At 41.7% G+C, this 144,179-nt stretch overlaps 1 protein-coding gene and 1 pseudogene across 4 annotated transcripts; one reads left to right on the top strand and one right to left on the bottom strand.

Moving 5' to 3' along the window:
• The first annotated feature begins 53,082 nt into the window (after nt 1-53,082).
• Nucleotides 53,083-131,659, top strand: RAB30 (RAB30, member RAS oncogene family). 3 transcript variants are annotated; one of them, XM_081100112.1, is made up of 5 exons: nt 53,083-53,289; nt 117,485-117,585; nt 121,405-121,488; nt 127,479-127,662; nt 129,550-131,659. In XM_081100112.1, the coding sequence occupies exons 2-5, from the start codon at nt 117,493-117,495 to the stop codon at nt 129,798-129,800; spliced, it is 612 nt and encodes a 203-aa protein (XP_080956238.1). In that variant the 5' UTR covers nt 53,083-53,289; nt 117,485-117,492; the 3' UTR covers nt 129,801-131,659. The 3 variants fall into 3 exon arrangements, with proteins under 3 accessions (XP_080956238.1, XP_080956239.1, XP_080956237.1); XM_081100111.1 differs by lacking the exon at nt 53,083-53,289 and adding an exon at nt 53,292-53,643; XM_081100113.1 differs by lacking the exon at nt 117,485-117,585 and having other exon boundaries at nt 53,147-53,289.
• LOC308525301 (large ribosomal subunit protein uL23-like) lies at nt 125,255-125,730 on the bottom strand (annotated as a pseudogene). Its single transcript has one exon. The product of its transcript is annotated as a large ribosomal subunit protein uL23-like (transcript).
• Nucleotides 131,660-144,179: the final 12,520 nt, after the last annotated feature.

Here is a 144,179-nt window from a genome sequence, read left to right as displayed (position 1 = left end):
GGCCCAGAGAAAATGTGTCTTTCAAATTCTGGGCCCCCAATATGGAGGAAACTCTCTTTATTTACACCTTTTCCAGTCTTTTGTCTCCCAAATTTGGAATGAGACTTCCGGGCCTTTTGAGAAAGAAGGCCTATGTGCTGGGAAGGGGCCATGAAACCATATCTCAAAGTCTGGCCTGATGTCAGTACCTTCCTATCTATGTGTTTTAGGAACAGACAGCACAGCATGACCCGTCTGGCCAAAGTGCCAGATATGCAGCCCAGCACAGGTTGAGGGACTCAGTCAGCCAGAAGTGGCCCTGCAGGGAGGAAGCCAAGAGAATAAGCACCTCTCCCTGCCTTCCTTTCCTGCCTTTCCCCCACTCGCAGACCAGGGCTTTTCTTTATGCTAACCTAATTGAGAGCTGGAAGGCACTGACGCTCTAGACATGGAGTGGGGAAGGAAAGTGAAGAGTGGATCTAGTGGGCAAATAGGAAACATTAAGCACCAGAGGTAGTGGCACTCCCAGCCACAGGGACAAGTCTGGCAACACAGGTCTTCCTCTCTATTCTCTCTCCATGACCCTTAGGTCTCCTCCCTGCCTGCTCCTAATCATGCTATTTTGACTCTTCCTGATGATGGTTCTACCTTTCCAACAGACGACTCTTCATTAGATCACTTACAACTTCTTGATCTAGAACTTGGGAAAATTAAAACAGGAAACCTCAACTGAAACTAGAGTCAGGAAGACCCATAGAGAGGGAAGCTTTCATGCTCTACCATTCCCATTGTCAATTACCCCAAACAGGAAGTCCATGTCAATTACAGTATCAGTTAATTCAGTTATGGATTCCAACAGGAAAAGAGGCCCCTTACACTCCCAAACAGAATATGCAAATATTTATTGCTCCAACAGGAGGAAAGAGGATTTTTCTTTCACCCAGCAACAAGCCCAGCCAATGGAAACACCACAGCTTAGCCAATGAGAAGTTGTCGTCACCTGAACTCTTTCCTCCAATGAACTTTCATTTTTCTCTTGTTGATGATTTCCTTGTCCCACTCTTCTTTCTATAAAAGCCTTCCATCTTGTATAACCCCTCCAGAGTAAATAACCTCTCTACTTGATAGATGAGATCCCACCCAACTCATGAATTATTTAATAAATCCATTAGATCTTCAAATGTACTCATTTAAATTCTGTTTATCAAAACACTAACTGCTCTCCTTACAGAAACTATCCTAATGGAGTGTGCTCCCACTTCAATCTAGTTCAATCCCAGGAGTAGGAATAGTCCAAGCTTCATAGAAAGTCACAAAATCTGAAATACAGAGAGTTCATGAATAATGATACAAATTCACTTTATGGATCAACACTCCACAAATATGGGTAATTTCAGAATTGTAACCATCCATTTTGCATCTACCATTTTATACCTAATCTGCTATTTTTAAAAATAAATATTTTTATTGATTTCAGAAAGCAAAAGAGAGGGAGAGAAAGATAGAAACATCAATGATGGGAGAGAATCATTGATTGGCTCCCTCCTGTGTGTCTCCCACTGGGGATCGAGCCCACAACCAGAGCATGTGTTCTTGACTGGAATCAAACCTGGGACCCCTCAGTCTGCAGGCTGACGCTCTATCCACAGAGTTAAATGGCTGTGGTCCTAATCTGCTATTAACTGGGCTGTTCTGCTGGTCTGTTTCTTTGGACTCGTTTAATTCCAGGGGTCTGCTAATAATAGAAAACATAAATACTTCCTCAAGTTTAACATTCACTATCTTGATGTTCTCTGTTAAAGATACTGATAATTCAATAAATAAACTATGGGAACAAGTTTACCCAGGACAATATCTGATTATTGGAAGAACATTAAGGCAAATGGGGTAACCACAAATCGTAGGAGAAAAGAGTTGGATGTTAAGTAATGATTGAACATTTCTGAGAGTTTCCTCTTTTGTGATTGTTTTTTGTGGACAGTTTATGCTTTGGTAACTACAGTCTCCCCTATCAAAATTGTTTAATTTTCCTAAAAACAATAAATTGAAAAACATTTAAACAATCCTGAGATCATGAGATTATGAGAAATCACCATTAAAACTTTTGTATTAATTTACTCACAACAGAATTAGTAGAATTAGTTTCACTATAGTCCCAACCACTTTGTGTATAACTTCAAGCAAGTTATTTCAACAGTTAAGCCTCAGATTCCTCATCTGTAAATTAGAGATAAAAAGACTTTCCTCCCTCCCTGGAAGTTGTAAGGATTAAGGGAGATAAATTCTGTAAAGCTGGTATCACAATGCTTAACATTTAGTGGGAAATAAAAAAATGTCTATTTTTTTCCTCCATCCTTCATGAAACTATCATTTGATGTAAAATTCTGTAATTACAACACATTCCCTTCCAAGCAGGTCTGGACAGATAGGCTTTGAAGTCCTAGAAGTAATTATTGGAAAACAACAATATTGTTTAAATTTTCCATTGTTATATGTTAACTAGAGGCCTGGTAATTGTGCATGAAATTCATGCGGGGGAGGGGGGGTGTCCTCTAAGCCCAGCTTGCACCCTCTCCAATCTGGGACCACTCAGGGGATGTCCAACTGTCCTAACCACTTGCCTGCCTGCCTGCCTGATTGCCCCTAACTCAGCCGTGGGCAAACTACGGCCCTTTCGGCTGTTCTATCCGGCCCGTGGAGCCGAAAGAGCAGAGGGTTCTCTTGCTCTCCCCTCCGCTCCTTCACCAGCAGCAGTGTTAACATGGCAACGACGGGAAACACGGCCGCAGCTCCTTCTTCTGAGTCCAGTTTAAGAACCCATTGTGGCCCTCGAGTCAAAAAGTTTGCCCACCCCTGCTTCTGCCTGCCAGCCTGATCACCCCCTAACCACTCCCCTGCCAGCCTGATTGACGCCTAACTGCGCCCCTGCTGGCCCGATTGCTCCCAACTGCCCTCTCCTGCCAGCCCAATTGCTCACAACTGCCCTCCCCTGCTGGCCTGGATGCCCCCAACTACCCTCCCCTGCCAGCCTGATTGCCCACAAATGCCCTCCTCTGCTGGCCATCTTGTGGTGGCCATCTTGTGATGACGTGGGGGTGGCCATCTTGTGATGATGTGAGGGTGTCATGAGAGGGCACGAGGACCACCTAGGCTTTTATTAGTATAGATTATACCTCATAATAAAAAAAATTTTCCCCAGACATTCCTTTATTAGCAGTACCTGGCAATAATGGGTGTTCAATAAATGTCTGTTGAAAGAATGAATACATAATTAACAAATTTCTTCCTCTTTTGAAGCCCTATATCATGTTATTTGTGTTTCTCTTTCATTTTTTAATATAAACTTTTTTTTGGAGGAGTTATAGGTTCACAGAAAAATTGAGAGGAGGGTATAGAGTTTTCTCATACCTTGGCCCTCACACATGCATAGCCTCTCCCATTATCAACATCCTCCATAAGAGCAGTAGATTTGTTACAGTTGTTGTACCTACATTGACATCATTATTATCCAAAGTCCATAGTTTACATTAGGCTCCACACTTGGTGTTGTACATACTATGGGTTTGGACAAATGTATGATGACATGTATCCACTATTACAATATCATATGAAGTAGCTTCACTGTCCTAAGAGTCTTCTGTGCTTCACCTACTCACCCTCCTTTCCCCTTAACTGACCATTTTATATCTCCATAGTTTTGCCTTTTCCAGAATCATATACTTGAAATCACACAGCATACAGCCTTTTCAAACTGGTTTCTTTCACTTAGTAATATGCATTTCAGATTCCTCCATGTCTTTTCACAACTTGATAGCTCATTTCTTTTTAGTGCTGAATAATATTCCATTGTTTGGAAGTGTCACTGTTTATCTCTCCATTCACTTACTGTAGAATATCTTGGTTGTTTCCAAGTTTTAGCAATTATGAATAAGACTGCTATAAACATTCGTGGACAGGTTTTCATGAGGACATAAATTTTCAGTTCCTTTGAGTAAATACCAAGGAGCATGATTGCTGAATTGTATGGCAAGGATATGTTTAGTTTTTTAAGAAACTGCAAACTGCCGCTTCAGGTTCTTTATTCCAGAAGTGGCTCCGAGAGAGAGCGCGCGGCTTCGTGTGGTCTTTGTTAGCTTCCACCATGGCGTACCGTGGCCAGGGCCAAAATAGATCTCGGATTCAGGTGTGGCTTTATGAGCAAGTGAATATGCGGACAGAAGGCTGTATCATTGGCTTTGATGAGTATATGAACCTCGTATTAGATGATGCAGAAGAGGTTCATTCTAAAACAGAGTCAAGAAAACAACTAGGCCGAAACCGGTTTGGCTCAGTGGATAGAGCGTCGGCCTGCGGACTGAAGGGTCCCGGGTTCGATTCCGGTCAAGGGCATGTACCTTGGTTGCGGGCACATCCCCAGTGGGGAGTGTGCAGGAGGCAGCTGGTCGATGTTTCTCTCTCATCGATGTTTCTAACTCTCTATCTCTCTCCTTTCCTCTCTGTAAAAAATCAATAAAATATATATTTAAAAAAAAAAAAAAAAAAGAAAACAACTAGGCCGGATCATGCTAAAAGGAGATAATATTACTCTGCTCCAAACTGCCTCCACCTAGAAATGACTTAATGAAGTGAGGAATTACTGAGAAGCAATACAGTTTGTGTTTTTTGTGTCCTTTGTTGGGAGAATATTTCTTACCCATTTAGTCATACAATGCCCTTGAGTTACTACAAGATGACAATAAATGAGGTTGAATTGTTTTTGTTAAAAAAAAAAAAAAAAGAAACTGCAAACTGTACCAATTTGTATTCCTACCAGCAATGGAGTTCCCGTTGCTCCACATCATCACCAGCATTTAGAGTTGTCAGTGTTCTGGGTTTTGGCTACTTTAATAGGTGTGTAGTAGAATCTCATTGTTGTTATAATTTGCATTTTTCTGATGACATATGATGTAGTCTTTTCATATGTTTTGTGTTTTTCTTTTCACACATTTAAATATCACTAAAATAAAATTTTACATTTTATTTTAGTGATATTTACTTGCTTTATTCTTGCTGTTAGTTTTGCCCTATGACCTTCCCCTGTCTGAGTATCCATAAAAATAACAAAAGTTCTTTTTCTATTACTATAAAAATTTTCACATACATTCCCAAATCAAAATAATAATAATAGAATCCTGTAACTGATGTTTCTTATTTTTTTATTCAGATGACTTCCATAGGTATACTGAGCCAGAATTTCTATTTAAAAAGCTAATAAATCTAAATGACAAAAAAGCAGTAAAGGGCCCAGCTGGCATGGCTCAATGGTTGAGCTCAATGGTTGAACCTATGAACCAGAAGGTCATGGTTCAATTACCGGTGAGGGCACATGCCCGGTTGCAGGCTTGATTCCCAGTGTGGGGGGTGCAGGAGGTAGCCAATCAATGATTCTCTCTCATCATTGATGTTTCTATCTCTCTCTCCCTCTTCCTTCCTCTCTGAAATTAATAAAAATATATATTTTTTAAAAAACGATAAAGGGGTATAAAACTAAATTACCTTATATAGCAAGATAATTCATCAGGAACCAGGGTGTATATTTTGCAATCAATTTATTTTTGAATTAATCACCCGATAGATGCTTTGCTTATGCTAACTAGAGTCTTCACTAGGATGTGGTTTACCTGGCATGCTGGTTAAAAATGCATATCTAGGTTTCCCCATAGATACTCTGATTATGTTGATTCAGGGTAAAATCCTGGAATCTATATTTTAAGATAGTATCCCAGGAAAGGAAATAAACTGTCTCTGGGGTGATTTAAATATGTGTTTATTTTTATTGATTTCAGAGAGAGGAAGGGAGAGGGAGAGATAGAAACATCAATGATGAGAGGGAAGCATGTGTCAGCTGCCTCCTACACACCCCCTACTCGGGATCAAACCCACAAATACATATTTCTAAGGAATCGCACCATGACCTCATGGTTCATGGGTTGACACTCAACCACTAAGCCATACCAGCTGGGCTGGGCTGATTTCTTTTATTGCTTTGCTTTATAACTTTGTGTTGTACAATTTTTCTACATTGATTATTACTTTTTTTTTTTAAAGCATCGTCCCATACACCAAAAGTTTTCGAGGTTGATTCCTGGTCAGGACACATACCTAGGTTTCAGGTTTGATCCCTGCTCAGGGCTCATACCGCATGCAATCAATTGATGTTTCTCTCTCACATCTATGTTTCTCTCTCTCTCCCTACCACTCTTTCTAAAAATCAATAAACATAGCTTTAGGTAAGGATTTTAAAAAATGCCTTGAGATGGAATTGTTTTGGTCTTTTTAAATGCAATAACAATTCTACTTAAAAATATACATTTGTGAAACTTCTAGTAGTTACATTGTTTATTTCAAGAGAAGTCAGTGTCCATGATGACTTCAATGAGACATATTATATCAGAGGTGTCAACCATATTCTTAGCCACATCCTCGAATGTCCAGATCCTATATAATAAAAGGCCAATATGCAAATCAACCGGATGACAGAATGACTGGTCGCCATAATGCGCACTGACCACCCGGGGGCAGACACTCAATGCAAAAGCTGCCCCCTGGTGGTTAGTGTGCTCCCCCTGTGGGAGTGCTTCTCAGCCAGAAGCAGGGCTCACTGCTCCTTAGCACTGCCTCAGAGGTGGGAGAGGCTTCCACCACTGCCCCGGTGCTCAGAAGTCAGGCTCATGGCTGGCGAGCACAGCGGCAGTGATGGGAGCCTCTCCCGCCTCTGCTGCAGGCAGGCAGTAAGGAGTGAGGGGTCTCAGACTGCAAGAGCCCCCGACTGTGAGAGGGATGTCTGGTAGTGGCAGGGGTGGGGCCAGCTGCTGGCAGCCAGGGGAAGGAAAGCCCTGATAGTCTGTGACAGCCTGCCAGGCCTAGGGTCCCTACCTGAGGGGTCCTGGATTGGGAGAGGGTGCAGGCCAGGCTGAGGGACAACCCCCCACCTCCCACCACCGCCCCATGCATGAATCTCATGCACTAGGCCTCTAATATATATATACAAAGATGCTAATTGATCATACCTTCGCTATGCCCATCAGCCAATCAGAAGAGTATGCAAATTAACCCAACAAAGATGGCCGTTAAATTTGCATACTGCAGGCAGGGCAGGACAGCTCGATCTGCCGCAGCCAGCCTCCATCCTCGCCTCCCCTGTGCCTGGGCCTCCCAGGAGGGCCTTCTCCCGAGTTGCCATGGCAATCTGCAAGCGGTGATCTGTGAGCAGGAAATCACTGCCCGCAGGCAGCACCCAGCAGGGCCTGCTCCCTGGTCACCGTGGCAATCCACGAGCAGGAAAGTGCTGCCTGCAGGCAGCACCCAGCAGGCAGCCCCCAGCAGGGCCTACTCCGTGATCGCTGTGGCGATCCGTGAGCAGGAAAACATGGTCCACAGGCAGCACCCAGCAGGGCCTGCCCCTGGGTCTCCGCAGCAATCTGTGAACAGGAAAGCGCAGCCTGCAGGCAGCACCCCACCCTGGCCACAGCTCAAGGGAGAGAACAACACGCAGTGGAGGCCAGGAGCCTGAGAGATCAACACAGAGGGGCGCCTGCTCCAAGCCTCCATGGTGTGGCTGGGGGCAGGCCCTCAGCGGACACACACACACACACACACACATATTGATTTCAGAGAGGAAGGGAGAGGGAGAGAGATAGAGACACCAATGATAAGAGAATCATTGATCGGCTGCTTCCTGCATGCTCCACACTGGGGATTGAGCCCAAAACCTGGCATGTGCCCTCACCGAGAATAGAACCATGACCTCTTTGTTCATAGGTCAATGCTCAACCACTGAGCCACGCCGGCTAGGGCTCAAATGTCTTAATGAGGCACTCACAGCAAAACCTACCCAACAAGATGAGATAACATTATTGAACCAGGGTTAAATGCAATTGAAGTCCAGGGCTTCCACAATGAGTTTTTTTTTGTGTGTTTATTTGTTTGTTAATCCTCACCTGTAGATATGTTTTCATTGATCCTTAGAGAGAGTGAAAGGGAGGGGCAGAGACACAGAGAGAGAAACATCAATGTGAGGGAGACACATTGATAGATTGTCTCCTGCACGTGCCCCAACCAATGTTGGGGATCTAGCCTGCAACTGAGGTACCTGCCCTTGACCGGAATTGAACTTGGGACCCTTCAGTCCTCGGGTCGGTGCTCTATCCGCTGAGCCAAACAGATTAGGGCCACAATGAGTTTTTTATATAGTCAGCCTGAACCTTCAAAGTATTTTGGTATCATTAATTTGATGGATAGAACCACAGACTAGCTAGAACAAAATGCTCTCTGCCCCTTATCCTGGCTTTAAATCAGAGCTACTAACTTGGTGTACAGAAGACTTACTCTTAATGTTCTGTTTTAAGAAAAAAAATGTTATTGCCAGAGTTACCCCTTCGTTGCTGATTGAGAACACAGAGTGCTTCCAAGTGTTCCTAAAGATAGATTCACACTCCACAGTACAATGGGTTCACACAAGTTACCAGACCTCCTCCACAGGTGAGGAGTCTGGGCTTTGTGGGGATAGGGGAAGATTCCCAGCCAAGCCGTATGGATATCACCAACTCTAAGAGCTGGAGAATGGAAACATCAGTGGCTTTGGACAGTCCAAAGTTCAAATCCTGTCACTTCCTGGCGAGCCGACCTTGGGGAACTCAACATTTAGGAGCCCTCGTTTCCCCATCAGTATAAATTAGGCCTATAAATGATACTTCAGAAAGTAGTTTTGAGAATTAAATAAGAAAACAAATATAAAAGGGCTTTCCAAATGATCTCTTTTTGAAAAAGAGTGTGGAGTCCAAAGGGACCTTTAAAAACTGTCACCCTCTTTACACCCTAGGGTGTTTATTATTACAGAGTCATTAGTCCTAGGGGAATGAGCTCTTGTCAGTAAGAGATACCTCAGTTTTTCCCTGGCTCCTCTGCACCAGACTGGGTTGGAATTTTAGCCAATATGCAAAGCAGCCAACTGTTTTTTATTTATTTATTTTTATTTTTATTTTTTAAAATATATTTTATTGATTTTTCACAGAGAAGAAGGGAGAGGGATAGAGAGCCAGAAACATCGATGAGAGAGATCGATCAGCTGCCTCCTGCACGCCCCCCAGTGGGGATGTGCCCGCAACCAAGGTACATGCCCTTGACCGGAATCGAACCCGGGACCCCTGAGTCCGCAGGCTGACGCTCTATCCACTGAGCCAAACCGGTTCGGCTTTTATTTATTTTTTAATATATTTTTATTTACTTCAGAGAGGAAGGAAGAGGGAGAGAGAGATAGAAACATCAATGACGAGAGAGAATCATTGACTGGCTGCCTCCTTTACTCACCCCACTGGGGATCGAATTTGCAACTCAGGGCATGTGCCCTGACTGGGAATCGAACTGTGACTTCCCGGTTCATGGGTCAACACTCAATCACTGAGCCACCTCACTGGGCAGCAGCCAACTGTTTTGATCGAAGAATAGTGAACACGTGGTGGTTCTTTTGGATTTGGTCAAAGGAGTTGGAAAAAGATACTTAAATATATATCTTCAGTTTCTTCTACGTGCAAGGCATGAGTGAGAGGAGTATGATGCAATGCTGTGGAGCATGAGCACTAGGACCAGATTGCCTGGGCTCCACCTCTGACTGTGTCACCTGTAGGGATGTCAATGTCCTCATCTTAAATTTGGCATTATAATATACCTGTTGTGAGGATTAAATGAGGTAATGTTTGCAAAGAGCTTACAGTAATTTTTTGTGTTTGATAAATTCATTTTGTGTTTAGTGTTTCCTTCATCTATGTAGGTCTTGTTTTTGTCCACTGGATTATAAATTACCACAGAATAAATGAATCTTGAAAAGGGAAGGGGAAGTTCACATTTTTGCCTTGTGTTAGGGAGTGTCCCTATACATAGTCTGTTAGATTGTGTTTTATATCCATTACACACATTTAATTCCCACTGATTGAGAGAGATGTTATCATCTTTTTACAATCAAAGAAGCTAAAGCTCAGAGAGTACAGTATTGCAGACAGAATTCAAATTTGTTCTAATGGCCGTAACCAGTTTGGCTCAGTGGATAGAGCGTCGGCCTGTGGACTAAAAGGTCCCAGGTTCGATTCCGGTCAAGGGCATGTACCTTGGCTGCGGGCACATCCCTGGTAGGAGATGTGCAGGAGGTAGCTGATCAATGTTCCTCTCCCATCAATGTTTCTAACTCTCTATCCCTCTCCCTTCCTCTCTATAAAAAAAAATCAATAAAATATATATTTTAAAAAATATCTGTTCTAATGGCAAACTCCAGAGTCATCTACCTTAATAAGTATGAGGATATGGAGGGGAGAATCCAATGCTTGTTGCGTGATCACATTCTGCTGTTATCTCTTATCAGTCACCCTAAAGTGTCCAGTGTATGTTTCTGAAATAATACAAGGACATATAGTCAGTATTATGCCTTATGGATCAGAGGCACAAAAGTATTCATCCTACTTTCCCCAAGTTGCCGGGAGCCGGTCCATGCTTGCTGTTTCAAGGGACCTGGCATATATGGCATACTGTTCTTAATATTTTTGCTCACCTTCTTGGCACTATGTGTTTTAACCAAGGTCTCCTCTCTGAGAAAGGTTGTTTCCCAGGTAGGGATTTTCCCCTGAAGTTAGGGAGGGAATAAAACCTCTTAACTAAGTGCCAGGTGGGTAATTAATCACTTTAACTATGAACAATCATGCTTAAGCCACATAATCTTTACTCCCTGGAATGGAGATAAGAAACGCCCTAACCTTTGTAATAGAGATTGATAGGATTGAATCAACTGGTATAAATACAGAGGTTACAAGACAGCAAGAGACAGAATGAGAGACAGAACCTAGGCACAGAACCTACACAGAACGTTCTCTAGAGACAGAAGAACTTCGCTGGAGAGAACATGGCAAAAGATCCTGGACAGAAACTGGCCTCAGAACCTAGAGACAGAACCTAGCGAGAGAACATGGCAAAAGATCCTGGACAGAAACTGGCCTCAGAACCTAGAGACAGAACCTAGCGAGAGAACATGGCAAAAGATCCTGGACTGAACCTGACTACAGAAATTGGCAAGAGAACCTGACTAGAACCTGGTGACTGAACCTGGCTGGAGAACCTGGACAGAACCTGGCTGGAGAACCTAGCGAGGGAACATGGCTTCAGAACCTGGCTGGAGAACCTGGAGAACCTGGCTGAAAAACCTAGCAAGAGAACATGGACACAGAACCTGGCTGGAGATCCTAAGCAGAACCTCTCTGGAGATCCAGACCAGAACTTGGCTGGAGATCCTGGCTGGAGACCCTGGCTAGGCTGCTGATCAACTGAATTCCGTCTCCGGGTCATTCCTTCTTCGCCGACTCCGTCCACACCTTTGGGGACCCCTGGACCCGCTGGGGTTGGACCCCGGCACCAAGTAAATATAAATTCATGTCAGAGAAAAAAAAATAGTAGTTATATTCTCAGGGGGAGGATAAAGGAGTGGAAGAGGTGAAAAGGGGGCAAAGAGGAAGGGAAGGGAAGATATTTTGCTGACTAGAAAATGCTATAAACTTAATTTATAGGACTGATTAACACAAAACATGCAGGAAGCATCCTAAGTAACATAGAATTAGCCTCCGCCTGGAGGAAAGAAAAGGCCCACAGACAAACATGTCCCAGGCCACCAGGAAGCTCCCAGGTGATCAGACTCAGGTGCTGTCAAGCATAGGAGGCATCCCTAGGACAGATGAGTTTCAAGCCAGGTGTTAACATAAGGAGCAAGTGAAGAGAAGACCGGGCCCATTGTCACTGCTACTGACCTTCAGGTAAGGCTGACAAATCAGTGGCTATTGGAGTTGGGTTTTGAAAAATGCTGTTCAGAGTACCTGTGAAAGAGTGTTCCATAAGATAGAGAGTGTGATGAGAAGGAGAAACGGGATGGATAGGACAGATGTGGAGCAGGCAGGAGGAAAGGAAAAGGGAAAGACAGAATGAGGTCAGCGGGGAAGAATATTAAAGGTATCAATGAAAAAACACACTGTCAGGCAGATATTTTAATTGAGCACCTACTACATGCAGAACACAAACTATATGCTTAGAATACAACAGATAATAATGAGACCACTGTTTTTTGAATGTTTACAAAGTGTCAGATACTATGGTAGCAGGTTACATACTTATTTTCTGTTTTAATCCTAACAGCTCTCTGAGGTGAGGATTCTAGCCTTGAACGTTTAATCAAAGCTAGTTAGTGGCAATCAGAGATTCCTAAAGTGAGTCCATTAAGATAATATACTTTCCTGCTCCTCCCTCATCTTCCCTTTAATTTTTATAAGATTTTTTTTAAAAAAATGCATTTTCAGCCCTAACCGGTTTGGCTCAGTGGATAGAGCATCAGCCTGTGGACTCAGGGGTCCCAGGTTCGATTCTGGTCAAGGGCATGTACCTTGGTTGTGGGCACATCCCCAGTGGGGGGTGTGCAGGAGGCAGCTGATCAATGTTTCTCTCTCATCGATGTTTCTGACTCTCTACCCCTCTCCCTTCCTCTCTGTAAAAAATCAATAAAATATATAAAAAATGCATTTTCATATATTTTAAAGTGTAAACAGGATACATACTTATTGTAGAAATATTGGAAAACACTGCTAATAGCGTAAAAAGTAATGAGATTTTTCAAACCTATACTATTTTAAAGGACAAGAAAGAACATCCTGACATTGATTGCTAAAGAATGTATGAAAGATCCTGTTCTTAACACTCAAATCGACATTGAGTACCATCGTTTTTAAAAATGCCCATTTCATAAAAAGAAAGGGAAGATCATTGTTATTTTAATTTGCATTTCTCTAAGACTACTGAGGTTTTACCGTTTTTCATGTTTTTGGCCTCTTCTACATTGTATGTCTGTGTCACACACGAATATCTTTTATTTTTCTTACTGATTTATAAAATGATATTAAGAATATTAACTTTGTCTATTATATGTAGCAAACTTTTTTCCTAGATTCTCTTGTTTTGTTTATAGTACATTTTGACATAAAGAAGCTTTTCATTCTTGTGTAATCAAATCTACTGAACAAAGCCTTTATGTGTTCCTCGTTCGCTTTCTTCCCTTTGGAAAGGACTTCTCCACCCCAGGAGCAGCTTTGTTATCTGCTAATGGGCTGGGTTTTGAAGGAGGCTAGGGACATGGATTGACTCAGAGGAGGAGGAGGAAGGGATTTAGGGACTCAAGGCAAATACAATGATGGGGCTGTCGCCAGGAGCAGGGATGAGGCCCAGGGACTGGCAAATAGAAACTGGATTGCATCAGTGTACAGAAGGCAGACACGGAGAGGACACTATGTAGACTTGGAGCCTTGAAGGCTGGGCTGTAGAGGCTGGTATTGACTGGTTAAACAGGAAATAGAGACTCATGCCAGCTTTACCCAAACGGGAACCCCAGGTAGGAAAAGGACACTGTATAAGGGTAAATTTGCCAGAAGTTGCACAAACGCAGGGAACCAGAGGGCTGGGCTGCTGTTGCTGCAATCCAGGCCTCTGATGATGACATACCACATTGGCAGGTCCAAGAAATAACAATGATAAGAACAAAACTAGGATTTTGTGACTCGGCACACTAGGAGACACACAAAAGGTAGGTTTTAAAAAATGTCTTCAGTGTTTGGAGAAGCAGGTGAGGTTTCTGTTTCAATGAGAGCAGCAGAGAGATTTGTAAGGATGAACTGGCTTCAGGTGCAGTGCAGGTAAAACCTACTCACAGTGTTGGGATGTTCTCATTTCTTAGCAATGATGAAATATCCAATCATCTATCCCATGACTAAGGCAAGAGAGAGCAGCTCACTGGCGGAATGAAGGAAGTCTGAGATCTAGCAGGAAACTGGGTGGCTTGTTCTCTCTTCCTGAGCACATGGCTCTGAGCAAGGCCTGTGCTTGAAGGAAGACAGCTACTAGCTGTCTTCTCAGAGGTGTTTGAAAAAGGACTAATTAATGAGCCAGAGCCTCAAGGGAATACTTTTGAGAAAAGACAACTTGCATGTTGGTGCTGGTGCTTGGGGTGAGATCCTCTAAGGAGGGCTGCCAGATGAAATACAAACCTCAGCTACATTTGAATTTTAGTTAAACAGTGAAAAAAATGCTAGAATAGTATTAACCAAATGTTTTATGGGAGATATATATATATCAAAAATTTATTTGTTGTTTATCTGAAATTCAAATTTAACTTGATGACCTGTATTTTCATTTGCTAAATCCAGAAGCACTACCTATAGAGGAGATCCCAGAAGTCTCCAAGAATATGGCAGTTTGTATTAGCAGTTGGTGAATGGAAAACATGCCAGGAAATTTCAACTTCCCAAAAAAGAGAAGATGCAATCAAGCAGGAGGAGGAGATAATAAATTCAGAATAGATGAATTAATCGATATGCTTTTCTTAAGCACTTGCCTTGTACTGTTCTGGATACTTTGGGGGCTTCATCAGGAGCTTACAGTGAGTTTTATTTATTTTGATTTTTAAAAATATATTTTTATTGATTTTAGAGAGGGAGGGAGAGGGTAAGAGGGAGAGAAACATCAATGATGAGAGAGTATCATTGACTGGCTGTCTCCTGCACACCCGCTGCTGGGAGACGAGCCTGTAACCCGGGCATATGCCCTGACTGGGAATCAAACAGTGACCTCCTGCTTCATAGGTCAATGCTCAACCACTGAGCCTCACCAGCTGGGCTACAATGAATTCTTATAGTTAGTTCTTTTTTTTTTTTCTTTTTTTTTTGGTTAATCCTCACCCGAGGATAATTTTCAATTGATTTTTAGGAAGAGTGGGAGAGAGGGAAAGACAGAGAGAAACATCGATGTGAAAGAAACACATTGATTGGTTGCCTCTTGCACGGGCCCTGACCAGGACCCAGGCTGAGGAGGAGCTTGCAACCAAGGTATGTGCCCTTGACTGGAATCAAACCCGGGACCCTTTGGTCCATAAGCCAGACGCTCTGCCGACTGAGCCAAATCTCTAGGGCTAGTTAGTCCTTTAACAAGCATGAGAACCAGCTATGTGCTAGACTAGAGTAACTCAGGGAAAAAATTTGGAGACCAATTCAAGATGGAATCTAATTGGAAACTAAAACTGTGGCTTCTAAGAGCAACAGGGTTTGCTTAGAAGTGATGTCTCCTCTATCTTCCTGGCTTTGCTTAGTTAGCTTTGAGAAGCAGACATAGTTCAAAGGAAGTAGCAATCAGCTGAAGGTCACACATTAATTAGAGGACAGGTGCTTCAAGCCAAGCCTTGAGTCACTCTAGAGCTCTATCCATGGCTGCAAGGGAAGAGCTCATGAAACATATGAATTGTTTGCACTGACATGAAGATGAAAAGGTCTGCTCTCACTGCAGAAATATTTTCTGAAAAGAAAGTGTGGAGCAAAAGCCTTCTTCCTCCAGCTTCCCCTCTGCCTCCACGTTCCTGGATCCTTTGCAAAGGATTTCTTCTGTAAGAAAGTTGTGAGTGGTGGTGAATTTTCCTGATGAGGATGAAAGAGGGTGAAGGGTTCCTTGCTTGACAGACCTGGGAAAGCTGACCTAGAACTTCCTTGTGTCAGTCAGGGCTCTCCTTCATGTCTCCCTCTACCCTGCAACGTTGGTGGCTCGACATCTGATACAAGATTGGCTGTGAGGTCATGAGATCTTTGCAACCCAACGGATGGGAAACTTGGCACCTCACTTACAGCATGGTTTCTCTTTTCTTTTTTTTTCTTTTTTAAAATATATTTTATTGATTTTTTACAGAGAAGAAGGGAGAGAGATAGAGAGTTAGAAACATCGATGAGAGAGAATCATCGATCAGCTGCCTCCTGCACATCTCCTACTGGGAATATGCCCGCAACCCAGGTACATGCCCTTGACCGGAATCGAACCTGGGACCTCTCAGTACGCAGGCCGACGCTCTATCCACTGAGCCAAACTGGTTTCGGCTGGTTTCTCTTTTCTTAGGGTATGACTGATGCAGGGCCAGGACAGAGGCACTCATTAATAGTTTTAATAGTACTTCATGATGAATATGAGTTATGATCAACATATTTTCAATTATTCAGAAAAATCCTGGGAACTTTATTTTCAGATGCGGGCCCAAATCTCAGAGATGAAATGTTAGGGTCAAGACTTGGGGCCTACCTCCTTCTCATCCTGTATCTCATACTTGACTCATGTCACAGCTGCCTGTCTTCGAGGCAATTCCTTGTAAATATATCAATTAAACCTTGTTTCTGGGAACCATCTTCTGAGGACTTGAGCCCGTAGATAAAAGAACTTATTATAAAGGGATTTGGCCTCTAACTCCAACCCTTCTTACAACCATTTACTGAACACACACTGTATACCACGCATCATTGTGCTAAGCAGTTTGTAGTCTCCATCTATGTAAACTTCACTGCAATGATAGGTATGTGTGTATGTATATGTGGTTGTGTGTGAGTGTTACTTGCTTGACCTCACATACTAGTAATTGATTGGGTCAGATCGCTACCATTCTAGCCAAGGAGTGTCTAATTCTAAAGCTGCTATTATCTACTTTAATATTCCTTTTTCTAGACTTTTGTTCCTATCTTTGAAGTGCTAACAAAGTGATTTTCAAACAAGCTTTCATTTAAAAAATTTCCAAATTCTTTCCTACATGTTTGTTCTGTCACAGACATAAAAGGAAGAGAACAAAAACTATGATCCCCCAAAGGACTCTCAAATTTGGAATTAATTTTACTAGTCAACCAAGAACTATAATTTGTGAATGCATTTTTAGGATCATGTTTATAATTTTGCTGTAAGTCAAAAACATCTGTTTGTTTAAACAAAGGTATCCAGCCCTGGCCAGGTGGCTGGCTCAGTTGGTTGGAACATCATCCCAATATGTCAGGGTTGCAGGTTTGATCTCCAGTCAAGGCACCAAATATTTTTTAAAAAATAAAATAAGGTCTTCAAAGTTTAATTATTGATTTATTCAGTCTTTAAACACCTTTGTTTCCAAACAGCATGAGTACTGCTCATCTCCAACAATGTTAGTCTTTCTAGGGCTTACCTTTAATAAAGACTCTACCACAGTTTCTCAATTAGATGTGACTAGCCCAGTTTTTTATCTTTGGATGAAATTTTCAGGATTGACATCTCAAGGAAGGCTCAAGTACTTTGCTTCAGGCATATATCCTCTCATCTTTCCATGAGGAAGGCCCAGAGTTGATTTTCCTGAAGGTTTGAGGTGAGGAAGAACAGTCATAGTGAAGAGAGATGGCCTGGGGCAGGAATTGGAACTGGCACAGCCCCTGACAGGGAAGATCCAGAATAGAGCCCCTGTGTACTCACCTGCTCCACGTAGTTAGTTAGCAAATATTTACCGAGCATCCACAATGCTTGCATGCTAGCTGTACAGGGACTCTGGCACATGGGAACTCATATCAGTTTCCTCTTCCTACACAAAATGCCTGCAAAGTATAAAAGGTCAGTGCCCAACTTGAAGTTCTTATTACAGATCCTGATCTGCAGGTTGGGGACCATTAATTTTTTTCTTTCTTAAGCTCACCTATTTTGAGATTTTACCATTTGCCTGGTGGTATGCTGAATATGTGTGTGTGTGTGTGTGTCTGTGTGTGTGTGTGTGTATGTGTGTATCAGAAAGGGAGGGAGAGGGAGATAGAAACATCAATGATGAGAGAGAATCATTGATCTGCTGCCTCCTGCAGGCCCCCTACTGGGGAATGAGTCTGTAAGTCAGGCATGTGCCCTTAACCAGAATCGAACCTGGGACCTTTCAGTCCACTGGGCAACACTCTATCCACTGAGCCAAACCGGCTAGGGCTGCTAAATATTTCTATATTCATCATCTAAGACTCTGATTCCTTGTCTGTGAAATAGAGGCAATAATAGTAGCTATCTTGTGGAGTAACATTAAATGAGATGATGATGATAATGGCCATGATTTGTTGAGAGTGAACCCTGTGCTAGGCATCACCATTAGCACAACAATTATTTCATTCAACCCTTATAAAAACCATGAGGTGGGTACTCTTATTAGCCACATTTCACAGATTGAGGCTCAGACTGGTTAAGTTAATTGCCAGGCTCACAAGGAAAATAAGTGACAGACTTTGGACTCTAATCTAGGTTGGTCAAAGGTTAAAGCTATGTGCTCAACCACTGATCCATGGAGTCTTCCTAATAAAAGTGGGAGAAGATTTTAATGTACTGTTTGGTAATGGTTGCCCTATGTTGGTTACTTCTAATCCATTAATCCATTTTACAACACTATAAATAAACAGTTTAAAAATTAAAAACTTCCCTGCTAAATCAAATTAGACAGATTTATTCTTGACCAAACAAATAGAAACACAGGGTTATCCTTTGAGGGATTGGAAGCTAAAGTGAGTACATTTCCACTGCATGCTCCCTTTTTGCTTTTTTTTTTTTTCTGGTCAAAAATGGGCTTTGGTGACTTCTGGGAGCAATCTTGAAGGAGAAAAATTCACCAAAGGGCAACACATAGTCTGAACTGAAAGTGAGAAAGGTGGAAAGTGGGAAGAAAATTAATATTTATTAATCTCCTCCATATGTCAGTCATCGTAAGTATGTTATTCACTTATTGTGCTCAGCAAAATTTTTTGAGCACCTACTGTGTGCCTGGAAATGTGCTGATGATGAGCTATCATATTTTTACCACACATGGCAAATGAGGACACAGAGCCTCAAAGTTAAGAAATTTGCCCAAGGTCACATGATCGGTTGTTGAGAAAACCTAGTTTCAACTTGTGATCGGCCTGCTTTCAGTCTGTGCTACTTTTAATTTTTATTTTGAGAATGCATTTATTAAAGCTGGGGACAGTGAAACAAAGGAAGGGCTTAGTATAGAAGAAGCAACAGAAGAGAGGCTAGGCAGTAGAAACATTATGGGAAAGAAGTGAGCCATGCAGGGCAGCATGCACTCATTGAGAAGTAAAGGTCACAGTGACAGAAGTGAGGCAAGATGGGGCTACTGTTAGCCCACTGGAAAGTCAGAGAAAAGGGGACCTTGGAAACAGGTTCAGGGGGTTAGCCTGGAATGAGCTGCTGCTGCCTACTGCTCTCCTGATTGCAAGTTTCCTCAGAACCCTTAGAGCTTAGAAGAAGGAAAGCAGAGATACACACCCAAGAAAGGGGGGAGAAAGGTATGGGTGTGCTTGATCCCCAGCCCCAGTCAGGACCATACAGGAGGCAACCAATCAATGTATCTCTCTCATATCGATGTTTCTCTCTGTCTCTCACCTTCTTTTCCACTTTCTCTAAGAAAAAAATAATTCAGTGGAAAAATATCTTCTGGTGAGGATTAACAAACAAACAAAACCAATTAGAAAAGTAACACATGCAAAATAAAAAAGCATTGGATTGTCCCAATTTGTATCAGAATTCAAACTCAGACATATCTAACTGCAAACCAATGCTCTTTGCACTGTTCCAAGGTATCTAGGATTAAAGATATGATTTTAGGGATAAAAAAATTATCTTACATCATGCAGGGAAGCAAACTGCCCACAACATTTGCAAAGCACTAGGAATTATTTCCTGAGCTACTGTATCATCAGTTTAGTTTAAATATAACAATTCCCAGAGGAACCCATTATAATTCACAGCTGTCTACATTCTAAATTGACTAGGGTCCCCCACTTTACAGAAAAAAACCTCTTCTCTTTCCCCTTGTCATTTCTTTGCAACTTCTTTGGTAAATCCTGTCAAACCGTATTAAGATTGTTGACACTGAAAATAGTCATATTCAAATGTTACACAAAATGCCTCCACAAAATGTTAACATCTCCATTAAATATACTGACTATTAAATTGGACTGGGATTGTGAACACATAATTAAATATTTTGGAAGAGTAATGGGCTGTTGGAATAAAAACAAACACTTGATTATTTAGAACTGGATCGTATAGAGTATCTGCTAAAGTAGACTCTATATCATTGCCTATCTTGGATAAATCATGTATTTATATTTCACTCAGTCCTAATCAAAGTGCTAGCTTCCTTCCATATGCATTAGTATTTTATTCTCAGTCTTTTCATTGGATAAATGCTTTCATTAGTGTAACAAGCTAGTGTTTGCTGAGCCTAGCAAGGTAATTGATTGCATGGCTGTTTAGTCTTTTGTTCCCAAAGCTAATTATACACTTCATGTACTAAGTCCTTAATGAAGACAGTTATAAAAAACACTAAGCAAAAACCAAAAATATGAACAATAATATCTAACCATAAACAAATGAACATTAATTCCTCAAATACTGAATTATGGAGGGAGAACCAAGATGGCGGCATAGGTTAACACCGGAGTTTGCTGCTTTGAACAACTACTTCAAAAGTGAAACTAAAAGACGGAACGGACATCACCCAAAACCACTGGAACGCTGGCTGAGTGGAAGTCCTACAACTAGGAGGAAAGAGAAACGCATACGGACACTCAGAGGAGGCGCAGTGCTGAAGTCAAATTCTGAGGTGCAGAGTGCGCGGAGCGGGCTGGCGGCGGAGGGCGCGGTTGGCGTTTTCAATCGGGAGGGAGTCGCAGACTCTGAGTTCCAGATCCGGGCGAGTCTTTAGGGACCCAGACTCAAACGGGAGAAGCGGGACTGTCTGGCTTTGGTCAGAGCGAGTGCAGCTTTCTCTCCGAGGTTTGCAGCCATTGCTGGGACTCAGAGAGGCAGAGCCCCTGGGGACAGGACTGAGAGCCGCCATAACTGCTCTCTCCGGCCCACCCTTTTGATCCTGTGCGACTGCCCCGCCCAAGCCCTGCACAGAGGCATTTGCCGGATAGCCTCAGGCAAACGCCAGATTAGCACCTCCCTAGAGGACAGAAGTTCTCTCACTGCAGACACAGCTGATTCTCATAGCCACTTGGCCTGGAGGTCAAACCCTCCCTGGAATTAGCTACAACAATCAAGATTTAACTATAAGACCACGAACAAAGACCACTAGGGGGTGCACCAAGGAAGCATAACAAAATGCAGAGACAAAGAAACAGGACAAAATTGTCAATGGAAGATCTAGAGTTCAGAACCACACTTTTAAGGTCTCTCAAGAACTGTTTAGAAGCCGCCGATAAACTTAATGAGATCTACAAGAAAACTAATGAGACCCTCGATGTTATATTGGGGAACCAACTAGAAATTAAGCATACACTGACTGAAATAAAGAATATTATACAGACTCCCGACAGCAGAACAGAGGAGCGCAAGAATCAAGTCAATGATTTGAAATGTGAGGAAGCAAAAAACACCCAACCGGAAAAGCAAAATGAAAAAAGAATCCAAAAATGCGAGGATAGTGTAAGGAGCCTCTGGGACAGCTTCAGGCGTACCAACATCAGAATTATAGGGGTGCCAGAAGATGAGAGAGAGAGCAAGATATTGAAAACCTATTTGAAGAAATAATGACAGAAAACTTCCCCTACCTGGTGAAAGAAATGGACTTACAGGTCCAAGAAGCGCGGAGAACCCCAAACAAAAGGAATCCAAAGAGGACCACACCAAGACACATCATCATTAAAATGCCAAGAGCAAAAGATAAAGAGAGAATCTTAAAAACAGCAAGAGAAAGAAACTCAGTTACCTACAAGGGAGTACCCATACGACTGTCAGCTGATTTCTCAACAGAAACTTTGCAGGCCAGAAGGGAGTGGCAAGAAATATTCAAAGTGATGAATACCAAGAACCTACAACCAAGATTACTTTATCCAGCAAAGCTATCATTCAGAATTGAAGGTCAGATAAAGAGCTTCACAGATAAGGAAAAGCTAAAGGAGTTCATCACCACCAAACCAGGATTATATGAAATGCTGAAAGGTATCCTTTAAGAAGAGGAAGAGGAAGAAAAAGGTAAAGATACAAATTATGAACAACAAATATGCATCTATCAACAAGTGAATCTAAGAATCAAGTGAATAAATAATCCGATGAACAGAATGAACTGGTGATTATAATAGAATCAGGGACATAGAAAGGGAATGGACTGACTATTCTTGTGGGGGAAAGGGGTGTGGGAGATGCGGGAAGAGACTGGACAAAAATCGTGCACCTATGGATGAGGACAGTGGGTGGGGAGTGAGGGCGGACGGTGGGGCGGGAACTGGGAGGAGGGGAGTTATGGGGGAAAAAAGAGGAACAAATGTAATAATCTGAACAATAAAGATTTAATTAAAAAAAAAAATAAATAAATAAATTACAAAGAAAAAAACAAAACAAAACAAAAAAAAATACTGAATTATGGAGTAAAGGTAGAGAAATGACATAACAATTCTTCAGAAAAATAACAGAAATACAAGTTTCAAGTTTCTCAAATTTTGACAAGGATAAAGAGGGAACTTTGGTGTCAGATCAGGTTAAAAAAGAAAAAAAGAGGGAATTATAAACCCCAATAGGCTATGATAATCTTTGCAAATACCTAGTAATGGTGCAAGAAAAGAAAATAGACCAATGGAATAGAACACAAAGACCAGAAACAAACTGCCACAGGGACACCTGATTAATAGCAAAGGTAGCATTTCAAAACAGACAGTGGAAATAGGACAGTCTTTCAGTAAGTAATGCTGGGTCATTAGATGTCCATCTTATCTTATATAATAAAAGCCTAATATGCTAAGTGTCCGGTCAACCTGTCGGCTGTTCAATCAATCAAAGCGTAATATCCTAATGATATGCTAAGGCTGCTCAACAGCTCACGATGACATGCACTGACCACCAGGGGACAGTCGACCGGTCAACCAGTTGCTATGACGTACACTGACCACCAGGGGGCAGATGCTCCGACCAGTAGGTTAGCTTGCTGCTGGGATCCAGCTGATCAGGACTGAGTGAGATGAGCCGGACATGCCCTGGAGCCCTCCCACGGTCCTTCCCTGGCTGGCCAACCTCTCGCATCCCTCACTGGCCCCAATTGTGCACTGGTGGGGTACCTCGGCCTGGCCTGTGCCCTCTTGCAATCTGGGACCCCTCGGGGGATGTCAGAGAGCCAGTTTAGGCCTGATCCCGCAGGCCAGGCCGAGGGACCCCACTGGTGCACAAATTCGTGCACCGGGCCTCTAGTATGCTATAAAAAGGAAAGATAACATACAAAGTTCAACACCAGGTAGATTATAGCCTTAAATATGAAAATCAGGACAATACAACTTCTGGGAGATTATGTAGGAGAGTATCTAAATAGAACTCAAAAAGCACAATACAAGCACAAGACCAAACAGTTGATTATATTTAAAGGAAGAATTTCTATTTATCCAGTGATAGCATTAAGAAATGAAAACGCAAAGCACAGATTGAGAGACGATATGTGCAATATCCAGTACATAAGGAAAACACCTACAAATCAATAACAGAAAGTTAAACAAGCCAATTTTACTAATGGGCAAAAATCTTCAACAGGCTTGCCCTAGCTGGTTTGGTTCAGTGGCTAGAGCATAGGCCTGCAGACTGAACAGTCCCAGGTTCGATTCCAGTCAAGGGTACATGCCTGGATTTCAGGCTCAATCCCCAGTAGGGGGTGTGCAGAAGGCAGCCAATCAATGATTCTCTCATCATTGATATTTCTCTCTCTCTCTCCCTCTCCCTTCTTCACTGAAATAAATAAAAATAAAAAATTTCAACAGGCACCTCACAAAAGAGGATATCTAAAAGGCCAATAAACATTAGTATTCAGAGAAATGTAAATTAAAACTACAATGATATGCCACAACACACCCACTGAAATGGTAAGTATTAAAAAAAAAAAAAAAAAAAAAAGAAGGAAAAGGATGTGGAGCAACAGCACGCATACACTGCTGATGAGAATATAAATTGGTTCAACCAATGGGGAAAACTCTTTAGTATTAGCTATGCAAGTAAATTGCATATACCAATACACATCAATTCTGCTCCTAGGAATATACCCAATAGAAATGTATGCACATTGCTCTGACCGGTTTGGCTCAGTGGATAGAGCGTTGGCCTATAGACTGAAGAAATGTATGCACATGTACATCAAAAGATGTACCCACACACATTCTTATGTATAAAAATTCAGGTTGGTGATTACCTTTTGATGGGAGGGAGGGTGCACAAGGAGCTTTGGGGATTCCAGCAGTGTTCTATTTCTTGATATTGGTGGTGGTTACGTGGGTGTTTGCTTTGTGATCATTTATTGAGTTACATATTTTGTTTTGTGAACTTTTCTGTATATGCATTATATTTCATAATTTGAAAAATATTTTTTTAAAAACCCTCTCTCTGGAGAGAAAGCGAACGTGGCAAGATGTCAACAATTTCTGCAACTAGGTGAAGGGTATACATACGGGTGTCATACTATTCTTTCAATTTTTCTGTAAGTTTAAACATTTTTTAAAAGTTGAATGAAAAACTCTCTTTGATCTACCTTCTCAGGTGGCCACTTCATCCCATTACCATATGCCAAAACTTCTTGAAAGTGTCTATATTTAGAGTCTCTAGTTCCCTTCCTCCAACCATCTCCTGAACATATCCCTGCCAGGTTTTGCTTCCACTACAGAAGTAAAATTGTTCTTCTCAAGGTCACCAATGATGCCCCCATTGCAAAATCCAATGATCGTGTCTCAGTCCTCAACTGTATTCAATATCTGTAGCATTTTACACTGTTGAGCACTCTCCTCCCTGAAACATTTTCCAGTTTTAAGGACACTTGCCTGATTTTCCTCTTCTTTCAGATGCTTCTCACCATTCTCCTTTCATGGTGCTCTTAACTTCCCTGACCTCTAATTATTGGAGTGGCCCAGGGCAAGCCCTAGAGAGCACATGGGCACTTTAAATTTTTACTTAAATCTAGTTTTTTCAGTGAGGCCTTATCTGGCCACTCTTATCTAAAATTGTAACCCAACATTTCTTAACTCTTTTTCCTAGTTTGCTAAAGTATTCCCCTTAGCACAATCTAAAAAATGTTATTTTACTTATTTTGTTTACTGCCTGTCTTCCCTGCTAGAATATAACTTTCAAAAGTTACTGCTACATGCCCAGAACCTAGAACAGTGCCTGACGTATATTAGGCATTCAGTGTTGACTACTGAATGAATTGCACTTAAAGTAAAATCCATTCTCCAAGTTTACAAAACCCTGCTTAATTTGTCTTCTGCCAGCCTCTCCCCTCCCATTTCATACCCGTTTCATTTCTCTAAACTCACCAAGCCCTTCCCCCACTCAGAGGCCTTTGCACTTACTTCTCCATCTGCCTAGAAAGAATTTTCCTGGCTCTTCGCATAATTGGCACCTCGGGGCTCAATTTAAATATTCCCTCCTCTGAAAAGCCCCACTCTGACTACTCTGATTGCCTCCCATCCTACCCAATTACTCTTTTACACATTCCCCTGTTTAGTGCCCTCATTTTTTATTTGTTTGTGTGGGGTTTTGGGGGTTTATTTACCATGGTAAGATGTAAACTTCATGAGGATAGGGGTTTAGTCTGTCAGTCTTTCTCATTGCTATTTCCCCAGATCTGGCACATAAATGGTGGTCAATAAATGTTTACTGAGTGAACAAGTGAATACACAATTAAGTAAATAAATGAAAACAACAACTTTCTCAATGTTTAGAGCAGGATTCAAATAGACACAAAGAAGCATGCCATCACTATCCAGAAGAGGACAAAGGACATTTGTCCTGATGCATCAAGAGCCCAAGAACGACATACTCAGCATTCCTTTAGAGTCAACTTCCTTACAAGATCCTTTTTCCCTCCGCACAGTCTGACCAGTTGCTGAGGGATAAAGAGCCAATAGTCCACCTGCACCAAATGGGCTCCTTTTGATGTACTAAGCAGAGAAGGCCTGAAATGCTTGGTTATGGACAATTAAGGATGACTAGCCTTTGTAGTCCGTGCTTGAAACAACAGTGGTTATGTGGGAAGAGGAGTGGGAGGGTGGCTTCCTGGTTGGGGGCAAAGTACACTGTGTGTTCCACCCACTTCTGCATTTTATTATTATATGTTAGAGAACAGGTTTTATAGCAAATTAAGGTCAGATTTAAAAGGAAAATGAAATTACAAAGGAGTTTTTTTTAAAAAGTAACTTGGCCTGGAGAAGTTGAAGGGCCAGAGAGCCAGATCATTTTCATGAGGAGGGCCAGGTACTGCATGTAAATGACAACACTGAGTCTTCATAGTAAGTCTTCATGGTGAGCTATCATTCCCATTTAACAGATGAAGAAATGGAGGTTTAGAATTATGAAGGATTTGTTCAAGTTTACATAGATTGAAACCTCAAATCCCTCTGATACCAAAGCTCTTCCCTTTCTCTTTTCTTTCCTTTTTTTTTAAAAAAATATATTTTATTGATTTTTTACAGAGAGGAAGGGAGATAGAGAGTTAGAAACATCGATGAGAGAGAAACATCAATCAGCTGCCTCCTGCACATCTCCTTCTGGGGATATGCCCGCAACCAAGGTACATGCCCTTGACTGGAATCGAACCTGGGACCTTTCAGTCTGCAGGCCGACGCTCTATCCACTGAGCCAAACCAGTTTTGGCATTCCTTTTCTCTTTTCTTTGTTAATCCTCACCTGAGGGTAATTTTCCATTGATTTTTTAGGAAGAGTGGAAGAGAGAGGGAAAGAGAGAGAGAAACATCAATGTGAGAGAAACACATCAATTGGCAGCCTCCTGCACAGGCCCTAACCAGGGCCCAGGCCAGGAAGGAGCCTGCAACTAAGGTATGTGCCCTTAACAGGAATCAAACCTGGGACCCTTTGGTCCACAGGCTGACGCTCTATCCACTGAGCCAATCCGACTAGGGTAAAAGCTCATACTTTTCCCATGATACCTGGTAGTTTCCCCGTCTTCCTCCAAAAGAACAGTCTTGGATCCCAAAGCTGTGCTGCCTGAGATGATCACCAGAGCCTTCCCTGTGCAATGCTACCTTGTGGTGTATTTCTTTCCATTCTCAGTGACTAGCATACTGCTACGTAGCCAGCTCTTCAGCAAAGTTCTATCGAGTAAAAAAATAAAAGAATGAACAAGGGAGATGTCTTAAACAATATAGCTTATCTTATAAATTACATGCTGAGAACCAAAACAACTTAGCCAGCTCCTGAGTGTCCACCCCCCACTGTAGTCCTCCAGGGGAAAAGGCTGCAGTCAGTCTGGTGTTGACTTTCTCTGCCCTGACCCGGGCGATACTCTGTTTGTAAAGCTGCAGGATTATCTTCTTGTGGTGTAGTAGTTGCCAATAATGATAGCTAGCACATATTGAGCAAATACTCTGTGCTAGGCACTGTGCTAAGTAAGCTCTTTTCACGTTTTACTTTACTGAATCCTCAAACGCCTGAGAGAGAGAGAAATCAATCTATTATCTCACTTCACAGGCCAGCAAAAGGAGATTTTGGCTTGTCTACAAAAATCAGCTGCCAACTTGTGAAGCAAACACTGCAAAGTCCCTTCTTTTCTCTCTCCATCCCTTCTCTTCTTAAGATGTAAAATATAATGCCTACAGAAACTCAGTTGTTTGAGAATAGAGGCATCAGGAAAAGATTTGCCTAGTCAAAAAAGATTCAAGAATCCATAAGACACTGCATTTGTCCTGATAAATGCGGTAGGACAGGGCTGTTCTCAAAAATATATTGTTTCTCTAGAAGATACTGCATTACATTGATGTCGAAAGCGCTGGGGTTGAGTCCATGACAGACTGTGGGTCTTTGGTTGCCATTACCCTGGAGGAGCCTCAGCTTTCTCACATATGAAGTGGGAATAGTACAAATCCTTTCCTGATGGGCTTGTACTAAGGGTCAAATGAAGGAATGTGATTTGAATAGACAGAACCTGTCTGCAAACAATGACTATTCTCCTGTTTGGAGATGAGTTGGGCTTCCCCAGGACTTTCAAAGATCAATGTCTACCATGCAACCCCAGGTAAGTGTTCCTGGCCATAAGAGCTGGTGACAGTGAGCTCTTGTCCAAGATTGCACACAACAGTGCAAGGAAGGCTTCTGAGACACTGGGACTTGGGAATCCAGGTCGAGTGCTATATCCAGAGCAGTAAGAAGCAGGGTGAAGGAGTGTGTCTGAACATGGGCTTTTTCTCCATTTATTTATGTCTTTTCTGATGTCTATGAATAAAGTTTTAGTCTTCTTCCTAGAGATAGCCTCATCTTTTGTTATTCCTGGGTATTTGATACTTTTAATGCTATTAAAAGTTATCTATTTCAGACAATTTAAAAATTATTTGTAGCTGGTATATAAAAATGCAATTGATTTTTATATATTAGTCTTGTATTCAGTAAACTTTCTAAGCTCTTAAGTCAATTCACTTATAGTTGTGTTTGGATTTTCTTTCTTCCTTTCCAATCCTTAATACCTTTTATTTATGGATTTTTCTTGCTTTACTGAGCTGTCTAGCACCTCCAGGGCAATGGTAAGTAAAGGAAGTCTTATTTTTTATTTCAAAGAGAAATTTTCATCTTTTAACCATTTAGTATGATATACTTCTAAAAGTTATCCTTTATCAACTTAAAAAAGCTCTTGCTTCCTTAAATATAAGGTTTTTAGATATCCTTTATCAGTTTTCAAAGTTCTATTTACAATTTGCCAAGAGTTTTGTTTTTATGGGTGGATGTTGAATTTTATAAAAAAAAATGTTTTCTGCCAGCACCGGTTTGGCTCAGTGGATAGAGCGTGGCCTGCGGACTGAGGGGTCCCTGGTTCGATTCCGGTCAAGGGCATGTACCTTGGTTGCGGGCACATCCCCAGTAGGGGGCGTGCAAGAGGCAGCTGATCGATGTTTCTCTCTCTCATCGATGTTTCTTTTTTTCTTTTTTTTTTTTAAATTAAATCTTTATTGTTCAGATTATTACATTTGTTCCTCTTTTTTCCCCCCATAACTCCCCTCCTCCCAGTTCCCGCCCCACCCTCCGCCCTCACTCCCCACCCACTGTCCTCATCCATAGGTGCACGATTTTTGTCCAGTCTCTTCCCGCATCTCCCACACCCCTTTCCCCCCCAAGAATAGTCCATTCCCTTTCTATGTCCCTGATTCTATTATGATCACCAGATTATTTATTCACTTGATTCTTAGATTCACTTGTTGATAGATGCATATTTGTTGTTCATAATTTGTATCTTTACCTTTCTCTTCTTCTTCCTCTTCTTAAAGGATACCTTTCAGCATTTCATATAATACTGGTTTGGTGGTGATGAACTCCTTTAGCTTTTCCTTATCTGTGAAGCTCTTTATCTGACCTTCAGTTCTGAATGATAGCTTTGCTGGATAAAGTAATCTTGGTTGTAGGTTCTTGGTATTCATCACTTTGAATATTTCTTGCCACTCCCTTCTGGCCTGCAAAGTTTCTGTTGAGAAATCAGCTGACAGTCGTATGGGTACTCCCTTGTAGGTAACTGAGTTTCTTTCTCTTGCTGCTCTTAAGAGTCTCTCTTTGTCTTTTGCTCTTGGCATTTTAATGATGATGTGTCTTGGTGTGGTCCTCTTTGGATTCCTTTTGTTTGGGGTTCTCTGCGCTTCCCGGGGTTGTAAGTCTATTTCTTTCACCAGGTAGGGGAAGTTTTCTGTCATTATTTCTTCAAATAGGTTTTCAATATCTTGCTCTCTCTCATCTTCTGGCAACCCTATAATTCTGATGTTGGTACGCTTGAAGCTGTCCCAGAGGCTCCTTACACTATCTTCGTATTTTCGGATTCTTTTTTCATTTTGCTTTTCCGGTTGGGTGTTTTTTGCTTCTTTGCATTTCAAATCATTGCCTTGATTCTTGCGCTCCTCTGGTCTGCTGTTGGGAGTCTGTATAGTATTCGTTATTTCAGTCCGTGTATGCTTAATTTCTAGTTGGTTCTTTATCATAACATTGAGGATCTTATTAGATTTCTTGAGGATCTCACTACATTTATCGGCGGCTTCTAGACAGTTCTTAAGAGACCTTAAAAGTGTGGTTCTGAACTCAATATCCTCCATTGACAGTTTTGTCCTGTTTCTTTGTCTCTGCATTTTTTTATGCTTTCTTGGTGCACCCCCTAGTGGTCTTTGTGCGCAGTCTTGTATTTAAGCCTTGATTGTTGTCGGCAATACCGGGGGTGATTTGACCTCCAGGCTAACTGGCTATGAGAGTCCGCTGTGTCTGCAGTGGGAGAGCTTCTGTGCTGGATCTCTAGGGTGGTGCTAATCTAGCGTTTGCCTGAGGCTATCCGGCAAATGGCTCTGCGCAGGGCTTGGGTGGGGCGGGTCCCCGGGGATCTACAGGGCGGGCTGGAGCGAGCAGTTATGGCTGCTCTCAGTTCCGTCCCTAGGGGCTCTGCCTCACAGAGTCCCAGCAACCACTGCAAACCTCGGAGAGAAAGCTGTCTTCGAGTTCCGACCGAAGCCAGACAGTCCCGCTTCTCCCGTTTGAGTCTGGGTCCCTAGAGACTTGCCCGGCTCTGGAGCTCAGAGTCTGAAACTCCCTCCCGATTGAAAACAACAACCGCGCCCTCCGCTCCAGCCCGCTCCGTGTGCACTCCGTACCTTAGTATTTCACTTCGGCACTGCACCTCCTCTGAGTCTGGGTATGATATTTTCTTTCCTCCTAGTTGTAGAATTTCCACTCAGCCAGCCTTCCTGTGGTTCTGGATGATGTCCGTTCCGTCTTTTAGTTGTTTTTTGAAGTGGTTGTGTGAGGCAGCAATCTCCAGTGTTAACCTATGCCGCCATCTTGGTTTCTCGATGTTTCTAACTCTCTATCCCTGTCCCTTCCTCTCTGTAAAAAATCAATAAAATATATTTTTTAAAAAAAATGTTTTCTGCATCTCTGAAATGGTTACATGTGTTTATCCCATCAATCAGTTAAGGTACAAATTACATTTCTGACTTTTAAAAATACTAAACCAATCTTATATTCCTGATGTAAATACATGTTTATGTCTATTTTAGATTTAGCTCAGCAGTATTTTACTAAGATTTTTGTATCCATATTCACAAGTCAGATCAAAATGGGTTTTCTCAGCAATCTCACAAAGTGGTTTACCATCTCCATTTTACCTGTGACTCCTAACAAGTGGAATAACTGACCAATGTTATTCCAGGACTTGAAATCAGGTGTATCTGAACACTTGTTTGTTTCCTTTAAGCAAAGAACATTTATCAAGGTTTCAAAACGAATTACCCAGCTCCTGAATGTTTTGGAAACATGACTGAGGGGAGGAGCATGATAAGGGTAATAGCAGGAAATAGTCTTGGGAGGCTGTGCTAATATTCTGATTCACCAAAGTCAAGAAGAAATAATTTACCTGTATTTGAGGAGAAAATGGGAAGCCAAGAGCTAAGTAGCTACTCATGTAATTCTATAGGAATCAACCTTACAAATAAGAATGAAAGAGAAAGAGAGGAGAACATAAAGAGTGTCCCAAAATTCACGCAAGAAGTAATTTTGATAGAAAACACAGGTTTATAATTAAAAATTGTAAATTTTTTATTGATTCATAAAGTATACAGTATAGGGTTATGTATGGAATAGGATATCGGGTAAATGGATTATCATGTCACGATAGTGAGCACCATTAACTGTTATTGCCTGAGCAGCCGCATTTTCAAAGAAGTTTCGATGATGCCTCCAGCCCCATATCCACACCAAACAGTGACACGTTGTGGATACATTTGTTTTTCAACAATCACTCGTGGATTTTCTGAACCCCAAATGCGACAATTTTGTCGATTAACCAAGCCATCAAGATGAAAATGAGCCTCATCGCTGAAGATGATTTTGTTAGAAAAATCAGCATCTACTTGTTGTTGTTCCATAATCCATTCAACAAACTCCATTCGCTGTGCGTGGTCAGTAGGCTTCAGTTCTTGAGTCAATTGAACTTTGTAAGCATGAAGATGCAAATCTTTCATGAGAATACTCTGTAGAGATCTTCTCGAAATGTCCAATTCTTGACAATAGTGCTGAATTGATGTCCTTGGACTCTCAGCAACACTCTCATGAACTGCTTGGATGTTTTGTGTTGTATGACTTGTTGAAGGATGGCCAGAGTGTTTAAGATCACTAATTGATCCAGTCTCCCTAAATTTTTTAATTAATCTCTTCACAGTTGATGAAGTTAAATCACTATTCCGATCATATTTTGCACAAAAATTGCGAAATGTAGCTGCCAAACCTCCATTATATTTAAAATATTACTCAACAATGAAAACGCATTGTTCTTTCCTGTAGTGCTCCATTTTTAATAACCCTGAACTGTCAGCTGTCATGCTATCTTTTTTTTTCATTGGCAACACTTTACGGCACAAATGGCGTAAAATTCAAATCTTGTGTGAATTTTGGGACACCCAGGTGAGGGAAGCCTGGGTCCTGGGTGCCAGAGGGAAGCTGGTGCCGGCAGCTGGGGGAAGGAAGGCCTACTCTTGCACGAATTTCATGCATCGGGCCTCTAGTACATATATAACGCTTAATTTGTAAATTAGGCACAATAAGAGATTAACAATAACTAATCATAAAACAGAATTATTATAATAATACTAGAAGCCCAGTGCATGAAATTTGTGCAGGGGGGGGGGGGGTTGTCCCTCAGCCCGGCCTGCACCCTCTCCAATCTGGGACTCCTCGGGGGATGTCTGACTGCCAGTTTAGGCCTGATCCCACAGTCGGACATCCCTCTCATAATCCGGGACCGCTGGCTCTTAACCGCTCACCTGCCTGCCTGCTCACCCCTTACCACCTCTGCCTACCGACCTGATCACCACCAACTGCCCTCCCCTGCCGGCCTGATCGCCCCCTAACTGCTCTCCCCTGCTGGCCTGATTTCTCCCTTAGCTGCTTGCTCCCCTGCCAGCCTGATCGCCCTAACCACCTCTGCCTCGGCCCCTGCCACTATGGCTTTGTCCAGAAGGAAGTTGGATGTCTGGAAGATGTCCAGTTGACCTAGTCTAATTAGCATATTACCCTTTTATTAGTTTAGATACTGTTATAGTTATGTAATGGTCTCTCTCAAAATATCTATTGTACTGTACTCATTCTTCTTGTGATGATGTGAAATGATACAATGCCTACATGATGAGATAAAGTGAGGTAAATGACATGGGTATTATGACGTGTTAGGCTACTACAAGCGTTATTTGAACACAAGAACTGTGATAGTAGATCTGATAACCAACAGGCTATTAACCAACTAATGGGATGGGTATTATATACAGCATGACATGCTAGACAAAGGAATGTTTTACATCCCACGAGAAATGGAGCAGGAAGGAACAAGATTTTATCATAGTACTCAGAAAAGCATGCAATTTAAAACTTATGAATTATTTTTTTCTGGAATTTTCCATTTAATATTTTCAGACCATGGTTGATGGCAGGTAACTGAAACCTTGAAATATAAAACACAAATAAGGGGGGACTACTGTCCTGACTTAGACAAAGCCTTTCACCGTTCTCCAGTTAAGAGTTCTGGCCTATGAACACAGTGACTAGTATCTAGTGATCATGCAATGAGAGTTAGTTGCTATTATTATTAGGTCCAAAAGCCCAAGGAGGTTCAGATCATTCTGATGTAGAGAGACATCATTTATATAATAACCACCACTATTTCACCTCAAGTAAACATAATCTGTGGTCTCTCTGGAGACAGTTTTTTACAACCATAATATTTGCTGCAATTATAATGCTGGATCTAACAGGCAGTCACATTGACTTGAGAAATTCCAGAAAGCCCTTCTTCTAATCCCCCTTTCATTGCTACTTGAGAAAACTCAAAAGACTTCTCTTAACTCCTTCTCTACCCACAACAGCCCCTACCTCATTCCCACCTGAAGCCCCTCTATTATCAGCAATTATTCCTGTGAAGGGGACTACCTTAACCACCCCACCTCTACTCCCAATTCACCTTCCCTCCTCTGTGCTCCAAAGCACCTAGTATAAAACTCAAAAACAGCACTTTGAATGTACATACTTATGTGTCTGCCTGCCTGCTGAATAACATGTTCTGGTGGGGATAAAGGCTGTCTTATTCATAGGCTTTGTAATTAGTGCTGACGATATGATCTTAGGCATATAACTATACCTCTGTCAATCTAGGGTCTCATCTATAAAGTGGGAAAATATCTCATAGGGTTCCTGTGAACCTGAAATGGGATAATGTATTTTAAAAATATTTGGTTCAGTGCTATGGTGCCCCAATCCCAAAATCTACACATCTACACTCCTTAATTTGAGCCAGTTCTCTGTTAGTTCTTAGGGATGACAGAGCAAAATGCTATTCACAAAAATGTCTTTGCCGAGTCCCTGGCTATGCTGGATGTAAGTTTGGAGTTTGAAGAATAAAAATCAATTTCCCCAAAGGAAAAAAAATATATATATATATGGCTCATTTTAGGTGTTCAACACAACACCTGTTTTCTCCATCCCTCCCACCCAACAAAATACTAAGTACCTTTTCAGTGTACATTAAGTGAAAGAGTGTTAAACCAATTAATTTATTTGGCTTGAGCTCTTATAAAATATGAGTTTTTTATAAATAATAATGTTTCAAGTGTTTACTATGTCTCAGGTACTGTGGTATATGCTTTATATGTGTCTAATCTGCACAACAACCATATGAAGTAGGTATTACTTTAATCCCCATTTCATACGTGAGGAAACTGAAGCCTACTTATTTATCCACAGATGAGTGGTAGAGCCAAGATTAGAATCTGACTCTCAGGCCCATATTCTAACCGCTGTGTTTACTGTAGAGTGTAGAGGAATACTTATGGTTTAAATACCTAATTTTCAACTGTGCTCAGAGATAGAACAAAGCTGTGTGTATTTGGATTTAAAGCAAACACTGCCTAGGCCTTTCGCAAACACTTCATGGAGACCATCCTGTTCCCTCTCCCGTAAGACTGTGCCCTCTGAAAAGCAATGTGCATAGCAGTGCCAGGAATCAGATCCTTTGAAGTACACAGCCCATGAAATCAACCTGCCTGGGCTTGGCCATCAGCCAGCTCTGAGTCAGCTGGCAGGCAAAAGGAACAGAGTCTCAGATGTAATCAGTTCCTGAACAGGCTCAACCACACCACCTCCACCTTCCTCAGCCTTACTTATCCTTCCAACCTGATTTCACAAAAAACTTGTTTGCAAAGGAAGGCATCACCTATCAGAAATGGCCCAGTAACTCCCCCTTAAACCCTCCCAACTAATTCCATCTTACCCCCCCGCTCCGCCCCCGCCAGCCACACTTACTATGCAAAAACCAAGAATGATTAACGATAATAATGCTTGGAAGCTTTGGTAGCGTATTTGAACGAAGTACAGACTTTGGAGTCAAATCAGCCAGAGTTCAAAGTCTTAGCTTTATCATATTGTTGGACAAATTTTCCAATCTCTTTTTAAAAAAATATATTTTTATTGATTTCAGAGAGGGAGGGAGAGGGAAAGATAGAAACATCAATGATGAGAATCATTGATTGGCTGCCTCCTGCACGCCCCCTATTGGGGATCAAGCCCACAACCCAGGCATGTGCCCTTGACCAGAATCGAACCTGGGACCCTCCAGTCTGCAGGCTGATGCTCTATCCCCTGAGCCAAACCAGCTAGGGCTCCAATCTCTTAAGATTCCAAATTTCTTATTGATAAATTAGGGATGGTAATATTAACAGTATTTTACAGAGTTGTTATAAATATTGAGAAACTTCTGAGTGAAACTTTGCTTAGAGGAAGAGATTAAACGTTATCTGTAACTGTGAAGCTTTCAGTAAGCGAACAATGGAGATTCTCTCACTCACACTTAGAAAGCTTTTGTGTAAAATTAAAAAGCCCCTGGCACAGAGTCAGCGCTCAAACATTAATTTATTTGATCAAAAACTCCCTGTTTCCCAGTTTAATATTAATAGTAAACAACTCAAGTTTCTTCTCTCACAAGCCCGATGAGATGCAGTCTTGTTGTCATCTATAAAAGGGACAACACTATGGGAGATTAGGCAAGCATTTTGGACTATATTAGGTTCTGAGGATTTTATATCAGGTAAGAGCCACGTGTACTTTAAAAACCTTAGACTTTACACAGCATTTACTTTACCTTTAACCAGTCTGACCCTCACAACTTTATGGGGTAGTTCTCATATCATATTTGGAATTTTTTATAGTTGTCCCTTGAACATGGGTCCACTCTATATTGGGTTTTTTTTCAGTTGACCTGTTCAAGAGTCAAGTCTTTGATTGGGAATCCCTGTGTGTAGAGAGCTGACTGTAGTTATACCAGAATTTTCTACTGCCAGGAGGTCGGCACCTCTAACCCGGGCTTGTTCAAGGATGAACTCTGTGTTTCACATGTCATTCTCCTCCACTAGGAGACAAGGAACATTTGTCATCATCTTTCTCTATATAGATGAAATTTCACTGATGAGGACGCTAGCCTAACAGTGTTTTAAGTGGGTTTCTGAACACAGAGAGGTAATAATAGAAAGCCAGAGATAATGTTACTCACGTAAGGTAAGCTTTGGGACAAACCTTAATTTCTTTTCTTTTTTTTTAATATATTTTATTGATTTTTTACAGAGAGGAAGGGAGAGAGATAGAGAGTTAGAAACATCGATGAGAGAGAAACATCGATCAGCTGCCTCCTGCACACCTCCTACTGGGGATGTGCCCGCAACCCAGGTACATGCCCTTGACCGGAATCGAACCTGGGACCTTTCAGTCCGCAGGCCGACGCTCTATCCACTGAGCCAAACCGGTTTCGGCGAAACCTTAATTTCTTCATCTTTAAAATCACATAATCCTTACTTCAAAAACCTTGAAAAGATAAAGATGCTGATCCTTTGGTTGTAGCACATATTAATAAACCTAAAAGCAAGTTGAAAACAATCTTTGATCATAAAAAGAAAATTGAACATGACCATTAGTTAATGCTCAGGAGGCATAATATGATTCTCCCTAATATGTACAGGACCAAGAAAGGATGGTAACACTATAAATTTATGGAACTATGTTTGTAGGCTGCCTGGATACCCAGAAATGTTTTCTGGGTTGAGTTCTTCACCTGTGGCACATAAAGGGATTTTAGAAGGGCTAAAAACATTCCAAATACCTGTACAGATGTGAAGGTGGTTAAGGTGAGAGGGATGTGGTTGTTTCTTTTTGTGTACATGGAGGAGGTCCATAGCTTTTCTAATATTCTAAGAGGTTAATGGACCCTAAGAACCACTACGTTAGGGTATGAGAAAAATCCCTATTCATTCAACAAACATCCACCAAACCCTACATAGAGCACCATGCCATCCGTGCCCTCATAGTAGAGAATAACGTGAAAAACAAATATTCTGAAAATTTTCAATAATTAATGGTATGAAACAGTTTTTCTCCTTTTTGTTATCAAAACAATCAGGCTCTGTGATTTTTTTATCTGCTTATCTCAATCACCTGAAAAAGATAGGTATTTATAAAGTGCCTAACAGTAAGCTATCAACCATTAGTTCATTTTCCTTCACTATCAGTTTAAAACAACATACATCTTCTCCCTTCTTTAGTGCTACTTTTTTGTTATTGTTAATCTTCAGCCAAGGATATTTTTTTCCTTTGATTTTTAGACTGAGAGTGAAAGAGAGGGAGGGAGGGAGGGAGAAACATTGATGTGAGAGAGACTTATCAGATTGGGTGTCTCCTGCACATGCCCCGAACTGGGGTGAGCGCTCTAGCCTGCAACCCAAGTACATGCTTTTGACTGGGAACCCAACCCGTGACCCTTCGGTGCATGGTCGACGCTCTAATCACTGAGCACACCGGCCAGGGCCTTTGTGCTTTTAATATTTATTAAAAGAAAATCTTGCCTTAGGACTGACTATATTATCCAGGATGGGAATAGGAGGCACGATGTGATTTCCCTGTATCTGTGTATCTGTAAAGGATGGCAGCACTATAAAAGTCCTTAAGTAATGTAGGTCAAATACCTTACATTAAAAGCTCTGGCACATAGAAGGTACTAAATGAATAGTGGCTAATAAAAATAAACCAAGATATTCAAAATCAGAACAACAGGTGCAGACTCAGCAGAAGTGAGAATAGAAGCAACACTGGTGCCGAACCGGTTTGGCTCAGTGGATAGAGCGTCAGCCTGCGGACTCAAGGGTCCCAGGTTCGATTCCGGTCAAGGGCATGTACCTTGGTTGCGGGCACATCCCCAGTGGGAGGCGTGCAGGAGGCAGCTAATCGATGTTTCTCTCTCATCGATGTTTCTAACTCTCTATCCCTCTCCCTTCTTCTCTGTAAAGAATCAATAAAATATATTAAAAAAAAAAAGAAGCAACACTGGTAAGTTTTAACAGGTTTCACAGACATAACATGTGAGAACTACAGGGAACATTAGAGTATATACCAGTGATGGTGAACCTTTTGAGCTCGGCATGTCAGCATTTTGAAAAACCCTAACTTAACTCTGGTGCTGTGTCACATACAGAATTTTTTTGATATTTGCAACCATAGTAAAACAAAGACATATTTTTGATATTTATTTTATATATTTAATTGCCATTTAACATAGAAAAATCAGCCAAAAAAATGAGTTTGCGTGTCACCTCTGACACACGTGTCAAAGGTTTGCCATTACTGGTATATACAGTCATTCTATAAATGAGAAGGCTGAGGATCAGAGAGCTCTATCACAGGTGTCCAGTTCAGATCAGCCTTAACTTTGCAACTTTTGACATCAACTTACATGAAAGTTAAAAAAAAATTTGAGAGAGACATAAATTTGTTGTTCCACTTATTTATGCATTCATTGGTTGCTTCTTGTATGTGCCCTGACCAGGGATAGAACCCACAACCTTGGTGTATCAGAATGATACTCTAACCAACTGAACTACCTGGCCAGGGCAACATACATGAAATTTTAAGAGATCGTAATGCTTGCTAGCATTTGGTTTTGTCATCTACATATGTGTCTCTTCAGTTAAAATTGGACAGAGCAGGTACTCCCTCCTGGGAGCACGCCCTCGCCTTTCCCTTCCTACTCTTTCCCCACAGGCGTGCATCTCCTAAACTCTGCGGGGAGCAGTGAGCAGCAGCAGCTCATCCTGGGTTAACTTCCTGACCCTGTCCCCAAGGCCCCTTTTCTCTGACTCTCCAGTGAGCTGACGGTGGCCTCGCCTTGGCTTCTTTCCCATAACTTTCTAGAGAGCCAAAGCGGCCCTGCCTAGTTTCTCTTCTGTTGCTTCTTCTACCCTAAGCCCTCCCTTGTTTCACTTCCCCAGCTTTAATAAACATATTCTCAAAAAAAAAAAAAAAGGTAGAAACTCAGGAAACACACACACACGCTTTTACTTGTAATTGGAGAACACTGAATTAGACTTTGGAATATAATTAATCTAACCTTATTTATTATAAATGATGAAATTGAGTCCCAGAAAGGGGAAGTGACTTTTCAAGACAAATTACTGGCCAAGTCAGTACTGGAATCCCAGTTCTGTATGTCAGATCAAACTTTACATGAAGGCCAGCCCTCTTCAGGGCTCATTTCCTTTCTTTGGTGCCCCCTATCTTTGAGAACCAAGAGCCCTTAATACTACTCAAAACACACTTCCTGTATCTGTCATTGCATGCACATTGTTCAGAACACATTGTCAAACCTTGATCTCCAACTCCATCCACTCACCCCATCCTCTTCCTAACCTAACACACATACAACACTATATATACCTTTGTGAATCTTATTTCTAACAACTTGATCTATAAACTAAGGTGAAGATGACTAATAATGGTGTAATGATTTAGCCCCTCTGTTTGTTTTTTTAAATCCTCACCCAAGGATATTTTTCCATGCTTTTTCTAGAGAGAGTGGATGAGAAAGGGAAAGACAGAAACATCAGTGTGAGAGAAACACATTGTTTGGTTGCCTCCTGCACGAGCCCTGACCAGGGCCTGGGCCAGAGAGGAGCCTGCAACCAAGGTATGTGCCTTTGACTGGAATCGAACCTGGGACCCTTTGGTCCACAGGCTGACCATCTATCCACTGAGCCAAACTGGCCAGGGCAATTTAGCCCCTCTTTGGATATCTATATTTCTATAGAGTCTTATAGAAAAGATACTGTCCCAAATGCCTTTTTTTAATAAGTTGTACATGGAATGAACATTAGTTTTTGAAAAATAAAATTATTTTTTACCACAAAAAAATTTACAAAAGGGGCAGCACAATAAATTTTTGGGGGTAATGGAACTGTTCTATGTAGTGATCATACAACTCTACACATTTGTTAAAATGCATAGAATTATACATCAAAAGAATAAGTCTTAACGTATTAAACATTTTAAATTAACAGAAAATTTTTAAAAGAGGGGAGAAAGTAATTTCATAGCTCATTAATAACCCTTAGTTTTCCTGCCCAGAGGCAATAGTAGTCTTATAAAAAATGATATTATAATGGTGGAAATTTGGTCACAGAGGAGGCTGCCTTATTAGGGCGATATTTTTGGAAATGGTAGTTCTCTTAAACCAGGAAATCTCCTATTCTACTACAATATATTATACTGCAGCTTTTTTGGCTTATAGATCTATTCCCCCACTCCCCACCCCCACGACTGTTAGCCTCCTAAAGGCATGTTTGTGTTTAGTTATCTTGGTGTCCCCAGAATCTGCCTAGTATATCTGACACCTAGTGGATACTCAATGAATATCTGAAGAAACAAAAGTGTTTAAGCACAGAAGGAAATGTGAAAATAAGTATGGTATAGTTCTTGCTCTCAAAGGAATTTAACAATGTAGTGGCTATGCACTCGCAATGTAGTTTATGGTATACAAACAAGTGGGAAATAAGAGGGCAGAGGTAGGGAAAGATTGAGTGTAGGCTGATGATGGAAATCTTCAACTTATCTTAATATTTTGTTATGAACATTAGTGCTATAATGTACAACATGAGACCCTTTAATATCTCTTCATAGAACTGTGACTGATGATAAAACACCTTACTGGGTGACAGAACAGACCAGATGGAGGTAGTCTATCTAAAAATGCTTTACCTAATTGCAGAGTATATGTTTCTTTCTTTTCTTTCTTTCTTTCTTTCTTTCTTTCTTTCTTTCTTTCTTTCTTTCTTTTTTTAAAGAAATTGAGGATGGTACAGCCTTTGACAAAGTTGCATCTTAAAATTCTTTACATAAAGAATCAGGTCCCAAAGGAAAACAGTAAATAATGTCACCAAAACAGCCATTCTGGAGTAATTTTGCAGGTTTCCTTTAGAAAATTAACTTAAGTGTTGCAGTAATGGCTTTATGGTAATGACATGAAACACATAATGGCATAAAGCCCCGCTATCAATAAATATTTTATTCTCAAATATCATGGTCTTCTCTGCACTGGGAATCAAGGATTCCAATTCAGTTCCCTGTCCAAAACTTGAAGAACTTCATCAAGCAATGTTCTATTTCCTTCATTGTCTCAAAGTCTACTTCATTAGCACAGAATCTGTCACAAAATAATCAGGTGATAAGGGGTGATGTCAGTTACTGCTTAAAGGATTAAACAATCCATTAGTGTTATAATTTAACAACTTACAACTTGTTGATCCATTAAACAATTTGCTGCGTATCTACTGTGTAAGTGCCAGGCAGAAGAGTGTATTAACTACAGGTAAAAATAACATCTGGCCACCAAAGGCAACTTTCTGGTTTATGAGCCAGTTATTTTGCAACTTTGTGCTAACAGGGAGTTGGAAGGTAGAATCAAATTGTCCTAGACATGGTAATCAGCTCTTGGGGAGCACTGTTAATTTTAAAGGTAGCTTTTAATTCTCTTCATTGGCCCACAATTAGTCACTGGTTCTACCTTTTCCAGGTCAAGAACTAAATGATTCAGTATATTCATCATTATTTTCAAAATATAAAATTGTGTCATGTAGCCTGCACAAGAACTACAAGTTAAAAAATACTGAAAATTAAAATTGTTCTGTAATGTCTGAGGCACATTGTCAGTGTTTATGCTTTTAGTACCAAATCACCTAGATGACTATTGTGAAAAGGAAATAACTATAGGTGGACAATCCCTTATCCTAAACCCTTGAGAACAGGTGTGATGCAGAATTCAGAAATTCCCTGGAAGGTCCTTATACTGTATTACAGTTCCAGGGCAGGAGGAATGGGTTAACAGAAGCAGGCCAGTATGGCCAATTTGCAACGTTCTAACAAGCCTATCTTCTCCAGCCAAGGACACTTGAGAGCAAATGGTTAAAAACCTCCCTGAGGAGAGAATGCAGAAAGGGGGAGAGAAAAACAGGGGTTTTACTCCATAAGCAGAGAAGCCAGCAGTCTCAAGGCGTGGCAAGATAAAGTTGCTAGGTGCTTCTTATGAATTCTGGGAAATCCACAACAAAGTAAAAAGGGACCTTGAGAATTAATCTGTATCAAAATACTCAGCAAAGGAATTTTGAAACCTTTAGACAGGAGGGTAGATAACGCCTCAGACCCCCAACCAACTCTTGAGATTAGCTGAGAGCCATCTGCGCTTCGTAAACCAGATGTGTAGGTTTGCTTGCTTTGCTTCTCTAATAAAGTTGCATGCTTGAATTGTTTTAATTGGCCTCATACAAAACAATAAAGGATCGAGGTTGGGGACAGCCCTCTCCCAAGGACTCAGGGCGCTGTCCGGTAACACCTCTCTGGTGTCTGAGAGGTGCCTCTAACACACTGTATTATGAAATGTCCCCAGCAGGGTCTAAGTCAGCACACCGGTGTCAAACAATACTTCTGCAGTGAAGTGAATGCTCAGCCGATAAATAGCTTTACATCAGCACAGATCAGGCCAAATTGTACTTCCAAGCTGCTCAATTTCCTCATTGGTAAAGCAAAGTTCTACTTCTTTAAGTTGGAAGTTGACAAATATTGATGTACTAATTTAAATATTGATCTAGTGTGCCCCATGTGGATCAAAAGGTCTTAAACATCGACAGAAAGGGGGGAGAAACTAAGATGGCAGCATAGATAAACACTGGGAAATAGTCGCCTCACACAACAATTGAAAAATATCCCAAAGGACGGAGCAAACATCGTCCAGAACAACAGGAAGGCTGGCTGAGTGTAATTTCTACAACTACAAGAAAAGAAAAGCACGCTGAGAGCCAGAGGAGCTGCGGAGGTGAAGTGCAGAGGTATGGCGGCGGCTCGCGCGCGCGCGCGGAAAGGGGGTGGCATCTGAGGACGCGGCTGTCTTTTTGAATCACAAGCTCCCGACTGCTCTGAACTCCGGTTCCGGGAAGTCTCTGGTGACCCAGGACTCATACGGGGAGAAGCTGGTCTGTCAGGCGGCAGCGGGCGAACTTGAGGGCAACTTTCCCTCAGAGGTGCTTGCAGCCGTTACCGGGACACTGAGACGCGCGACTCCGGGCGCGGAGAATCACCATAGCTGCTTTCTCCGCCCTTTGACTCCCTGAGACCCCGCCCCACCCAGGCTGCGGCAGAGGCTTTTGCATGTGAATGTACCTAACTACAGCCCAGCCAGGAAGACCCGGAACTTTCAAGAGAAGGCCCAAGGCCCCGCAGCGGCTTGCATTGCTTCACAGCTGAGCCTCTTCGTGGCTCCTGCTGTGTGGCCTCAGGCAGGGGCTGAATTAGCACCTCCTTAGATCCAGGAGCCACTGTACCCAGTGGTCAGAGGGGGACCATTCTCCCACTTCAGACACAGCTGATTCCCACAGCCAATTGGCCTGGAGGTCAATTCCTCCCAGTGATCCTACAACAACCAAGGCACCAAGAGTGCACCAAGAGTGTCCACCCCAGGTAACTGGGGAGGCTGAGCCACTGGGCCCTACAGGACACCTGGCGCGCAGGCCACTCTATCAACACAGGGAAGCAGCCAAAATGCGGAGACAAAGAAACAGGTCACAAATGGCAGAAACGGAGGAAAGCAAACGACTGGATATAGAGTTCAAGGCCACGTTTATAAGGTTTTTCAAGAATTTTATGGAAACCGCCGATAAATTTAATGAATCCCTCAAGGAGTATAGTGAGACCATGGAGGACATGAAAAAGGACCAACTAGAAATTAAGCATACACTAACTGAAATAAAGAATAATTTACAGAGATCCAACAGCAGACAAGAGGATCCCAAGAATCAAGTCAAAGATTTGGAATACAAAGAAACAAAAAATACCCAACCGAAAAAGAAAAAAGAAAAGAGATTCAAAAAATATGAAGATAGTGTAAGGAACCTCTGGGACAACTTCAAGCGTACCAACATCAGAATTATAGGGGTACCAGAAGGAGAGAGAGGGCAAGATATTGAAAACCTTTTTGAAGAAATAATGACAGAAAACTTCCCCCACCTGGTGAAAGAAATGGACCTACAAGTCCAGGAAGCGCAGAGAACCCCAAACAAAAGGAATCCAAAGAGGACCACACCAAGACATATCATAATTAAAATGCCAAGAGCAAAAGACAAAGAGAGAATCTTAAAAGCAGCAAGAGAAAGACAGTCAGTTACCTACAAGGGAGTACCCATTCGACTGTCAGCTGATTTCTCAACAGAAACCATGCAGGCCAGAAGAGAGTGGCAAGAAATATTCAAAGAGATGAATAGCAAGAACCTGCAACCAAGATTACTTTATCCAGCAAAGCTATCATTCAGAATGGAAGGTCAGATAAAGAGCTTCACGGATAAGAAAAAGCTAAAGGAGTTCATCACCACCAAACCAGCATTATATGAAATGCTGAAAGGTATTCTTTAAGAAGAGGAAGAAGAAAAAGGAACTCTTACCATTTGCCACAGCATGGATGGAACTGGAGAGCGGATAAATACCACAGGATCTCACTCATTTGTGGAATATAATGAATAACATAAACTGATGAACAAGGACTGATCCAGAGACGGAGAGGCATTGATTGGACTGTCGGGCCTTGGAGGGAAGGTAGGGGAGGGTGGGGGCAAGGGGGAAAGATCAACCAAAGGACTTATATGCAAGCATATAGGCCTAACCAATGGACACGGACAACGGGGGGGTGAGGGCATGAGCGGGGGGGGCGGGGGGGGGGGGTAGAGGGTACACATATGTAATATCTTAATCAATAAAAAATATTTAAAAAAAATAAAAGACACAGAAAAAAAAAGGAAAAAAAAGGTCTTGAACATCACTATTCACTTTAGCATTTTTTTTCAGTCCAATGTTTTTGTCTTAACTGCTTTACAGCTTTCTACCTATACAAGCTATGAAGAAACAAACCCATTGATATCCTTAAGGGGTGGAGAGGGAGGAAGAGAAAAGCTATTAAATCCTTTCAGCTGTAAATTACCAACACAAACCCCAGAAAACTTGAAATGTTTTTTAGAGGGTAGAAAAGATGAAAAGATACCAAGTACACTGTGAAGGCAGAGCAAATTGCAGGATGAACTCCAGCTTAGCTATTTTTAAAAACTTGCTTTAAATAGTTATGGAACTTTTGTTTCACCATATGGTCTTTGTTTCATATGGCTGTTTTATTTCCTTGGGAAATGCGGGGGGAAAGAACAGTCTTCCGCCAAATGGGAGATACTTTAAGTCTGGGACATTTACTTTCTCATTTCTCCTAAGATACTAGTAGCAGTTCTTATATAGATCTTGAAAGTCAACAACCTGGGTTCTACTCTTTTTATTTTTTGCTATTGATTTTAGAGGGAAAAACATTTTGTTGTTCCACCTATCTATACATTCATTGGTTATTTTTGTGCCCTGACAAGGGATCAAATTCGCAACCTTCGTGTATTCGGAGGATGCTCTAACCAACTGAGCTACCCAGCCAGAGCATGAGTTCTATTCTTAATTCCTCTACTTGTTAATTGGTGAACTTGAGATTTGTGCCTTAATTTAAGAATGGGCTGAAACCGGTTTGGCTCAGTGGATAGAGCGTCGGCTTGCGGACTGAAGGGTCCCAGGTTCGATTCCGGTCAAGGGCATGTACCTGGGTTGTGGGCACGTCCCCAGTGGGAGATGTGCAGGAGGCGGCTGATCGATGTTTCTCTCTCATCGATGTTTCTAACTCTCTATCTCTCTCCCTTCCTTTCTGTAAAAATTCAGTAAAATATATATTAAAAAAAAAAAGAAAAAAAGAAAAAAAAAAGAATGGAGGTGACCCAGGCCAGTGTGGCTAACTGGTTGAGTGCTGACCTATGAACCAAGAGGTCAGGGTTTGATTCCTGATCAGGGCACATGTCCGGGTTGCAGGCTCGGTCCCCAGTGCGGGGCTTGCAGAAGGCAACTGATTAATGATTCTCATCACTGACGTCTCTCTCTCTCCCTTCTCTCTGAAATCAATAAAAATTTTTTAAAAAATGGAGGTGATTTTTACCTAAGTACTGTTGAATGAAAATGGTAGCTAAAAATATACTTGTAGCAGTTATTAGATTTCTATTTAGGAGAAAATACCTCCTTTACTTATTGAATGTCTAAGAGGTTTCTTACTTTCCACAGCTGGAGGTAGGTTAATGCTGGAATGTTTTGAGCAGTGTCTAGGGAGGTACCAGAATTGAGGCTGATTAGGTGAAGATAAACTTGTTGGGTGCGCCAGGCACTTTCCTGGGCTTTTGTAGTACCACCAGCTATAATGAAAACACATACACCTTACCTCATGGAGCTTACACACCAGTGGGACCACTCGAAGATGTTCGCCCTATCTTTTAATTGTCTAGGACACAGCGATTTACAAACAACCCCTGCAAACTGTTCATTTACTACAGCAAATAAAGCATTTAGTCCTTACTCTAGTATTCCCTTTTTCATGTTGTACCCGATGTTCTCAAAACTGTGAACCTCTTATGTCAAAGGTCCATTCATTCATCCTACTGTTACTGAGCTTTTACTATGTACCAAGTATAGTGGATACAGACAAGCTTGGATACTAAACACACACTTTGAGACAATAGTAAAAGCAGCCACTTTCCCTGCCTGTTCCTAATAAAACAAAAGGAGGTAAGTCCTAAAAAGTGTCTGTCTCCACCATGAGAAATACGAGAACTTCCTTAAATCCACTTTGTGGTATAATTTGACTTTGAAATAGAAGCAAGGCATCACAAGTTTTTCAGTGAGCAGGACTCTGAAGTTCTTAATCAGGTCTGACATGCAACAGTGAAAAAGAGAAAGTTCCTGTCATTAAAAATTTAAAACAGGGCTGTGCATCAGGGGGTCACAGAATTCAGGAGGTCCATGAACTTGGATAGGAAAAAATTACATCTCTATTTTTAATAACTTCAAATAAAATAAAATTTGAATGTAGGTAACAGACCAGAGTAGTGTCCACAGAAAATGTTGACAACTTGAAGTATTTTATGTTCAATGTTGAAATTACAGCCAGTGCTAGATCTTAATGAGTTAATAAAGCATACCATGAATTTCAATTTTTGATATTTCAATATTGGCTCCCTTTGTAACACAACATACTGTTCTTTAAAAATTTCTTTTGAAAATGACACTAAAAAGGTTGAGTCTAATGGTCTGAAGGATCATAATCTTCGTTGTATCCTGAGCCTTGTACCTGATAATTACTCCATACTTAAAGAATGAAATGGCCCTAGCTGATTTGGCTCAGTGGATAGAGCATCGGCTTGCGGACTGAAGGGTCCCAGGTTCGATTCTGGTCAAGGGCACATGTTCAGGTTGTGGGCTTGATCCCCAGTATGGGACATGCAGGAGGCAGCCAATCAGTGATTTCTCTCATCACTGATGTTTCTATCTCTCTCCCTCTCCCTTTCTGAAAGGAATAAAAAATATATATACAAAAAAAGAGAATGAAATGGATTTACAACTGGTTAAACGGCACTCTCCAAATATTGATACTTTGAATGTCTATAAGAGTACTGTAGGGTTCCTTATCCAAAAATATTTTTAATCAAATGCCTTAAAGACAAGGATCATATAACTTGCTCATTTCCCTAAGAAAACTATGATACACCTTGGTTAAGCAATACTTGTTCATGTGGTTGGATTACATTCTTCACTGAATATGTACAAAAAAAACATTAAAAAATATTTGGCATTTGCCTGGTCAGTGTGTCTGTGTATAGTATTGGCCAGAGCACCAAAGGTTGAGGGTTTGATTCCTGGTCAAGGGCACATACTTAGGTTGCTCCCTGGCCTCAGGAAGCAACCAATCAATGTGTCTCTCACATCGTTTCTCTCCGCACACCCCGTCCCTCCCCCCCCCCAAAAACCAATGGAAAACATATCCTTGGGTGAGGATTAACAACAAAAAATTGGTAACTGTCTTGAAATTTCAACAAAAATAAGATGTACTGAGCATAATGGAAAGAAGACTGAATTAGGAACACAGAAGAGGGGGCTACACTTAAGAGGCCTGCCTTTGGTAAATTATCTCACCTTGGTGTTTTCAAGTAAAATTAGGTGGAGAAGAATCACCTAGTGAGTTTATTATTAAATGGATATATTCAGGGATATATTTATATTTGATTAAGTTCATGTTCATATACTTAATTCTTAAAAATAAATGTTTTCAATCATCGAAACCTACAAAAAGAAAGAAAACCACAGAATAGAGGGCAGACTTTTCTGGTTAATCATTAACTACAGGCATTTAGATTTCAAATCTTGACTTTGGGGTATTTACTGCATTTACCTTTAGTTGCACATTAAGCCTGAAGCTAAAATTATGCCAATTTGCTACAAATACAACAGTGGGTCAACTAAACAAGACTAGAAAATATACTTTCTTTTCCTGAATATTAACTCAAAGTAAAATGTTTAAAATGTGAAATACTAAAAAGTTTACAGAATGAGTGAAACGCCAAATGCTGAACCCTGTACGGTATTGCTCATTTGTGTCCGCTTATAGAAATGTACACTTCAGAAAACATTCAACTCCACCTAAGGTGAGGCCTGAAAAGGTATCTTGATCCTAACTACTCTGGGGCTACTTCCTAAAAATGTGAACACACACACCTAACTACTCCAGGGCTACTTCATAAAAATGTAAACAAACACACACACACACACACACACACACAAACTTATATGTTCCCAAGGTCTAGGCTAAATGCTTTATATAGATTATTCTGTTTAATCCTCTCCCACACCCCTGAGGCTATTATCACCGAGGCAAAGAATGTTGCTAATTTCTGTGATACTGTGCAAGGCATTCAAGACAGATTTCAAACTGAAGCAGTAGGAAGCCAGAGGTCACTAATATTCTCCAAAACTCTAAAGTCAGTCTTCACTTACCATCTCCAAGAGGACCTCCTTCCTCTAAAGCAGACAGACCCTAACTGTGTGAATCTTAGGGCTGCTTTAAACATTTCAAATGCTGTTCTCTCGAGTCTTACCTTTATTCTTTAGCAGATACAGATCAAAGAATGCTACAGGATTTTGAATGTGAAGATTCCAAACTTAGTAACGGAGTAAAATTTGGAGCAAAAAAGATACTATACCCGGCCAGTGTGGCTCAGTGGTTGAGTATGAACCAGGACGTCAGTTTGATTTCTGCTCAGGGCAGACGCCCAGGTTACAGCTCCACCCCCAATAGGAAGTGTGTAGGAGGCAGCCAATCAATGATTCTCTCATCATTGATGCTTCTATTTCTCTGCAACCAAGGTACCTGCTCTTGACTGGAATCAAACTCGAGATCCTTCAGTCCATGCACCCACGCTCTATCCACTGAACCAAACCGGCTAAGGCAGCCGTGGGCAAACACGGCCCGCGGGCGGATCTGGCCCGTTTGAAATGAATAAAACTAAAAAAAAAAAAAAGAAAGACCATACCCTTTTATGTAATGATGTTTACTTTGAATTTATATTAGGTCACACAAACACTCCATCCATGCTTTTGTTCCGGCCCTCCGGTCCAGTTTAAGAACCCATTGTGGCCCTCGAGTCAAAAAGTTTGCCCACCCTTGGGCTAGGGCAATAAAAATCTATTTATTTTTTAAAAGATACTATATTACATATGTTGCACCCAAATATCAAGAGTACTAAGCCCTAACCGGTTTGGCTCAGTGGATAGAGTGTCAGCCTGCGGACTCAAGGGTCCCAGGTTCAGTTCTGGTCAAAGGGCATATACCTTGGTTGCAGGCACATCCCCAGTAGGGAGTGTGCAGGAGGCAGCTGATCAATGTTTCTTTCTCATCAATGTTTCTAACTCTCTATCCCTCTCCCTTCCTCTCTGTAAAAAAAATCAATAAAATATATTTAAAAAAAATAAAAATCATCATTCTTCCCTTTAAAAAAGAGTACTAAGATTAAATCAACAATTTTTAAAATTTAGGGACTTACTAAAAATTATTTTCAGAAAATTCTAGTATCTGGCTGCCTGTCTAGAGTCTTCTTTTAAATATCTGAATAGCTTTACCATAATTTCGTGATTGCATTACACTCTTACCGAAAAGTGTATCTTATTATTACTTCCTTAGCATTAGACTAAATCCTTACTCTAAGAAATATCCAGGTAAGTCAAGATATTTTGATATTCTTTCTCTCTCCCCAACTATCAAGTATAAATTGATCCCTGGGTGATTTCCTCATCTATATATATCACAATTCATTTATGGATATAATCTGTAATAAACCTAAAATCTTTGCCAATACTGTTTACAGTATTATAGATATCCATCATGTCACCTATAATTTAAAAAATACACAATAATTAGTTCCAACCCTACAGAATTAGGCAGGGATGGGTGGGCAATAACTATGTATTTTTCGAGTTCTATAGGTGATCCTGACACTTAACCCTGTTGGAAAAAATCCTTGCTCTTTAAGCAATTGACAATGTAATACTACTTAATAATCTACCTATAATTATAATAAAAATCAATGTACTAATCCTATTTTATTTTTTTCCATCACATTTATCCCCCCTAATTCTCTTTTGAGCGATGAGAAGAGTAGGTTTCTGTATCTACTTAAGGCTGTCCTAATTCCACTTTTCAGTTTTCCTAACCCAGTGTTTTCTTTGGGACACTGAGGTTATTGTTTTAGAAGCTGACAACACTGACTCCTCAAATATTAATTTTGTAAATGAAATTTCTAAAAAAATAGTATAGATCCTCCCTCCCCGAAAAAACTTAAGGGTAACTCATGAAATCTTTCTTACTGTAGCTATCAACTAGATTCATTTCATTTCTCCATGGTTAGATGTCCATTGGATATAAGGCTAGAAAAACTTCAAACTACCCAAACACATGACAAATTACAGAAATCAGTGCATTACATAGGTCTCACTCTCACACATTTCTAAGAAATTTGTTGGTGTTTCTTCCCCCCACAAATTTGTCTTCCATAGTAACTCAAATTGAGGAGGTTATTGCTTCAAGAAATATAAATGAGCAAGTCACAATAATTTTGTATAAGACACAAAAACACTTTGTATAACCAACTCCTAAAAATAATTGAAGTTTTGAAATTAAGCCTAAATGTAAACCTGTCTAATCTATTTTATATCTATTAAGCTTGAAACACTTCTATAGTCATATTGAAGGTCAGAAATAAAATAGTAAACACTTTGTTCCTTTTTGTATACTTACCACCGTTACCTTCAAAGGTATTTTTGAGTAACAGAATTATTTGCATGAGCCCTTCCCATGGTTATATTCATAGATAAATGAGACCAATACGTGCTATCTTTGTTTAAAAATAAAACAAAGCCACTCATCTTGTGACTTGTTCCCCGGAAACGTGACATATAAGATCATTCCTCACAAAACTGCTCACATTGAAGAGACTATTTCTACCATGCGTTCATCGTCTGGAATCATCGCGCCTAGCCTTTCTTTGATAAGAGAATTTGTTTACCAGCTACAGTTTTATTAACTTCTAGTCGTGTGAAGTGCCTACCTTACTGACCCAAAATAACTAGTTACTTTTGTTTTCAGAATGAGGTGCAAAACGGAGGAAGACAAACAGCATAGAGTACATCAGCATTTTCAACCCTGCAGACACCCTCTGGAGGAAGAGAAGGCGCCCACCTTTCCACAGTGCAGACAGGCTCTGAAAAATAAACACACAGCATTGCTTTAGTAACACCATTGACACGCAGGTCATTCGAGGCCCTAGACAAAACCACTTCCAGGACCAGTGATTTTTGATTTCAGTTACTTCGTTTAAAAAATCAGTTGTTCAGCAGCGGTAATTAGGGAGTGCCACACACTTCAGTCAGCCGGTGATCCGTGCTAAGTAAGTAATGAGCATCCCATCTCCGCAGGATTTGGGCGAACACTCTCCGGGTTTTACCCAAGACCCCGAGCTACTCGGGAAACGATCGCCCGCCGTCGTAATACCCGCTTCCACACCTCCCCGCTTCCGCCGGCAGGTGCGAGGATGCCATTTTCACCCGGGCGTGCTCATCCTTTCGGCCGCTCCGTATCCTTCCTCAGCCGCGGGGCCAGAGCGCGGTCCGCCCCGAAGCACCGTCCGACCCTCTGCAGCTTGCCTACCTTCCAGCATCGACTTCCTTAGACCCTTTTGCAAATCACTCTGCATGAAAACCCAACGAGGGTCCGAAACCTTTGGAAGGAGTACGGAAAATAAATTAAGAAGTTAAACATACGTCTGGAGGGGACAGCCCAACTCTGTGGGTGGAATCTCCTCCGACCGCAGGCAAGAAGGTCGCCGTCCGGGGCCCCCGCATCCCAACAAAGATATCGACCCCCCCCTCTCCCCGACGGTCCTGTCAGAGGGTCTAAATGATGCTCCGAGCCCAGACGTGAACTGACTCCTCTAGTATCTTCCTTAGAAAATGGAGCAAGAGGCGTAGGGGGCCTAGGCAAGCCCCGCAGAGCCGTGAGGACGAGGCCCATTCGACCTCTGGAAGCCGCCTCCAGCCAGGCCCGCCCTACATCTGTCTCCAGATGAAACCTCCACCTCCCGGTTCCCAGACTCCGGCCCCCGATCTTCTACGGGCTTATTCTCCACCTCACCGTCCCCAGTGCTCCACCACTCGCCTCCCGCGCTTCCTAAAGCCTCTGCGGCTCCGCAGAATCGCCAGGCTCCCCCAATATGGCGGCCGAGATTCGTTCGCTGCCTCAGTTCGCTCTGGGTGCGTCCGACCTCGGTGCATTCTGGGCATTGTAGTTCCGACAGCAGCCTCAAGATTCCGAACAGGCTTGAAGAAGACTACAATTCCCAGAATGCAGCGCTCCTGAGCATGGCTATTGGGGCCTTTTGGACAGAGGGATGATGTCATTGCAAAAACCCCACTGCATTCATTGTGCTACGGTCTATCCACCCCCCTGCTGCTGCTGGGCTTGTGATTGCCGCTCGCTCCAGCTGAGCTAAGAGTAGCAGCGGCATCAGGGCAGGGACTGACTCCAGCCCTTGGACTAAGGCTTCGCACCATCTTACGTTGCGTGCGTGACTCGTTCGCATATCATTTCTGTTTATGCCTGGGGTGGGGAGAAATATCCCAAACCAGGTGAGTTGAAGTGATTTATTCAAATGGTTCTACCAAGTTATACCTCCCGCTTAATTCTCAAGGTTTTTCTTTTGGGAAGATGGGGGTTCGGGGGAAGGATTAGGGAGGTGATCGCCAACGCTGCTAAGCGGAAAGCTCTGTGCAATTTGGGTCACTGTGCAGAACAACTCCGGCAACCTTCCCCCGCGGGAGGACCGATGCCTGCCAATTCTCCAGTCGCAACTCCCCTCAACCTTCCTGAAGCCGAGAGAGGGGGCTGGGCTCGGAGGATGTTGGGAAGTGCTCTTGGAGAATCAGAAGAAGGCTGAGGTGGGGGACCACTGCAGTCCTGTCACCAACGGCCCGCGTGCTGAGGTTTGAGTGGGAAGGGGCGATGCGTGGGGAGAAATGGAGACAGTGATTTAATGTGCTCGCACTACTTTAGGACATTTCTGTGTCGCTTGGGCGAGCACACGCTCTTCGCTTTTAAGCGGAGCGTGCCGCTTCTCAGTGGGCTAAGTTTTGTGGGGCTCTATTTTGCATGTGTGTCTATGTCGCTTGCCTCGCCTTTTCTGCGGATTTGAGGTGACAGTGTCCTTTAATGGTGCACTCCGTGCCAGTCAGAAATGTTTCACGTGTCTCGGGAAGCTTCTCTTCGGCTGCTGGAGGCAGCCGTTTCGCTCAGCGTTCTTTTCCCTATTGCAGGATTTCAGGATTGTTTGGGAGTGGAGCTGACAGATTTGTGCTTGTGTGAGTGTTTTAAATTACATGGCAATAGGCTCCTTGCCACTGGCAGCGGTACCATAATGAGCTGCTGTTTCCTGAGGCACAGTCACCAGGCACGAATAACGGTTTGGAGAAGGGATCATTAAGGAAACCTGGGTTCATTGTAACGCTTTAGGGAAGGGAAAGTTAGAAGCACAGTTAACCTTCATTTGCCATTACTGAAAGGTACCCACCGAAGAGTGATCCTGGCCAAGGAAACCAAGGAGCATAGTAGTGTTATTTTTTGTTTGTTTATTTTGTTTTGTTTTCTTCTTAAAGGAACCAACACATTTAACAGGACAGAAAGCGTTCTGTGTTGTATGATGTTGGCTCTCTTCTTGTAAGTAATTAGGATGATTAGTGCAATAAATATGTTACTTTGACATAAACAACTGGCTGACTCAAGAACAGATGGGGCCAGTCTTAGCTGAGAGATCTACACCCTTGGAAATGAATAGACCTGGGGTCAACCACACCCCCCTCTTAGAATGTCAAAAGAAGGAGAAATGCCAGGCACTTTACGCTTAACTCTAAAATGCCAAACCTTTTTATAGTCAAGCCAGGAATTCGGGGGAAGTCTTTACTGGTTATCTTCTGCTGCTGAATTGATTTTGTTCGTTTTTAATTCTGATCCTTAGATCTCCAAAGTTACAGCTGGGTGATGCTTCATTTAATGCTGCTTGTTACTGAATGCAAAGGACAATCCATTGTATGGGCTTTGTAGTAGAGTGATTTATTGGAATGCAGTGACCAGCTTTTGGATTTGGGAAAAGATGGGCTGCCTGGCTTTGCCTTTCTCTTGCTTACTGTCTGCTTTGTGTTTCTCTATTGCTTTTTGGGGGCACCTTACTCGTTTCCCCTGTACCTTCCTTTCCTGACCCTTCTACATCACTCGAAGTTCGTTCAGTTTCTTTTCCCATGTCTCCATTTGCAATTCTCATTTTTCCTCTGTGTTTCAGAATCTCCCTCTCATCACCGGTATATCACATCTATTTCTTTAAGTTTCTTTCCAGTCTCTGAATACCCTCCCCGCCCATTCTCTACCCTACCCAGAAACTCCAGGCTACGTGGAGGCAGTGTGCATATTTATTCCACAGAGTGCTCTTTGAGGAGGCTTTGTCCTTTCCCTGTCTTTCAGTTGGTGCTTGGCAGGATGAGCAACAACGAGCCTGACCCCTTGGCCTGGTTTGTGGCTTCTGTGGCAGCATGTGGACAGTGACATGTTGCAGTAGAGCTCATGCCAACTGTATTGCTACCTTTATTAAGAACTGCCAATGGGTTAGCAAGGTTTTAAAATGCTTTACCTGGAATGTTCTCATGATTCCCAAGGAATAAATGGATTTCAAATGGCTTTGCCTCATTTAATACTTTCCCCCCTCCTTATCCCTGTTCCAGTAAGTGGTGGGAAGTCTGCCTTTCCCCCGCTCCCTTCTCTGTTGATTGCTGAGGAGCATTATCCAGGGGGGACACCTTGAGCAAAGACATCTTTCTCTCCTGTGGTTTCTAATTTGTTATTTTAGAAACAAAGTTTGTTATTTTATTTCCCCCTCTTTAGAAGAAGAGTGTGGTGGGAGTTATGCTTGTTTGTTTAACATGAGTGCTTCTCTGGGCATGGAAAGTCCAATGTCTAATTATCTAGAAGCAACTAGTATGACAAGCAGTTTCAGAAGCTGTCATCCTAGACCTCTCTATACCACCTTCTCATTTCTAGTATTTTTCTTCTAGGAAGCTCCCTTTCCCAACCACGTTTTTTAGTGTTTTAGGGAGGAGAAATGCTATTTCTGTGCTCTTGAATAACTATGCAGTTCTTTCTATTTTAGTTTATATCTTTACAAAGGGATAATGATCCTCTCCCCTTGATTTACTTGGCCTGCTACAATCTGGGCCCAGCCTATCATTCTGACAATAAATATTAATTCAGCAGCTACTGCGTTCTAAGGTCTGTGGATACATCAGGGAAAAGAGAAGCTTCTCTTGCCCTCATGGAGTTTATATTCTAATAGGGAGACAATCATTAAACACGTTATTGCAAGTGTGATGAATGTTACTGACAAGGGGGGTGTATTACAAGGTGGAACGGGAGTGCCTAACTGGTGCTCTCCCCTTGTGCAGAGGAGTCAGGGAAAGTTTCCAGTAGAAAGTGACATTTCAAGAGACTTGAGTGAGTGCAAATACTCTAGGATGGTAATGGGAGGTTCAATTACATATGTAGTTGGTTCAATGTAATATGTAGAAAGATATTAAAAACATATCTGTGGCTGTTAAGGGAAGAAGAGATTGGAGAGAATTGGCCAAACAGAACGTGTGACCAAGTGGTAAGTCATTTTTGTTGTCTACGTAAATAATGATGGTGGCTTGGATCCAGGGTGGTGGCAGAGGGCTTGGAGAGAAGGAATGAGATGAGAGAGACACAAAGTTTGAAGATTATAATTGATAAGATTATTAATTGACTGGATGTGAGGATAGGGAGAAGAGAGTCAAGTTAACTTGAGTTTTTTCTTAAGCCACTAAGGATGTCATGTATAGAGAATGAGAACACTGGATGGGGGACCAGATTTTTGTTTGCTTTTTTTCAAGAAGGAGTGACTTTTGGACATGTTGAGTTTGAAGTTCCAGGAAGACATCTAAGATCTTTCTCTCACCCTGTCTGCATGTATGATGTGGCATGGTGGAATAGACGAGAGCTCTGGTGAGAGCTTTCTAAGACCAGGTACTACTTATTTATTAGCTGTATGATGTTGGACATGTCATATTCTTTTTCTGACCTTTGTTTTTCTCATCTGTAAAATATATGTATTCCACGAATTTATACCGATCTCCAGCTATATGTGCACTGTGCTAGGAAGAGAGCACTGATAAGGTAGTGTTTGCTTTGGAAGAGTTGAGGGAGAAAGACAAATAACCACATACAGAGAGGTATGTAGGCCTCGATAGAAGAGCACAGCCCCAAGAGATGCTTTTATTCTTCTTTCCTGGGGGAAGGGATTGTGTCTACAGTGGCTTGTGACACTTGATCTTTGACATGAGGTAAGAAAGAACTCTCCAGACCAGTGGTTCTCAACCTTCCTAATGCTATAACCCTTTAATACAGTTCCTCATGTTGTGGTGACCCCCAATTTCATTGTTACAAATTGAACATAATTAAAGCATAGTGATTAATCACAAAAACAATATGTAATTATATATGTGTTTTCCGATGGTCTTAGGCGACCCCTGTGAAAGGGTCGTTCGACCCCCAGGTTGAGAACCGCTGCTCTAGACTGTGTCCCCAGGCACCTAATGGAGTACCTTGCATAAATTAGGGAGTATGAGTATTTGTTGATTGAGTGAACTAACCTAGGTTACTAAGGGCCCATTCAAAAGCAGGAAATATCAAAATATTGAAAGAGAGCAATTAGTAATGCAAATGTCTAATGTGAAATGTTTTTAACAAGTCCATTAACATGTATTCCTGAGATCTGAAGCCTTTGAGATGTTTTGTGGATGAATTTGGGGAAATTCAGAAATATTTCAAATCTGGTTTCCTTTTGATCTTCACTTCCTTTATTCAAGTTAGTTTCTCAGAAATAATGTTAACTGTATATAGTTCGCTAAATCAATGGGTCTTAGACTTTTGAATTTTATAGATATGTAGAATTTTTAAAAATAAGATATAATGGGGGGGTGTGAGTGGTTGACAATAGTTATTTTTTTAATGTCCCCTTTGACTTTTATCTCATAAAGGACATTTAATACCAAAAGCTGTAGGAAGAGCATAATTTAAAAATTAAGAATATATTTAGCTTTATAATTTTTTTTTTTACATTTTCTTTATTTTCTTACTTTGTTGGAGAATGGTTTAAAGAAGACAAACAATAGCCCTAGCTGGATTTGCTCAGTGGGTAGAGCGTCAACCTGTGAACTGAAGGGTCCAAGCTTCGATTCTAACCAAGGGCACATGCCTGGGTTGCGGGCTTGATCCCCAATTGGGGGCCTGCAGGAGGCAGCCGATCAATGATTCTCTCTCATCATTGATGTTTCTATCTCTCTCTCCCTTCTTCTCTGAAATCAATAAAGAAATATATAAAAAAATTTTAAAGAAGACAAACAATAAAAACACAATATTATAATTTTTTAAAATATATTTTATTGATTTTTTACAGAGAGAAAGGGAGAGGGATAGAGAGTTAGAAACATCGATGAGAGAGAAACATCAATCAGCTGCCTCCTGCACGCCTCCTACTGGGGATGTGCCGGCAACGAAGGTACATGCCCTTGACCGAAATCGAACCTGGGACCCTTCAGTCCCCAGGCCGATGCTCTATCCACTGAGCCAAACCCGTTAGGGCAGTATTATAATTTTTAAAACATCAATTTGTTGTTCCACTTATTTATGTATTCATTGATTGATTTTTAAAAATAAATATGGATTAGATTTATTTTTAAATTTTTATTTTAAAATACATATCTATATTTTATTTATTTCAGAGAGGAAAGAAGAGAGAAATAGAAATATCAGTGATGAGAGAGAATCATTGACCAGCTGCCTCCTGCACACCCCCAACTGGGGATTGAGCCTGCAACTCAGGCATATGCCCTGACCAGGAATTGAACCCGCAACCTTGGCATATGGGGATGATGCTTTAAGCGACTGAGCCAACCGGCGACGAGGGCAATATTATAATAATTCATGGAACCACTGTCCTATATTCTTGGCTGTGATGAAAATGTGGCCCATCTCCAAATAAGAACATTTCCAAGTATGGAAGAATTTTATGTGGACCATAGCTAATTTATTTTCAGTTTCTTCTTCATAGGAATCCAACTTTTAAAACTAGATAGGCCTCTGCAAGAGTAGGCTGAGGCAGGGGTTCTTAACTTGTCCATGGAGGATTCTCAGGGAGAACATGAACCCCTGAGATCATATGTTAAAGTGTGTCTGTGTGAGTTCTCATGTGCATACACATGTGTGTCCTTGGGCAAGTTACTTAACTTCTTCGAACCTTTGTTTCTTCACAAGATTGTTGTGAGGGTTAAATGAGATAATCTATTTTTTAAATGTATTTTTATTGCTTTCAGAGAGGAAAGGAGAGGGAGAGGGAGAGGGAGAGGGAGAGGGAGAGAGAGAGAGAGAGAGAGAGAGAGAGAGAGAGAGAGAGAGAGAAACATCAATGATGAGAGAGAATCATTGATCAGCCGCCTCCTGCATGCCCCCTACTGGGGATTGTGCTTGCAACCTGGGCATGTGCCCTTGATGGGAGTCAAACCTGGGACCTTTCAGCCAGCAGGCTGATACTCTATCCACTGAGCCAAACTAGCTAGTTGGGCTAGGGCAGATAATATATTTTAAATGTCTGGCACTATGCCTGGTGCTCATGGTAGCTGTTTTTAACATTAAATGCATTTATTGTTTTGAATATTTTATTTATTGGCTGAAGCTTGCTTAGTGCCCACAGTGATAAAACGAGTAAAATATACTTAGTGTAACTAGAAAACCTGTTGCAACGGAAAGTATACAACATCATTGATGTAGAATTCTTGCCAGAAATGTTTGACCTAAATCTAATCATGAAGAAATAATCAGTGAAATCCAGATTGCGGGACATACTGTAAAACAGCTGGCCTGCGATCTTTGAAAATGTCAATGTCATGAAAGACAAACAAAACGAAATAAAACAAAATGTGTGGGTGGCTGATCTAGACTAAAGGAGACTAAAAAGTTGTGACAACCAAATGCAACATGTAATCCTTGGTTGGATCCCGGACTTAAAAAGCTATAAAAGACATTTTGGGAAATTGAATGGGAGCTGCCGATTAGATAATCAGTTACAATGTTAGTTTTCTTGAATGTGGTAATGGTACCTTCTGTTTAGTCTGACATGTTATGGCCTTGGTCTTTGTTACAGCAAAGCTAGAAGACATCAAGGGCTGCTTCAGAAGGTAGTGATTTTCTTGGTCCCTACAAGTACTTAATCAGCCTATGTGCTGGAATACCATTTGTTGGGGGGCATTGTAAGTGATCTTTGTATCTTTTCTAAACATGATCCTGTATATCCTAATATATATAAAGAGCTAGGTGCCATCACGACCGAAGGGGCGACCAGTCACCATGAAGTTCATGGAGCACCTCTCGGTCCACCCCCTCCCCCGGCCCCTGAGCCGCTCACCATGAGGGTGGGCTGGCGGTGGGGCGGGACTGGGGACTGTTGAGCGGCAGTGGCGGGCTACTTTGCTGGGTGGCCATGAGCTTAGCGGAGCAGTCACCCGGGAGGCAGCGAGTTTCGCAAAGCAGTCGTGGGGCGGGGGGAGTTTCGCAGAGTGTCCAGCGGCGAGCTTCGCGGGGTGGCAGCAAGCTTCACGGAGCAGTTGAGGGACAGGGGTTGGGGGGAGCCTCACAGAGCAGTCGAGGGGCTGCGAGCATCGTGGAGGTCCTGGGGCGGGGAGCTTCACGTAGTGTCGCAGGGCGGCAGAGGCCATGCGACGGAGGCCAGGCTAGGTCTGGGGACCCTAACCGCGTGCGACTTCGTGCACCCCGGGTCTCTAGTATTCTATAAGGATGCAGACTTTGCCTGGCCAGGGTGGCTCAGTGGTTGAGCATTGACCCATGAACCAAAGAGGTCGCTATTCGATTCCCGGTCAGGGCACATGCCCAGGTTTCAGCCCTGATCTTCAGTGGCAGGCGTGCAGGTGGCAGCCAATTGATGTTTCTCTCTCATCAATGTTTCTATCTATCCCTCTCTCTTCCTCTCTCTCTCTCTAAACTCAGTAAAACATATTTAAAAAAAGAATGCAGGCTTCTACAGCTGGCATCCTACCTTCGATATTATTATTAGTAGTAATGCAGGTGGAGCTGCAAACTAGCTGGTTCCAAAGTGAAGAGGAAAGGATGAGGAAGGGCACATAAATATATACGTTAATTTTATTTTTTAAAAATTCTAGATATAAGATTAATCAAAATTTATTATAGAAATACACAATGAACTACATAAGAAAAGTTCCCCTTAATTTCACCCTGTTGAGATTTTTATGTATATTCCTCTGTCATTTTTTTCCTACACATATGCTAATGATATTAGTATAATACATACATACATATTTTGCTTGCTTCCTTTAACTTAATATATTTTGGGCATTTGTCCCACATATTTGCATGTTGCTCTGATTTATCCATTTTAATGGCTGTTGGGCACTGCTGCAGTGAATATTTGCATATGCATCTTTTTTTGATGAATTTGTAGGACTATTTTTGTAGAATACATTTTCTAAGGGTAGAAATACTGGGTCAGGTGGCATGAACAGTTCCCCTTTAATTGTCCCTTGACAATTGAATTCCTATTAACGGTCTTTGAGAGAGCCATTTCTATATACCTTTGTCAAGTTACTTAGCCACTGGAGCTAAACTCTTTTACTAAGGGAAGAAACTTGTGATGGGTAGACAGAAGGTGGGCAAAAATGGAATCGCAGACTTCCTGCTGGTTTTTGAGGTGGCTGTAATATAAGGTTGATATGTAAATAACATGGAAACCTCTGCAAAAGTAAAACACATTATCTAAGCTGTAGCACGGCATGATGTTTAAAAAGTGAACTGAAAGAATAACGCAGCCAAGAGTTTTCCCCAGAAAATTCTGCAGGAAATTTTATTTTTGAGTTATGGTTCACTTCACTAAAATGTGGACACCGTCAATCTTGAGATGAAAATAACCTCTTCTGCTTAGTTCCGCTCCATCTCAGTCACACAACCACAATAGAAAGGGGAATTGAAGCTTCACTTTTTAAATATCTGAAGCAGGTGGTTAAAAGGCCTGATTGTTTCTCTTTCTGAATATCAATAGAAGCAATCCCAGGGCAGGTTTTCGGCATTTTTCTGGTAAAAAAGGTATGAGTTCAGGTGACTCACTCTGCCCCAGCAAAAACCCTGAGGAAGAGATTGTAAGGATCATAGGCTGTGAATTATTTCAATTCTGTTAGCCAGTTATTCCCTTTCTTTTGTGTCTGAGTGGAGCAAGCACACATTTGAGTTGTGTGCTAAGTGGGTAATTTATCTTTTTAAGCTGCAGTTTCTTCATCTATGAAATGGGGATTATTGTGAGGCTCAAATGAGATAACGTGTATTAAAGATTTTGGCAAATGTATGTGCTTTTGTGAAGGTGCTGCTGTCTCTGACTGGGCCAGCTCCTCTTGATATTTTCTTTAATGCAATTTGCAGCCTAAGAAGCATCTGTCTCATACAGTCTGTCGTTACTTCTTCAACCAATATTTGTGAGCATAAGCTAAATGCAAGGCCCTGCATTGGGTGTTCTGATAGGGAAACAAAGGTGGACCCATCCAGTTTTCCTTCTCCCCCACTTTTATTCTAGGAGACTAATATCTTTTAAAGAGAATCTCTAAAATAAGAGATGCTTCACAATGGCGTGTTATATATGCTTTCCTAGGTAGAAGATTTGAGTTCAGTTTTTCCATATAAATGAGGAAACAATTCTTAGTGAGGTTAGGTAACTTGTTTTGTTTTTTTAAAGTTACCTAGCTTAAAAATTTTTGCAGATGTAGGTACTAGGTAGATTTTTCTGGAACCAAAACCCATACTGCTTCTTCAGCTGCTTCCTGTTTTTGCCTTAACTTCTGATCAAAAATATAAACTTCATGAAGGTAAGGACTGGCTGGTGGCCTTTCCTTTAATGCGAGTCATTGTACCTAGTCCTAGAGGCATGGGGGAAGGAGCTTTCTGTAGATTTGTTGAGTTAGCTGAAGCCATGATGTGAACTGTCATGGCATCTATTGGGTACTAGATGGCTTATGTGTTTTATTTGATTTTCCCCCAACTTATTTTGAACATTTTCAAACATATGGAAAAATTGCAAAAATATTACAGCAACCACCCATGCACCCTTCATCTAGATTCATTTGCTTTCTTTATCTATGCACACACATTCCCGCCCTCTTCCCCTCCCCCCCCCCCCCCCCCCCAATTCCAAATTACTTGAAACTGAGTCGTAGACATGACAACACTTTATCTCCAAACACTGGAGCATGTATCTCTTAAGAACAAGGACATTCTCCTGTGTAACCACAACACCATTACATTGAAACAATAATATTTTTCAGACTTTCCCAGTCGTTCCAACGTTGTTATAATCTTTGTTTTGGAACCCAAGATGGAAAGAAGGATTACATACCGTAGTTGTGTCTCTTTAGTTTCCTTTAACATATCACAGTACCCCTGCCTTTTTTTTTTTTGTCTCTTATGACATTGAAATTTTGAAGATTCCAAGTCTGTTGCCTTGTTGTAGACTGTAAGTTGGATTTGTCTGATTTTCCCCCCTCACTATGAGACTCAGGTTAAACGTTTGTGGTAAGAATTCCCCATAGGGAATGCTGCATCCCTCCCTTGCATCATATTTGGTGACACATAATGTGAGTTTGTAACATCACTGGTATGGGAGGTTTGATCGTTTGGGTAGGTGGTGTTGCCAGATCTCTGCATTGTAAAGATAATGTTTTCTGTTTGTAATTAATAACATTATCTGTGGGGTTATCATTTGAGCTTGTTTAGATATCCTGTTCCGCTGCAACTTTCATCCAATGGTTTTAACATCTACGTATTGATAATCCTTGCCTTGGTCAATGGGTATCTATTGGTGTTTTCCTGATCGGTTAGCTTTCAGCTTTCCTCCTCTTCTTCCTTTTTTTTTTTTTTTTGTATCACTTGGACTTCTGGATTCTCTTATCCACCCAATGTGTTTGTTATAATCCATTACCAACCTTCTGTCTTCTTTTTTCCCCCCAACCTTATGCTTTTTGACACACAAATTATTTCAACCTTGGTCACAAGGTATCTGTCTTATCTTACTTAACTCTAAAAGCAACCTAGCCGAAACCGGTTTGGCTCAGTGGATAGAACGTCGGCCTGAGGACTGAAAGGTCCCAGGTTTGATTCCGGTCAAGGGCATGTACCTTGGTTGTGGGCACATCCCCAGTAGGAGATGTGCAGGAGGCAGCTGATCGATGTTTCTAACTCTCTATCTCTCTCCCTTTCTCTCTGTAAAAAATCAATAAAATATATTTAAAAATAAAAATAAAAGCAACCTAATAAAGTAGGTGGGATTTTGACCACTTTATAAGTGAGAAAATTAAGGCTCAGAAAGTACAGATAATCTTCCCAGGTCACATAGCTAGTTAGCAGACGGGGCCAGATGCAAACTCAGTTCTGACTAACTCTAACTGCTTCCTGCTACTCACAGTGCTTCCTGGCAGTCCAGGAACAGAGAGTCATCTGATGAGACCAGGTTAAAAGCATTGCATCATTGTTGGTGATAGCGAATGATTGGGAATAGCCTAAGTGTGCATCAGTGGGAAACTGGTTAAATGAATGGATACGTTCACAGAGGGGAAACTATGAAACTACAGACAAGAATTAGGGTATTCTTGAGGTACTGATATGGAGAGATCTCCAATGATATGTTAAGTGAAAGAAAGAAGGTGGCAGAACAGGGCATATTTTGTGAAAGAAATGGGGCTACACATATTTCAGTTTGCATGAAGATTCCTTGGAAGGGTGTAAAATAAATTGGTTACTTGTACAGGGCAGTAGGGGTGAGTGGTGTGTGTGTGTAATGAGATTTCTTAAGATTTACTATTTTATGTAATGCTGACTTTTAAAATAGCTTTATTGAAATATAATTCACACATCACACAATTCACTCATTGAAAGTATACAACTCAGTAGTTTTCAGTATGTTGACAGAGTTGTGTCAACATCACTAGACTCAATTTAGAACATTTTCATTATCCCAAAAAGAAATTCTGCACTCATTATCAGTCATTTACCATCTTTTTCACCCCAGAACCTCAGCCCCAGGCAACCACTAATCTTCCTGTCTATAGATTTGCCTATTTTGGACATTTTATATAAATGGTTTTTTTCATTAGCATAATCTTTCAAGGTTTAGCGTGTTGTAGCATAAATTAGTACTCCATTCTTATTTTTTATATATATATTTTATTGATTTTTTACAGAGAGAAAGGGAGAGAGATAGAGAGTTAGAAACATCGATGAGAGAGAAACATCGATCAGCTGCCTCCTGCACATCTTCTACTGGGGATGTGCCCGCAACCCAGGTACATGCCCTTGACCGGAATCGAACCTGGGACCTTTCAGTCCGCAAGCCGACGCTCTATCCACTGAGCCAAACCGGTTTTGGCATCCATTGATTTTTAGAGAGAGTGGAAGGGAAAAAGTTGGAGGAGAGAGAGAGATAGAGAGAGAGAGAGAAACATCAATGTGAGAGAGACACAGATTGGTTGCCTCCCACACATGCCCTGACTGGAGCCAGGCATCAAACTTGCAACCCAGGTATGTGCCCTTGACTGGGAATCAAACCCGAGATCCTTCCACGTGTGAGCTGACACAAGCCAGGGTGAGAATGTCCTTATTTTCAAGGAAATGCTAAGTAGTTAGTGGTAATATAATATCTATTTACAGAGAGAGAATGATAAAGCAAATGTGAGAAAATATTAACCTATAGGTAATCTGGGTGAAATATATATATGAATTCCTCATTTTTTTGCCTTTTTTTTTTCTTTTGGTATGTCTGAAATTAATTTAAAATAAAAAGGTAGAAAAGGAGGGAGAGGCGATGCCAATACCTAGAGCATAGGGTTGTTGTGAAGATAAAATAGGCCCCTGATTGTCAAGTCTTAGCATGGTACCCTTCATGGTGGACCATCATGGTGGACCTTGATGGACAAGGCAGCCAGTAGCTCTTAGCCATTGCTGGGGAGCCAAATTAAAATTGACGCATGAGATATGGTGACAGCATTGTTCTGAATCCAAAATTGTAATTCATGGTCTGACAAAGAATTTTTTTCTTTACTTATAAATTCACTTAATTGCAAAATTTTACAAATACATTTATTAAATCTCATTTTGTTTTTCATGTAACAAATCATCTTAGTATAGTGTTACATTTACATGAAGTCATGATTGTTCTAGGAAAGTTAGGGGTTGTTCACTTAGGGCCACATTCGGGCTGATATTAGCATTCAGGCAACTTCCATTTACCTTTTCTTTTCCTTCCCTTCCCTCTCCTCCACCACACAATCAAGTTTCCTATTTTTGTCTCAGAGAGCCATTTTAATTAGCCATGTCAGATGTTAATTGTTATGGCAGACAGAAACTTGAATAAGCTTTTTCTTCTAATACTTAAAAAACTACTTTCTAAGAGCTAACCTTGGAAGGAATGTTTCTGGTCTGGAAAATGCAGATAGCAACCTCAAAAGGAATTCATGTCCTAGAGGAACTGGGAGGAGAGTGGGGAGTTCAGTTTCCTTTGAGACAGATTAAAATAAATATTTCTGTCTGAAATAGTAATAAGGGGCTATTTATTTCTTCCATCTTTTTGCTAAAAGCTTTACAACATGAATGATTAAATTCAAAATCAATTTAGCCGGGGTACCAAAAAAACAAAAGCCTCAAGTAATCCTGATTAAAAAACATTTATGAGATCTTGGACAGGCTGCTGTGCTAAGTGAGATGACCCTTAGTATAACATTTAGGTCTGTGCCTTTGAAGTGATTTCCAGCTACTAGAGTTGTAACCGTATAGGTCAAGATTCCACATTCAGTGGTACCAATTGGGTTCATTGTTACTGCTGTGAAAGTGCCTTTTTTGACTGTTTCTTGCCATAAATTCTTCGGTCTCAGAATACTCCATGCTCTTTGCTTTTAAAGTTATCATGGTCAGGAAGTTAAGTGGTATGTTTGCATGTGAAGTAAGTGACTTTTATTATATAACTTTATAAAATAATATTGGCAAGGTTTCAAAGTTTGTGATGTGCCAAGAGCTGTGCTGCTTTACATTAAGTTATAGCATTTAATTGTGGCAAAACCACATGAGGAAGTTGAAACTCTGAGAGCTTATTAAAATACATAAGGTCCTGCTCAAGCCAGTATGGCTCAGTGGATAGAGTGTCAGCCTGCGGACTGAAGGGTCCCAGGTTCGATTCCGGTCAAGGGCACATGCCCAGGTTGTGGGCTCGATCCCCAGTGGGAGACTTGCGGGAGGCAGCCGATCCATGATTCTCTCTCATCATAGATGTTTCTATTTCTCTCTCCCTCTTCCTTCCTCTCTGAAATCAATAAAAACATATTAAAAAAATAGAATGCATAAGGTCCTATGACTAGTAAGAGGCAGATCCAAGATCAGAAATCAAGACTGTCTTATTGCTAAGTCTGTGCTTTTCTGCTGTGATTCTGCCCTTTTGCAAATTTGTATGGAAGCTGATTACTTTTTCACTTCATGTTTGGAGCAGCCCTGTCTTATTTACTCGATAGGTACTTATTGAGTGCCCATTACCTGTCAGCCACCTTGAGAACTGTAAAGATGATTGAGACCCTTTCTTTGTCCTTAAGAAGTTCACATTCAAGTAAAAGAGAAAAACAGATGCACCCGTGTACACCCATGTTCATAGCAACATTATTCACAATAGCTAAAAAGGTGGAAGCAACCCAAGTGTCCATCAACAGATGAATGGATAAGCAAAATGTGGTATGTACTTACAGTGGAATGTTATTCAGTCTTGAAAAGGAAGGAAATTATGACACATGCTAAAACGTAGGTGAACCTGGAAGACATTGTGCTAAGTGAAATAAATCTGACATAAATGGGCAAATATTTTATCATTTCACTTACTGAGTTACCTAGAGGAGTGAAACTCATAGAAACCGAAAGTAGAATGGTGGTTGCCAGAGGCTGGGGTGGAGGGAGCAATTGGGAAGTTATTGTTTAATGGGTATAGAGTTTCACTTTTGCTAAATGAAAAAGTTCTGGCGATTAGTTGCATAACAGTATGACTATACCTGACAGTACTGAACTGTGCACTTAAAGTGGTTAAGATGGTAAATTTTATATTATGTGTATTTTACCACAAATTATAAACCCCAAACAGATATACCCTTCCACTATGTGGTGGAAACTAACTTATGAGTCAGGAATGTCTAATGAATTCATAGGAATTAGAGATGGCTTCCTTCATAGGGTGGATATGGCTGGGCAGTGGGAGATGGGTAAGATTTGTGTGGCAATGAGGAAGGTGGGAAGGGCATCCCAGGTGAAGGGAACAGTGAGCAAAGTTATTGAGGCTACTTGGTGCTGCCTTAAGATCCGATTCTAGCAAGGAACAAATTTCCAAGTACATGGTCCTGTAATTATGGTGTCCCAGCCACCTTCCATGTGGGCAGAGACTTAAATGCAAAGTCTAAACCACATTCATGAGGTCGTGGTATGTTGGACAGGGACTTATTCATGATTCACTCAGTAAACATTTATTTAACACATAGTGCTATGCTGGGCACTTTGTGTATGTTGGCAGATTTAATACCCCCAACAACTCTGAAGTTATTAATAGTCCCAATTAACAGATGCAGAAATTGTGAGTCAGAAATGAAGTAACTTGCCCAAAGTCACATGACTGACAGGCAGCAGGAACAAGAAGACTTTGCCTGTGGAGTCTATGCTGTGTCCTCCAAGCTTTCCTGCCTCCCCTTGGTGGTGAGTGATAAATGATAGCTGTCTTTGAACTCAAAGTCAAAAAGGCATGACTGCCACCACTTGTCATCTTCTAGCTGCTTATGAGGCTACCTTGGCTGAATTATCTCACAGCTCTGAGGCTTCTTCCTTATCTGTGAAACGAAGACCTTGTAGACGAGATTAATGCTAATGTTTCTCCCATATTAAAAATCCCATTCACCCCTTCCTCCATCAATCCATCCATCCATCCATCCATCCATCCATCCATCCAACACTAATTTAGTATCTATTATATACCAGTTACTGTGCTGGTGGATACTGGTAATTGATATTTCACAGCGCACTGTTCTTGCCTGAAAGGAGAGTGTAATCTAGAGAAGGAGACATACAATGGATGATTGTTGTACAGTATGGTCATAGTGCTGGTAGTGGTATAAATAGAATACTGAAGCATGGAGGAGGGGTGCCTGACCCCGTCTTGGATAGAGGATGTCAAGAAGAAATGGTTCTACAGATCAGGAAGATAACATAAAAAAGATCACAAGAACTGTATATCCTTCCTCTTGTCCCTATGGCCGTATTTATTAAGTTTAAGAAAACATTGGTAAAGTCAGAATTCCTTTTTATTTTAAGCCTTGTGGAAAGTTTAGTTGAATTTGACCATTGTTAAGTACAGCTATGTGCCAAAGATCTATAAGGTTTGGATTCTCTTTCAGATTGGAGGAAAATTATAAAGTTGAAAAGAGACCTTTGAGTTGTCTCCTTCCTTCTTTCCTTCTCCCCCCTCCCCTCCCTCCCTCCCTCCCTCCCTCCCTCCCTCCCTCCCTTCTTTCCTTCTCCCCCCTCCCTCCTTTCTTTTTCTTTCTTTCTTTCTTTCTTTCTTTCTTTCTTTCTTTCTTTCTTTCTTTCTTTCTTTCTTTCTTTCTTCCTTCCTTCCTTCCTTCCTTCCTTCCTTCCTTCCTTCCTTCCTTCCTTTCTTTCCTTTCTTTCTTGAAGCATAAAGTAGACTAGTAAGAGGCCCAAGGGCCCAGAGTTATTTGATTTATATTTCATTCTTTTGCTTATTTTTTGTCTGTCTTTTTGGTTGTTTTTGATGGTTATATTTCAAAGAGGCAAGTGAAATGGTCAAGATATTGGATAACTGCCCCGCCGGTGTACTCAGTGGTTGAGCATTGAGCCAGGAACCCAGAAGCCACTGGCTTGATTCCCCGTCAGGGCACATGCCCAGTTGCAGGGTCGATCCCCTATGGGGGGTGTGCAGGAGGCAGCTGATAGATGATGTTCCTCTCTTATCATGGGTGTTTCTATCTCTCTATCCCTCTCCCTTCCACTCTCTCTAAAAAATCAATAGGACATATTTTAAAAAAGATATTGGATAATATATGTGATTTTTTCAATATTACTAAGGGCCAGTAGATTAATAATAATTAGAATGAATAAGTATTAGAATTCCAATATTAGGGGATTGATTGAGGGGGAAAACTTAGGAGCTAACATTTTATTGATACACAGCTACTGTGTATCGGGCACTGTGCTATGCCCCTTAGATTCATAATTTTGTTTTATCCTCCCCACAGTCCTTTAAAATAAGCGTTCTTATCCTTTACAGATATAGAAACTGAAGCTCAAAGAGGTTGTGACTTGCTTCAGGTCACAGCTGACTAAAGTCTGAGCAGTGGTTCAAGCACAGGTTGTTAAAATCAAAGCCTTTGCCCCTTACACTAACCCATGTTTCTTCAGGATCTTGGGTTTTCTATTTCTGGAGCAACTTCACTGGTATATGGGACCTCCCTCTCATCCTTGGAGCCCAGGAAGTAACAGTAGTCAGGAGAGGCCAGCTCTTCACACTTTTCAACATGCTGAAAGACAGCTCCCCGAATGTCCTGTGTCTTCCTTCTGAGTTGATAGATCACCAGCCTCCAGGGATAAATGCTCTTACTAAACTGTCAATTATTTCCCTTTCTTGCCTTTCTCAGGCAGTATATGAATGTTTGCTTTTGACAAATTTGTCTCTTACAAGTGGCTCTTAAAAATCATCTGAGCCGAAACCAGTTTGGCTCAGTGGATACAGCGTCGGCCTGTGGACTGAAGGGTCCCAGGTTCGATTCTGGCCAAGGGCATGTACCTGGGTTGTGGGCACATCCCCAGTAGGGGGTGTGCAGGAGACAGCTGATCGATGTTTCTCTCTCATCGATTTTTCTAACTCTCTATCCCTCTCCCTTCCTCTCTGTAAGAAATCAATAAAATATATTTAAAAAAAAATCATCTGAGAGCCCTGTCCAGGTAGCTCAGTTGGTTAGAGCTGATATGCTAAGGTTGTGGGTTTGATCTCTCTTCAGGGCACATGCAAGAATCAACCAATGAATGCATAAATAAATGGAACAACTAATTGATGATTTCCTCTCCCTCTCTCTCTCTCTCTCTCTTTACAATCATTTTAAAAAATCATGTTAGAGAATGCTGATTGAGGCCAGCTCAGTCTATGTAGTTGATCCCCTCTCCCTCTCCAACAAAGGGTACCTTTAGCTCATTCTCCCTGTAGTCTATCTTTGGAGTCCTGAGAGACCTTGCTGTCTGGGTCTCAGAAGCCTCCAACTGTGTGATTTTGAGAAAATCACATGGAGGTCTCAGCACTTCTAACCCATGCCTCAGGCTCCCTCCTCCTCGCGCAAGGCCTCCCTGTGGGCATAAGCTATGGTATCTTGTCAGGGAATATTTTCCCAGCTGGTTTTGGAGGCAGGCCAGGCATCTATCCCAGGCCCTTTAACCCTCTGGAAAGTTCCCACATATGATTACATGAAACAGAGCAAACCAACCTCCAACATGGGTTGAAGAATTATGGCACTGGGAAAAAATCTTGCCCAGCCAGGCCATTCCTCTGCCCTGGAAGTCCATAGTGAAATGGACAGAGGTTCTGGAATTTGGAGACTGGATCTCAAGTCTTGGCTCAAGTCACAAACCCTGGGGCCATGAGCACTTGACCTGTCTGAGCCTGTGTTCTTAGCTGTCAATGAAGGGCTGATGAAATCTCATCTTCACACTGTTGGTCTGAGAATCAAATAACTCAATGTATAGTATAAAAGTGCTTTATAACAAGCCCGTAGAATATATCACAGATGTCAGTGCGTGCTGTTATAAAACAATTTTGGCTTCATGATCAACGTTTCTGGGAACTGAACAGGATGCATGCTCTGTCATCACTGGCCCCCAGTTTCTGGCAGACCTTTTCAGTGCTCAAGGAGGCATTCATCACGTCACTCTCCTGTTTATTTTGTAATCTTTTCATTTATGGTCTTATAAATGTTCCCAGAAGCTTTGCTAATTCTTGAATATTTATCTTTGAAAACTCTGGCCAGGGTTGTATACTTATACCCAGAGCTATTTAGCCCAGAGTAATTATTTGAATTCTTAGAGCTCTATGTCGATCCATTTTCCCAATAAATCATGGGACAGCAGAGCTGGCTATGTAAGATAAATGAGGTTTATCTTGCTAGTTAGGATTCTGTATGTTTGAGGATTCCAGAGGGTATCTGATAGTAAGTAAACCCTGAGGGAGGGCTATTACAACTTGGTACATGCTTCTGGTAATAAAATGAGAAGGAAGAGAGAGTATCACACTGTAAATGGTTCATGATTTTATTTTTTATTATTTTTAAATCTATTTTTATTGATTTCAGAGAGGAAGGGCGAGGGAGAATGGGATAGAAACATTAATGATAAGAGAGAAGCATTGCTTGGCTACCTCCCTCAATGCCCCCTGCTGGGGATTGAGCCCACAATCTAGGTATGTACCCTGACTGGGAGTAGAACATGACCTCCTGGTTCATAGGTCGATGCTCAACCACAGAGCCACACCACAGAGCCACTAAGTGGTTCATGATTTTAGAGCTAGTAGTAACTCTTGAAATTGAAAAGAGTCTTTTGTGGATTGTCATTAATTTGTTGGAATTATTACTCTTATGAGAAATTTTCTAGACATTTGGGGATTGCTTACTTCAATCTTCATGCCATTTCAAATGATTGCAGTTTATTCTTCTTGACTATGTTCCTCAAAACTCTTTTAAAAAAATTATTTATTGATTTTAGAGAGGGAGAGAGAGGAGAGAGAGAGAGAGAGAGAGAGAGAGAGAGAGAGAGAGAATGAATCATTGATTTGTTGTTCCACTTATTTATACATTCATTAGTTGATTCTTCTATGTGCCCTGACCAGGGGATCGAACCCACAACCTTGGGATATTGAGAGGATGTTCTAACCAGCTAAGCTCTCAGAGCTCTTTTATGTTGTAGATGCAAGATCCTAACTCAACCTGGCTTGGGCAAAGAGGGAATTTATGGGAAGAACACTAGGGTATTTCATGTAACCATGGAAAGATGGGTGCAACTGGAATCAGGAGACATTAGAGATATAACAACTCTCAAGTTTCGGTGCTTAACACAAAGTTTATTTCTTGTCTGAATAACACTTCAACATGATGTGTCCTGGTTAGGCTACCTTCTATGTTTCAGGAAGCCAGGATCCTTCCATCTTGTGGATCCCTTGGCCTCTAGATGTCTCAAAGTTCTCTCCTTTTAACCTGCAGATGGAGAAGGAGATTGAAGGATCTCATGTGGGAGGTTCTCATGGGCCAAATCTGGAAGTGGCTTATATCACTTCTGTCCTTATTCCATCAATTACTACTCAGTACATGGCTCACATAATGATAAAGCAAGGCTGAGAAATATGGCCTGTTTGCCCAAAAAGAAAAAGAAATAGGTTTGGTGAGCATGTAGCTAGTTTGAGCCACACAGGGACTCAAATGATGTCAATATTCTGTTTCTTGCTTTTGTTTCTCTCCTACACAGCAGGGAGCATGGCCAGGATTATTCCTGAGCTTTTTTTTTTTTTTTTTTAAAGAACTTCTGGCTTTTAAAGATATATTTATTTGTTTTTTAATTTCAATGAGAGAATCATCAATTGGCTGCCTCTTGCACGCCCCCTACTGAGGATCAAGCCTGCAACCTGGGCTTGTGCCCTGATCTGGAATTGAACCATGACCTCCTGGTTCCTTGGTTGATGTACAACCACGGAGCCACACTGACCGGGCTTGTTTTTTCCTTCTTTGTTTTTTCAGTGCAGTTTTATAATCATCTTTTTAACCCTTCTTTCCACAGCTACATCAACTGATTGTATTTCACTGACACTAAGACATCATCCTATCTAATAAAAGAGAAACATGGTAATTAGCCGTACGTCCACTACCCTTCCCATTGGCTAATCAGGGAGATATGCAAATTAACTGCCAGGTAAGATGGCGGCCGGCAGCCAGGCAGCTTGAAGCAAACATGAGGCTTGCTTGCTTCAGTGACGGAGGACTCCAACGTTCCCCGCCTGCCACTGCCGGCCTCTGAGCTTGCAGTTTGAAACATTGTTACAAATATAGAAGCTAAACAAAACCCCAGAAACCTGCTTTTAGCCAGCCAGAATCTTAGAGCTGGAGTTGAAACAGTGTTTCGATTATAGAACCCAAACAAACCAGATACCTGCTTTCAGCAGCTGAGGCCTAAGAGCTGGAGCCAAGCCACAGAGCTAAAGCTGGCCCAGAATAAAAAAAAAAGAAAAAAAGGAGCGGTTGGGAGCTTCAGTCACCTGCTAGCCTGAAAACAGCCCTCAGCCCCTCACCCAGACTGGCCAGACACCCCAGTGGGGACCCCCACCCTGATCCAAGACACCCTTCAGGGCAAACCAGCCGGCCCCTACCCGTGCACCAGGCCTCTATCCTATATAGTAAAAGGGTAATATGCCTCTCAGCACCCGGATCAGCGGAGCTGCGAGGCCTCCTGGCACCGGGATCAGCGTGACAGGGGGCAGCGCCCAAACCCCCTGATCACCCTGTGGCTCTGTGTGTGACAGGGGGCGGGGCCACAACCTCCCTATCCGCCCTGCTCTGTTTGTGACAGGGGAAGGCGCCCCAAACCCCTGATCAGCCCTGCTCTGTGCCTGATAGGGGGGAGCTTCCCAACCCCCTGATTGCCCTGCGGCTCTGTGTGTGACAGGCTGCGGTGCCCCAACCCCCTGATCGGCCCTGCCCTGAGTGTGACAGTGGCGGCGCCCCAACCCCCTGATCGGCCCTGCTCTGTGTATGACAGGGTGCGGCGCCCCCCCCCCCCACGGGCCCTGCTCTGTGTGTGATGGGGTAGAGCCATAACCTCCCCATCAGCCCTGCCCTGAGTGTGACAGCATGCGGCGCCCCAACCCCCGATCCGCCCTGCTCTGTGTGTGACGGGGGCGGTGCCCCAACTCACCTATCGGCCCTGCTCTGTGAGTGACAGGAGAGAGCTCCTCAACCCCCTGATGGGCCCTGCTCTGTGCGTGACAGGGGGGAGCTCCCCAACCCCCTGATGGGCCCTGCTCTGTGTGTGACAGGGGGGAGCTCCCCAACCCCCCATTGGGCCCTGCTCTGTGAGTGACAGGGGGTGGCGCCGCAACCTCCCCATAGAACCTGCCTTGAGTGTGACAGGGGGTGGTCCCCCAACCCCCCCAATCGGCCCTACCCTGAGTGTGACTGGCGGTGGCATCGCAATCTCCCGATCCGCCCTGCTCTGTGCATGGCAAGGGGTGGTGCCCCAACTCCCCAATCAGCCCTGCTCTGAGCCCAACCAGGGGCTGCACCTAGGGATTGGGCCTGCCCTCTGCCACCTGGGAGCAGGCCTAAGCCAGCAGGTCGTTATCTCCCGAGGAGTCCCAGACTGCAAGAGGGCACAGGCTGGGCTGAGGGACCCTCCCTCCCCTCCAAGTGCACAAAATTTTGTGCACCGGGCCTCTAGTCATTTATAATGTGCATGACTATATTCTATGTATTACTGAGAAAGAAAGAAAAAACAAGGTTCCAAATAAACTAGGACACAATGCCAAGATGCCTTTCATTGTAAAGTGCATCCTAATTTTCAGGCTGTCAAAATATAAGGAAAAATGTTTTTAGAATGAATAAAAGATGATATTTATTACTTCAGAACCTCTACTTTCATGCCTCAGTACTACTGCTCCTTTGTTTCTTTAGTCCATCCATTAATTAAAAAGTATTTATAGGCCCTAGCCAGCTTGGCTCAGTGGATAGAGCATCAGCCTGCGGACTTAAGTGTCCCAGGTTCGATTCTGGCCAAGGACACATGCCTGGGTTGTGGGCTCGATCCCCAGTGGGGGGCAGGCAGGAGGCAGCCGATCAATGATTCTCTCTCATTATTGATGCTTCTGTCTCTCTCTCCTTCTCCCTTCCTCTCTGAAATCAACCAATAAATATATATTTTTTAAAAAGTATTTATAGGCCAGGTAACAATGAATAAAACAGATTCAGTTTCCACCCTCTTAATGTTTACCACCTCTCCCCCTTTTCCATCCTGATGTTATGTAGTATCTGCTGTGTGCTAGGCACACTGTTAGGCACTAAGGGCTCAAGAAGAAATAAGATGAGGTCCTTGTCCTCAAGGGACGTACCGCTGGGGTAGTAGAAGCTGTAGGGTGTGGGGAGACAATCATAGAAACGGATGTGTAAATAAAGGGTCACAGGTCTGGATATTAAAGTTTTTAAAGGGTGCATGGGGCCGTAAAGCAGAGGGAATGGTCAATTCTGCTTTGAAGAGTAAGAATGGCTGTACTGTGTTTACCAAGAGGATTGTACACTGTTAAAAGAATAAACAGTAGTCTGTTTTGAGTATTAATATACAGTTTTCTCATATATACATGATAATATTAAGTAGGCCAACGTGTTTTCCAACGCCTGTTTGAATCATCTCAAACTTCCTATTAAACTTCACATTCAAAAGGCACATGTGGATCTCTTCTTTATGCAAGTATTAATGAATAATCTGTGAAGCCCTTTATAGAGAAAGTAAGTAGGTAGCAGTTTTATCTTGCAGTGAAGGCAGCCTGCATTTCTGTACATTAATCACCTAGGCTCTGTGGGGGGCTGTTTCTCTCTTTTCCATGTCCCGCATGGAAAAGGAAGCAGTCCATTTGCTGAGTGGAGGAGCTGGGGATTAAGAAATTAAAGAAAGACCAAGACGCAGAAATAGATTTTAAGCTGGGGCCAGGTGGGCGCCATCCTCTCTGATGGAGAGGCGGCAAAAAGCAGGCTGAGCCACACAGCAGGTTTATTTTAAAGGCCTAGATTTACATACCTAGTTACGCCCCTGCCTGATTAACATGTCCAGCCTTATTGGGGAAGCATGTTCCCAGGGCATGGCTCTGCCTATGCTCTGAGTTCAGCTGACAATAATTATAAGAAAATGCCTAGGTGTCTCCCAGGCGGCCCTCTACAAGGCTCCTTCCAGAGATGCTTTTTCACCCACTGATGATTTTTCAGGCCCAAGTGGCTTCTCTGGATCACATGCTCCACAGGAGAAGAGCAGGAGCCGCCAAGAAGGGCTGATGCAGGCACTCAGGGCCATGCTGGGCCCACGTGAAACAAGGTTTACAGTGGTGGGATTTGGAGAAAATGTGGGTGAGGCTGTTTGGAACCAGGGATCAGAGAACAGCCATTGCTGGGCTTTTCCTTAGAGAATCCCAGAATCCAACACTGTAACCTGAGTACTGGATCCTTCTCTTTCAAGCAAAGATTATCCTTATCTTTCAGCTAAGATTGAACCCACTTTTAAAAAATACGTTTTCATTGATTTTAGAGAGAGAAGATGGGAGAGGTAGTGAGAGAAAGAAACATAGATGTGAGAGAGAAACATTGATGAGTTGCCTCCTGTACCCATCACTATCGGGGACCGAACCTGCAACCTGGGCAGATGCCCCGACCAGGAACCCAACCTGTGACCTTTTGGTGCAGGGGAGGATGCTCAACCAACTGAGCCACATCAGCCAGGACATAAACCCATTTTGATCCATTTAAAAAGCTCATGAAAACAACAAGAAGACTGGGAAATAAAGGGAATTTTTTGAGGTTTATACAGAGGACCGCAGAGGGCTAGTGTCTGTCTGTCTTCTGACTCTTAGAAAAAGCTCACCTAATGAGTCAGGAAGACAATCCAATCTTTAACTAACTATTATTCTCTCCTCTGGTTTATGAAGAGCCTGGAAATAACCACTGAGCATACAGGCTTTTATTCCTTAACCTTCCGGGTCAGTGTGTCTGGAGCATGGTGCATGGGGTTAGGGAGTGAAACGTGTGAATCTACTTTATTATTGGTCAAGGGGGGCCTTCAGGCCTCTGGTCAGTTGAGAGGAGAGAGAGCTCCAAGTAGCTGCTGCTGCTGCTTTGTATATATATATATATATTTTTTTTATTGATTTTACAGAGGAAGGAGAAGGGAGAGATTAAAACATCAATGATGAGAATCATTGATTGGCTGCCTCCTGCTCGCCCCCTACTGGGGACCGAGCCTGCAACCCAGGCATGTGCCCTTGACTGGAATCGAACCCAGGATGCTTTAGTCCCCAGGCTGACACTCTATCCATTAGCCAAATTGTCTAGGGCTCCAAGTAGCTTCTTTAGAGGAAAGTAAAGAGGATGGAATCTCTACGTCCACCTTGCAGTTTCTAAGGACAGTCTGACACAGTACGAGGTTGGAGTGAGCTCTGTTTGTACTGGAGGTACTCAGTGAGAGATGGCAGAAAAGCAGCCCTCGCCCCCTTCAGGAAAACGCTTTGTAGGCATACAGGAAGAGGAAGAGCAAAGGGCAGGGGGAAAAAGAGAACAAAAAGCTCATCTTTTGAAATCAGCAAAAGGTATATCCCCGGGAGTGATTTATGTGTGTACAGAGGAGGAACATTAAAAGAATAATTGTTGGCTGTTTATTTTAAAGTATGGGCAGTGAGAATGGAGGCAGGGAGCTTTATTTTCTATTTTACCTTGCTCCAACTTCCATTAGTGTTAATGGGGTCATATATTCTAGGCTTTCCTTGGCCTGCTGCCCTGACATAACTGTTTGAATTCCTCGTTTTAGTATTATGTAGTCTTAACAACAGAGGGAAAGAGAAACAGAATGTTGTGTGCTAAATGATTCTATGTGCCTTATTGTGGATGGAATTTATTCTCGTGGGTCCACGGCTATTAAGATGATCTGTTCAGATGATCTGTGATTCTGATAGCTACTTCTAGATAGCTTTATAATTTGCCCAAGGGGTTTGTTCAGGGGATGGCTACATGTATTTTTTATTTGCTAAAACAAGGTAAGTCTTAATCCTGGTTATCTGAGCTCCAGGCTGGTACAGGGACTGTTCTCATCCAAAGGGCCAATCGAGCTGCATGTTCCCCTTGTTGCGGGCAGTCGATTGTGGAGGTATTTTACTAGGCGGTCATTTGATACGCATCGGCCCTTTTGGTGGAAGACTTAGTTCTTAGGATTACTTCTGCGGAATCCATTTATTCAATTAAACAAATATCAATTGAGTTCCTGCTTTGCCTCCAGTATTTCTTCAGACGGGAGAATACTCTGTACAAGAAGCCGGAATTGGACTGTTCAAGGAAACCCAGCAGAATTAGAATGCTAAAATTCCCGGGTTGAAAGAAATTTAGAGATAATCTACGCGTCTGAGAATAAGTGTATTCATTTTAGGGGACCACAAACAGTTTCTGATGTATATTATTCTTTGTTTGCTTTTATAACCATTTGAAAATGCGACCCGCCTTGGCAGAGTGGCTCTGTTGGTTGGAGCATTGTCCCATACACCAAAAGGTTGCAGGTTCAATTCCCTGTCAGGGCATATACTTACATATACTTACGTTTCGGGTTCTATCCTTGGTGGGGCATGTACGGGAGGCAACTGATTGATTCATGTTTCTTCTCTCTCTCTCTCTCTCTCTCTCTCTCTCAAATCAATAAACATATCCTCTGGTAAGGATTTTAAAAAAGAGTGAAAACTATTCTAAACCGTGGGGAGGGGGCACATAGGCTGGATTTGATCCATGAGCCATAGTTTTATACTTTGCCAGTCCCTGATCTAAATTCTCCTCCAGTTTTTGTTTTTTTTTTTAATCAAAGGGGAAACTGAGAGCCAGAGGGTGAAATGATTACTCCCCTCATTGTCCACCCGCCCCCCGCCCCCATAGTCACACAGCTAGTTCTTGATATTGTTGGATTGGTGACCCTTAAGTAAGGATCCCCAAAGTGCCTAGTCATTTTGCAAACGGCTAGTTTTGGTACTGAGGGAAGTATGAATTTTAGTTAATTTTTAACTTATTGAATGCCTACCACATTCTTCTAGGGCGGCACTGTGCCTGGGATTAGGATGCAAACTTAGCATGACAAAGTCCCAGGCATCAGTCAGCTTAGTAACTGGCGCAGATAAGATGGCAGTGTGGAAAGTGCATATGGAGACAAGTGGTGGGTGCCGGGAGGCACAGGAAGTCACTCTGTCCTCAGTATGTAGATGCTTCTGTGGGTGAATGAATGAGTTCATTCATTCATTGCACCTCCCCCAATTGCGTTTTGGATGCACTGCCCAGCCTAAAGGAAGGGGACAGGGTCTGGCTTCCTCCCCACTTGCTTGTTTTTCTCTTTGGGGACTCATACCTTGTATACATCCTATGTATGCAGGGGTGGGTTATGAGATTAAAAGAACAAAAGTGAAAGGAGATTCAGACCGACACCAGAGAAAGATGGTTTATTTGGCAGTTGCTTTGACATACCAGTTTATCTAAGCAGTGGCACTGAGACACATCTGAAATCATATAATATCAACCATGGAGCCTTTTACTATTCTAGAGTTGTAAGGACCTTAGAGATCACGTAACTATATACCCTTTCATTTTACATATAAAGAGCTTGAGGCTCAGAGATGTTAAATTTCTGGGTCACACAATTAATTCATAGAATGAATCTCAGGGTTACAAAAGACTTTAAAAGATATCTAGTATATCCACCCAGATAATAATAAGGAATAATAATTATAGCTAATATTTATTGAAAGTTTATTGACATGTGTAGTAGTATGTATTATTTCATTTAATTCTGCCAATAACCCAATGTAATGGGTACAATTACCATCCTTATTTTAAAACTGAGGAAACTAAGCTTGAATAGATTAAGTAAAATTTGCCCAATCGATGTTTGCACAATGAGTGAATCAATGAGTCAGGCAGTTGACACTTTTAGGGACAAGTGAATTGGAACTCAGTGGTGAGCTAGAGCCATGCCCAGGTCTTCTGATGACTTATCCCGTCACCAGTTGTATGTGCTAATATGCAGATGTGGGCCAGGAAAGTGTATTGTTCTGCAGCTGTCTTTATGGTGTCACTGAACAGCTTTGAGAATTAATGTGCACAGTAGAATTCTCTTTGAACATCAAAGGTTCCTTGAAGATGTGACAGCCTGGTTGGTTTCTCTGAATCTGCTGAAGTTTGTAGAGGCATCTGGAAGATTCTCTCTGCATGAGGTACCTTCTTTTTTTTTTTTTTTTTCACAAACATGTAATTTAAAGTTGTAGTTTCAAACTATAGTCTGAGGCATCCTGGGGTTTGTGGGCTAGGGAACTGAGGGATTCTGTAAGAAAGCGTGGGCATGGACTTGGCTTTGAGCCAAATAATGCCCAAAACAAATATCTTTGCTGCATGAATTCTTTTAGTTCTGACAGATGAGAACAACCAACTCATTAGATGTACAGTAGCTTCTGATGTGTTCTTTCCTTATAAGTTGAATGTTTTTCTCACTGAACAGTGGTAATATTTGGGCTTGTTTGATTGGAAGTTTTTGAAGTCAAAGACATTTTAACACATTTGTAGAGCTTGTTCTAAAAAAAACCAAAAACCCACCAAAACCTCTCTCTCTAGATTATTGCTTTTTATATAAAGAACAGCATGGGCATTGTTTGCCATTCATTGTAAGCAGAGTATCTCTATATGGCATAGAAAAACTGAGATTCTTGGATTTCAGCTCAGAAAGCTTATATCCTTTGAACCTAGGCCCCTGGGTTGATTCATAACGTCAATACATAGCATTAATAATTGCTGCATATCACTTGGAGGAAAATCCACATTAAATAAAGGAGGCTTTCATTAGGTTGTGGAAAAACAGATTCAGGCTCTATTGGTAAAGATAAACCACCATTTATTTGTTTGAGGGCCTTTCAGGGGGAAGAGATGTAATACAAGATAATCTTCTCATTTGTAGGCGTATGAGAAATCCCTTAAAATAGAAACACATGAATATTTGTTTTCTAACACAAAATATTTTAGAGACCTCCCCATTTGTCTTGCCAATGCTTTTTTCTTTTCAAGTTTCAGCCAACCACCACAAATGTTTTTTAATTATACCAGGGAGAAATCCTCAGTGATGCCTTGCTATTAATACCTACTTTAAAATTTTTATTTATTTATTTTTTAATCCTCACCTGAGGATATTTTTTTAAATTGATATTTAGGGAGAGAGAGGAAGGGAGAGAGAGAGAGAGAGAGAGAGAGAGAGAGAGAGAGAGAGAGAGAGGGAAACATTGATGTAGGATAGAAACATCGATCCATTGCCTCCTGTACAAGCCTCTATAGGGATCAAACCCAAAACCTAGGTGTGTTCCCTGACCAGGAATGGAACCAAAACCTTTTGGTGTATGAAATGATGCTCCAGCCAACTGAGCCACCCAGCCAGGGCTATACCTACTTTTAAACATGTCTTATGTATTAATAAATCTTTCTTTTAACTCTACCAGGGTTTGCCCCTGATTTACTCCACCTCCCTCTTCAGCAGTAGTAGCCGCTTTCAGTAAGAAAGGGGTAGGAGGTGGAGGACAGCACAAAAGGAGGAGAACGATCTGTTCATTATGTGCTGGCTGCTGTGTTACCAAATAAGCATTCAGAGTCACCATGTTCTGGAGATAGGTACACATGTAGATTTCTAACTTTTCATTTTCAAAAATTTCAAATGAATAGATTAGTACAAAGAACACTCAAAAATTCTTAAATTTACTAATTCTTAATATTTTGTCACATGTGCTTTATTTTTATATATGCAGATTTATGTTTTTTTTGGGGGGGGGGCAGATGTCATGATACTTGATCTCTAAATATGTCAGTATTTATCTCCTGAGTATAAGGACATGTTTTTACATCACCACAACAGCTTTATCATGCCTGAGAAATTAAACATTGATTCCATAATACAGTCTATATTTAAATCTCATCTTTAATCAGTTAACATTTGCTGTATAACAAATCCACCATTTATTTGTTTTTCCAAAAAAAATTTTAATTGATTTCAGAGAGGAAAGTAGAGGGAGTTAGGAACATCAACGACGAGAGAGTGATTGATCAGCTGCCTCCTGCATGTCCCCTGCTGGGGATTGAGCCCCAAACCCAGGCATGTGCCCTGACTGGGAATCAAACTGTGACCTCCTGGTTCATAGGTTGATGCTCAGCCACTGAGCCACGTCAGCGAGACGAAACCACCATTTATTAATTCTCATGATTCTGTGAGTCATATGGATAGTTCTAATTTGCATCAGGACCAGCTGATCTTGGCTGGGTCCCCTCAAAGTCTGCAGTCAACTGCTGGATCTATCAGAGGCTGGCTGGTCTAAGTTGATCTTAGTTTGGATGGCTTATCTCTGCTCCAAAGGGTCTTCCATCCTCTAGCACAGTGGTTCTCAATCTTCCTAATGCCGCGACCCTTTAATACAGTTCCTCATGTTGTGGTGACCCCCAATTTCATTGTTACAAATTGAACATAATTAAAGCATAGTGATCAATCACAAAAGCAATATGTAATTATATATGTGCTTTCCAATGGTCTTAGGCGACCCCTGTGAAGTCTAGCAGAATAGCCTAGGCTTGGTCCCATGGTGAATAGCCAGATTCTAAGAGAGAGTGGAAGTGTGCAAAGCCTTTTGAGGCCTAGGCTTGGACCTTGCACAGTATAACTTCTATTGCAGTCTTTTGGTCAAAACCAGTCAGAAGCTCCTCTTAATGAGAGGAGCTGAAAGTCATATTGCTCAGGGGCCTGGATACACGGGCATGAACAATTGCAGCATTTTTGCAAACCCCCATTGTTCAAAGAATATTAATGATGTTAGTTTAATAATGTTAACAGTGTAGTTGTTGGTTTGTTTTTAATCTAAGGTCTACTCAAAGATTGCACATTAAATTTAGTTGCTATGCATCTTTAATCTCTTTTTTATAGTCTCTTTTCATAGGTTTCCCTCTTTTTTGTATTTTATGACATTAACTAGGGGCCCGGTGCACGAAATTCGTGCACTGGGTGTGTGTGTGGGGGAAAGTGTCCCTCAGCCCAGCCTGCCCCTCTCACATACTGGGAGCCCTCAGGCGTTGACCCCCATCACCCTCCGATCGCAGGATCGGCCCCTTGCCCAGGCCTGACGCCTCTGACAGAAGCGTCAGGCTTGGGCAGGGGACCCTCATTTCCCCCCCGATCACTGGCTCTGGCCCCTGCCCAGCCTGAGGCCTCTGGCCCAGGAATCATGCCTGGGCAGGGGACCCCCATCTCCCTCTGATCGTTTGCTCCACCCCCCGCCCAAGCTTGACGCCTCTGACCCAGGCTTCAGGCCTGGGCAAGGGGACCATCATATCCCCCCAATCCCCGGCTCCACCCCCAACCCAGGCCTGATGCCTCAGCCAGAGGAGTTGACCCTCATCACCCTCCGATCACCAATCACCGGATCGGCCCCTTGACCAGGCCTGAGGCCTCCGGCAGAGGTGTCAGGCCTGGGCAGGGGATCCCCAGCTCCCCGCGGTTGCAGGCTCCGCCCCTGCCCAGGCCTAACGCCTCTGGCCTAGGCGTCCGGCTCAGGCAGCGGGGACCTGCAGTGGCAGCGGGGGGCGCCGCGATCTTGGGCTTCGCTTTAGGCCCAGGCAAGGGACCCCTAGCTCCTGGGACTGCCAGCTTCGACCGTGCCCAGCTGCCGTCGCTGGCTCCACCCCTACTTCCTGCTATCACTGGCCAGGGCGGCAAAGGTGCCTGATTCTCTGATCATGGCTCGGGGGCAGGGCAAAGGCGGCCCCAGGGCCGCCTTTGCCCTGCCCCCCAGCTCTTAGCTCCCCCCTGGGTTTCCGATCACTGTCAGTGGCAGGGGGCTTCTTCCTGCTTTCCCTTTCGCCTCCCTGCATTGTGCCTACATATGCAAATTAGCCGCCATCTTGTTGGCAGTTAACTGCCAATCTTAGTTGGCAGTTAACTGCCAATCATAGTTGGCAGTTAATTTGCATATAGCCCTGATTAGCCAATGAAAAGTGTATCGTCGTACGCCAATTACCATTTTTCTCTTTTATTAGTGTAGATATTTTTAAGATTAAGATTCTAGGCCTGTTTTCTTAAAATATCTCACAACCTGAATTTGTCTAGTTATTTCTCCATGGTTATATGTAGGTTAAACATTTTTGGCAGGAATTCTAAATAGCTTCACAAGGAGAGGCATATATGTTAGTTTATTCCATTATTGGTGATGCTCATTTGGCTAAGGTGGGGTCTGCCAGGTTTCACAATTATAAAGGTGTCTCCTCCTGGAGATAGATTTGTATTAAGTCTGGACATTAAGTGCTAAAGTTCTTCCAATCACATCAACATATATTGTTTAGATACCTACTGTATATGTAATCTTGAATTTATTACTATGGAAGATCTAAAAGAATGGTAAGGAATGTTGCCTGTCTAAAGAATATATAATTTTCTTGAGGTTGAGTTACTTTTTAAAAAACTGTATGAAGAGTACAGGAGTGATGATCCTAAGTTAATAAAACTGTTTATTGAAATAGAATGAACGTACAGAGAAGTGCACACATAATATAGCTTGATGAAGTTTTCAAACTGAACACACCAGTGCACTAGCACCCAAATTAAGAAACAGAATGTAAGCACATCTCAATAAGCCTGATTTTTAATTGTATAAAATGTAGGTCCAAATGATGGCTGTTCTTTTCGATAGCAATTTATGAGTGGCCCAAGAAAATCAATATCCTTTTAAGTTCAAATGGCATTATCTATCAGTCACTCTTTGTATTCATCAAGCTTGAATCAGAGTAACTTTCACTATGCCCGTACATTAGTCTCTCCTTCTTCATTCTTGTCACAGTGTAGAAGGTGACCTCTCTTTTCCCAAGGGTAGCCTTTCCCTGTGTAGTCTGTCCTGCCCTTCACTTCCTTAGGTCTGGTCCTCCTAGTTCTTTCTTGTATCTTCATCTGTGTTCTGTCTTCAGCTTCTCTTCTTTTGGCTCCTGTTCCTCACCTTCTATACTTACCAGCATCCTTCTGCTTTTCCCTTTCCTTTAAAAAAAATTTTTTTTTTATTGATTTTAGAGAGGAAGGGAGAGGGAGAGAGATAGAAACATCAATGATGAGAATCATTAATCGGCTGCCTCCTGCCGGGATGCCCCCTACTGGGGATCGAGCCTGCAACCCAGGCATGTGTCCTTGACCGGAATCGAACCTGGGACCCTTCAGTCCGCAGACCAATGCTCTATCCACTGAGAGAAACTGGCTAGGACTTTTCTCTCCTTTTTATCACCAAACTTTTAAAAAGACCATGTTCCCTTCCTCTTTAGTCCATTCATCCAAATGCCCTTGAAACTTAGTATCCTTTCCCACAATTGTAAGGAAGTCCATCAGTAATTCCTGGTTATTAAGTCAGGCTTTGCTCTCTTAGATTCTGCCTCCTTTGGACGGCTTCTCATCTTTTCTTTGAGACCACTTCTTCTAGGCTTCCATTTATTGTGCGCTCTGTCTTCTTCCAACTGCCCTGAGTACTCCTCTAACAGTTTGACTTTCCAAAGAAAGAACAACAGTTATTCCTGCTTTTTTTGGTCTGTATGAGAATGACATTTCTTAGGTCCTTCTTTTTTAAAAACATATATTTTTATTGATTTCAGAGAGAAAGGGGGAGAGAGAGATAGAAACATCAGTGAGGAGAGAGAATCATTGATCTGCTACCTCCTGCACACCCCTCGCTGGGGATCGAGCCCGCAACCCAGGCATTTGCCCTGACCTGGAATCGAATCATGACCTCCTGGTTCATAGGTCAATGCTCAACCGTTGAGCCACGCCGGCCAGGCAGGACCTTCCTTTATGGACTATGGGTCATTATGTTGGCAATTTATCTGCAGTTCGAAGATTGTGGTTTTATGGCAAACTCTCAATTAAATTGATGTAAAATCTCTGTCTGGTTTGTTGGAATACAGGTTTGTTGGAATGATTTATTCATTCACTTATTCATTTATATGTTCAATAAATATTTACTAAATGTGTAATCAGCGAATTAAATGGATTGTTAAATTTAACAGTAGGTTACATCTTTTTCTCAAGTTGTATAAATAGTATAGGTTTCTTTGTTTTTTCTTTCTTTCAACTTTTGTTGAAGTTTGTTATTTGCCTGTTTTTTTTTTTAGTAATTTGAGCAATAAATAGCTATATGACTCTCGGATAAGTTATTTAACCTCTAGAAATAGTTCCCTAATTTTTAATGTTGGGATAGTAATAGTGCTTACCTTCTGGGTTTTTTTAAAGGATTAGATGACAAAATGCCCCTAGATCACATAGTACATGCAAGCATACAGTCATCGCTCAATAAATGCCATTTATCATTATTCTTATTATAATGTTTCAGACATTAGACTTTGTTCTCATAGCAATTATCCTGGACTAGGCATTATTTTTCCCATTTTTCAAAGAAAGAAACTAAAACTCTAAGGATTTAAATAACTTGCCAGATATCTCAGAGCTGGTCTCGGCTGTCTGATTCCATAGTTTGTGCTTTTTACTTACACCAAAGCCTTTCAGCAAATGCGTGACACTAAGAAGTAAAGTAGGAGTCACTTTATATGGACTGAAATAAGCTAATATTGTTCTCAGTTGCCTTTTGAAAGGTAGGATTTACCAAGGAAGTTGTGGCAACTCCAGTTCTGAAAGTCAGATTAATAAAGATTTTATCTTAAAACCACAGAATTCTAGGGTTTAGAAGGATTTTAGGCTTAGGAGGATTTGTCCACCCAATTATTGAATTCTTTAACCATGTAGCCAAGGGGTCGTCTGGTTTATTCTTGAACACTTCCAATGACAGGAAAGTCATCAGCACCTGGGGAACCTCATTCCACTTCCCCAGCTCTGACCAGGAGACATCCCTTCCTTACATCAGCCCAACTCCTCTCTTGTGTCTGCCCTCATTCCTAACTCTGCCCCCTCCCTGCACTCCCTCTGCCACCAGAACTCTCTCTTTAAGGCACAAATCAGATTGTCACTCCCCGAATTAAAACACTTTTTTGATTTTCCATTGCCCTTATGACAAAATCCAAACTCTTTTCTGTGGTCAAGTAGGCCTGCCTCATCTCAAACATTCTTTTTCTTTGTTGCTCACTCAGCCTTGGTCCTGGTGGCCTGTATGTTCTCTGATACGCCCAGCGTCTTCCTGCAGATGGCCCTTGCACTGGTCCTTCTGCTTGTGTGCGGCTTTTCTGAGCTCTGCAAATGGCTGGCTCATTCTCATCTTTCAGATCTCAGCTCAGAGGCCACTTCCTCAGAGAGACCTGTCCTGATCCCTTATCTGAGCCCCTAACCTCGCCATCCTGTAACCATTCTTCAGATCACCCTGCCTTCTTTCCTCATGAAAATGTAAGTTCTTGGTGACTGGACCTAGGATACAATGCTGGCTGTTGTATCCTCTACAGTAGCACAGTAGCTGTCCGTAGAAGGTGCTCCATAAATGTCTGAGGAATAATGAATGGCCTCATGAGTGACTGAATGTAAGGTTGTGGAGTCATTAAAAATGGAGTTGAGCGTTGTCCCAATACACCAAGTTTGTGTGTTTGATCACCAGTCAGGGCACATCCAAAAGGCAACCGGTGAATGTATCAATAAGTGCAGTAACAAATTGGTTTTTCTCTCAATAAATAAATAAAAATATTTTTTTAATAGTGTATTTGAACTTTGCCACTTTTGGTGTGACTTTGGGCAAATTATGTTAACCTCTGGGCTTTTGTTGCTGCACCTGTATACTAGCAATCTTATCTACCTCACAGAATGTTATGAAGATTAATTAAGATATCATCTGTGAATGTACCTGTCACATTACCTGACACACATTAGATGTCCAGTCCACCTCAAAGCCTGGGGCTTTATTCTGAGCACGTGTACAAGAGTTCTGTGAAGTTTCAGCCTGATTAATGGAACTGTTTATATAGTGTTCCTATGTGTGTGACTCACAGTCAGGTGTAAGATGCCTGTGACTCCTCTGATGTAATGCTTGCCTGGCTGGGAAGACAGTTCTAACCCTGGATATCAGTTGTGCGGAGTGATACTCAGTCTGATAACCCAGGGGTGCCAAGCCCAGAGCCTTCACTGGGCCACTGAATACAGCCCCCAAAACTAAATGCTCAAATGTGACCTTGTTGTGGCAAATCTCTTGTCTAGATGGATTGGGATGCTCTAGACCAGGGGTGGGCAAACTTTTTGACTCGAGGGCCACAATGGGTTCTTACACTGGACCGGAGGGCTGGAACAAAAGCATGGATGGGGTGTTTGTGTGAACTAATATAAATTCAAAGTAAACATCATTACAAAAAAGGGTACGGTCTTTTATTTCAATAGTTTTATTCATTTCAAACGGGCCGGATCCGGCCCGCGGGCCGTAGTTTGCCCACGGCTGCTCTAGACAGTTGTCTTCCCTTGGGAAATCATAGTTGCCTAAGAGGAGGCACATGGTCTCCTGTTAAGAATACAAATAGCCTGTGAGCTGTTTTTCAGCGGGTGGAGGAGTGGAAGCTGCTGTTAGGTGTGTGAGTCTGTGGAGCAGAGCCTGCAGAAGGGAGCTGTCAGCTTCTGGACTCACAAGCATCCCAGGATCATGGTGGTAGCCTTCTCCTTCACACATGCAGTGTCAGCAGAGCCCACAGATCATGGGAAAGGAGAACTGTCACTGTCAGCCTATCCTGAGCCAGGGCGTCTGTGCTGCCACTAAGGAACCCTCGGAGGAATTACAGGGTAACCCTGGCACATGGATTACCTGCTGGGAAGGGGGCAGAAGTTTCTATGCAACTTGCTGGCTTGGCATGATGGCCTCGGTGGTTCCCCTCTGTAGGCTCTTAGGGTGAGTGTTTTAACATGGGGGCTCTAAAATCAGATAGACCTGGGATCAAATGCTGGCAAAGTCATGACCTTGGCCAAATTATTTAACATCCAGCCTTAGTTTCCTCACTGAAAATGAAGATAATAATAATTCCTAGCTTATATGGTTGCTGTGAGGATTAGATGATATCGTGCATGCAAAAATCCTAGCTTAGTTACAGGCCCATAGCCCATGTTCAGTAAATGATGATTCTTTTTATCTGGTAGGACAGGTCAGGATTCTGCGTTTATTTCTGATGAGCCTCATGCACACTGAACTTTGAGTCTTGGTTCACTCCTGCCTGCTGTGTGCCTTGGACAAGTTATCTAACCTGAGTCAGTGTTCTTATCTGTTACATGCAGTGTATAATTCCCACCACAAGGTGAAGGTAAAATGAGATAAGAGCGCCTGACACATAGTAAGTGCTCAAAATATTCTTTTCCTTCACCTCTGGTTCTTGAGTATCTGAAGTACGGTCCCTTTAAGCTTGTTAAGATTCCTCACCAACCTTGTATGCAGCTGTATTCAGACAGCTTTGGCAGAAGAAAGAGGCGCTTTTTAATTTTTTTTATAAACGACTGTTTCATAATCTGTTGGCTCATCTGCTGCTGCCACACCCTGTGCCTCTTAGGTACCCTGTGTCCTATTGCATTTAGCACGTGCCTTGCCTCTCACCTAAATGACCCTGGAAAGTGGTTGCTGTGGAAGGTTTCTGAATGCTAAATGGATTTTTCTCCCTGCTTTTTGGGGCTGTGCTGGCTCAGGGATTCTTAGCTGCAGGAGGAGGGGCTGGCAGTTGGACTGCAGTTGGACTTTGCGGCCTGGAGTTTTCTGGTTTTCATTAAAATTCTCTGGCTGTCTTTCGGGATTGCTCCATTGGCTATGACTGTGCGTTGGAGCTGGTTGTGCTGTTCTCTCAGCCTCACACACCCATCAAATCACAGTGGCCCTGAAGACGAGAGAAGGTTGAAGGTGGGGGAACAGGCTGATTAAAGGGTCTTGCTCAGCAGCCTTTGTGTAAGGGACCCCCATCTACAACAGCAGAGCTTGAATTTGGCAAAGTATTAAATACAGATGGGGAGGCAGACATAGCCGAGCTGGGAACCCTTTTACAACTTACTCTTGATGACAGACTTGCTCTTGAGGCAGACAGGAGTTTCCTGGCAGCTGTCAGAGGGTCCTTGAATGTTAGTTACATTCATGAATGAGATCAGTCTGGTCTAATCATTTTTCTGAGGTGCTGATACCCTCATATGCCCAAGGAGATGGAAATTGGGTGGCAGTTCTCTGAGTTTGACAGAGTGAATTGAGTAAAGAGGATTTGGTTTTTAAATGTTAAATTTTTTCCCTTTTTTTTATTGTCTAAAGTTTTACATATGTCTCCTTTTCCCTCCCGATTGACACTCCCCCCCCCCCCCCCCAGCCATTTCCACCCCAGGCAAGCCCCCACCACCCCAGTGTCTGTGTCCACTGGTTATGCTAATATGCATGCATACAAGTCATTTGGTTGCTCTCTAAACCCCCCACCGCCCCTGCCATTTGTCTCTGGATCTATTTTTGTTCATCAAATTATGTTGATCATTATATCTTACGTAAGAGTGAGATCATGTGATATTTTTCTTTCTCCAACTGGCTTATTTCGCTTAGCATAATGCTCTCCAGTTCCATCCCTGCTGTTGTAAAAGTTGCTTCTTTTTTATAGTGGCGTAGTATTCCATTGTGTAGATGTACCACAGTTTTTTAATCCACTCCTCTGCTGATGGGCACTTAGGTTGTTTCCAAATCTTCTAGTAGCTGAAGAAATCTCACTTGAGATTGAAACTTTAATCTGAAAACCTAGGTTCAAATCATGACCCTGCTATTGGCATGCTTTGTGACCTTGGGCAAGTTACTTCTCTGGGTCTCAGCTTCCCAGTGGGGTTGTGAGGATAAAATGAGATAAATTATGAAAAGCTCTTGGCATATCATATGTTCTCACTAAACGGTAGATGTTGATATAAATTGAACTAGATTTGACCTGCCATTTTATGTCCCAATTCTGCCATCTAGAACATTTGTCTGCATCCCTCCCAGCTTTGTGTCATTTAAGAATTTGAGGCAGATGTATTCCCTAGAGGAAGTTGAATCTTCTCTCTTTGGAAAAATACACCAAACACATTATTATGTTTCCCAGTGAAAGGCTTACAATGCCAGACATTTCATCTTTGAGTAGCTTAGTAGGAAAAAAAAAGGATTTTTGACATCATTCTTGATGGACAGACAGGCTGTGAGAAAGCCATTGTAATTGATCTTGGATACAAATGTCCCCTATAGATACTCCTGAGAGAGCATCACTGAGGCTCCCAGTTGCCCGCAGAGTCAATTCCATTTCCAGTCTTTTCCCTTTCACTCTACTCTTCAAGCCCTGTGTTTTAGCCAGAGGACACTGCTCACGTATAATAATTAATATAGAACACATACATACCAAAGAGTATTTTATTTTTTTATTTATTATTTTTTTAATATATTTTATTGATTTTTTACAGAGAGGAAGGGAGAGAGATAGAGAGTTAGAAACATCGATGAGAGAGAAACATCGATCAGCTGCCTCCTGCACATCTCCTACTGGGGATATGCCCGCAACCCAGGTACATGCCCTTGACCGGAATCGAACCTGGGACCTTTCAGTCCGCAGGCTGATGCTCTATCCACTGAGCCAAACCGGTTTCGGCCCAAAGAGTATTTTAAATACACACTTACAGTTCAAAGTAGAAGAATAGAATGAAACTTGTGTATCTACCATCCAGTTTATCAAGTTGAGTATTATTGGTACCTTAGAAGCTGCTTCTGTATTCTCTGTCTCCAGATCCTGTCTCCTTCCTTCCTCACCAGAGGCAGTGACTAGCTGGATTTTTGTGTTCATCATTCCTGTACTTTTCTTTACGGGTTAATCACCCATGTTTGTATTACTAAACTATACATTGTTTAGTTTTTTTTAAACAAAGATGCAAGCATAAATCTAGCAAGCTTTATAAGAAAAGGATGACGTTGCCACTTTTAGATCCAAAAATAAGCTGAACTTACTCAGAGTCATAGTCTGGCTTTAGCTTCCCCGTGAGTTCCAAAGGTCCTAATGGGGAAGTCAATGGGCAAGATTGTGAGTGAATCCTAGGAAATATGGCACTAACCACAATTGGGGCATCTGATGGGGTGGTAGTGTGGGCCAGGTACTGGCCGTCTGGTAGGATATGATCACAGAGAGAGGACTGCTCTGTCTTTTCTACTCCTAGTATCTCTATGGCCTATCTCTAGCTCTCTGTGGGATGAAGTGAATGCCATCAGCTAACCAAACAGACAGCAGGGAGGGGACAAGCAAGATACTTCATCAGCACATGGTCAAAGCAAATAGGAAAGAATCTGAACCAAGTTTATTTATCATAATTTGTCAGGATCAAAAGAGAGTATGTAGTATACCACCTATGGAATATTCTTACGTAAAAGTTGACCCTTCCATCTGATCAAACCTCTAGAGCTGACTTTAATTTATTGGGAATACAGGGGAAAGGATGACAAGTTAAGTCACACTCTAAGAAACCAAACACATAAATTTAGTGTTAAACAACTGACTTGGCCTCTGCATGAAGTCAATAGCATGAAAAAAATAACGTGGTTTAGGAATGATAACCAAATGTGTTATATATATTTATAGTAGGGGACTTCAATACCCCACGGACATCACTGGATAAATCTTCTAGACAAAAAAAATCAACAAGGAAACAACAATCCTAAATGACACTCTAGAATAGATGGAACTAATTGACATCTTCAGAACATTCCACCCCAAAGCTACAGAATATACATTCTTCTAAAGTGCACATGGAACATTTTCAAATGTACTATATAAATCTTGTTTTTATTTGGATAGTCTGTGTGTTAGTTTGTTAGGTACCATAACAAAACATCACAGATTGGGTAGTTTAAACAAGATAAGTTTATTTTCTTATCGTTCCGGAGGCTGGAAACCCAAGATGAAGGTGCTGTAAAAGTTGGTTTCCTCTGAGGCCTCTGTCCTTGGCTTTCAAATGACTGCCCTCTTCCCACCTCTGTACATGGTTATCCCTCTGTCACATGCAGACCTGGTGTGTGTGTGTGTCCTAATCTCCTCTTACAAGGACACCAGGGGGGTTAGATTAGGCCTTTAGAGGCCTTATCTTCAATTACAGTCCCATTTTGAGGTACTGGGGTTAGAGCTTCAACATAAAAATGTGTGTGTGTGTGTGTGTGTGTGTGTGTGTGTGTGTGTAGGACACAATTTAGCAGCCTATAACAGTCTGCCTGTTAAAAGGTGTTTTTGAGATGTTGGGGAAATTTTATTATGGACTAATATCAAGGGATTATTGTTAATTTTCTAGGTATGATAGTAGTGTTGTGATGTTAGAAAATGGGTAATGTAGAGATGGGTTCAGGAGTACATAGAGTTGAAATATGATTGGAGTTTGTTTTAAAATATTTAAGCAAAGAGAGAATAAAGGCTAGATCAAGTAAACAGGCCAAAATGTTCATCATTGTTGAATCTGGGTGATGGGTATTGAGGTTCTACTTTTGAGCATGTTTGAAAATTTTATAATCATACATTTTAAATATTTAGAATAAAGAGGGTTTAATGGCAGAGGGGTTGGTGGCGATGGCCATCTTCAGTGTGTTTCTCCCTGGAGTTATACTTCTCTGGGCTGGCTAGCTTCTTCATGTGGTAGTTATCTGGGGGTCCTCAGTTTCTTGTCTCTACTAGGTCCTCTGATTCTTGTTTACCACTTGGTGAAGGACATCCTCCAGCTTGTAGAATCTTCTCTTCGCAGTTTCTGCAAATTCACAGTCATTTCACATTGTGCTGTGTGCTGGGCCCTTTCAACCTGGCAACCTGCACCCCTCTGTTCTTCACAGTTTTGTCGAATTACATTGATTCATCATGATTTTCCTTTCTTTTCTATTCTCTCTTGGGAATTTCTCTTATTCTGATAGGAAACACCCTGTACTGGTCCTCTAGAACAAGCATGTCAAACTCAAAGGCTAACACAGGCCAAATAAACGAGGCATGTGGCCCACAGGCTGGGAGTTTGACATGCTTGCTTTAGAATATTAACTTCTCTCTCCTATTTTCAACTTCTCTCTCTTGTTTTCCTTATCTTTATCTTTTGACTACACTGGCAGATTTCCTCAACTTTATCTTTTAATCCCTTTATTGAGGTGTGGTTTTTAAAAAATTTTTGCTATTGAGTTGTCATCTTCTAAGAGCTCTGTTTTTTGTTTTGTTTTCTGTTTCCTTTTTATAGTATCCTATTTTCACTTCATGGAGGCAGTTTTATTTTTTGTGTGTGAGAATATTAATGGCATTCTCCCCCTCCCACATAATATCTGTTTCCTTCAAGTTGCTCTTTTTGTGTTTACTGTGGTCTGTGTCTTTATTAGAGGCTTTCCCAAGATGTCACTCCAATTGCAGGAGGGGTGGGGGGAAATAAAAGCTGTCAAGATCTCGACATTGTGGTAAGTGAAAGAAGCCACTCATAAAAGACCCCACAGTGTATGATTTCATTTATGTGAAATGTCTAGAATAGGCAAATCTATACAGACAGAAAACAGATTAGTAGTTGCCTGGGGCTGGAGAGTAGCTGAAATGCAGAGTGACTGCTAATGGGTATAGGGTTTTCTTTGGGAGGCAGTGATGAAAATGTCCTAAAATTGATGGTGGTGATGGTTGTACAACTCTATGAATATACTAAACACTGCTGAATTGTACACTTTAGAAGAGGGAATTGAGTATGTGAATTATATCTTAATAAACCATCCCAGTGGTGATGGTTGTACACTCTGTGAGTATACTTACTACCATTGAATTATACACTTTAAGAAGGTGAATTGATTATGTGAGTTCTATCATAATAAAGCTGTCAAAAAAAAAAAAAGCTGTCAGGAAACTGAGTATGGGATGAAGATGATTAACTCTGAGCCTCCCTATGGCATGATTGGGCTGGGCTGTTTTGGGGAGCCCCTGAGGCAGCATCTTCAGTTTCCCTAGGTTGTGTTTGCCCAGGAGGAGTCTTCCGCTCCTCGTTGCGGTGTGTGGTTCTACCCGACAGTGTCTGGTAGTCAGGAAGGTGTGGGGCACTCCACGTGTGTAGACACGTGCCCTTCGTTATGCTTCCCTTCAGACGTGCTGGGTACTTCTGGACCAGAGATACTCTTACTTTTTATTATGGAAAATATCAAAGATTTACAGAAGTAGAGAGGCTAGTACAGTGAACCCCCATGTTCCCATCACCCACGTTCACCAGTGATCACTTCATGGACGTTTTTGTTTCATCTGTATCCCCCAACCCCTTTTCCCAGATGGTTGTAAAGTAAATACGTTTCTGTTTTATGTTCTCCAGAGACTAAGCATCCAGAATTCTGCCAGTGGGGATAGGTAGGGACTGCTTTCCAGCGGCTTTTACTCTTGTCTTCGTCATTGTAGCATCCTATGCCCCTAGGTACACGGGACTGCCAGTCGAGGCCTGGAAAGATTCTGTGGTTTCAATCGGCTCAGTTCTCAGCTTTCCCTGCATCTGGTTTAGGGTTCAGATTTCTTGAATCTGCTAAGCCAGTCTCCTTTTCCCCTGTACTTGCACGGTTATGTTATTAAGAAGAAAACAACACTCCACCTACTTTCTGTGGGTTTTAGGAGCAAGTGAAATTAGATGCAGCTGTTCTGTGTGCCGCAGGCTCAGGAAGACCCGCTGCTCTCGGTGTCGCCTGCCCACGCGCCCCCCCCCCGCCCCCCCCCCCGCCCCCTGCCCCCCCACCCCAGTGGTGCTCTATCCTACCCTGATCTACTCAACCCTAGAGCCCTATTTCATTTAGTTATGTATGTTTTGATTTTTTTTTTTTTTTTTTGCCTTCACAACTCATTTTCAATCTTCTGAGCACTAAGGGGACTCCTCTTATTTTACCTCGCCTTCCTTCTGACCTTGAGTCTAGGCAAAGTTAAGGAGTCCTGCATTTGTGCCTTGCTGGCGTTTTGTGCTCCCCTCTTATTACAGAGTTGTTTGCTTGCACTTTGTGTGCTGCATTGCAGTTTGTTTACCTGCCCATTTCCCCGCGAAGCCGGGTTTGCGGGTGGGACTGTGTCTGTTTGTCTCTGAATCATGAGCACGATGCCTCGCTGCCAGTGCACATTTGTTAACTCGCAGACTGGATTGCTGAACACTGTGCTTCCAGGGTGGGGACAGACAGCAGACAATGCCCCTTTCCTTCTCGCCTTTTATTGACACCACCGTTTGGTAAATATTAAGGAGCAAAGCATGCCTCGTCTGGTGGCTTGCTGTTACGCAATGCTGTTCCCTTTGCTTTCAAGTCTGGTGTTTCTCACTTAGTCAGCAGGTTGGAGAGGGAGGGAGGGTGGCTATTGGAGTGTAAACATCCTACCAAAGAAGGAATGGACTTTGTCAGAGATGCCTTGTTTCCCTTGATAGAAAGGCTTGTGGTTAGAGGAGGGGGGTGTGAGAGGGAGTGAGGGGGTGGAGGTGGAAGATAGGAGGGATAAATGGTGATGGGAAAAAATTAAATTAAAGAAAGAAAGACTTGTGGTCTGCAGTCTACCTCACAACTGCAGAAGGAGGGTATTTGTTTTCTTTTAAGGGTGAGGGAATTTATTTATTTATTTAACCCTCACCCGAGTATATGCCTCCCCTCCCACCCCCCGCCAGAATATGCTTTTTGTTGATTTTAGAGAGAGAGGAAAGGAGAGGGAGAGAAACATCGGTTGCATCCCATGTACACCTCGAACAGGGAATCGACAATGTGACTCTTTGGTGCACAGGAGGGTGCTCCAACCAGCTGAGCCACACTGGACAGGGCAGGTATTTGTTGTTTTGACAGCTACTTAGCTCTGCACAATCTTCCGTAGCTTTTTCCCTTTGGGCAAAATGCCAGGAGAATTTTTTAAATTACTGATTACAGTACTTAAAAATCTGGTGTTAAGGTGTTATCTATGAGAGGTCCTATTGCAGAATATAACTTTGCAACGGTAATACTTAACCTGTTTTTTCTTAAAGTTTGTTACTCAAGATGCTGTGATCCTCCAGAGAGAAAGAAGTAGAGAACTTGTGGTCAAATTTTGGGTGCTGGATTCAACTAAGTTAAATAGAGTTCCTTACTTCAAGACTTCTCAGAGCCTTGCCACTGTGCGTGTGGGTCTCCTAGAGGGCTATGTAGTGGTCAGAACTCCCTAAATTTACTTTTAAAAAAGAAAGTATTTTCATTGATTTCAGAGAGGAAGGGAGAGGGAGAGAGAGAAACTGAAACATCAGTGATGAGAGAGAATCATTGATCGGCAACCTCCTGCACGCTCCCTACTGGGGATCAAGCCCACAAGTGGGGCATGTGCCCTTGACCGGAATTGAACCCAAGACCCTTCATTCCACTGAGCCAAACTGGCTAGCGCCCTAAATTTACTTTTCTTCCGATGAGCAGGTGATTTGAGTTTTGTGTTTTGAAGAACACATACAACTCTGGAAATAGCCCCTCAGCTTAAATTCATCCTTTGAGGTCTAGTTCAAATGCCACTTCCTCCAAGGCTTTCCTGTCTCCCCCAGATATATACCCTTTTCCTTTTCTGAATTGCACTGCCTTCATTTGTCTGATTGTCCCTTCACCTTTTCCCTACATAAATTCTGTATACATGTTGTATCACTTCCACTGCATCGGGGACATTGCCTTGTACAAAGGTGCTCAAGAAACGTTTGCATTTGGTGCCCTAGCTGAGTCATCCACAGAGTCCAGAGGGCACTGGCCGAGTGGGACTCTCACTGCTGAGGGATATGGGTGGGGAGAGGGCTCACAGCAAGGGCACAGGGCCAGCATAGAGCCTGGTCCTGAAGGACAGATTCGGAAAGCTCAATCAGGAGATGCTGAGAACATTAATCAAATGTACTGAAGGCTGGTTGTATGCCAGCCACCCTGTGGTCAGCTTTGAATACTTAACCTTAACTCTAACCTTTCAAGTAGATGATATTTTTCTCATTTCATAGATGAAGAAATAGGGCATCAGAAAAGTGAAGTAAGAGTAAGTACCTGTATGTACCAAGCACTGTGCTGGGGACACAAAGATGACTAAAATTCAGGCCTTTCCCTGAAGGGACCTTAGTTTTATGGACTAGATAGTCTTGCAAATAAGTAATTGTAATAAATAAATAAATTGTAATAAAATAAATAATCATTGCAGTGGGGTAACTGCAATGATTAAGCTGTGGCCAGGGTATCATGGGAGAACTTCACCTGTATATGGGGGGAAGGTGACAAGTCCAGAAAAGCTTCTGGGAGAGTTATGTCTGAGCAAGGTGGAACAAGAGTGCAGGGTTTGAAGGGACCAAAAATAAACATATACTACACAAATATAACTAACTAACCAAATACCTAACTAAATAAATAACAGCATGGGCTGAGAAATATCCTGAGGAATTTATTGTTACTGGAGTATGAAATGTGAGTTAGGTGGGAAGTGACACTAGAGGAGTTGAGATGATGTTTTAAACATGCTGAAGAGTTTGGGACTTGATTTCGAAAACCATGGAAAGCCATTGTAGAGTTTTCAGCAGAAAAGTGAGCTATCTGACACATTTTGGCTACATACCCAGGTGGTGGGTAGTAGGTAGTATTATTCTCATTTTCTAGGTGGGGGAATTGAGTTTCAGAAAGTGACTTGCCCAAGATTACCCAGTTTGTCAGAAGTTGAACAGAGCCATAATTTCAACTCAAATCTATCTGAATCTTCCCTAAGTGACCTCTCAAAGTAACCATGGCCAATGATTATATTGAATTTCCTACTGAAAATAGTTTGAATTTCCTACTGAATCAGAGAATAGTTTTGAGCATTAATATGATCAAGAGCTAGAACTTAGTGCCATCAGATTCAGAGAAGGAGAGACCAAGGAGGACTTCATGGGAGAGAGGGCATCTATGTTGTCCTGAAGGAGAAGGGAAACTAGAACAGATAATGGGAAGCCAGGTGACAGAAGATGGGGCTGGAGGGGTGAGGTTGTGCCACCATGTGGTAGAGTAGGAGTGAGCATGGGAAACATAACAAGAGGCACAGGCATGCCACTTGCTTTTTCAGATATTCATGGAAAGAGGAAGGAAACAAAAACGATCACGTTCCTTAATTTCCATCTTCACTTTAGCTGACTATACACAACTGGCATTTAAAAAATCTTTTTACTACCTTATTGCAGTTACTTGAGAGATTTCCCTTACAGTGTACGGGGATTAATTTCAGTGTCCTCATCCTCTCCTCAAACCCACTATGAACATAAAAGGGCAACAACAGTTGAGGGTCCTATAGTTAGTAGGACTAAAGCCATGACATTTGAGTGAAAATGTAATAGAAGTCTGAATGAGAAATAGAACTTGCTTACACAGAAGAAGGGAGTGTTTGTGTTGGCTTTTACTTCTCTAAATATTCCTTCCATCTCTGTTATGATTCACTTCAGAGGTTGGAGTTGGGATATTTTTCCAAATACTATTGTGTTATACAGGCTGGGACAAAAATAGGTTTACTGTTGTGAGTATGCAAAACACAGTTAATTCTTGTAATATTATTTACTATTGTTTTATTTTCCATAAAAACAACTGTACACTGGCTTTTGCCTCACCCTGTATATATTATAGTCAATGGTGTGGTAGAAAGAGGATGCACCTTCGAGTCAAAACACACCTGGATTAGTACCCCAGCTCCTCTACCTACCAATTTTTTTTCCTAGTGCACATTATTAACTTCATTAAGACTAGTCTTATAGACCTGATCTTATAATTATGTCCCCTCTGTTTGCCATCATTAAATTTACCCTCATCCCTGGGTAATTATTGGTAGCAAATAAGCATGTTCTAATCTTTCTTATCTGAAAGCAAAATAACAAATTCCAAACCTTTTCTAATTTTATCATTTATTTTAAATTCTGTTGACATTGTATTTTTCTCTAGCTATCTTTTATTTTATTTTTTTTTATTTTTGAAGCTAAAAGAGACTTTATTTTTTTTATTAATTAAATCTTTATTGTTCAGATTGTTACATTTGTTCCTCTTTTTCCCCCCCATAACTCCCCTCCACCCAGTTCCCACCCCACCCTCCTCCCTCACTCCCCATCCACTGTCCTCATTCATAGGTGCACGATTTTTGTCCAGTCTCTCTAGCTATCTTTTAGGTTTTTTTTTTATTTTCTCACTAAAACTTAAAAGTTGTCCATAGTTTTTTTTGTTTGTTTTTTTTTGCTTTGACTTCTTCCTCTCACTCTAATCTCTTCCTATCATTCCACCAGGACTATTCTTATCTGTGTCCACTAATGACCTTCATATTGCCAAATCTGAGGCCACTACTTTCTATGTGACCTATGACCTGCCCATGTCAGTCTCTTAGCCTCTTCTTATTGACCAAATACCCAGCTTCATTACTTTTGATTCCTGGAACATGCCAAGTTCATTTTCACTTTAGGGCTTCTGCACCAGCTGTTATTTCAGTCTGAAATGTTCTTCTTTCATCTTTATGTGCTTGGCTCTTTCATATTCAAATATCAACTTAAATATAGCCATCTCAGAGAGGCCTTCTCGGACAGCCTGGTCTACAATAGTTACTTAGTCAGCCTCTGTCCCTTCCTCCTGTTTTAATTCTCTAGTAGCACTTGTCACTATCTGATATTCTTCTTGTTTATTTATCTATATGTTCATCCCTCATTCATTCATTGCTCTGTTTTCTGCCCCCCTAGGATGTATGTTCTATGATGGGGGGACTTGGCTTGTTCTTCACTGTGGATCCTGGACCAGTGACTGACTGGCTCACAGTAGATGCTCAGTATAGATCAGCCGTGGGCAAACTACGGCCCGCGGGCCGGATCCGGCCCGTTTGAAATGAATAAAACTATTGAAAAAAAAGACCGTACCCTTTTATGTAATGATGTTTACTTTGAATTTATATTAGTTCACACAAACACTCCATCCATGCTTTTGTTCCGGCCCACCGGTCCAGTTTAAGAACCCATTGTGGCCCTCGAGTCAAAAAGTTTGCCCACCCCTGGTATAGATGGATGGAATGAGTGAATATGTTTTTCCTATCTGTAAAATGGAAAGGCCAATACTCATGTCTCGGAGTTGTTGAGGACTTGCATGATCTAATTTGATAATACATGTAAAGTGAATAGTTCTGTGTTGAGCACACTGTATTTAATAAATGGAAACTATTATTTTCTAAGTATCCGGCTCATCATAGACATTGAACAAAGATTAGTTAATTGTCTTTCTTTCTTACAGTCTGCACCTCCTGCAGTATTTTTTATTTAAATAACCCACACTCTGGACAAAATAAAGCTATGACTCTGTTTGTTGAAGAAAAGGCTTAAAAAGCATTATCCAATGAATAGTCAACATAAGCTAGTTTAGAACCATTATTAATGTATCTTTTGTCCCCCACTTCCCCATACACACAGAGATACTGCATTATAACAAGGTTTGGCTTTCTCTTGGGAAATTATAATTTTCTTCTTCTCTTTGGTTATATGATCTTTGCCAATTAATTCTCCATAGGATCAAAGTGTTTAGGGGTTTGATTTCCTCTCCTGTTGTTTAGGTTTTCTGAAAAGCATTTCCAGCTTTTGTGTGTCCTGATCACTTTTTCTTTTGCATTTATTGAATAAATATTTATTTAGGGACAACTGAGTGCCCGGCAATGGGGACACAGATAAGAATTCATAGGAGCCTCTGTCCTTAAGGTCTAGTGGGGAAAGCAGGATACATAAACCGGTGAGGATAATGAAGTGTTCATAGAGAGAGTCTCCTTAGAATATAGTGGAGGCACAAAGGCGTGGGTGACTAATGCACATGGAGGGGGAGGTGGGTTTCAGAGATGTGTGGCTGCTCTCCAGCCAACAAGGAGAGAATGGGTGTGTGAGTCAAGGTGTGGAGGATGAACCTGCCTCAGGCTCCGCACTCTGGGAGCCTGGTGTGGCTGTGTGGTCACAACAGGTGGTAGAAACTCAAAAGTCATGAGAAACAAAGCCAGAGAGATGAGCAGCAGCTGAGTTGTGGATGGCTTTGTGTGCCCTGCTAGGGACTGTGAACTTTCTCCAACAGTAACAATGACAGGACCTGCACCTAACATTTATTTATTTTTTTTTAATGTTTTTATTCATTTCAGAGAGAGGAAGGGAGAGGGAGAGAAAGATAGAAATATCAACGATGAGAGAGAATCATCCATTGGCTGCCTCCTGCATGCCCCCTACTGGGGATTAAGCCCATAACCTCAGGCATGTGCCCTGATCAGAATCGAACTGTGACCTCCTGGTTTATGGGCCAATGCTCAACTACTGCGCCACACTGGCTGGGCAACACCTAATATTTACTGACTGCTTCCTCTGTGCCAGGTTCACTTCTTCATGCTGAATTACATTAATTCCTTTGATTGCACAACCACCTTTGGAACAGGTACTATTATTACCCCTGTTTACAAATAAACAAACTTAGGCACCAGGATAATAGGGGACTTGCCCAAAGGCCCCAAAGGCAGAGGCAGGACACAGACTGAGGCAGCTTGGCTCAATAGCTCACCCTTATCACCAGGGCACCATACTTCCTTTCACCAGGGCACCGTACCTCCTTTCAAATGGCTTTGTATAGGCATCAGGGAGCAGCGGAGCAGATCTAAGTGTGGAAATGACATGGTCAGCTTCACTCTTTGGGAAGGTTGCTGTGGAGTCCCATTGCCTCTTGTATAGGAGTTGGTTTCTAAAAGCATCTACGGCTGCCAGGCCTGTGTGGCTCAATGGTTGAGTGGTGACCTATGGACCAAGAAGTCACAGTTCGATTCCCAGACAGGGCATCTACCCTGTTTGTGGGCTCGATCACCAATGAGGCAGCAGGCAGCCGATCAATGATTCTCTGTCATCATTGATGTTTCGGTCTCTCTCTCCCTCTACCTTCCTCTCTGAAATCAATAAAGAGATATTAAAAAAATAAAATAAAAGCATCTAAGGCCAAAAGTGCAGTTACATTTCTTCTAGAAGTGAGGAGTGCCTGAGTGATGTTTGCTATGTTAGCAGTGGCATTTCATGTCTCAGTCAGCCCAACACAGCGGCTTTCCCCCAGCCCTGGAACAGAGGGCAGTGTCTGGTAGACATGTAAGAGATGAATAGTCGGCTTGTCTCGGTGGGCCCTGGTGTTTGAAAAGCACAAAAGTGTGTCACAGTCCTGTGGAAACTGAGCCCCTCAGTGGTGACAGCAGACTCAGCTGCCCCTCTCACTTTCTTCAGGGCCCACACTCACTCATGGGCTGCAGAGCCCAAGTGTTGCTTAAATGCGATTTCCCCGTCCCTGTTTCTCTCCCAGGAGGAGGGGCACGGTTAGGCCTATGCCTGATGACAGCAGAGTGGAGGGAGGTCTGCATGAGGGGGAAGTGAGAAGAAGGCAGAGTGAGCAGGCAGCACAGGGCAGCTGCAGCCCAGGTGTGCGAGGCTGGCCCCCATGAAGGTCAGGGCAAGTGCATAGGAGAGTATGGATGTGAGAGATGTAAAGAGGTTAAATATTCTGGACCCAATGACCGATTGGATTTGTTCCCTTCAAGCTTTTTCTGATCTGAAAACATAGTTCATCATTGCATCTTTGTTTTCAGTCTGGTAAAATCCCTTTTAATTTCCAACTACATCAGCTTTTGTAATGCATGTTCCTGGTTTATGGCTACTGAAATAGGCTTATGAGTTTTCTGCAAGCATTAGGAACTTTGACCAATCTGTCTATTCTGTCACAATGGTGAAATATTTCTGCTTTGTTGTTGTTACACGCAGACATTATAGTAGGCCAGGTCTCTTGGTAACACTTGAAAAAAACCACCACGATGTTTAGATCTTATGCTAAGTTCATGGATTCTTCAAAAAACCAAAATGATTTTGTAGCTACTTTTAAGAAAACTTGAACATGATTACACGGATAAAAACCAAACAAACCCACCCAGGGTACAGGAAAAAGAGGGAGAAGCATATCAAAATGCTGACAGTGATTATGTTCCTTTTGGGAATTTATTTTCCCCTGTGCTATGTTTTCTACATTAAATAAAAAAATGTGTCAGTGGTACATGCAAAATGTTAAAAATGTACTTAAAAATGAAAAAAACTTAAAAAAATAAGCTCCTTGTAATCCCATAATCCTAATACAACACATGTTCTTATGTTTGAAGTGCCCTTGTTCACATGCATGCTTATTTTTCATAGCCGCAGTCCTGACAAATGCAGCTTTGTGTATTCCTTTTATTTTATAGCCCATTGTCAACATTATTTCATATTTCTACATAGTTTTCATAATTGGCATTTCTAACGGCTGCGCTGCATTCCAGGGTGTTGATGTTCCACGCTGAACTATCCCTCATTGGACATTTGGATTGTTTCCAATTCTCTTAGATACGACGTAGTGAGCATTTTTGTTCACTTAGCACTTTGAGTTGGTTCAGTTCTTTCCCTAAAGTGATTTCCCAGCAGTGAGCTTAGTGCATGACAGCTTTGAACTCTGTGATGGCTTTGGCTTGTACCAAGTAAGATCATGATTTCTGGAAGGGCCAGTTGAATGTGGATGGTCACTGGTATTTTAACAAAGTGTATTATTTCTAAATTTCATATTTATTGAAGAAAATTTAGAAAAGACATAAACCTATAAAGAAGGACATAAACTATAATCCTGCCACCCAGTGGTAAGCATTTAAAAAATGTATTTCCTGCCCTGCTGGTGTGAATCAGTGGTTGAGGTCCCCAGTTCAATTCCCAGTCAGGGCACATGCCCAAGTTGCAGGCTCGATCCCCTACAACTCCAGGAGGGGGTGTGCAGGAGGCAGCCGTTTGATGTTTCTCTCTCATTTGATGTTCCCATCTCTCTCCCTTTCTTCCTCCCTCCCTTTCTCTTTCTCCTCCCCACCCCACCCCACAAAAGGAAAATCAATAAAAAATGTATTTCCTTTCAAGTATATATTTCATCATGTTACATCATGTGGCTCTATGAAAGTATGATCTCTTCTCTATTGTTGGATGGCAGTTTACTCCTTTCTCCATTTGCGGGGTTTATTTTAAGTCATACTGGAATGAACTTTCTTGTGAAGAAATCTTTGTGCACATCTTGGAATCATTCCTTAGGAAAAGTCCCCCAAGCAGAATTGCTAGGTCAAAGAGTATGCACATTGTTAAGGCTTTTGATGAAAATTGAAAACTTGCTATTGAGGAAAGTTGTGCCATGTTATACTTCACCTGGTTAGAAGTGTACAGGAGACAGGCTGTGTGACAGCTGACCAGGGCCTGAGCCAGGTGGGTGTGGTAGAGACAAGCTGGAACAGAGAGGGAATTCAAGCAACATTTCTGAAAGAAAATCTGTGGACCTTGGTGACAGATGGCTTTTGGCATGCTGTGTGTGTATGTATGTGTGTGTATTGGGCGACCATGTTGAGAAAGAATATCTACCTTGTCTTCCACATCGGTATTCGCCAAGATGCAGGTACGATAATTAGCAAAGCACTTGCAAACCTGAGGTGCTGTTTAGACATAAAAGCTTATGGATAGTAACAGTAACTAAGAAACCCCTCCCAACAGGGCTGTCTCAAGGATGAAATGGGCTGGTGTGTGTAGATCTCCTAGGCTTTAGACAGATAGTTTTCTCTGAGAAGCTTCACAGACTCGCGAATTCCTGTAGTTTATCCTCATCTATGTGAGTCCCAGAGCACTGGGACACCTTCTTCCCTTTTACTTTGTCCTGCTTCCAGTGCAGAGGGAATTGCTTCCAGTGCAGAGGGAATCTGTATAAACAGCTGATAAGAGTTCAGCTGGCCTGACCTGTTTGGCTCAGTGGATAGAGCATCAGCCTGCGGACTGGGGGGTCCCAGGTTCGATTCCGGTCAAGGGCATGTACCTGAGTTGTGGGCACATCCCCAGTGGGGGGTGTGCAGGAGGCAGCTGATCGATGTTTCTCTCTCATCGATGTTTCTGGCTCTCTGTCCCTCTCCCTTCCTCTCTGTAAAAAATCAATAAAATATATTAAAAAAAAAAAAAAGAGTTCAGCAGGAGTGAGAGAGTCTCCTGGGAGGGAAGGAGACATCTCTGTCCTTGGTGGGCCTTAGGTCCCACCGTGGGCTGCAGCCCTGACCTCTGGCCACTTGGCCAGGCTGCATTGTGTGCACAGCCTCAGGGAGGAGACTGAAGATGCTGATAAGGAGGCCCTTCCGGTGCAGCCAGACAGGAGCAGGAAGGCTTCTGCAGAGGAGAGATTAGACACAGTCCCTGATTTAGAGAGCAACAAGGAGAGCCAGGGAACACCCTCCCTCAACCCCTCCCTCAACCCCCCCCTCACCTCCCCCCCCAACCCAGCTCTTTATGGGTGGTATTGTTTATTGTTGGAGGAGGACGACAGAGGGAGCCTTGCCTGCTTGTGCAGACGGAAACAGCAAGTTGGGTCTGGAAGGGCCTTTTTTTAGATCAGTTCAATAAACATGATTTGCAGATAGAATCTCTCCATCTTGGAAAGGAATTAATGAGTAGGAAGGGTATCTTTCTTTTCCCCCAGGAAGCAAGGTGCTAGTATTTCCAGGAGCACCCAAGACTCTTTGTCAAGCACCTGCGCCCAGGTGCTTCGTATCCTAACAAATGAGCTCTGCCTGGGGAGTTAACGCAGGGGGAGTCCAGTGCAGCGGCCCTCGCTTCTCCTTCCACCTCCCTGTAGGAGACCCAACCTATGCTCCGGGCAGTGACACCTGCTCACTCTGGAAGGTGACAGAGCATTGTTACTTTAACAACCGGATTCAGACATTTGCTTTGGTTAATGCTGATGACATGCTGTTTCAAAGCTTTAATTTTCAGTTTTCTTATGTGTCTGGTATCCCAAATGTATTGTGTATTTCCAGGAAATAGGAAAATATAAAAGACAATATAGACAAAGACTATAAATAGTAAGATATTTTATGGTTTTGCTTTTTATGAAGAGTACTGTGAAGGTCTCAGGCCTACTTTGTTTTTAGTTTTATATGTCTTTAAAAATATTCCCAGGGGCTGTTTTTGAACTCCCTCTCATCGATGGCTCCATGCCAGCCTCCATGGAGGTTATGCCCTTGGCCTTGCTCAGTAGGGAGTTATCTTTGCAGACCTTATTCATCCTAGTAGCAGCTCTGATTTGGTGTCAGACCACCAGGAATGCTCTTCTGGCTGTTGCTGGCATGCTGCATGGCCGGAGGCAACTCACTCATTTGAGTGCTTCTTCAGGAAGATTCTGTGTCAGAGTACAGTGAGAGTAATTTCAGAGCAGGAATGCTCGATACACATGTGTCAGAGTTTTACTTTTATCAGTGACACAGATACACTATTGTTCTACCCATCGGTTTTGGCTGTCATACACTGGATACTTGGTTTTGAGGGAAATCGGTCTGAAGGAATGAATCTACCGTGCAGGGACTTGCTGTGCTGAGATATGTTTGTTTGTTTATTTTTTTAATCCTCACCCAAGGATATTTTTCCATTGACTTTTAGGGAGAGTGAAAGAGAGAGGGAAAGGTAGAGGGAAACATCGATGGGAGAGAAACACATCGATTGGTTGCCTCCTGCATGAGCCCTGACCACTTACTGCACATTGCAGATGTCCTTTGCAGGGGAGGAGCCTGCAACCAAGGTATGTGCTCTTGACCGGAATCAAACCCAAGACCCTTTGGCCCACAGGCCCTATCCACTGAGCCAAACCGGCTAGGGCCTGAGATATGGTTTAATAGAGAAGCAGTGGTACCCAGAGTCTAGGTAGGATAGTCCTGCTGTGCCATGTGAAAGGGTGCAGCAGAGCAAAGAAAAGAACAGAGAAACAGAGCACCCCAAACAGATTTTTTTTTTTTTTTAAAAAAAGGACCTTTCTCCCTGTATTAAGCATTACTGTAGAATGAATAGAAGGGCAGAGTATAATTTGTTAGGATTGGAGGTTATCTTTTTCCTAGAAAGAACTAGATACGAAAGCCTCCCCAGAGGCAAACACTTGCTGGTTTTCTTTTGTATCCTTCCAGAGAGCCTCATGCTTCCACAGATAAATAATAATATGCCCCCTTTTCCTACTATACACACCACTTTCCACCTTCCTTCTTTCACTTACTGCACATTGCAGCTGCCATAGCAGGCTGCGTGGTACGTTGATGTATAGTTTCCACAGATTGTACAACTATTTTTCTGCTGCTGGACTTTTAGGTTGTTTCACATTTGCTGTTGCAAACACTGTTGTAATGTAATGAATATTCTATTCCAAGTGTCTTGTACATATTCATCAGTATAAGTGTAGCATAGATTCCTAGAAGTGGAATTGCTGGTCAGAGGGTTTGTAATAGCCTTTCTGTTTTAAATCAGTATTGCCCTCCATAGAGGTGGTGTTGATTTACCTCCTACCAGCAGTGTACCAGTGCCCCATTGTTCCATATTCTCTCCAGTACAGAATGAACTTTGCCAATCTGCAATGAAAAATGGTTTCTGGTTAAACATTCATTATAATTTTCATTATGAATTATAATTTATATTTAAAATTAAAACATAATTATAATTTACAATTATGAATGATAAATTTTATAGAGTTTGATTTACTCTTAAGAGTGAAGCTGGTCCTAGCCGGTTTGGCTCAGTGGATAGAGTGTCGGCCTGCAGACTGAAGGGTCCCAGGTTCGAATCTGGTCAAGGGCATGTACCTTGGTTGCGGGCACATACCCAGTAGGGAGTGTGCAGGAGGCAGCTGGTCGATGTTTCTAACTCTCTATCCCTCTCCCTTACTCTTTGTAAAAAAATCAATAAACTATATTTTAAAAAAAAGAGTGAAGCCGATCATTAAAAAAGTATGTAAGTGCCATTTTTATTTCCTGTCTTATAACCTATCTGCTCATGGTCTTTACCCATTTTTTTCTGTTGTGTTATTCAATTTTTCTTATTGATTTGTAGGAGGAACTCTTTATGCATTTAAGGAAGTTAGCCTTTAGTTGTATGTATTGCAATCAGTTCATTTTTGTTGTTATGCCATATAGAATTTTTAAAAGATTTAATTAGTCATTCATCAATCTTTTTATTTTATGGCAGGGGTGGGGTACGTCTAGCCCATGGGCCTCATAAGTCCTGCGAAATCATTTGGTCTGGCCCTGCCAAGGCGTTAGGGGTGAGTTAATTAAATGTTTGACCAAATATAGCAGGCTAATTTTTAAGTTGATGATTTTGTGTGGCCTGTGAATGATGTTATAAATATCCAAATGGCTCTTGGCAGAAAAAAGGTTCCCCACCCTTATCTTATGGCCCTGATTTTGAGTAAGTTTTAGAAGGTCAGCGCCAATTTAAGATTTGGTATATATCATGCTTTTTTCTAGTACTTTCATGCTTTTATTTTTAAAAATCCAAATCTTTAATTTATCTGCAATTTATTTTAGCATAAAGAGTGAGATAGAATTCCAATTTAACATTTACCCATAAAGATGTGGATTTTGATTTGTGCACTTTTACTAACTAGTTTTGTAATTTTGACCAAATTAACCTCTATGAAGCTCAATTTCCTTATCTGTATAAAGGGAATAATAATAATAATCATCTAATGGAGCTGTTGAGAAGGTTAAGTAAGATTATATACGGAAAACATTCAGCATAGTTCCTGGAACATATTAAGTGTTCAAATCATGGTCCACATTCTCAGGAACCTGGGACTACATAGTGTGTTCCAGCAAGGGGAGAAGTTCCAGGTGGTTAGGAGACAAAAGTTACCTCAAAACTCACTAGGGTGTGATTTAGGGTGAGTCACTTTGTCACCCAAACCTTCAGTTTCCTCACCTGCATATTGAATGACCAGAGCCAGTCCATGAGATATTGGCAGGTCTGGATGAGATCACATCTGTGAAAGCATTGTGTACCCTGTAAGGGACCATATGAAAAGGCTGGAGAATATGGCTCAGTGAATGCGGGGCAGAATGGCACAGGGGCGGGGGGGTGGGGGGGGCGTGTTTGATACCCCTAGCCAAGGAGCATAATTACCTTGCAATAATATGAAATTAACAGCCGGTGTAAAGCAAGGAAGCTTGCAGCAGTTGATTATAGTAATGTTTAGTAATTGCCTTCTGGTAATTAAGCAATAATGAGCTTCCTGAGACAGAACCTTGTTAGAGCAAAAGATGGATCAAATGCTTTCAATTCAGTGTATACATCTTGAGCACAAGGTGGAATATACAGACACGAGTGTCTTGTTGAAGCATGCTTCTTGTCCTTAAGGACAGTTGGGGCAGTAGACATGTAGAGCACTCCCTTCTCCGCCGGGCAGGTGCACGCGCCTAGATGTACTTGAAGGAAGGCCCACAGTGGCTGGGGTTGTCCATGAGGGAGAGACTTTGCCTTCAGAGCCCCAAATGCCAGACTGAGCCCAGTCCCCGAGTGTTGCCCAGCATCTAAAGAGCCCCAGCTCAGAAATGCCTTCTTCAGTGTCACGTGCTGCCCCTTTTTATTTTCTCTATTTGGTTGTTCGGGTTCATCAGGCGTATTCTGCTTCTTATGCTCTGCCCATCTCCCTCCGCAGCTTCTGGGTGGGCTTGGTGTTGTGTTTAGGGCCTCTGTTTCTACTGGACTTGCTGACTCAAATTTTCCCTGGGTGGGGTTGCCGGATAAAATATAGGGATGCCCAGTTAAATTGGAATTTCAGACAAACAACCAATAATTTTTTTAGTGTAAGTATGTCCCACACAATATTTGGGTCACACTTCTATACTAAAAAATTATTCATATGCCCATGTCATATTTGGAATAAACATATTAAAATTTATTTGTTGCTACCTGAAATGCAAATTTAACTGGTGGCCTTTCTCTCCTTCTTTCCCTTCTTCCCTCCTTCCTTTCTTCCTTACTCCCTTCCTTCATCTAGCAACCCTACCTATATGGCCCCGATTTCAAATGCTGTAAAATAGACTTGATTACACTAATATTTAATGGAGCCTTAGTAGCAAAGGACATTAAACGGTGTTATATGAGAAAATAATTCTGAGCTACAATCATGCTTGGTAAACCCTGGATTAAACAAGGTTGGCCAGTTTTTTTAATTGTGGGAATTTTTAGAAACTTTTAAATCTCCAGCGTTGGGTTGTAGTAGGTAGTATTTCTCAAAGGTATGTCACTATCCTTCCCCTCTCCATTTCTGGGTATTTAAGGTTATAGGAGCAAGTGCTGAATGGATGCTGACAGTCTATAATTGTAAACCATGAATTCTTATGTTGGGTTTTGGGAAAATACTTCTCTATAGAAAAAAACAACAACTTTGTATAATGTTATGATTCCGTTTTTGTTTTTGTTTTTAAATATATTTTTATTGATTTCAGAGAGGAAGGGAGATGGAGAGAAAGATAGAAACATCAATGATGAGAGAGAATCATTGATTGGCTGCCTCCTGCACACCCCCTACTGGGGATCAAGCCTGCAAATGTGCCCCTGACTGGAATCGAACCCGGGACCCTTCAGTCTGCAGGCCAACGCTCTACCCACTGAGCAAAACCGGCTAGGATTGATTCCATTTTTGTTTTACAAGCCATACATTTATGAAATATAGATGTGAGTATATAGAAATAAATACACATAGATGTGAGTATATAGGAATAAAACTAGAAGGTTGTATAGACCACAATGTTAACTGTCCTTATCCCCAGGAGGAGGTGTGGGGAGGGAAAGATTATAAGTGATTTTCTTTCCTTTCTGTTTGGCTGTATGTCCTGTAATCTGTATATATGACTCTTGTCAGAGGGTTAAAAAATGTGATTATTTCATTTTAAAAAGGATCACTATTTCACTTATTATTTTATTTGCCTCCCAAGCAATTCAGTGATCGAGGCTCTAATAGTATCCCCATTTTATGGAGGAGGAAACTTAACACAGCTCTGCAGCAGACTCGGGTCTCCTGATTTCACTGTCTTGCTGCCTGTGTGGTATGAGAGAATGGCTGTCCTGGGGAGGGGTAGTGGCACCTGTCCACCCAACCCTTTCCTCCTGCTCCCCCTTCTCCAGTTTACAGAGTCTCAGTTGAGACTGGGAGAGGGAAAGGACCTGAGTGAGGCACATGGTTTTTGAACAAGGACACGTCCTCAAATTATCTTTTTCTTGGGCAGGGGCTGGGGATCAGAAGGCAGGACAGGGATTTTGCTTTTTATTCACCAGAAGCCTTGACTTTATCTGTTATATTAGACCAGAAGGACAAGGGGGAAGTGTTCTGATGCACAACGGTGAAAACAATTTTGTTTTGTTTTTTAAAAGGTCACTTTGATAAATGATTTATGTTGCCAAAATCACATTGCCCAGAATTTTTTTCTTGTCTTTTTTTTTAAAATCTTTATTGTTGAAAGTATTACATAGGTTTGCTTTTTCCCCCCATTAACCGCTCCCATCCTCCCCCCCACCCCCAAATTTTCTTCTTTTTAATCTTTGCAAAGTACATGGTTCCTGTATCTTTTTTAAACTCATTTTTTCTCTCCTTTGTCTAATTTTCCTGTTTTGAACCTTAGGCATATCTCCATTTATTTAGCGCTATTGTGGCGAGCATGTCATTTGGGGTTTTGCTTGTTTATCTGAGTCATGGTCCTGTCTCTATCCCCGGTGCCTGGTACTTGGTTACATGGATGAACGATGATGGAATTGTGGGCGTCCTGTGCAGGGAGAAGTCTGGGTCCAGCTCCTAAAAGAAACCTGAGCTCGAGGGCACAGTGAGGAGCAGTGCTTGTAGATCTGGAATCAGGGTGTGAACCTATCAGTGTGGGGTGCTGCTTCCAGAGCGGGGAGATCCTAGAGCACCGTAGTTCAAAGGGGCTGGGCTTCCATTCACCTGAGCCTCCGCCCTCATGACAGATAGAGTGCTATTAACCATGAGGCAAGGGGCAGTGGCATCTACTTTGGAAGGAGTTGGGCTTTGGAGTTTGATGGGTCTAGGGTTGAATCTTGGTCCTAAGACTAACTAGCTGTATATCTTTAGCACAACCTCTCTGTGCCTCAGTTTCATCTTCTGAAAGCCAGGGATGATAATAGTCCCTCCCTTGTAGGATTGTTGTGAGGCTTAAATGAGTGAATACCTGTAGAACAGAACCTGGCACATCACAAACATTGAGTAAGTGTCAGCCATCATCATCATCATCATCATCAATAATAGAATATACAGTTTCTAGAGTAGCGCCTGGCCAGTGGCATGTCTTGGAAGGTGCTTGCTTCCCAGACAAGGTGTGACTTTGCTGCCCGTTTAGGGGTGGGTGTAACTGACTGCTTCTGAATGGGTTTCTCTTCCTGGGAAGCTGCCTCATCACCTGGTGATCGGTGATGCCTGAGCTGTTACATTACTTACCAAGCAGAAGAGCTTCCTCAGAGTGCAGTTTCCAGAGAATTGTGTGAGCTTTTCACTCAGCCTTGTGTTTTCTATTGGAAAGAAAACAGTAACCACAGCAGGTAACCTGGAGTTTACAGTCCAGCCTTAGCCTGCATTTTTAAAGAGTCCAAACACTTTCCTCCCAGATGTTTATTTAAAAAAAAATTCAATAGAGCATTAAAGTAATTTCTTATAGAATGAGAAGGGCCTTAATTTTTATTCTGTGGCTCACTCCAGGTGGTAACTACATGAGACTTGATGATGACCGTGGACTCGGACCAGGTAACATTTGCCTTCCTTTCCTGAAGGGGCATGATTTGGGCACTGTTAACCTTCTCTTAGGAGCCCTCTTCCTCAGGTTGTTATATTTGGACGCTGATCTCTGGATTCTCTGCTTGTTTCTTTGGCCTCTGCCAAAGATGGAGAAGTAAACGTGTGGCAAACAGCCTAAGCTCAGAAAAAGAATGCAGCCCCATCCTGTGTTCCCTGTTTATAGGCTCATGAAGACAGGGAGCTGTGGTCCGTGGGTGGTCCACAGAGCCTCAAATCTTTCTGCTATCCTTGTGCTGTCTCTGCGTTTTCTTTTCTTTTCATTGTTAACAGCTTGTGTTTTAATGAACATACTCTGTCCGTGAGTTTTTGTTCAGAGTTTGACCTTGATTCTTATTTAGATTACCACAGTGCGGTGGAAAAGAGTTTTGGATTGGAAGCCCGAGAGAGAACGGAAATCACATGTTTCTTAAGTGCTTACCCTTCATCATTTAATGTGTCAGATCTTTCTTAAGCTCCTACTAGGAGCCAGGTACTGTGAAAGGCACTACAGGGCAGTAGTTCAGGGAAATGAACCCAGGCTGTCTTAACAACTTAAGTGAGGTCTTAACAACTTTTTATTTACCTTCTCTTCTGCTCAGTATCCCCATCTGTCAAGTTAGGCTGCTAATAGTGTCCAGCAGATAGGATCGTTTGGAGGATGAAATGAATTAATAATATAGAGTGAAATGACGATGATGGGGACGGGTTGGGATCAGGACTGAACAACTTCATTACTCTCATGCTGCTCACGGTTTTGTGTGTGTGTGTGTGTGTGTGTGTGTGTGTGTGTGTGTATATGTATGTGGCCGAGGTGCTGAGACATGCTGTTGGAGACAGATGTATATGATTAAATACAGTAAAGCATGATGAGTACTACTAAAGGAGAGGAGAATGGTATTGGTGGAGCATATAGCAGGTGCCCAGCCCCCCCTCATAGGTCAGAGAAGCACATCAGAGAGAGCAATGTTTAATCTGAGATCTAAGGGAGGAATAAAAGTTACCTGGGCTGGGAGTGGTGAGGAAGGTTGCATTCTGTGTGGTGTTTAAGAAACTGAAGAAATCTTGTGAGCCCTAGCCGGTTTTGCTCAGTGGATAGTGTCGGCCTGTGAACTGAAAGGTGCCGGGTTAGATTCCGGTCAAGGGCACATGCCTGGGTTGTGGGTTTGATCCCTAGTGGGGACTTGCAGGAGGCAGCTGATCCATGATTCTCTTTCATTGTGGGTGTTTCTATCTCTCTCTCCCTCTTCCTTCCTCTCTGAAATCAATTAAAAAAAAATCTAATGAGCCTACAGTATGGGCAGAGATGGTGCTGACAATAATGAAGGCAGAAACCAGACCATGGAAAATGTGTGAGTCACAGTGAGGATTTGGGGTGACTAAGAGCCAGATACTGTCCGTGGGACTTTTCATTAATTACTTCAAGCATCACAACTCTGTGGTCTAGGTGTTATTAACCCCATTTTGCTGGTGGTGAAGTTAAGACTCTAAAAAATTTTCACTTGCCTTCAAGGCACAGACTTAAAAGGCAGCACAGTCAGGGTGTGAATCTAGGTTTCTCTGGCTCCAATGCTAGAGTTCTTTTGATGACTTCAGGCTATCCTCTTAATTTCCTTTATCTTCTGTTTACTCACTTGTAAAGTAGGGAACATAAATACCCACCTCATAGACTTATGAGAACATATGGAAATATACATAAGGTGCCAAGTACCTTGCCTGGCATATAGCAAGTACAATGACTTCTTATGAACCCAGGTTCTTGACAGAGAAGTGTTTTCCTTTCATGGTCCCCTGAACTGAGACAGAATCCCAAATGAGCTGCCAGCTGCATTTGGCCTGGTTGTCAAGTCATCTTTCCAAGGACCAGTTGAAATTATGATCCACAGAGAACACACCGTTGCACACAGGGAACTTATTCCTCTTGCTATCTGACAGGTGACAGTACAGTGGGCTCTGCTTCTGTCCCGCAGCCCTGAGTCATTTGCTCCCCAGCTGGCTGAGGCTTCTCTGGCTCTCCTAGCATCCTTCCCCTCATGGCTTGCTGTCACCCTTTCCCTCCTCCTCCAGAGTCCACCAGGCTTGTTCTGCCTGCACCTTATGAAATGAGCTCTGTTACTGATTGGAATTGAATTGAACTTTGTTGTTGTTGTTTAGCTTTTGTCATGTTGGTCCCGAGGGCAGAGATCTCTGTATGGTGATTAGCACAGTACTATTGTAGGTACTCAATAGACCACAATTATTTTCACTAGGATGGGGCTTTATGGATTCTAAGACTCTATTATATAGTGGGTTTTAAAAAAATCTTCACAACAGCCCTCTGAAGTAGAGCTATAGTATTCTTCTTAGCACAGTTGGAGAAACTAAGGCTATAACTTAAGCCAGTGATGGCGAAGCTATGACACGCGTGTCAGAGGTGACACGCGAACTCATTTTTTTGTTTGATTTTTCTTTGTTAAATGGCATTTAAATATATAAAATAAATATAAAAAATATAAATCTTTGTTTTACTATGGTTGCAAATATCAAAAAATTTCTATATGTGACACAGCACCAGAGTTAAGTTAGGGTTTTTCAAAATGCTGACACGCCGAGCTCAAAAGGTTCGCCGTCACTGACTTAAGCAATATGACCATTAATGAATTATTTCATTCTAGAGGCACCATTTACTAGGTGTAACTCTGTTCCATGATCTAGGAAAATAGAGCTGAAAGATGTAAGCCCTTTCCTCAAGGATAGGATAGACATTTGAACAAATAACTGTGTATAGCAAGTGAAGTTTAGGACAGAGGAATGATGAAGGTGTTTAACTTATATTTGGGGAAGATCAGTGAGAAATTCAGAGAGAAAGAGATGGACTCTTCTTTGCCTTGCTGCCTTGCACCCCAGCTTCTCTGCACATAGACCTGTAATGTCCTTTCCATGCGAAAACACATCTTATCACACGAGCGACCTGCGACCTGACTACTTGGAAGTGTAAAGGTTACCAGGCGAAAGAACATCTGTGTCATTTACTCTCTGTGGTCTGAGGTGGCTGGGGAGGAATAAAGTCCATCTGTGACCAAACACCTGTGTTCCTCTCTCCCCGGCAGAGTCACCAGAGGGGAGCATTAAATTGCTCTTCAAATGAGTCAGACCTGCTTTTCCTGAGGAGACAGGGCCGGCGCAGCTTCAGCTCTGTGGGCAAGTCTGACCAGGCCCCATCTCACTCTTGCCTGTGTTTGTTTGCCTTGCAGCTGTGTAAATGAGTATGGAAGATTATGATTTCCTGTTTAAGATTGTTTTAATTGGCAATGCTGGTGTGGGGAAGACGTGCCTAGTCCGACGATTCACTCAGGTAAGAGAACTCGGAAGTCCAAGATTGGCTTTCTCGGTGTGGCCTGTGGGGTTAGGAGAAATAACAGGATAGGTGACTGGCCCCATGCCAGCTTCTTGGCTGCCAGTTATTAATGCTCCGTTTGAAAGAGCACCAGCTTTGTAGCCTAGGCTAGAGCTTTTTTTTTTTTTTAAATATATTTTATTGATTTTTTACAGAGAGGAAGGGAGAGGGATAAGAGAGTTAGAAACATCGATGAGAGAGAAACATCGACTAGCTGCCTCCTGCACACCCCCTACTGGGGATGTGCCCGCAACCAAGGTACATGCCCTTGACCGGAATCCAACCTGGGACCTTTCAGTCTGCAGGCCGATGCTCTATCCACTGAGCCAAACCGGTTAGGGCTAGGCTAAAGCTTTTAAACCACCTTAAGGAAGCATGGCTCTCTGGGTCACCACCACCCTTCTATGGTCTTGTTGCTTCTTTTAATAAAAAGGGGCAAGTAGTTTTGTTTTCAGTGTGTGGCATCAGAAATATATGATTAGGCCCTGGCCGGGTGGCTTAGTTGGTTGGAACATCATCCCGTACACCAAAAGATTTTGGATGTGATTCTCGGTCAGGGCACATATCTAAGTTTCGAGTTCCATCTTCAGTCAGAGTGCATATGGGAAGCAACTGATCAATGTTTCTCTTTCACATTGAGTATCTCTCTCTCTCTCTCTCTTCCCCTCCCTCCCTCCCTTTCTTCCTTTCTCTCAAAGCAATAAACATATCCCCAGATGAGGATTTAAAAAACAAATTATCAGATTAATAAATAGATTATTAATTAATAATAATCCAAAGGAGGAAACAAATGAATCTGGATATCAAATTAAACCTAAATATTAATTTTAAAAAAATCTTTATTGTTGAGAGGATTACAGATATCCCCCCTCCCCCCAATTGCTTCCCTCCATCCAGTTCTCACCCTATCCTAGGCCTTCACCACCCTATAGTCTGTGCCCATAGGTAATGCATACATGCATATAAGATCTTTGGTTAATGTCTTCCCACCCCTTCTCCCCCCTTCCTTCCATCAGTCTGTCCCATGTTTCCATGCCTCTGATTCTATGTTATTCATCAGTTTATTTTGTTCATTAGATTTCTTGTTCATTTATTTTGATTTTTATATTCAATTGTTGAAACTCAATACAAATTAAACCAATCAGATTGTATTCTCAAGTCCCCCAGAAAATGGAGGGAATTGTTTTGGTTCAGAACCAAATATGCTGATTTTTCTAGATCTGTTAAATGGGAATGAATTGAGAACAGTGAAGTACTACTTGAATTAAATAAAATGTCTGCTCTGGGTTGAGTCCTTATCTTATGATCTAAGTACAAATTTCCTTTGGGGCTGCCCTTTTGAGAATTATTGCCAGAGATTATATACTTGGTTTTATACAGAAATTGTGGGAAATTGTTCTGAGGTTGTTGACCTTCTTTTGTGTTTTTCCAGAAAAGATATGAATGGCATCCTTTTTGGGATTATCATACATGCATCTTGCAGTTTTCACAAAGTGCTAGTTGGGCAAGTTGAGACTAGCTCTTTTATCTGAGGCATAGAGCAAGCTGGTGCCGTAGAAAGGACATTGGCTTGAGAGTCAGGACGCAGGTCCTCGTGCCAGCTCTGCCCTTGGCTCATCTCTGAGCCCGGGTAGGTTACCCCCCACCTGCCTTCCTGATGGACATGAGGGGCCTGGTGATCTTCAAGACCCCTCACAGCAATAACAGTCTGTGGTTCTGGGAAAACCTGGAAAGGCAGATTGGATAAGACAAACAGATAAGACAGAGAGTCACCTTTGGAAATGTCAGGGTTTTCCCCATGACAGTGAACACAATAGGTCTCGTGCTTTTTGCTAAATCTCAGCCTTGTGAAATCAAAAGTAGCAAGCTTATGCATCTGGGCTCAGTCAAAACCACTGTGGCGTCATATTGGAAACTCCAACTGATTTTACTTCCACCCAACATTAGCAGTTTTTCCTGCTTTTGGCAGGAGGACAAGACTGCAGAAATGTAGAGAAGTTTTCAGTCATTCCTTTGACCATCTCTTACTGCCAAAAGATCCCTTAAAGAGCTCACTCCTCTCATTTTATGGGTGAAAACCTCAGGTCTAGAGGGATGAAATGACTTCTTAGTATCACATATCAATGTTAGTGGCAAAGCTAGTATTAGACCCAGGTCTCCTGGTTCTCAGCCTGATCATTTTTATCTTCTGTATGTTCTAACCTCTGAAACCATAGGCATCTTGCATTTCTTTTTAAAAGCATAAACTTTGTCATTAGAGGTAAAAAAACAAACAAAACACTTCCATTTTTTTAAAGATTTTTACCAGTAAGCACATCACCCCTTATTTTTCATTTCTGTGTACTTTTTTCCCCTCCTAGTCCCTTAGCTCCCCCTTAAGGTTCACATTTCATAGGCAGGATTATGTGTGGTTTTGTTATTTAGTAGACAGTTAAAATGAATTGGATTCAGCTGTTTCTGAGGCAGGAGGAGTTGGGGAGCGAAGTGAGGGGAGGAGACATTGCAAAGGATTTGTTTTATTTTGTGGCATTTGTTAGACTGCAAAACAGCTGGAGCTGTAAACTTGAAGCTTGGCAGCCTTGTGTTTGAGCCAAACCAAAATAGAAGAAAATTGATTCAATATTTGTAAGTAAAGTTACGAATGTTTATGTTTGCATCTTTTGCAGACATGCAATGGAACATTTTCTGTTGTTTTGAAGCTCAGTCTTTTAAGATTAAACATTAATTAGAGATTTCTCTTGTTAAGGAATGCATTTAATTAAAGATGGTCCAATCTTAGCTGCCAGAGCCAATAAAATCCATTTTACTTTAATTTCTGGAAATTCTGGAATGTAAGTGACGAGGGAAGAGAAACTAGGTGAAGTGTTCTTTCTTGATAGAACTTCCTCCCTAAGCTTACAGGAATAATATGTAACAGTCAATTACGTTACACACGTGATTTTGACAGAACCTAGTGTAGCTTCTAGTTTGCGATAAACCTTTTTTTTTGTTTTGTTTTGTTTTGAAATGCTTACATCAGCCTCAAACTCACTGGATTTGAAGCCCAGATTAGGTAACTAGTTTGCCTGAAGTCAACAGAGATCCTAGGCTGTTACCTCCGTGGGTTTAGTGCTACTTCTACTGGTCTTTCTCCCTGAATGACTGGTTTCTTCAGTTATCTTCCCAGTATCATTGGCCCTGATCTCATGCAGTAATATGGTTATCACCCTGAGGGCAGGGGAAATCCAAAGCTTCATTGTCTTGTTCGTTTTTCTCATACTGCGTTCCTGTTGTTTCTCTGTTGTCCCCTCCCATGAATGTCCATGCCCTAGATTGAGAACTAGTTTGAATCTTCCTTGATCTTACCTCTTTTAGAGAACCCACCCATTTTGCCTTCCCCCTAACAATCCTGATCTCATCCCAGTGGCTCAATGCAACTCAATCTTAGCCTTATGTCTGATATTTTTGTTTCATTTTTTGAAACCAGATCCCCCACCTCTGCCCTTTCCCAATTCTCTCCCTTCATCCTCTGTCTTCTTCTCCCTTATTTGTCCCCCTTTCCATTTCTTTCTTTTTCTTTCAGAATTTCTCTCTCCCTTTTCCTCCCTCTTTTCTCTTTCCTTCCAAACACACATACATGTGATGTTAAATGAAACAGGGCTCCCGGGACACTAACTAGGGTTCTTTTTTCTGCTGGTTAACTCACCCAAAGGAAGGGACTGGTGGTGGGGGAAGTGGGAAAATTTTATGTAATTGTAAGATTTGCTTAATTATTATTTCCCATTATTTCTTCTTTAGGGTCTTTTCCCCCCAGGTCAAGGAGCCACAATTGGAGTTGATTTTATGATTAAGACCGTGGAGATTAATGGTGAAAAAGTAAAGGTAAGATGCTAAGTGTTCAATAAGGCTTTCATTGTGCTATGTGAGAGGAAATGGTGTTTTCATAACATTTGTCATGTCTCCTAATTGAAACCCTCATTGAAAATAATATACTCAGTCACGGCAGCTTATTTCCCAACAGAGCTCATTCCCTTTATGGGAGCAGGAAGGGGCTGAAGATGATGCATTTACAGATAGGAAGACAGAGAAAGAAGGGCTAAGGCAAGTTTATAATGTCTTCATCACATCAGAGGTGATGCTAAAAAACAAGGCAGACATTTCTTGTTGGGATCTCTCTCCTGAGATGGGCCAGGAGGCGGTGCTACCTCTGCTGAACGGCAGCCCATGAAGAGCCAGTGGATGCCTACACTGGTTATGTATGGGTCATTCAGTCGCATGGATCATGTCCTGTCTCCCATCATCCCCCTGTTCCTAGCAAGGGAGAGATACTATGAGGGGTTCAGGAGGGATGCATGACCTCCCCCTTCCCCTTTGTGGCCTCTGGATAGTTCGGTACCTGTGAGAACTATGGTGTCAACAACAGGAGAAGGGAGATGGTGCCTATCAAGTGCCCAGTATGTGTCAGTCCCTTTGCTAGGTGATTCTGCGTGTGTCATCCTGTTTGACTTAATCCTTACTATAACTGTTGTGAGGCAAATATAGTAAATTATCTTCATTTTTTAGGTTTCAGAGAGGCTGAGTGACTTATTTATCTGTGGCTTCACAGTTAGGAAGGGAGGTAGGAGATAGGCAGGATCTGAATCACCCCACTGCCTCCCCAGGGTCTCCACTGCCATGAAAGAAGAAGGGAAGGAAGGCAGAATAAGCTTGTCACCTTGGAGCAAGGAAAGAAAGAAGGTGATGGAAAGGTTGAAATGAGATGAATCACACGGAAGGAGGGTAGAGAGACTTGCTCCTGAGAGTTTGTGAAATTCCACTGTCAGGTCTTTCAGAGCTGAGGCCCATGGAAAGATTCCACAGCCCTGGCAGCAGCTCTACAGTGAAACCGTGGCATCAGCCCAGCTAGATCCCAACCCAAGCACTCCAAGTTTGAGTCCCCGTCATTTGCATCTCTCGTGTGCACCTGCATTCCTGCCCTCAAATGGTTGGGGAAAGGCAGAGAGGCTCCAGGGTGCCTCTGTAGCATTCCAGAGACACACAGAGGAGTGTGAGGATGAGGCTCCTGAGTGAGGGACAGAAGCTCTCCAGTGTCTCCCCCAAGTGTCTCCTCACTGCAGACATTTACACCAAATACATTAGTGATGGAGAGCTGGGGCTCTGGGAAACAGAAACGGCATGAAATCCACGAGTGGCAGGGCAGGACCAGAACCGAGGTTTCTCTCCTGACTTCTCATCACCCCCCAAGCTCCTCCATAAGTCTCATTCTTTCTAGAATGGCTCCCAGGATTGAAGACAGAAAATAAAAAAGTTTTAGAAAGATTCTTACAGCTATTAAGTTAAGTGCCAAGCCAATAAAGGCAAAACTGAGCAAGAGGCCCTTTTCTTAAGGTGCTCTGCATTAATGAAGGTGACCTTGCACAGAAAATATAACTAAAGCATACAGAATTTTCTCCTCTCCATTGATCTTTTTTAGTCTATCATAAATAAACTAGAGGCCCAGTGCACAAAAATTTGTGCACTGCGGGGCGGGGGGGGGGGGGAGGTGTGAGTCCCTCAGCTCGGCCTGTACCCTCTCACAGTCCAGGAGTCCTCAGGGGATGTCCTACTGATGGCTTAAGCCAGTCTGGCCTCCCTCTGCGGGAGGCAACCTGGCAGGCCCATCAGAATCAGGGGATGGCACCGCCCCCATCACCCCGCTGAGGCCTCTGCCCGGCCTTTCTCTGTGGGATCAGCCCGGGGCTGGCCCCATCACCCCACTGCAGCTGTACTGGTGGCCTCTCTCTGTGGGAGGTGACTGGGCAGGCCCCCCAATCGCCCATTCACCACGGATGGTTGCCAGCGCCCCCCCCCCCCCCCCCCGCTTTTCCTCCCCCTGCATCACTGTTCTCTCCCTCTGCCTGCTGGCAAGTGCCTTGGCTGGCCTGGTGCAGCCTGCTCGCTGGCCCCACCTCCCACTGACTGGTCATTCTGCCGTTTGGTCAATTTGCATATTACACTTTTATTATGTAGGATGCATAATAAGTAAAACTCTAAGCTAGCCTACCACATTTTAACTTTAGGAGATTAATTATAGTAGTAGACTTTTTTCTCTCTAATCAGGTGTATTTTGCATAGAAAGGAAAGTCTTGAAAGCATGCACATATATTTGCTTATTCGACCACCCATCTATCCATTTATTTATCTGTCCTCTATTATAGTAGATGCTTTGTTCCAAGCACTGTGTTAGGTAAAGCACCTTGCTCCCTAGTAACTTCCTATCACCTAGGTCAAACATTTTATCTATGAAAACATCTTTAATATCCTACACAAAATTAATCCTTCTTTTGTGATTCCACAATCCTTTGTCACTAGCCATTACTCAAATGTGTCCACCGTGTACCACGTACTATGTTAGGAAGGCACTGGGGTATAAAGTAAGAGACAGTCCTTGCCCTTAAAGAACTCAGTCTAGTAAGGAGACACACTAGTAAACCAATGATTGCAGTAGGTTATTGTGACGGTGAGGCAACAGAGGTGTAAGTAGCCTGGCCCCATGCCGGAGGTGAGAGTGGTCAGCCCTTGGCTGTGGCAATGAGAACAGACTGGCATGAGACTAACGCTAGGAGGCACTTTCTCCTGCTGGTGCCTCTTTAAAAGGACATCTCATATGTTATTATGGTTAGTTAATATTGTGTTTATCTTTCCTGCAGACTGTGAGCTCTTTGAGATCAGGGGTTGTGTTTTACTCATCTTTGTATCCTGCCAGTGCTTAGTATAGTGTCCTGCACATATTAATGAGCTATAAATGCTGAGAAGGAATGAATAAATTGCAGAGAGCGTAGCAAAACTGAACTAAAAGATAAAGGCAATGGAATATGGATATCCTCAAGAATCAACTGTCAGGCTAGAAATGGGTAGCCTCCTATGAGAAAGCATCTTGGCAAGGCAATGCAATTACACTTTTAGGAAATATTTCAATGGCTTTAATCCTTGAGGCTGTTCTCAAGATGTGCCAGTCATGAGATCACACTGCTTTCTATTGACTGACAGTGTTAGATCCCATCACAAGAGTTTTCAGAGGCTCAGTGAGTCACTAAAACAATAGTCTGTTGTTCTAAGATCCTGGCAGAGGGGAACCACGTCGGTACATTTGGGGCAGGGGAGAAATAACCTTTGTCCCGGCAAAAGCCAGAACATCTGTATGGTCGCCTTCAGTGTGCACACACTTCCATGTACACCGTCACAGAGCAGCTGCAACTCCAAATCAGAGAGCCTTTGGGTCGCTGATTGGCAGCAGGGGCTACCAGCCACTCAGTTTCCTCGGCTAAACTGGTGTGAGCAGTGGGTGACCCTGCCTGCCTCAGCCTCTCTGGATGCCGATGCCCATGTAAATCAGTCTCTGGGAGCAAACAGCACAGTCGTATGAAGTGAGTTCTCAGCTGGGAACGAGAAGGCCTGCAGTCTCAGTCCCAGCTTTGTGAGTAACCATTAGGAGGTGGAGTTTCCTGGTCAGGAAGGGGAGGCATGAACCTATGTACCTACCTAACCCACTGGATTGCTGTGAGGATTAGGCCAGAGCATCGATTCATATTTGAACACTCTTTTTTTTTTTTTTTTTTTTTTTACAGTGTAACATTTTTATATTTAGAATTAGGCAGCTGGACTCAGTTTAGATGATTCCAATTTTGTTGGCAACATCCAAAGCATCATAGTCAGGAGCCAGTCAAACATATGCCTTCTTCTCGCCATCAGGCCTGATCAGGGTGTTGACCTTGGCCACTTCATGTCATAGAGCTTCCTCACAGCCTGTTTGATCTGATGCTTGTTGGCCTTGACATCCACAATGAACACTAGTGTATTATTGTCTTCTATCTTCTTCATGGCTGACTCGGTAGTCAGGGGGAATTTGGTGATGGTGTAGTGGGCAAGCTTGTTTCTCCTGGGCACGCTCTTCCGAGGGTATTTAGGCTGCCTCTGGAGCCTAAGTGTCTTTGGCCATCGGAAGGTGGGTGACGTGCGGATCTTCTTTTGTGTGTGGCTGTGGACGCCTTTCAACACTGCTTTCTTTGCCTTCAAAGCCTTTGCTTTGGCTTCGGCTTTGGGAGGGGCAGGGACTTCCTTCTTAGCTTTCAGCGCCATCTTCGTAAAAAGCTGAACACTCTATTATTTGCCAGACATGCTGTTTGGTGCAGGGAAAACTGTGAGGGAAATGGACCCTGGCTTCTCCCTCATGAAGCTTTCAGTTTAGTGAGGCAGACAGCTGATAAACAAGTTATTAGAGATAAGTGAATGGTTCAAATGTGTCAGGTGCCGTGAGAATTACAGGGTGGGTTACAGGAGAGAATATGGGGCTGAGGATGGGGAGCCTGCCTCATCCGAGGGTGCCAGAGGCCTTCTCTGAGGAAATGATGTTCTGTTTATAGGGGGTGAAACTGCATTTCTCAATGTGTGGAGTTTATGCAATTAGAAGGGAAGACTATCATTGTTATTTCTCGAGGTCTTCTGATTTGTTCTGACTCAGTGGGCTCTCTGGAGGACAGTCGTCTTTCAGTATCTTCTGTTCTGTGCAGGGAAATTCGGGGAGAAGTGAGAAGTGTTTTGCCTTTCTTTTTTGGTTATTTTATTAGGCCATAGAACTGATAGATGACTTCAGAAAATGTGCACTTTCAGCTGGTTTATTAACCTCTTTTTATAAAGAAACTGCTGAAGCCTAAAGAGACTAAGTGACTTGCTCAAGGTCACAGAGCTTAAAAGTGGTGGAAGAAAATTATTATTTTTGTCTGCCGTGGCACCCTTCCTGTTTTCATGAACAAAGATAATACCTTAATACATTCATTTGAACTTTGAACTGGAAAAGGTGGTGAAGTTGGATTTTCTCCCTCTCCAATTGCTGACTGAATGACAGCTCTCCCTGTGTCCTGCCTCTTACATATTGCATTGTGGTTAAGAGCAGGGACTCTGGGACCAAACTGCCAGGTGAATTGGCTCTGGAACATACTGGCTGTGAGATGTTGAGCAAGTTAATTAATGTCTTTGTGCGTCATGTGAGCATTGGATACAGTTCAAGTACCTACCTCATAGTCATTGTGAGGATTGATGAGTTATTACATGTAAAGTGATTGAAATGGAGCTTGACACATAATACATGCTTGTAGACACAGACAACAGTGTGGTGATAGCCAACAGGGGCGGAGGTAGGTGGAGGTGGGCGAAGGGTGAGGGGAAATGGAGATGGAAAGAGACTTTGCTTGGGTGATGGGCCCATGATGCATTGTGCAGATGATACTTTGTTGAGTTGCACACTTGAAACCTGTACGCTTTCATGAACCAATGTCACTCCAATAAATTCAATAAAAAAGAAAAGAAAAGAAAAAAAGAATGAAAGGGCCCTAGCTGGTTTGGTTCAGTGGATAGAGCATTGGCCTATGGACTAAGGGGTCCTGGGTTCGATTCCGTCAAGGGCACATGCCTGGGTTGCATGCTTGATCCCCATTAGGGGGCGTGCAGGACGCAGCCAATCAATTATTCTCTCTCATCATTGATGTTTCTATCTCTCTCCCTCTCCCTCCCTCTCTGAAATAAATAAAAATATATTTTTAAAAAAGAATAAAGGGGAAACTTTTAAATAATCTAACAAAGAACACACACACACACACACACACACATACACACAAAACAACAAAAAACTAAACAAACCCCTATCCCTAACCAGACACACACACAACAGATAAAAATAAAAAAATAAAAAAAAATTGTAAGTGCTTTTTTTCTTAGGGCTGAAAATAACAATGAAATGATTTGGGTGAAGGTGTTTCCACTTCTAAACTAAAGTCAAGCAATGCTTTCTTTCTTTTCTGCTTCTCCAACCTGATCCTTCTTGTATGCCTTTACAGCTTCAGATCTGGGACACAGCAGGTCAGGAGAGATTTCGGTCCATTACTCAGAGTTATTACCGAAGCGCCAATGCCTTGATCCTCACCTATGACATAACCTGTGAGGAATCCTTCCGTTGCCTTCCTGAGTGGCTGCGGGAAATAGAACAATATGCCAGCAACAAGGTCATCACTGTGCTAGTGGGTAAGTAAGGACTAACGAGGAGGGAAATTTATTTTTGGGCATCAGAGAATGTATAATCACATAAAGCTTGTATCTTGGTACATTCCAAGAATATAATCTACGGCTATATAATTCAAGCAGTCAGCCAGCATTCAGTTCTGCAATTGAAGAGAAAATTAAATAAGTCCTATCCCATGGTGATGGTTTAGGAAAGTAGAAAATATTGCTGATTGATTTTTCTATCATTGTAGGCTCTAGGAAAGAAGATAAGACTGCCATGAAGTTATGTGGGCTGCTAAACATTATTTTAAATCTAATTACGAGATCATGAAACTGCTGGTCTAGAAGTAAAATGTATCTCTTAAGTTGAGAAGGAATTCATTATTGAAGCAATTGTTTTTTGCCTAAAAAATGGACTGTGGCTAATTTTGTCCCTTCTTGCATTTATGCTGACTTCAGAAATTCTTAATTTTCTGTAAGAATCTACTGAGGGAAGTTCTGCAGTTTATTTCATTTTGTAGGAGAGTAAACCTCTGTTTAGTATGGGGGGAAAGCAAAAAACAACCCATGATTTTCTATGGTAACAAATACATCCAATAAGCCCAGGCCGGTTGAGCAATGGTTAGAGCACCGGCCTGCAGACCAAAGGGCCTGGGGTTCGATTCCCAGCCAAGGGTACCTATTTCAGTTGCAGGTAAATTGTTGGAAAGATAAAGTACACCATGAATTGTTCATGTGGGTACTTCCATGTATAATTTAGAACTTCAGAAATTTTACTTAACCTTGTTAATCTTACATCTGTATATCCTTTTTCTCATGCCAAAAATCCCTGTCCCGGTGACACCTGCATAATCACTCACTTACTTTATCCCCAACAAACATAGCAGCCTCAGAATAACAATGCCTGTACTACTGCTGACAAGATGATTACTGCAAGAATTTAAGATTTCTTTCCTTCAGTTCTTTTTGTTCTTGGAGTATCTGTGACTAGGGATGCATAGTTAAATCACGGTCTCTTAAACTCACATGAAATCGTTTCTCTGTGTGGTTGTGCTGCTTCAGGATAAACAGGCTCACTTGTTTAATTTTGCTTTCAATTTTAGGAATTGCTTTTTAAATTTAATTCCATGTTAATTGTATAGTTATTAATTACATAATTATGTAAAACATTTATAAAATTATGAGTCAAATTTATAAAATAAGGTATATTTAGAGAGTTCTCGTTCCTATTCCTCCCTACCCCCTTTAAAAATATATATTATTTTTTTTATTTCAGAGAGGAAGGGAGAGGGAGGAGAGAGAGATAGAAACATCAATGATGAGAGAGAATCATTGATTGGCTACCTCCTGCAACCCTGACCAGGAATCGACCTCCTGGTTCATAGGTCAACGCTCAAACACTGAGCCACACTGGCCAGGCTTATTAACCTTATTCCTTTAATGGGTAATCATTATCTTTAAAATTAAGATTATGGTTTATTGTCCCATTAAAAATAAGCAAACAAACTGTGTATATATTTTTCATCCTTGTTCTTAGATATACAGTTGTATGTTATATACACTTTTTTCTACTTTGTTTTATTCATTTAACAATATATCCTAGTGTCTCACCTGGCAGCATATAGACAGGTCCTTTATTGCTTTTCACAGTGACAAATAACTACGGACGGGTCTATTATAGTGCATTTAGCCAGTGCCTAAATGATGGACATTTGGGCTGTTTCCAGTTCTTTGCCATTACATATGGCACTGGTATTTTAAAATAAACATTCCAGTAATTATACTCCCATTACTTGGCTTTACCAAGCCCATCTGTCTGGTTTGACTTCAGATATGGAATTGAATTTTGCTGTTTCCGAGCCTGCAAAAAGTCAAATGATTCCATCTGTGATTTTACCACTGTTTTAGGCAACAAGATTGATCTGGCTGAAAGGAGAGAGGTCTCCCAGCAGAGAGCTGAAGAATTCTCAGAAGCCCAGGACATGTATTATCTGGAGACCTCAGCCAAGGAATCGGATAACGTGGAGAAACTCTTCCTTGACTTGGCGTGTCGCCTCATCAGGGAAGCCAGGCAGAACACACTTGTGAACAGTGTATCATCACCCTTACCTGGAGAAGGGAAAAGCATCAGCTATTTGACTTGTTGTAACTTCAACTAAAGGCCGAGGCAAGGAGAAGCAAGAGGAATCATCAGCTGTCCCAATGGGCCGCAAATTGCTGGGGAGATCTGGTGACGATGATGGCTCCCGCTCTCAGACCTTCTGACTCCTGAGTTTACAAAGCATGGCAGGCCAAGGGCGTAGTCCACAGGCCGGGATTAGCAGAACATATAATGGTTTCATCCTTTTGCAGTCTGGAGTCAGAGCAAGGAGACGATTGCACTAGGCGCTCCATGACCTGCAGAGCATGTTGCTTTTGTTTTATAAAAAAAGCAAGCAAAAGCGCATTCCTGCACACAGTCCAGGGGAATCCCTCCTGCACACCAGTGGGTGCATGTGGGGGCTGTTCTTGGGGACCTTGGTTTTCTTGTCCACCAGATAAACCAAAACTGGGAAGGCCAAGTACTGTCTCTGTGGTGCGTATCGATGACCCCATGGAGATTCTGAAGTGTTATTTCTCTTGTCTACAGGCACTTTCAAGAACTTTGGGATGTAAAGATGGAAAAAACCTTTACCCATGACCAAGAGTTAACATTTATTGTTTTAATGATATATACAAGCTCATGACTCCTTTTGGTGCTAATGATTCCGCTATTTCACAGACCAAATGTTTTAGTACATTGATGTCCTTAAATGTATTTCATAGAAATAAAAAAAAAAATTAAGGGAAGTCCATGAATCAGCACTCTTTCTCAAAGTCTTGTTATACCTTTTCTAGGGTGGATTTGTTGGAAAAGAGAATACTTTCCTTTCACGTTCCCCTCTAAATCTTACCATTTTCTTCTATTTTCTCATCTTTCCTGCCCTTTGAGTAAATGAAAAAATTTGAAAAACAAAAAACAAGAATGGTTGATATAATATTCTGATATGAAAGATTAGCTCTAAGACTCTATGAGTACGTGTGAGGAAACAGACCAGATCTGACCAAAATACTGTGGATTCATGGACTGCAGTGCAGAGCTCCAAGCAGAGCACAACCCTTGAGCGGGTCACATCTTTCTCTTTCTGGTACTATCTTTCTTGGACAGACCAAGGCCTGGGGTTTTGTAGGTTTTTAGTATGATAAGTGAAAACAGCAACAGATGAAAACTCTCATGAACCATTTTTGTATCTTCAATGATAACCTTAGAAAGTTTCTGCTTGCGGAAGCAGGTTCAGTTGTCATTTGTCACCTCCTTTGTGTAGTAATGTCACCTTCAGACCATACATACCTTCTTTCCTGTTTCTATTCTCTTTTCCTCCCTGTCTTTTCTGGTCTCTCCCTTCTTTTCTTCTTTCCTCCTTCCCTCTTCCGAACTCCCTCCTTTCCTTATATGCATGTGTTACTGCAAATCTCCAATTCAAATGGAGGTGTATATGCCTTTACTTAGCCAATTTTAAACCAGGATTCAAAAATGGAAGACAGGCTGCTGAATATGTATTATGTCTTCAGTGCCATACTTTGATACCTTCCAATTTGTTCACTGATATAAATGCAAATTGGGAAAATAATTAAACCTGTATGTTGTTGATGCTGTCAGATGTTTATGTAGCTTGCTGCTTAGCATAACTGAGGGATGAGTAATGGGATAAGGATATAATATGCAATTCCACTGATTCTGTAGATGGTGGCAATCTCGGTCCTGATAGGTTGATGTTTGAAAGCTAATTTTAAAGAAATGAGTCATGCAGAGACGGTATTGATAGAGCATTTCTAGCATTCTCTAGCCTGTTTCAGAATGACCCACCTCTTGCACATGTGACTATACATTATTCTTTAAGGGACTGGTACTTTTGGTTGGCCCTACTGTGTTTGTCCTGATTGTATGGGTAAGAGAGATCCCAGAAGTTTGAATGGTTTTTTTTATTTTAGAATCTCTCTCTACAAGAAAGAAAAATAATTTTAATAAACACCAACCAAAATCATTATAACTGCTGCCTTTCCGTCTCCCTCTTCCCCACTAAGCCAACAACTAAAGGTATTCAGAAAACAAGTTGATCAAGGTGGGAAGAGCTTCTGTTTTTAAACTGTACAGAAATGTCCCTATATTTAGATTTATTATCTTTTAATTAGGGCAAACATCCAGTTACCATAGGACATCATGACCCAACTTTGTCTCACAGCAGCAAGTGTATTGAAATTGAAGTTGCTTTGTGAACTAAGAGGATAGGACCTTATTAGATTGGACACATTTATGTAAAATAACAGCTTCTAGTCATTCTAGCATCTGAAATTCTATTTTTTTCTGATTAAGGTATTACATATGTGTTCTTATTCCCCCACTGCCCCCCAACCCCCTTCTCGGGCCCTCACCCCCACCCCCACCCCAGTGTATGTGCCCATTGGTTAGGCTTATATGCATGCATACAAGTCCTTTGGTTGATCTCTCCCCCTTACCCCCACCCTCCCCTGCCTTCCCTCTGAGGTTTGAAGGTCGAATCGATCCTTCTCTGTCTCTGGATCTGTTTTTGTTCATCAGTTTATGTTGTTCATTAGCATCTGCAATTCTTATTCCCCAAAGCTCACCCTCCCCTGTCTACCTTTGGCTGCACTTAGAAGGGGATTAGAAAGCTCTGCTCTTGGCCTCTTTCTTCCCCGTTACACCTTCTAGCCTTTCTGTAACGTACAGTCACCCATCCATGGCCCATCAGCAGGACACATGAGAATGTAGGGCTTTTTTTTTTTTTTTTTTAATCTTTAGTTGTGTAAATTCTAGATTAGACCTTATGGACACTTATTCACTGATGTAGTTCAAGTTTGAGGATAATCCCTGATAAAATGTTAGGTGTTTAGTAAGTGTAGCTGAATAAATAACTTAGTGCCAAGGGGAACTTTTTTGGTTAAATAGAAATTTCTCAGAAAGACCTAGAGAAAGGACCCTAATTAAATGTGGTCTTCTTAACCAGGCCAGGGCCTAAGCTTACTGGTTTGCCTTCTAGTTCTTACTGTCATGGCAATATTTGCTAAGATGAGTCTTCTTAAATGCAAATGAATTCTCATTTAGTGGTGAATGAAAAAGAGAGTTACTTTCTCATAAATCAGTTTGGCTTACTAGTAATTTGAAGACGATCAGATTCCATGTCTATTTCCATTTTTGGTGTCATCTTTTTCATTTAATAAAGTTACTAAATACATTGCAATAAAAATGTATCCTATTCATGTCATGAAGTCAGGTTTGGGAACATCTGTGAAATCATACAGCTTACTGATATTAATGATTTATTATGGCTTTGTGTCGACCGCATCCTCAAAGGATTTTGTGCTTGCTCTTTTACCTATGCAAGGATTTTTTCCCCTTTATATGCTTTTATTAGATGTGTTGAATTATGTTAACATTTAATTTTGATTATGTAGGGCCAATTTCCCTTTCTGTGGATTACTTAGGTTAGCCTATTAGCTTTTCCTGGCCTTACTTTTCCCCTTTTAGACTTTCACGTTCACATCTCTTCTTGAGTAAAGTGGCAAGAAAACGAAAAATGAAAAGTCAAATGGATTGATTTGACGTCTTAATTTCTGATTTAGGATTTGGTAAAAGCCACTGGCCAAAGTTAGATATTTGGATTAGAATTATTTTAGCCAATAAAGACTTCTGAGAGGGTGGAGGGGGAATTTAATAGAAAACTGGATGCATTTTCTGTTCATGAATGTATGTCCTTGGAGGACACTGGTGACCTCCAGTGTTAGATTAATGATTTGCCTCGTTTCCCCTTTTAGCCATCTCATAATTCTTCCAGATGCAGCATCCACTTTCAGGTAATGAATCATTCTGAATAAATACCAGTTGTGATTTTGAATTGGTCTTCCAACTAAAACCCAAACATCTTTTTTTTTTATTATAAACCAGCCACATTAGCTCTGGAAGAGCTCCTCTGGGGTTTGCCCTTTCATCTAGAATTGGTTACTTATTTTCCTCAACCATAGTCCAGACAGATGTTTATTTATTTTTATTGATTTCAGAGAGGAAGGGAGAGGGAGAGAGAGAAACATTCATGATGAGAGGGAATCATGGATTGGCTGCCTCCTGCACACCTCACACTGGGGATTGAGCCCACAACTGGGCATGTGCCTTGACTGGGAATCAAACTGTGACCTCCTGGTTCATAAATCGATGCTCTACCACTGAGAAACACTGGCCAGGCCAGACAGATGTGTTTTAATGCAAGCCTAATAATACTTCTAACATTTAACTAGAAAATCAAAAGCAGTGAAAAAACCATGTGTGTCCCATCCTTCAGTCCTAGCAGTATAGCTGAACACTAATTTGGGGATAAGAGAGGGATGTTTTCTTTTCAGGTCTCATTTCTGTCACATGAGCCTGTGTTTGGAAGGAAAATTGAATTCTCTTACATTCTTCACATTGGGTAGGAAGTATACTGAATTAAGAACTTATCATCCCCTGAGGCAACTAATTAATGTAGTAATGTTAGACCAAGGGAGATGACACTTCATCTCCTTTCCTAAGATGCTGGAGTGTTATAAGCATTCCTGGAAGCCATACTTTGAAATAAGAAACAAATTGAGGCATAACAAAGATGTGAAGGAATTGAACATTTAAGGCATTTGAATATTTGAAGGATTTTGGGAGATTTAGCTTGGGAAAGAGGGGGAATACAATTAGTGCGTTAGAGCAAGGCTCTGGTTCGAAGGGGTGTATTGATGCCCATTAAACAGAGGCCATAGGGCCACAGAGGTGGGCTCCATCATGTTCACTGTGGAAGGGGCTGCTTCAGTAATAGTCTTTCTAGTAGAGGTTAGATACGAGCTCAGCAAAGATGATGTAGAAAGGATCCCAGAAAGATTAGGCGTTGGACCAGATGACCTAGTAACTTAAGATTCTATGTTCTAGTGCTTTGTCCCTTTATAACATGCTCAGTTAAATATTTGTTGACCCACAGCTAACAATTTGAAACAAAAAGGCTTTGCTCTTCTATCAAAAGTGAATCCTACCCTCCAGGAAGGATGTTGGTTACATGTTGTTAGGCCAAGGTTACTTGCCATTATGCCCTAGGCTGGGGTTGCTTTGTCAGTCCATCCATTGATGTCCTGTTGAAATCACAAACTGGTTCTTGAGTTAGACATTTTTAAAAAGGTATTGTTTTAGTAGAAGTTACATGAAATCATGAAAATTGTGTGTTTGTCACTTGCCAGAAATAAACCAGACTCAGGTTAGTAAATAATTGATGTCTCTACAGGATTTCAGGATAGGCCTTTTTAGTAGAGCAGCATCTTCAGTTGAAGGTCCCATAAATATACCAACATGAAGTTTTGCAGCTCCCATCAGAGATGGGCTGGTGGGTCACTGGCATAAACGGTCCCCAAGTTCTATTTTGGAAAAATCTCAAATGACATTTGGTTTTATTCTCTTGAAAAAAAAACAACAACCATGATCTGAAAGTGATTTTAACAGAAAGGAGGCCAAATTGCTTCATATAGAATGTAACAAAACACAGTCTTTGAAAATCAGAAATAACTATAAGCAACATTTGCCAATAAATCCCATGACCCAAAAATTCCATCTGCAAAATAATATACATCCTTTCTACGCTGATAGATTCATTGGCCTTTATTAAAAAGTCATTGGTTTCACCCGGTTGGTGTGGCTCAGTGGTTGAGTGTTGTCGACCTATGAACCAGGAGGTCTTGGTTTGATTCCTGGTCAGGGCACATGCCCAGCTTGCAGGCTCGATCCCCAGTGCAGGAGGCAGCAAACCAATGATTCTCTCTCATCATTGATATTTCTATCCCTCTGTCCCTCTCCCTTTCCTTCTGAAATCAATAAAAAAATATCTATTTTTAAAAAAGTCATTGGTCTTGCATCAATAGGAACACTTGAGTTTGGGTGAAACCCTTTGATTACTTTGGCTGAGAGGACAGAACATAAAAGCTAGCCACCTCTTCATTAATTGACTTCCTGAGGTGCATGAGTCAAATTTTACTTTCCCACTGAGTTAAAGCAGATTTTTTGGAGATGTTGTATTCTAGTTCCTGATGGAATCCTTAGTGGGTTGTGATTCTGACACATAAGGGAGTGATGTAGGGAGCTGTACAGAAGGGGAAACACTAGGCTAGGTGTCAGGAGTCCTAGTACTGCCATGAGTTAGCTGTAACTTTATGCAAAGCACAATCTCTTGAGTGTCAGTTTCCTCATTGATGATAGACATATAATACCTGTTAGGATGATTATGAAAATTAGTAAACAGTAAGCACTCAAATATTAGGTTTCTCATCTTTGATTAAGAGCAGAATTTGGATGATCTCATGCAAGCATAGATCCTTTGGACAAAATAAGGAAACCCTTATGATTTCAAAGAAAAGAGCTCCATTTCTGAAAGGGTCTTAGAAAGAAGTCACTTATTTGGTCCATCAGTTTGCCTTTGGGTATTACTGTTACCCAAGAGACTCTTCATTTCTTTACATATTTCAGGAAAGGCATTCTCTCTTTCTCTCTCTCTCTCTCTCCCAATAGGTAATTCCAGGGTTGTAAACTCTTCTATCAGGAAACTTAACCTTATTACTGAAATACCTCACAGTGCAATTTGAACCTGTTTCTTCCTGATCCTATTCATGGGAAGAAAAATGGGTTGATCCTATCTTCTTTTTAAGGGGCCATGTTTGGCATTTATTATTGCCCCTTTGCCTCATTTTTTAAAATGACAGTCAGAAAAGCTCATCAAGGTGATAATAATTATTCCTCGAGGGAATGTCAGGATAGGTATTTATAAACTCTTAGCTTCTTATTGGTATGATATTTAGATCATAATCTTACTGTTGGTTAACTCTTGAATTATCCATGTATTTTTCTTCCTTGTGTAATGTAATTGATAACAAAGTGTGCTTCTGAAGAATTATTTTGGTTGTGTGGCTCTTGTTTCTTCCTCTTGGTAAAAATGGAGTCATAATTCCAGTGGTAATCTGCTTTTAGAATTTAATTTCATAAATGACATTATTTGATGGACACACATACCAACATCGAAATTTAGCTGGGTTTCTTTCCTTTTTTATGTGTGCACTAAATTCTGAAATAAAAATTGGAATACCAAATGCCTAATTAAGCAAAAATTCATGTACAGAATAACAAAAGATATGAATCTGGTTTGTTAGGATAATTTGTCACTAGTTGGTTGAATGGTGCATAGCTTTTGTTTAAGGTTACTTATGCCTGAATTAGATAACAATAGCAAGACTTGATAAGCCTTCTGAAAAACAGCTGCTAAACCCATTGCTTTCTGAACTGTAATCATTAAGAATAAATATTCTCCTCTCCTATACAATTGCCGAATGCTGGTGGAACTTTCTTGTAGGCTATTTGACAACGAATGTTAATTCATTTAAATGAAAAATTTTAAAAAATCCTCTTATCCCTTTAAGGCATGTTGGGGCTTTCATATCCCCTGTTGTAGAAAATTTCAAATCACTAGAATGCTGGCTTCTAATTTCTGCTCACTGAAGTGTCCTCTAGACATACCAGATTATTGGAACTCCTTTGATAATATGTAAGGGAGCTACATAAATATATTTGTCAATACATTTACATAAGGGTAAGTGTATAAGATTGCACACTTTTAGGAAAGAAAACACTAATAAACCCTCAAAATTTCAGATAATAAAAGGTTAAGAAGAGATTTTTGATAATCTAAAGGGAAAAGTGTGCCCCATATATATTGTTGCATACACTTTAATGCATGATTTTTTTTTTAGTACAGGGGTGAAATAATATGCAAAATATATCATTCTGGAGGTCTTCTCAGCAGCTAGTAAAAATATTTAGAGAAACTGTTTTATGAAGACTTAAAAAATCCTTGACAGCCCCCCCTCCAATTTCCTATCTCATTTCATTAAAACATGGATCTTAGCACGCACACAGTTTGACAAACATGCTAGTCATCAAATCTTATGAACTCAATTCTTAATATTTGGCTGTTGGTTTTAAGCATATGCTCTCAGTAATATCTGAATACACCAGTATATGAAATCTAACCATCAGCTTCAATGCAAACATAAGACTTGGTTTTAAATGTTAATATCAGATATTAGCAGTACATTGTACCATGTCGTATATGATCATGTTCTTTTCCCCTTAATAAAAAGTCTGTTAGAAACATAAGCCTATAATGACCTGAGTACAATTAGCTACAAACATTCTGTAGAAAGGTGATTGTGTATGAAAACTTCAACCAATATTAAAAAGGAGGGATAGGAAACAGGAATCTAAACAAAACATTTTAAATTTTAAAATTAAGATATAATTCACAAACCATATAATTCTATGTATGGCATTTTTGCTGTAGACATCTTTGTTGTAGCATCTTAGCTGGAAACATTTTTGCCACAAATGTTTTTGCCACAACTAATTGTTCATAAGGCAATTTTGCTGTAAATGATAAAAAAACGTTTGTCTTTGGTTTCATTTCTCCATTGATATATCAGCCACTGTAAAAAAAGATAAAATAACTGGTTGACAGTTTGGTTTTGTTTGGTTGGTTTGGTTTCTTCATTGACGAATCAATTGCCTTAATGTATTTACGACTTAATGTATTTAAGCTAGTCGTCAGTTTGGTTTTATATTCCCATTGATGAAGTTTTCTCAGTTTTGTATTATATATAAATCTTAGCTAGTCCTTATAATGGCCTACACAGTGACGAGTAAAGATGCTTATAGTGAAAGTACTTAGAACCATATAGTTTACCCCCTTAAAGTGTACAGTTCAGTGTTATTTAGTAGTTTCACAAAGTTGTACAATCATTACCACTATCTCCAGAACCATCATCCCAAAAAGAAACTCCATGCTCATTAGCAGTCACTCTCCTCCTCCTCCCTGCCAGCCCCCTCCCCCCCACCTCCCCCGCCAAAGCATCTGGGAAGCACTAATTTACTTACTTACAGATTTGCCTATCCATTTCATATAAATAGAATTATACAATATGTGGTCTTTTGTGTCTGACTTCTTTCTAAATTTAGCATACTGTTTTCAAGTTTTATGTTGTAGCATGAATCAATACATTCATTTTATGACATAGTCATTTTAAATAATACTTCATTATATGTATATACCACATTTTATTTGCCCATTCATCAGTGGATAGATACTGGGGTTGGTTTCCACTTTGGGGCTATTATAGATAATGCTGCTATGGACATCACGAACAAGTTTCCTGTGTGGGCATATGTTTTTACATCTCTCTTAAAAGCAATTAGTCTAGCAGAACTTCTTAAACTCCTATTTAGGGAATGCAACCTATAATCTTAAATCAATTGTTCAATAGGAGACCCCTACATATGTCCATAAGAATTTTTCTACAAGCCTAATATTTAGATATGATAATTTCATGAAGACCACTTCAGTCTTATAGAAACTGAGTTATTATATGGAGAATTTCTAAAGTCCTCTGCATTGTTTTAAAGGACAGCTATAGATCACGCTGGAGAGGAAAATACTCATTCAATCTTCTAGGACTCAATGAAGGAGTGCTTTTAACATACAATTTCCTTTATATATCAACTGTCTTTTAAAGTTTGGATTTTCCTTCTTGGAAAAAAATGATTGTCAAATAGCCAAACCACCTGACTGTCCATTGTAGATTAAGTGTTTATTATTAAGACATAATTCATACTGAGAGTCAAAGTAAAAAGAATGTATTTTGTGTGCAAAGGATGAATGTATCGGTAACTTTATTTGTAACAGAATTTTTTAAACAAGATGAATGGAAATTGCTCTCCCATGTACTTGTATATAAATAAACATTTCCTGTTGCCCACATTTGGAGGATGATATGCTATCAAAGTTCGTAAAAAGCAAATAAGCTTTAAGTACACTAATGTCTTTCAGTGTGACATGGAATGTGCTCTGGATTTGGCCATCTGGAGGCCTGAGTTTGTCGATTCTCTGACTAACCTGGACAATTCATTTAAAATTTTGCACCATGGATTTCTCCTCTGTAAAACAAGGGGTTAGACGGAATAATCTTTAAGGCCTCTTAGCACCCTAAATAAGACTACTCTGCTATACTCAGGATGTGAATGTGCTAATTATTTCTAATGGCGAGAAAGATGCTTTATCTGATGACATACTGGAAGGAGTATTATTACACTGAGAACGAGGAGTCATAAATTCTAGTTTCAGTTCTGACACTGAGGAGCCCTGTTAAACTAGATTAGATAACTTTAAGATCCTTTCTGGCTAAAACACATTATATGGTTCTATATTCTCATTTGGGCAATTCCTGGGCAAATTGGAAATCGGTGTTTTGAAAAACCTTGAGGATCACTATCATTAGTTGACTCAATTATTCCACATCTGCTACCCACAAACTATACCTGATATATGCTATCTCTATACCCTCAAGTACATCTGCAGCTGAAAGATAGAAACTGGAACTATATTTAAACCACACCATGTGCCCGTGCTTTTGGCCAGGTGCTCACCTCTGAATATTTCAAGAACTGAAATATCTTATTTTCATTACTTACAGGAAACCACATGTTAGTTATATAAGACTCCTATCTAAATGTTCATATCTGGAATTTATTCAGGCTTCCCAGAGAATAGTTATGTTTTCACATGTAGGTAAAAATAAGCTTAAAGACACAGGCTAGCTAGCCTTTCTGACTGTGATCTTGGAGATGAAACCGTAAGAACTAACAACTGTATGTGGCCTAACATTCTACCAAGTTTATTGGTGCTCAGAAGGGGTGAGGGAGCTCCCTGTGACCTTTTTATAATGGCACTAATCCTATTCATGAGGGCTTTGTCCTCATGACCTAAATCCTTCCAAAAGGCGTCCCCTCCAAATACAATCATATTGGGGATTAGGTTTTAACATAGGAATTTGGGGAGGGGAGCACAAACATTCAGTCAATAGCAGATGATGTCTGATTAATCGGACCAATTGGCTACTCAGAGTTATAGGTTTAATAGCAGAGTAAGCATATCCACTTTCCCTTTGTTATATCTGAAATACCCCCAGATCAAGGAGTTATAACACACTGTCAACGGTATTTGACTCTAGTTAACTTAATCATGTCCATTTAGCTTGTTCAAATTAATATTTGTCCAAACGCTTTCAACCAATCCCTTCATCTGGTACCAGTTGGATTGCAAGCCTTGAGAAAAGTAATCTGGTTAAGGGTCTGCTGACTTATGACTATTTTGCTAATCACATGAACTTTAAGTTTAGATCTTTAAAGAGTGGAAAATGCTTTTCCAGCCAGTGCTAATTTTGGGGTTTCTGTTTTAACAATCTTGGGCAATATCTATTTTCATATTTCTGGTTGGTTGGTTTTGTAATTACAGATGCTCCTCCACTTACAATGGTAAGTTGGAAATATGCATTAATAAGTCAAAAATGCATTTCATACGCTTAATCTATTGAATATTATAGCTTAGCCTAGCCTACTGTAAACATGCTCAGAGCACTTACATTAGCCTATGGTTGGGCAAAATCCTCAAACAACCCATTTTGTAATAGTGTTGAATATCTCATGTACTTTACTGAATATAGTATCCAGGAAAAGCTGGCAACATAGTGCACGACGGAGTACTGGGCTGTTTACTCTCATGACTGCGGCTGACTAGGAGCTGCGGCTCGCTGCCACTGCTTGTCCTCACGAGAGAGTATCTTACAGCATCTCTCTAGCCTAGGGAAAGGTCAAAATTCAAAATTTGAGGTATGGTTTCTATTGAATATATGTCACTTTCACACCGTCTTAAAGTCAAAGTTACAAGTGGAAACATCATAAGTCAGGGGCCATATGTATTTTGATAAACTAAGCATATATGTTGTAATTTCTAGGGTAGAAAACAAAAAGAAACAGCACTTAACTTCCAAACCTAGGAGAAAAAAAACAAATAGAAATGGTAAAAAAATAATCAACAGGAAAAAAAAGAACAAAAACAACATTCAGTAGACAAGATAAATAGGAAATATAAAGTATGATAAACCCAAATATATTTTAATCATTACATTAATTGTTAACAGACTAACATTCCAATAAGAGGACAGATTGTCAAACTGGACAACAGAACAAAACCCAACTATTCAAGCCTTCCAAGAAGCACATCTAAGACAAAAAAATAGAGATAGAAAAAGAAATGAACAACAAAAACAAAAACCTCATGCAAATACTAACCAAAACAAAGCTAATGCAGTACAATGATAATTAGTTTTAAGGACAAAAACATTAATAGTAATGAAACGGGACTTCCATGTTTAAATTTTTAGTCCACTAGGAAGATACAAGATTGAATTTGTACCTACTAATGGCCTCCAAATAAAATAAAAACTACAAAACTAAAATGAGAAATAATATGCATTCACAATCACAGAGATTTAAAAATTCCTCTTTCAGTAATTAATAGAATGGGGAAAATCAGTACATATATAATTTGAGCAACATGGTTAACGTATCTAGTACACATAAAATACTTGGGTATGTGCCCTGTCAGAGTGCATATGGGAGGCAATCAACCGATGCTTCTCTCTTTCTCTCTCTCTAAAACATCAAGAAAGCATATCCTTGGGTGAGGATTAAAAAAAAATTCTTTGCCCAATAACTGCAGAACACATGTTCTTTTCAAACACATGGGGGACATTTTCAAAAACTGACTACAGATTGGGCCACTAAACAAGTCTCAACAAATTTCAAAGGGCTGAAATAATATAAAATCCTTTTCTGTTTGGAAATTAAGGAGCACATTTGTAAAAAACTCATACATCAAAGAAACCACATGGAAATTATAAAATACTAGAGGCCTGGTGTACAAATTCATGCACCAGTGGGGTCCCTCAGCCTGGCCTGCGGGATTGGGCCAAAACCAGCTCTCTGACATTCCTCAAGGGGTCCGAGATTGTGAGAGGGCACAGGCCAGGCCGAGGGACCCCACCAGTGCACTATCAGAGCAGGGGAAGGATGCGGGAGTTTGACCAGGTGGGGAGGGCTCTAGGCCTCTGGCCCTTCTTGCTTAGTCCCAATCATCCAGACCCCAGCTGCAAGCTAACCTACCGATCAGCGCATCTGCCCCCTGGTGGTCAGTGCACGTCATAATGACTGGTCGACTATCTGCCCCCCTGGTGGCCAGTGCACGTCATAGCAAGCAGTTGAGCAGCCTTAGCATATCATTAGCATATTATGCTTTCATTGAACAGCTGACTGCATGACCAGACACTTAGCATATTAGGCTTTTATTATATAGGATTTTGAACTGAACAATAACAAACACTAATGTACATGCTTAGTCTCAGGAGAAAGTCTAGATCAGCGGTTCTCAACCTGTGGGTTGCGACCCCTTTGGGGTGTCGAATGACCCTTTCACAGAGGTTGCCTAAGACCATCAGAAAACACATAGTTACATATTGTTTTTGTGATTAATCACTATGCTTTAATTATGTTCAATTTGTAACAATGAAATTGGGGGTCACCACAACATGAGGAACTGTATTAAAGGGTCACGGCATTAGGAAGGTTGGGAATCACTGGTCTAGATAGAAGAGACTTCAAATTAAACAGCTTATGGGTGGTACGTATAGATGAGTGAATGAATTCAACCAACGAGTATATGTAGAAGGGACAATAATAGAACACTAAGTTAAGGCAAATAGGAGGCAGTCAAGGATAATGACGGGGGGAGGTTAGACAGTACCTTTGAGATCTAAGTAGGGATCCTGCCCCAGCCCCCCACACGTCACGAATACTTGTGACTTAGATTGCCTTCTTCAAGATTTTGTAAATCCTCTTCCATTGCCTGGGACTGAGCAAGCCAACCTGAGCCTGGATTTGATCCCATGGGGGACCTGGTTGTCAGAAGTACCTCTTGAGATTTTCTAAGTTTCACTTTGGTGTGTGAAATAGATGTCATTTCTCTCCTTTGACCCAAGTTTGGTGTGGACTGAATGCCAGGGGGAGCTCCGGGTCTTTTGCCTATAGAATTCTCCTGGGTCTGAAGAGTGGACCATTCTTACTAGCTGAGCAATATTTCTTTCACAGAACAGTACCAACTGTACAAGATTAGGCTGCCAGAATGGTATTGAATAGCTTTTAGGTGACTATCATATTGGACATAGTATAAATTCAGGGTTCAGGACTACTGAAGGTCACCTGGACCCCTGGGATTGTATTGTGTGTGTGTGTGGAGGGGGGGGGGGGGCTGTTCATTAGCTCTCACTTTTCTTTGTCCCATTTATGATGCTACCTCTAGTCTGTAGACCCCCAGGCTTGTGAGGTGGTGGCAGTGTTCTTTACCCTGTCCATTTGCACCAGGGAGATTACCCTACTCCTCTCAGACAGTTATACACTTTGTGTTGGGCCAGAATTTGGCTTAAGATATGCTGATGAAGGAATGACATTCTTACACAAATAAAACTGTTCTTCTTGTTCCACCCATGAGCCTTTTGCCTTTTCTTCT

Source organism: Myotis nattereri, assembly GCF_964212035.1.
Source record: "Myotis nattereri genome assembly, chromosome: 9".
In the NCBI taxonomy this organism is placed as follows: domain Eukaryota; kingdom Metazoa; phylum Chordata; class Mammalia; order Chiroptera; family Vespertilionidae; genus Myotis; species Myotis nattereri.
Note: the sequence above shows the minus strand (reverse complement) of the source record. Positions and strands in the feature narration are given on the sequence as shown.

Coding starts and splice junctions, on each gene's coding strand:
- RAB30 (XM_081100112.1), top strand. CDS start 117,493: ATGAGTATGGAAGATTATGATTTCCTGTTTAAGATTGTTTTAATTGGC. Junction 121,489..127,478: donor TTAATGGTGAAAAAGTAAAG/GTAAGATGCTAA, acceptor ATGCCTTTACAG/CTTCAGATCTGGGACACAGC. Junction 127,663..129,549: donor GGTCATCACTGTGCTAGTGG/GTAAGTAAGGAC, acceptor CCACTGTTTTAG/GCAACAAGATTGATCTGGCT.